This window comes from Malus sylvestris, chromosome 10 (genome assembly GCF_916048215.2).
Source record: "Malus sylvestris chromosome 10, drMalSylv7.2, whole genome shotgun sequence".
NCBI lineage: Eukaryota > Viridiplantae > Streptophyta > Magnoliopsida > Rosales > Rosaceae > Malus > Malus sylvestris.
Window position 1 is genome coordinate 35424200 of NC_062269.1, and position 108665 is coordinate 35532864.

General features: G+C 37.1%; 9 protein-coding genes and 2 long non-coding RNA genes across 26 annotated transcripts; 7 read left to right on the forward strand and 4 right to left on the reverse strand.

The window, feature by feature from the left end:
- Window positions 1-16914: 16914 nt before the first annotated feature.
- On the reverse strand, window positions 16915-20100 carry LOC126587960 (probable ribose-5-phosphate isomerase 4, chloroplastic). Its single transcript, XM_050253078.1, has 9 exons — window positions 19795-20100; window positions 19091-19218; window positions 18800-18869; window positions 18529-18633; window positions 18232-18327; window positions 18085-18141; window positions 17706-17823; window positions 17549-17615; window positions 16915-17377 (listed from the first exon to the last, which is right to left on the reverse strand). Exons 1-9 carry the CDS (start codon window positions 19984-19986, stop codon window positions 17299-17301), a joined length of 912 nt encoding a protein of 303 aa, XP_050109035.1. The 5' UTR covers window positions 19987-20100; the 3' UTR covers window positions 16915-17298.
- A 2757-nt stretch (window positions 20101-22857) lies between these two features.
- Window positions 22858-29504, forward strand: LOC126587945 (subtilisin-like protease SBT2.2). 2 transcript variants are annotated; one of them, XM_050253056.1, is made up of 10 exons: window positions 22858-23560; window positions 24085-24238; window positions 24445-24842; window positions 25267-25362; window positions 26569-26641; window positions 26807-27089; window positions 27567-27892; window positions 28002-28272; window positions 28405-28686; window positions 28912-29504. In XM_050253056.1, the coding sequence occupies exons 1-10, from the start codon at window positions 23340-23342 to the stop codon at window positions 29340-29342; spliced, it is 2535 nt and encodes an 844-aa protein (XP_050109013.1). In that variant the 5' UTR covers window positions 22858-23339; the 3' UTR covers window positions 29343-29504. The 2 variants fall into 2 exon arrangements, with proteins under 2 accessions (XP_050109013.1, XP_050109012.1); XM_050253055.1 differs by having other exon boundaries at window positions 22859-23560; window positions 24079-24238.
- Window positions 29505-35740: 6236 nt separating this feature from the next.
- LOC126587978 (uncharacterized) lies at window positions 35741-36563 on the forward strand. Its single transcript, XR_007611287.1, has 3 exons — window positions 35741-35977; window positions 36103-36409; window positions 36521-36563. It is a non-coding gene; the product is annotated as an uncharacterized LOC126587978 (long non-coding RNA).
- A 4034-nt stretch (window positions 36564-40597) lies between these two features.
- LOC126584512 (protein PELPK1-like) lies at window positions 40598-41029 on the forward strand. Its single transcript, XM_050248871.1, has one exon. The coding sequence runs from the start codon at window positions 40598-40600 to the stop codon at window positions 41027-41029; it is 432 nt and encodes a 143-aa protein (XP_050104828.1).
- A 471-nt stretch (window positions 41030-41500) lies between these two features.
- LOC126587973 (uncharacterized) lies at window positions 41501-58791 on the reverse strand. Of its 7 annotated transcripts, XM_050253092.1 has the most exons (4): window positions 58446-58791; window positions 57957-58158; window positions 57764-57846; window positions 41501-42128 (listed from the first exon to the last, which is right to left on the reverse strand). In XM_050253092.1, exons 2-4 carry the CDS (start codon window positions 57957-57959, stop codon window positions 41708-41710), a joined length of 507 nt encoding a protein of 168 aa, XP_050109049.1. In that variant the 5' UTR covers window positions 57960-58158; window positions 58446-58791; the 3' UTR covers window positions 41501-41707. The 7 variants fall into 7 exon arrangements, 3 of the variants coding, with proteins under 3 accessions (XP_050109049.1, XP_050109050.1, XP_050109048.1); XM_050253093.1 differs by having other exon boundaries at window positions 41501-42086; window positions 57957-58791; XM_050253091.1 differs by having other exon boundaries at window positions 57957-58791.
- Window positions 54849-56563, forward strand: LOC126587979 (uncharacterized). The gene is made up of 2 exons (XR_007611288.1): window positions 54849-55095; window positions 55127-56563. It is a non-coding gene; the product is annotated as an uncharacterized LOC126587979 (long non-coding RNA).
- A 6983-nt stretch (window positions 58792-65774) lies between the features above and the next one.
- On the reverse strand, window positions 65775-72007 carry LOC126587941 (lysine-specific demethylase JMJ14-like). 2 transcript variants are annotated; one of them, XM_050253050.1, is made up of 11 exons: window positions 71686-72007; window positions 71052-71135; window positions 70387-70458; window positions 70049-70126; window positions 69415-69912; window positions 69103-69321; window positions 68802-68963; window positions 67329-68715; window positions 67091-67194; window positions 66637-66834; window positions 65775-66464 (listed from the first exon to the last, which is right to left on the reverse strand). In XM_050253050.1, exons 2-11 carry the CDS (start codon window positions 71091-71093, stop codon window positions 66096-66098), a joined length of 3129 nt encoding a protein of 1042 aa, XP_050109007.1. In that variant the 5' UTR covers window positions 71094-71135; window positions 71686-72007; the 3' UTR covers window positions 65775-66095. The 2 variants fall into 2 exon arrangements, with proteins under 2 accessions (XP_050109007.1, XP_050109008.1); XM_050253051.1 differs by lacking the exon at window positions 71686-72007 and adding an exon at window positions 71258-71655.
- Window positions 72008-74992: 2985 nt separating this feature from the next.
- LOC126587958 (protein LSD1-like) lies at window positions 74993-85883 on the forward strand. Of its 2 annotated transcripts, XM_050253077.1 has the most exons (8): window positions 75071-75295; window positions 75392-75466; window positions 83140-83253; window positions 83426-83536; window positions 84374-84486; window positions 85165-85245; window positions 85358-85411; window positions 85525-85883. In XM_050253077.1, the coding sequence occupies exons 3-8, from the start codon at window positions 83142-83144 to the stop codon at window positions 85564-85566; spliced, it is 513 nt and encodes a 170-aa protein (XP_050109034.1). In that variant the 5' UTR covers window positions 75071-75295; window positions 75392-75466; window positions 83140-83141; the 3' UTR covers window positions 85567-85883. The 2 variants fall into 2 exon arrangements, with proteins under 2 accessions (XP_050109033.1, XP_050109034.1); XM_050253076.1 differs by lacking the exons at window positions 83140-83253; window positions 83426-83536; window positions 84374-84486; ... (1 more) ...; window positions 85358-85411; window positions 85525-85883 and adding an exon at window positions 75870-77271 and having other exon boundaries at window positions 74993-75295.
- Window positions 85884-86652: 769 nt separating this feature from the next.
- On the forward strand, window positions 86653-87689 carry LOC126587969 (CASP-like protein 1B1). The gene is made up of 3 exons (XM_050253087.1): window positions 86653-86924; window positions 87022-87148; window positions 87267-87689. The coding sequence occupies exons 1-3, from the start codon at window positions 86692-86694 to the stop codon at window positions 87483-87485; spliced, it is 579 nt and encodes a 192-aa protein (XP_050109044.1). The 5' UTR covers window positions 86653-86691; the 3' UTR covers window positions 87486-87689.
- A 689-nt stretch (window positions 87690-88378) lies between these two features.
- Window positions 88379-90807, forward strand: LOC126587961 (coatomer subunit epsilon-1-like). Its single transcript, XM_050253079.1, has 6 exons — window positions 88379-88743; window positions 88853-89004; window positions 89574-89709; window positions 89797-89952; window positions 90257-90336; window positions 90516-90807. Exons 1-6 carry the CDS (start codon window positions 88480-88482, stop codon window positions 90610-90612), a joined length of 885 nt encoding a protein of 294 aa, XP_050109036.1. The 5' UTR covers window positions 88379-88479; the 3' UTR covers window positions 90613-90807.
- Window positions 90808-91853: 1046 nt separating this feature from the next.
- LOC126587954 (UDP-arabinose 4-epimerase 1) lies at window positions 91854-97242 on the reverse strand. Of its 7 annotated transcripts, none has more exons than XM_050253072.1 (11): window positions 97087-97242; window positions 96163-96316; window positions 95801-95925; window positions 94842-94955; window positions 94646-94753; window positions 94461-94552; window positions 94005-94146; window positions 93784-93878; window positions 92989-93118; window positions 92568-92712; window positions 91854-92455 (listed from the first exon to the last, which is right to left on the reverse strand). In XM_050253072.1, exons 2-11 carry the CDS (start codon window positions 96221-96223, stop codon window positions 92211-92213), a joined length of 1257 nt encoding a protein of 418 aa, XP_050109029.1. In that variant the 5' UTR covers window positions 96224-96316; window positions 97087-97242; the 3' UTR covers window positions 91854-92210. The 7 variants fall into 7 exon arrangements, with proteins under 7 accessions (XP_050109029.1, XP_050109032.1, XP_050109031.1 ...); XM_050253075.1 differs by having other exon boundaries at window positions 96163-96206; window positions 97115-97238; XM_050253074.1 differs by having other exon boundaries at window positions 96163-96206; window positions 97087-97238.
- Window positions 97243-108665: the final 11423 nt, after the last annotated feature.

Genomic DNA, 108665 nt, shown 5'->3' on the forward strand with positions numbered 1-108665 from the left:
ATACAACGAAAGCATCCTACCTTCCGGCTAAAACAACAACGAAAGCATCCAACGATGAAAAATGTCTGGTGTGAAAGGACCCAGTAACTAGTTGAATTGCCCATAAGTGGACTCCTCGTTCGCGACTTTTATACTGATTGTTTTAATTGAAAGTTCAGTTTCTTATGGCATTTGTAATGTTAAAATATGCTCGAATCCAGCACACTACTGATGCATGAATGAAATTGTTAATTGAGCATTTTCACTGGTACGTTATAGGGCTTATGTTAGTGAGGTGAAAATTGTGCGAGTTGACACATTCTCAACAAGTCTAAGTGCACTTAAAACCCGTTAGACGAGACACCAGTTGAATTCCTATTAAAGCACTTAAAAGCCTTTATCACTAGAAGCAAACCAAGTAAACTCAATACCACAAGTCTAATCATTAATTATGGTAGAAGTTATCTTGGTAGTAGCTTCCACGCTATAAGAGCGGCACTCTTCTTCGTTAGAAAATCAGGTAAGCACTTACCCGAACGCAACCCGTCACCACTCCCAACAGGTAGCCTTCTCCAGGTTTTGTTTATGTGTGTACTAGCTTTCCCCACTGGGGTGGTAGCCCTCTTTGGCCTTTTCCCAGTTATGATCTCCAAAAGGGCAACCCCATAACTATATACATCGCTTTTCGCAGTGATTTTTAGCATGCATGCATATTCTGCAGGTAACAATTGAATTATTAGCTTTTATGTTGTAGAAAACCATGCAAAGAACTTAGGTCTAAACACATCAAATTTAGCTTCTAAAAATCAAATTGGTGTAAAAATAAATCCACATATTGAATTGGGTTTATGGGGGTATATTAGGTATTAAATTTAGGTTTAAAGAGATATTAATAGTTTAGTTAAAAATCAAATGGGTGCAAAAAGTAAGCTGGGTGTAGAAATATGTTAGATGGGTTTAAATAAAATTTCTCATTTAATTGATAAGCACAAGTTGCAAAAAGAACCTTAGCCCATGATTAAAATTAGGATTAACTACTTAAAACCCCCAACCTTTTAGTATCATTCTAAATTAGTCACAATCTATTAAAAATGTCACATCCGTTAAGCTCCAGTTAAAAATCTATTAAATTAACTAGGCTAAATTTGTCTCCAAAATCAATAGAAGGTCGTAAGAAGCATAATTTCCACCAACTATGAGTCACCACCACCCTCATCAGGCTTTCACCTCCAAACCCAACTCAAAACCACCAACTCTACCCTACAACTCAAACTGCCAACATTGAGAAGAAGGTCATGAAGGTTGCTGAAATGGTATGGACTGCTATGATGCGGCCACCACCATCTTCATCGCCCACAAACAAGAACTAGAAGGTTTACGAGCTGAGAATCGGCAAATGAGGAAATCATATTAGGAGAAACAAGCTTCTTGAAACCCTATCTAAATTCTTAACCCAATTCTTTGTTAGGAGATTGTCTGCCTGATGTAATTTAAATTTGGGTCCATTTTTTTATTCAATTCAATACTTGTTTAATCATTTGGTTCCATATTGTATAGTTTATGTTTGAAATTTAGATTTTGAAGCAACTAATATTAATGTTAACCATGATATTCCCAGTTGGTGGGTTTTGAACATAATCTATGTTTAAAAAATTAACTGGGGCTTAGCGAATGTGACATTTTCAATAAGTTGGGTATTTGTTTGAAATGTTTAAAAAGGTTGAGACAATTTTTTTTTTGTTTGGATGAAAGGTTGAGACTAATTTAGAATGTCACTAAAATATTTGAGGGTTTTAAGTATTTAATCCTTAAAATTATAGTCACCAAATTTATTTATATTAGTACTACAAACTTACAAATTTATAAGTCTACTTTTATTCATCCTTTTTCTAAAAGAAAAACAACAAATTTTTTTTGTACGAAGCAAAACAACAAAAAGTTAGCTAAAGGAAACTTTGCGGTGTTTGTTTGTTTGCACTGGATAAGAGAAAAAAATTGGCTCTTTTTTGGAATCACAGAAGTCAATGTCACTTCTGATACCCAATCTTGTGTCACTTCTGATATTTGTTACAAGGTGGTGCTATCTACATATCGTTTTTTTATTTTTTACACTCCTTTTAATTTTTGACCGTCAGATTAAATGAATTGAAGGATATCAAAAGACAGAAATTAACAAGGAATGTGTGGGAAGTAAAAATAAGCTAGTGACGTAAAAGTAGGTATGTGGATTGCACACTCTCTTTATATTTGGACAAAAGAACTTAGGGTTTTATTTTTCTAACAAAGAAAAGTTGGTGTTAATTATTATTAACAAATTTTTTTTTTGGAAACTATTATTATTACCAATTATATATATCAAATCAGCAAGAAGTATGACTCAATATTGCATGATTCCCTCTCCCTCCTCTTGTCAAGTAAAAGGATTTGGACAAACACAAATCCCTGAGAAGATTGAGTTTTTGCAGCCTGCTGTACAAAGAGTAAAGTTAAAATAAGGTTGGATTGTTAGTCTTATAAGGTTATACAATTAAAACACAAACGAAGGAGTGACTGACCTGATTCCAATGGTAGTTATCAAAGATGCAGCAGCCATGCAAGCAAGACGTGATCGATAAAACTCCAATCTTTATGTTTGTTGTGACAAATAGAAACATCAACTCTTCTGTAAACTCCTAACTTTATGACAATGCTCTATGGGAAGCCTTAATTGTCGTGTCTAGGGTTAGCAGGGACCGGTGTTTATATACTAGCCAAAAAGTCTTAGATTCCGTCCATAAGGGAAAACTAAAACTCTCATTTCTTGGCTCTCAAGTAAAATATCATAATCATATATTATTAAGGATTCCATGAATCCTATTTCCAATACAAGACACCTTATATAGAATTAATATCTTTAAGAGATTAAATCACAATTAACATTATTCTCTAATATTACATTCCTATTATATGTAGTAGACCACTTAATGTTGATTTATATTGGATAAATCCAACATGGATGAGATAAAGTGAAGCAAATTGCATAACTCAGTTTTTGTCAAATCCTGTTTGTATTCAATTTTAAATAAAAATATTTAAAATAATTTTTGACCGCACGATGTACTATGAACATACATGATTGACGGATCCTCAGGATCCTCACAAAGAGGATCCGGATTCCCTACCTAAAGTCAAGTTACAAACTTTCCAAAGCCATTTCCATCCCTGATCGCATGATTAACGAGCAGAAATGCAAGGGTTTAATCTTTATTTAAAGGTAACACCCTTAAAACAGGGATCTTAACATCAAACCCGAACTGAGGTAGTAAATAATTGAAAAATTAATCACCTGTAATCTGTTGGGAGTTGGTCAAACAGTGCATAATTGAGATTATCCTTATTTTAATTTGGTGAACGGTGGTCTTCAACTATTGGAAGCAATAAAAATATCAACACAGAGTTCTTATTTTGCATCCGAAAAGAGAGCCACTTATTTTTGTGTGGACAAGTGAACACCTGTCGTAAAACAGATAAAGAAATTATGGTACAACAGAAAATATCAACATTATTACAGATTCCACCTTCACCGCATAAGAGTTGAAAGAAAGTAGCATACTTTTTTTTTTCTTTTTTAACAAACGGAGAGGAGAGGGTGAATTTAGCTTAATAATATGTTAGTACTAATGTGGTTCAAATTCGTCTTTATTAAGAATTGAACATAAACTCACCTATAAGTTAAGAGAAATATCACTAGACTGTAGTACTAAGTGGCTGAAAGTAACATACTTATAGATAATAAAAATATCAAATGGTTGTTTATAAAAAACTAAGAATCTCATTCAAACCGAAAGGTTCGGCATTAAAGCTAATGAAATTCTGATTTATACATGCCAAACATATACATCATAGTCGTCGGAAATTAATTTCTGAATTGATTAAATTAAAGCATTAGGTGACATACATTAGTCATGAAAACATAATCAAATTGAGAGGAATTGAATTGATGAGAAATTGGATTAAGGAGGAATTAGAATGAGATTGAGTCAGAATCGGATTCTTATTGAAGCTGTTTACTTAAATATTCTGGAATCGGAATAGAAATGACACTAATTACATAAAGCTGTTTACTAATTTAGCAAAATCGGAATATAAATTAGTATGATTACTAAAATGCCCTTGTCCCAAATATAATATTTTATATACTTTTTTTATTTAAAATTTTAACAATTCCCATGTTTGTTATTTTTAATAAAACTTCAATTCTTTTTTACTTTTTTTTTTCGTCACTTTTTACTCTTTAATGAGTAAAAAACTCAATCGACAACAACAAAAATAACGGGAGTTGGCAGAGGTTCTGGAACCTTCACGGTTCCACTTCCACCACAACCTTCTTTACTCTACCCCCCCTCTGCATCCTCAATTAGTTTTTGCGATCATCTTCTTTAACGGGAGTTGTCAGCCGTCAATGCTATCTATAAAAATGTCTGCAATTGAATTGGGAAAAAAAAAAAAGGAACTTTAACGAAAAACATCCGGTACTGTTCACTTTAACGAAAAACCACATTTTTACACTAAAAAGTCAATCCTGGTATTATTCACTTTACATTTTATTTTGTCCTTATCATTAAAACTCAAACTTTTCAAACCCTTTTCATTAGTTTTCCTAAAAAAAAAACCAAACTGTAAGTCAAGTTCCTATTTTTCCAATTCCATATCTCAGTGTGCAAATCATAAGGTTTGGTTTTATCTATATACTCCTCTGCATCTGTCTCTCCACAACTGGAATTGGATCTGCGACCGTTGGGAGTTTGTTGGTAGAACTGTTGGGGTTCGGTTGGTGGTGGGTCTTGGCAGTCTAGGAGGTGGTGCTGCGTTGTGAGTTGATTAAGGGGTGGGGATGAGTGTGCTTTTCGTGGTTGAATCATGATGAAAGGGGCATGGTAATTTCGGCAGAGAAGTCTGATACCGGAAGTTGGCTTTCTTCCGAAATTCAAATACCTCCTCCAAGTTGGTAATTGGATTCCGGCAATATTAGGAATCTGATTACTGATTTTGGGTGGAGCCCACAAATATTTTCATAGGAAAACTAATGAAAAGGGCTTGAAAACTTTGAGTTTTAATGATAAGGACAAAATAAAGGGTAAAGTGAATAGTACCAGGATTGACTTTTTAGTGTAAAAATGTGGTTTTTCGTTAAAGTGAATAGTACCGGGTGCTTTTCGTTAAAATTCCCTATTTTCATTCCCAAAATTTAGTAAACGTCGGAATCAGTTGGGGAATAATTCAATTCCCTTTCTTCTACCTCCATTCCGGTTTCGTAACACAGGACATTACACAACAAACTTGAGTGCATGTTGCTACGTTAGTGTGTGAACTGAACTTGTATGATTGACTAAATTAAACAACATTTTCGATCACGTAACGTCCTTTTTTTTTCCAGCCTTATTTATGCTTGAAATTATATTTTCAATTTAAAGAGAAAGCTTATAAATTGTATATATTGTACAATTGTGATGCGGTAGATGCCGATATTACGTTATATTGAGAAGGAATTCCACATTATGGGAGGAGAGATTTTGTATGGACATACAAATAAGTTAGGTTACTGCCTATATTGTTATTAGTTCAATTACGGTGAAATTTTAACTTTTTCATGATATTAAAATAGGTTGTTTCGCATATAAATCCCAATGGCTACACATGCCCCACGTTATTCCATTTGTATTGTCTATATGTTAAACTTGAAAATTCGTTGCACATCAGAATGAGTTCCACATTATTGGAAAGAGAAACTTCGCATTAACTTATAAATAAGTTGAATTACTCTCTATATTGTCAGTTAATTTTATGGTGACTTTCTAATTATATCAAATGCATGTGCAATTAATTTAATTTTAGCTAATTAAAGTCAAAGTAGAATTACTACTTTTTTTTTATGGAACGGGCATTGCTGGTAACATGTCATCAAATCTTAATTCGCCTTCCCCAGATCAGGCTTCAGTTTGTTTAATTTTATCCTTTAACATAATATTAATTAGGAATTGCTTACATTGTAATTAATCAGATATTATATTTTCAGATACTTTCTCAAAATAAAATAAAAAATCACGAAGATTCATGTTCCCAATCATAAACTTTATATATAAATAGTTTGACTTTGAATTATCATTAGATGATGAATTTATTTATTTATTTAATCTTTTTTGCTAATGTTCTAACCTAAACATTTATCACTTGGTGATCAATTTATGGATAAATTTTTAGGTGTTCCCGTCACCCCACATCACCATCACACTTGGTGTACCCATCCAATCAGGGGATGCCACGTTTCCCATTAAAGTGTTTGTTTAATTGATTTTCTTAAAAAATAAATCAGAAAGATTCTTTAATGGGAAACGTGGCATCCCTTGATTGGATGGGTACACCAAGTGTCCATGGTGATGTGGGATGACGGGAACACCTAAAAATTTCTCCAATTTATGCACGGAATACTTATACACTTTATAATCACTGTGAACAAATGACTGTTTTTCTCCTAAGTCCTATCTAGCTAGCTAGGCCATATATAGCTCGGTTTTTCGCCATGCAAATGCTGAGAATTCCTCTTCCTTTGTGTTTGACATAAACGTTAACGTTATGTATAATTGTTAAGTGTTAACCACCATTAATGTGATTTTAGAGTTTATATGCGTATTACGTATCCGTTGGTTGAATTTTATTAATGTAAACATGAGTTCGAATTGGCAGAAATTTATGAACTTAATATAACTGAGGAAATATTATATATGTAAGAAGTAAGAAAAAAATGATTTTAAGCTAACAAGATTCGGAGAAAACGTCTATCGTATATTATTTTGCAAAAAAATTGTTTCTTATATGTATAAGAAGTGATAACAAATAAAAATTACAACTTGAAGAATTTATTGATAGAGAATTCATTTGGTATTGGTAACGTGTACTCACCAATATTTCAATCGAACAAATATTGTCCTGTGGACTAAATCTACTAAGTTTAAAATAGAAATTGGTCATAATCTGATTGCATGATCACATATGTCACACACAACCAACTAAATGACCGAAGTTTTGTAGACCTGGGATTATTGAAATGCCGCCACACGTGAGGTAATCAATTTAGCTATTTTTTGAGTTCAAACTCTATTCAGCATCGTTCATAACAAAAGAAATGGTACGTAGTATTGAATGATGCATATAATGAATGATTAAGATTAAAAACAAAATATATAATAGTTGTGAAAATCAATTCTAACAACTAAAATGCTCATAGCCTTATAGCTGAATCGTATAATAAAATAAATAAATAAATAAAAATTCCATAAAAAACCAAACAGATAAAAAGAAAGAAAAACTAATGAAAATAACTTGAAAACTTTAAGTTTTAACGATAAGAACAAAATAAAAGGTAAAGTGAATAGTATCAAAATTGGTTTTTTAGTGTAAAAATATGATTTTTCATTAAAATGAACAGTACCAGAAGCTTTTCATTAAAGTTATCTAAAAAGAAAGCCAAATGATTGTCTGGTTTGAAGGACTTTGGGCGCACCAGAGGGAGACTAGACAACATTATGCAATGTGCTTGCACATTCTGCAGTGTGCGGTTGTCAACCTTGGCGTGCCCTCTGGCATAAAATAATATAAACCGCATATTGTGATTAATTATATATTATGGTAATTATACATTATATATTATGTGACCAAAATTATTTATTAAACGAGACATAAAACAAAGGTGCCTTCCTCCTTGCAAAAATCAATAAATCTAAAAATCATTTTGCTAATAAATTAAAATATTGTGGTAATTTAGCATTGACATTGGATTATCTATGTATTTTACAATAACAAAAACGAACGTCAAATCCAAAAGGGACATCTATAAAATAATTGATTTCAATTATCAAACAACACTACATAATGACAAAAACAAAATGAGAGAAAATGAAAGAGAAGGAACTAGCAAAGCCCTGTGGTAATTTAGCATTGACATTGGATTATCTATGTATTTTACAATTCGTTTATTGCATGAAACAAAAACGAACGCCAAATCCAAAAGGGACATCTATAAAATAATTGATTTCGATTATCAAACAACACTACATAATGACAAAAACGAAATCAGAGAAAATGAAAGAGAAGGAACTAGCAAAGCCCTGGAAATTGCATCACTGTATGAAGCTTAAAGATGTTGACCCAAAGAGGAGAAGTTGATGGGTGACATTGTCAAACCTTGCTGACTCACTTGTTCCCATTGTATAGTTTCAAGGAACCATTCTACAAAACAGATAGGTTAGGTAATGAAAATTGGATAAGGATTGTCTGCCCTCTTTTTTTCCATGTCTTTTCATGCCCTCTTGTTTTGTGTGGTCATAGTTAAGCTATGTTAACATTTTATATTATTTTTTTATAAAGATAATAAGACAAAAATGAATAGTAATATAAAATGTTAACGTGACTTAACCGTGACCACACAAACAAGAGGGCATAGAAAAATGAAGGGCAGACAATCCTTGTCCATGAAAATTTACCTCGACACATGTTTTTTACGAATGAATAGTTTTTTTTTTCTTCGAAATTACGAATGAATAGTTGAGATTTAACTAAATGAGTATCATTCTCTTTAATCTTTTATGCGCACGCAAAACGCATTGGTAATTATCAATTGTTTGTTAATTTGTGGTCCCAAAAAATAAAACACATATCATTACACATATCGATTGTAAAGATTCGGTTGTCAGAAAATCCAATTTCGCATCTTTCAGTAAGTAACTTCTGGGAAAAACCATACAAAAATTTGCAATGGAAATCCTTTAAGTAATGCATAATTACACAAACACCTTTCAAGCAAAAAAGTATTGCACAATGAACAATTGCTATTTTTTTTTTTTTTTTTTTTTTTTTTTTTTTTTTGAAACAAACGATATTATCTACACTAAGACTTATTTTAACCATTGGAGTAAAACTTAAATTTTAGGTTATAAACTTATCCCAACTTGCTCCAACCCTGTGGCAAATATGAGTTAAAACTCAAAACTCATTTATGGGCCAAATTTAGACCAGGATTTCCCTCTAGGTTAGTAGGGCTGGTCCATTATATATATATATATATATATTTTTTAGTTTTATATTTATAAATTCATTAAATATAACAGTTAAGATATAATTTGATGAAATCCAACGGTAAAAAAAATATCTAAAGGTCCAAATTTAAATCCAACGGCTAAAGTAATTAAAAAAAAATCTTTTATGTGTTTCATATTCTTTTATAGTGTTTCAAGTTTCATGGTGTCGGTTAGTGATTTTTCAATATTTGTTGGAATATACATATTTTTAGGTTAAAATGTTCATAAAATTAAATTAGGATAGTCTAAATAATTTTTTTTTCTTTTAAAAAAGTTACTTTAAGAAAATAAATTAACCTAAATCATTCTTTAATGATTTGGAACTCCGCCTATGTCTTACATGGCCGGTCCCAAGCTCGGATAAAGGAGGAGGGGGAGGGCGTCAGGTAGTCGACAGCCGGCACTCCATGATCACGTCGAATCCTTATGAAAATGAATCCAGAACAAAATCGCGCTAAAGCTAGGGCGTCACCCGTAAGTGGCGCGCTGTGTGGCCCGAGCACAGTGATAAGTGAGCAAGGGTCGCTGTATCTCCATCGGCACCCGGATGCAGTGTTAAATGAGCAAGGGGGCCATAGAAACTTCTTTTCGAACGACTCCACTCAAAGTTGTTTGGGAGCATATGCTCCTATCAACTTTACCCGGGACACACAAAAGAAGTACTTTGATCCTATTAGACGGGGGAGGGTGAAAGAAGATGAAGCATAGAAAAGCAATAGGCCCAGACGATATACCAATCGAAGTGTGGAAAGTTTTGGGAGAGACAGGTATAACATGGCTCACTGACCTTTTCAATAGGATTTTGAAAACGAAGAAGATGCCAAATGAGTGGCGAACGAGCACTTTGGTGCCTATCTACAAGAATAAGGGCGACGTACAAAATTGCATGAACTATAGGGGTATTAAGCTAATGAGTCATACAATGAAGCTCTGGGAGAGAGTCATTGAGCATAGATTGAGGCAAGAGACACGGGTTTCGGACAACCAATTCGGGTTCATGCCAGGGCGCTCAACCATGGAGGCAATCTATCTCTTACGAAGATTGATGGAAAGATATAGAGATGGGAAAAAGAATTTACACATGGTCTTTATAGATTTGGAAAAAGCGTATGATAGGGTCCCAAGAGACATTCTTTGGAGGATTTTAGAGAAGAAAGGAGTACGAGTAGCATATATCCAAGCTATAAAGGATATGTATGAAGGAGCAAAGACTGCCGTAAGAACTCATGAAGGACAAACCGAAAGCTTTCCCATAACTGTAGGATTACATCAAGGCTCATCCTTAAGTCCTTACCTTTTTGCGTTGGTAATGGATGAGTTAACAGGACATATTCAAGATGATATTCCTTGGTGTATGCTTTTCGCAGACGATATAGTGTTGATAGATGAAACTCAGGAAGGGGTAAATGCAAAGCTTAACCTTTGGAGAGAAGTGTTGGAATCTAAAGGTCTTCGCCTAAGCCGATCAAAGACAGAATATATGGAGTGCAAGTTCAGTGCAAATGGAGGCCAAAACGAGTTAGGGGTGAGGATCGGAGATCAAGAAATACCAAAGAGCGACCGTTTTCGTTACCTAGGATCTATCTTGCAAAAGAACGGAGAATTAGATGGAGATCTCAACCATAGAATACAAGCTGGATGGATGAAGTGGAAGAGTGCATCCGGCGTGTTGTGTGACCGCCGTATGCCATTGAAGCTCAAGGGAAAATTTTATAGGACGGCAATAAGGCCGGCGATGATGTATGGCACAGAATGTTGGGCGGTGAAACATCAACACGTACACAAAATGGGTGTAGCGGAGATGAGGATGCTTCGTTGGATGTGTGGGCACACGAGAAAGGATAAGATTAGGAATGAGGATATCCGGGGTAAAGTAGGAGTAGCCGAAATTGAAGGAAAGATGAGAGAAAATCGGTTACGGTGGTTTGGACATGTGCAAAGAAGGCCTACTGACGCTCCGATTAGAAGATGCGACTATGGGACAGAGGTTCAGGGCCGAAGGGGTAGAGGAAGACCTAGGAAAACTTTGGAAGAGACTCTAAGAAAAGACTTAGAGTACTTGGATCTAACGAAGGACATGACACAGGATCGAGCACAATGGCGTTCTAAGATTCATATAGCCGATCCCACTCAGTGACTTGGATTTTCCAAGTCTCCAACCAAGAAGTTTTCCTCACTCGGGAACTTAAGGGAACACTACCCCAACCTACATGCTCCACTCAGAAAGCTTCAACATACAAGCTTCAACAAAAGAAAATTCAAAGAACTTAGCGAAGAAGGCTTTGGTGTATTTAACACAATACGTTGAAATGAAGGAAAGCTTATTTATTGATATCCCCGATAAGCTACAAATATGTACATATACATGAGTCAAAATAAAAACACAAGAGGGAGCCTTCACAAAGGTTGCTTAGGAGAAGTCTCAGCAGTCGGTAGAGCCCCAGAAAGAGAAGGCACCGGAGGGGGATCATTTGGAGCCTCAGTACTGGACAGAACCCTAGAAGGAGGAGGCATCAGAGGTTGATCATTTGGAGCTTCATTACGCGGTACAGCCCCAGAAGACGAAGGCAATAAATGCCTTTGGAACAAACCCACAAATCTCTGATGATCAAGTAAAACCTGACCATCAGTTTCCTTCATCTGGTCAAGCTTCCTCTTCATGTTTGTAGCATAGTCATGTGCGAGCCGGTGCAACTGTTTATTCTCATGCTTGAGCCCTCTAATCTCCTGTTTGAGACTCATCACTTCAGCCGCCAATGATTCAACTTGGCGGGTTCGAGCAAATAGGCGTTGGGCCATATTAGACACAGAACCTGCACACTGAACACTGAGAGCCAGCGAATCCTTAACAGCTAACTCATCAGACCGTTTGGAAAGTAGTCTGTTATCTTTGGGAGTGAGAAGGTTCCTGGCCACCACCGCAGCGGTCATATCATTCTTCATCACGGAATCCCCAACGGTAAGAGGACCAGTTGAGGAGACGAAGGATGGGCGCCATATGTTGTCTGGAGAAGGCGGGGCTGCCTCTTCAACAAGGTTCAAGTCAAAACGACGGTCGGAGGGGCCAGACATTTTCAAAGGTGTTGAAGAGAGAAGAGGTCGGACAAATCAAGATCTTAGAAGTGCAAGAATGAAGCTTCTACTGGTGGAGATTCAAGTGTGCTTTGGAACTTAATGCCAGCCTCTATAAAAATCTGCACTCGACGGAGCTTCAGAAATCAAAGAGGCGCCTGCTCAGAAATCGAAGAGGCGTTTGCTTTCTCAAAAGTTGGGCTGCTTAGAGATCACGAGGGTTGATCTCAGAAATCGAAGAGCCGTTTGCTTTCTCAAAAGTTGGGCTGCTCAAAGACCACGAAGGCCGATCTCAGAAATCGAAGAGGCGCTCGCTTTCTCAAAAGCTGGGCTCCCTAGAGACCACGAGGGCCGATCTCAGAAATCGAAGAGGCACCTACTTTTCCAGCCTTGTCAGCACCTGTCACACGCACACTCAGCTTTGCGGAAATTATGGGCATTCTGTCAAAGACTTCTGGGGAAGTAGAAAACACATGAATCTTACTGTTCAATCACCCACTTCCCACACGCAACAATAGCTCATGGGTACCACAGATAACTTTGCCAAAGTTCTCTGCCAAAGTTGAGCACGTGAAGCTTGCAGCTCCCACTACATCACTCTGACCAAGAAGGGTAAAAGAATAGCAAAGAAACAGCACTAACAAAGTTTAGACCCATAAATTTTGAAGGTCTAGCTACCATATTATTACCCACAAGGGTAAAGGAACAGTACCACTGCTGGATAATTGGAAAGTCCATGTATGTCAACCTCTGTGCTTCGTGGCAAGGTAGACTAGCAAACATGCCCAACCTTTACTCACATTCGAGAAAACACTCCCAATAAGATTGCTTGCTCCAAAATCGAAGAGGCACCGTCCTCCGAATCTAAAGAGCCAGACTCCCAACATGACTACTTTCTTAAAAATCGAAGAGAGGGTAAAGGAACAGTACCATTGCTGGATAATTGGAAAGTCCCTGTGTGTCAACCTCTGTGCTTCGTGGCAAGGTAGACTAGCAAACATGCCCAACCTTTACTCACATTCGAGAAAACACTCCCAACAAGATTGCTTGCTCCAAAATCGAAGAGGCACCGCCCTCCGAATCTCGAGAGCCACTCTCCCAACATGATTACTTTCTCAAAAATCGAAGAGACACTGCTCCCCGAATCTCGAGAGCCAGACCCCCAGCATGATTGCTTTCTCAAAAATCGGTGAGGCACCGTTCTCCGAATCAATCGAAGAGGCGCTCGCTTTCTCAAAAGCTGGGCTGCTCAGATACCACGAGGGCCGATCTCAGAAATCGAAGAGGCATCTACTTTTCTAGCCTTGTCAGCACCTGTCACACGCACACTCAGCTTTGCAGAAATTATGGGCATTCTGTCGAAGACTTCTGGTGAAGTAGAAAGCACATGAATCTTACTGTTCAATCACCCACTTCCCACACGCAACAATAACTCATGGGTAACACAGATCACTTTGCCAAAGTTCTCTGCCAAAGTTGAGCACGTGAAGCTTGCAGCTCCCACTACATCGCTCTGACCAAGAAAGGTAAAAGAATAGCAAAGAAACAGCACTAACAAAGTTTAGACACATAAATTTTGAAGGTCTAGCTACCATATTATTACCCACAAGGGTAAAGGAACAGTACCACTGCTGGATAATTGGAAAGTCCCTGTGTGTCAACCTCTGTGCTTCGTGGCAAGATAGACTAGCAAACATGCCCAACCTTTACTCACATTCGAGAAAACAGTCCCAACAAGATTGCTTGCTCCAAAATTGAAGATGCACCGTCCTCCGAATCTCGAGAGCCAGACTCCCAACATGACTACTTTCTCAAAATCGAAGAGAGGGTAAAGGAACAGTACCATTGCTGGATAATTGGAAAGTCCCTGTGTGTCAACCTTTGTGCTTCGTGGCAAGGTAGACTAGCAAACATGTCCAACCTTTACTCACATTCGAGACAACACTCCCAACAAGATTGCTTGCTCCAAAATCGAAGAGGCACCGCCTTCCGAATCTCGAGAGCCAGACTCCCAACATGATTACTTCCTCAAAAATCGAAGAGACACTGCTCTCCGAATCTCGAGAGTCAGACCCCCAGCATGATTGCTTTCTCAAAAATCGAAGAGGCATCGTTCTCCGAATCTCGAGAGCCAGATACCACAGACCACTTTTTCAAAGTGCTCTGACAGAGTTAAAACATGTGAAACTGGCAGCTCCCACTACCGTGCTATGACCAAGCATGGTAAAGGAATAGCATTACTACTTGTTGTTAGGGAGACTCCTATATATGTCGACCTCCATCCCAACGGACAGGCAGACCTGCAAAAATGCTCAACCCTTCATCATATCTGAGAGGGCACTCCCAACAAAGCCTTTCGAAATATTCAGCTTTCTTTCCCCCCGATAATACCTCTGCAAACAAGCTATACTAGAGCAAGAATATCTCATATCATCAGGGTTAAAAGCAAGAGTATCCCATATCATGCTTTTTCCCTGTTTTTTCTTTTGGCCTTGTTTTTACCTGCAAGACAAGGAGAAAGAGAGCAATATGTCAGCACTTGGAATCAAGCTTCCAGCCAGGAACTGACTGCCTGGAACCCCTTACCTGATTACTTACCTGGCATTGCTCTCGAGTACTCATCTTCATCATCTTATGTTTCCAGGGAAGATTCCGCATCTGCTTGAGGAACAGATAGGGCAAGTGCGAAGGATACAAGGAAGCATGTGGAGACAAGCGTAACAGCACACGTGCCGATACATCCATTACTCTGTCAAAAGCAAAAGTATCCCATATCAGCAGGGTGGAACGTACTCTAGATTTGATGGACTTGTTTTGACCCTCAAATTCTTCAGTCGGCCTTATACTCTGGAGGAAACCAGAAAACCCTCCAGCTCAGTTCAAGAATAAGCCTGTGGAAAGTTACTTCTTCAAAAGCAAAAGTATCTCATATCATCTCTTCTCATTTTTCTTCTCTTTATCCTTCATGCTGCTGCAAGATGGGGAGAAGGTGAACAATCAGTCGGAGCTCTGATTGCTTACCTTGTCTGTCACCTCTTTCAGCAGACCCCCTAGCTCGGCGACTTGGGGGACTCCTACTACATGGTTTGTATCGCGCTTGACCAAGCCTGAAACTACAAGTAAGCTTCAAGTGAAATTGATACATTACCTTGTGCATCTCCACCAGTTAAAGATACCACCCCTGGATGGAGGAAGAGTACTTCCAGAGAAGATGCCACATCTACCTATGAGACAGATAAGGCAAGTCAAGACGACACCACACTCCGATACTTAGAAGTTTCTTGATTACGAGATCATTCTCCCACAATATTTCCTAATGTCATTTGTACTAAATCATTCACTCGTACTCACTAAAGGAGAGCTTGAACCTATGTACTTGTGTAAACCCTTCACAATTAATGAGAACTCTTCTATTCCGTGGACGTAGCCAATCTGGGTGAACCACGTACATCTTGTGTTTGCTTTCCTATCTCTATCCATTTATATACTTATCCACACTAATGACCGGAGCAATCTAGCGAAGATCACAAAAAGCGACCGTTTTCGTTACCTAGGATCTATCTTGCAAGAGAACGGAGAATTAGATGGAGATCTCAACCATAGAATACGAGCTGGATGGAAAGAGTGCATCCGGCGTGTTGTGTGACCGTCGTAGGCCACTGAAGCTCAAGGAAAAATTTTATAGGACGGCAATAAGGCCAGCGATGTTGTATGGCAGAGAATGTTGGGTGGTGAAGCATCAACACGTACACAAAATGGGTGTAGCGGAGATGAGGATGCTTCGTGGGATGTGTGGGCACACGAGAAAGGATAAGATTGGGAATGAGGATATCCGAGGTAAAGTAGGAGTAGCCGAAATTGTAGGAAAGATGAGAGAAAATCGGCTCTGGTGATTTGGACATGTGCAAAGAAGGCCGACTGACGCTCCGGTTCGAAGATGTGACTACGGGACAGAGGTTCAGGGCCGAAGGGGTAGAGGAAGACCTAGGAAAACTTTGGAAGAGACTCTAAGAAAAGACTTAGAGTACTTGGATCTAACGGAGGGCATGACACAAAACCGAGCGCAATGGCGTTCTAGGATTCATATAGCCGACCCCACTTAGTGGGAAAAGGCTTTGTTGTTGTTGTTGTTGTTGTTGTATTCTTTAATGATTTGGGGCTAAAATTTTAATCCAAAGGGTTGGAGCAAAAAAAATTGTTTCTGGGTTAAAACCTAAATTTTCTGAGTTAAAAATTTTAGGTTTTTGCCCAAGGGTTAGAAATGAGCTAGCAATAATGTGGTTCAAATTCGCTTTTGACAAAAATCGAATCTAATATCTCTCACTTACAAGTGAAGAAGAATACCACTAGACCGTAGTACTAAGTGGCTAACAATTGCCATTATATAAGCGGATTTTTTTTTGTTGTCAAATATTGTGAGGATGTTAAAAATAAAAGAGTCTTAAATCAATGAAAAGAAAAACCTTATAAGGCTTATAAGAAGTTGGGCTACTCACCATATTGCTAATTGGTTTTAGGATGAAACCTCAACTTTCTTTATGGTGTCAAAGTAGGTTGGCCCACATGTGAAGCTCAACGGCCATGCGTGCTCTACGTCACCCAATTCTTGTAGTCCATGTATTTGGCTTGAAAATTCGACACATGTGAGGGGGTATGTGAGGATGTGAAGATAAAAAAGTCCACATTGGTGAAAAGAGGAACTTTACAAGAGCTTATAAGAGGATGGAGTACTTCCCATATTGCTAATTGATTTTACGGTAGAACCTCAACTTTCTTGATATATATAAGTGGAAAAATTTAAATACATGAGTATATACTATATATTTGAATATTCATACATTGATTTATCAGGCAGGAGATTCCTCTGATTGCATTTTCTCAACTCATCAACCATTGGGTTGTCTAAAATTCGGGTTGGTAAGGTTGGTCCAACCCAAGTTCCGCCCTTTCACTGCATTATATATACAGAAGCAATATATATATACACACACACGTCGAATGGATAAAAGTGATAAGCGTCCGAAGCGATATGCACGCCACATTACACAAAATGATGTGTTTTGTATATGATGCAAGCTTATATGCAGAAACAATACCGAACCGCGGTGTAAGTTTGTGATGCAGGATCTTGCTCTTAAGGTTCCTTCACAGCATTCTTAGGCAGATTATCAACAACGGACAGTCCACTTTCCGAAGCGATTACTGCCGTGCATCTGTACTTCGCCACAAGTAAGAGAACACGTATTAGTTGTGCATGTTACCTAATCAACATTCTCAGAAATGAAACTCATGGAAAGCCATGAGAACGATTTTTTTGAAGGTAGGTATAAGATCTTTGATACTTGATCTAGATAACAGTTCACAGGGGAGATCAGAAACTTAACGGGAACTTGGAAATGATTCCATGGTCTACGACCCCATCAACTTCATCAAGGCTGTTCGATACTTCAGCTGCAATTGAAGTTCACAAAGACATGCAAACTTATCTACATGCGTGGAAGCATGTATTAAAACAAGAAAAGATCGTACTGTAAGACCTACCGAGGCTTAGGATTGGAGACGTAAATATGATATCAAGAACATTATGGCCTTCGTTGGTGACTAGTGGGAAGTCGCCCCCATTAGGACCTGCCAGTCCAACTGATGGTCTTCTCCATACCTTCAGAAGGTGAAGAAGCGAAGTATCATTAGGAAAGACAACTGTTTAAGTAATATCAGTTAATTATTTAACAGTTCCTTCCGTCTCATAACGATTTTCAATTCTAAAGTTTTGGTTTCTTCTTATAAAAAAAAAAGGTGCAAACTCTTGTTTAATGAAAGAAACTAGTGACATATGCTTACTTTCTTCAGATGAACAAGATAATAATGTATGAAGATTAGCTATAAACAGAAGAGAGAATGGTACGACGAGAGACCATACCTCAGCATCGCCTAAAAAAAGGTCATCAATTTCTTCAGCAGCTTGCAACCAGTTGAGCTGAAATTTAGTTCGAGTGTTCAGACAATTTTTCTCTTACCATGGTCTTCACGGTTCGTTTAATACAGATAAACGAATAGAGTTGCTTACAGGATTCACCAAAACTGGAATAGAACCATCCGGACCACTTTTGTACTGTTTTTCTGTGGTCATGAACACAAGTTTATCTGCTGCGTTTAGTATCGCCTGCAGGGGAAATGACAAAAGGAAAATTTCCAGTAAGCATTTCATATTACAAAACATGATTTTAACAAACCACATCATACAAATTGGATAGTTCCGAAAACTTAAAAGACATCATTGCAGACTGGGTGAGAGATTTTCCATTGGATTGCTTGAGTTCTAACAGTTCATATACGCAGGACAGACAATGGTATCAGGACTCACCTTCTCTTGGATTATGGACTCCTCGGCCTGCAATCTAGATCGTCCAATGACAGCAATAAGTGTCCTTTCTTCTAATATATCAGCATCATCAAATGCGAAGTCAATCTACAAAGGAGCAAGTTAAAATGATACATTTTACTAAGGTTTATTTTTCAGAGAATCTTACAACGATTGCACATTAAGAGTAGTGCACTGCACATTGGTCAAGAAAGTTTCTTGAAATATCGTTACAGATGGAAAGGAAATTTCTTATGTTAGAATTTGTGCACACTTGAGAACAATACTCGTAGTGACCCAATGGAATTCCTGCCCTTGCTGCCTCGCTTGCGCATGCTACGGACCTGCATAAATCCAAAGCAACATTCCTTTATGAATTCTTAAAAAGGAAAGAAAACGAAAGGTTTTTCCAAGTTCTCTCAGTTTCAGCTGTTGATGGAGTTTAGGAGAAATATACGACTCGAAGACATCACGTATTTCCATACTTCAGTGATCTTAAGAACTTTAGAAGGAGCCTGGAAAAAGAAGCATGAATTCTAAATCAGGCGAAAGAATGCATACTTACGTTGGTATCCCAACTATGTCTTTCAAAGCACCTGCGCCAAGTTGCAGACCTATATACTGTATGGCCATACCAGAAGCTTGGCCAGACCCCAATCCAATTACCATACCACTTTTAATGTACGTATCCACCTACAAACTCAAATATGAATCTTCCTTCCATTAGTTCCTTCCTACATATAACAATCATACAAACTATCAAAGCAAGAAAGAAAGCAAGCTTCATTCTTCTCTATAAAGCATAAGCTCACTCACCTAATGACTCCCTCTTTCCAGCAAATTAGCAAAAACCCCGACAACTATAATCTTTATACAAAATACTTCAAGAGCCTCGTCTATCCACTTGCTATGCTCTAATTGATTTTGGTGCCCTTCTCTCATTACAAAGTCAACTGGGGTTTTCCCTAAAGTATTTAGTTGGAATTATTTTTCTTTGAAGTGTAACATTATCAATGACTTATATGTGAAAAAAGCCACCCTTTCTTCAACCTTCATCTTATATGGTTCTTTTCAACCAAGCAATTTTTTCCAACATCATGCCCTCCACCAAGTTGCTAAGAAAACCAAGTGCAGCAAAAAGAATTATGATGAAAACCAACCAAAATTAAATTAAGCTTGAAGATCCAATTTCTTGAGCATTTATTCAGCAAATCTCCTCACAAAGAAAATATAACTATATAAACAAATCAAATTCAGATACAGATATACAGTGTGGTGGGCTGCTTGGAAAAGAGCAGAGTCATGAGCTGGATTGGACCCAGTAATCTTTAGGCAATGGCTCCTCCTCCTTGTCCTTGTGCAGCAGCTGCCTCCTCTTCCTCTTCCTGTGGAAGTTGTGAAAGCTAGAGAAGAAGAATGCAGGGGATTTGATGAAGCTATGGCTATGGCTGCCAATGCCATCCTCTCTCACACTTCCTCTGATAGTCTCAACTATAACGGATAAAGTTACAAACTTTGAATGGGTGCTCTAAATTCTAAAGCAGTTTAGGATTATGTCACCTCTTCAAGACTTCAACCTCAAACTACCATTAAATCTTGAGGCTGAACCACTGAAAAATATGCGGGACTGAGCCCATTTGGTATGTTGGGCTTTGGGCAAATGAATGTGAGAGTCCAAGATCAGTCTAAAAGACCAAGGCCAAGCTCAATCTACCGCTTTGAGATATTTTATCAAACAATTTGCCCAATTTAGAGGATTAAACATGGAACCCTTTTTTGCGATACGTAATGCGTGAATTGGAACCTTTCTTTCGGAATGGGATACGCTAGAACCAGTTGCTGGTAAGAACATCTATCTGAGGGCGAGGAACAAGACTTTTTAAATCCCTTCGAATTACTTTTCTACTTTTAAGTTGGACACAGTTTCTTTTATATTTTGAGACAAAAACCCTCAAAATTTTACAGTGCACCAACCTATAAATTATTGCAGGAATGCAAGTTTGAACTGTTTCTTCTGCCAAGTTTTTTGCTGAATGTGTATACTGTATACATAGAAGGAAAACAAATTCCAAACACGATCACCTTTTTTGTTCCAAACGGATGGAATCAATCAAGCACCAACGGTAGATATGTTATTTTTCTCTTTTTCCTTTCCCTTTTCCTTTTGATGTTGTCACATGGAGGAGGCCATCAATTAGACTCGGAAAAGAGTGATCCAAATTATTGTAAGAATCAGGCTCCTTTTAGCACTATAGAGCATATTACCAAGAACCCTCCCAACGACTATTAAATAAATCATACTTCCTAAAGTGCACTATGAATGCATTGCATTTGCATCATAGTTTGGCCTACCATATGGGGTATGGATAAATATATGGAATAATAAGTGAATGGTTACAAATTTTTAAAAAAAATTTGAACCGGAAAGACACTATCATAAATAGAATAAAACTTGTTACGAATATGTTTCATTGTAGGTTTAGTATCGTTCAATTGTATTTTTGGTTGGAAGTGTTATCATGTTCTATTTGTGTATATTTTCCAAAATATATTGAGAAGATCGCTTCTTGACGCTTCTGGGAAGAAGGGGTTCTCTTCTAGTGACCAGATTAGATCCAATATTACCGACTCCCTATGAAATGAGACATGGAACTGTGTCACTATGAAGAAGTTTCGGTTGTTACAAAGGAGATGTAAAGCCAATTCTAAGAATAAGGACTTAGGTAGAAGTAATTTATCGTCAAGTGACGTTTCGATTCATGTGTACTTGTTATTATATGCAAATTTTTCTTTCTATAATAATGTATTGTTGAATCAGAACATCATGATAACAATGAACCTATCTTAATCTTATATATAAGTGGCTCTCTAATTTCATAGGACTGAAATTTGGCCTTTCTTGGCATTCACATGCGCACTCATCACTGGTACTCAATACATGACCGTCCCACAAGACCTCCCACCCATGAGACTAACACCAAAAGGGCCAAAAACCTCTCTCTCTCTCTCTCTCTCTCTCTCTCTCTCTCTCTCTCTCTCTTCAGACTCAGAGGATATCACGGGTGACCTTAAAAAATTAGAACGTTGGGGCAACTAGACAAATTAAAAAGAAAAGAAAAGGGCCAAGACAAGTGAGAATGTTCACACCCATCATCAAACCACCATCATTCGTTCCTCCTTATTGACATAAATGAAAATGGTTGGCAATGAATTACTGCAATTACTTTCCCGAACAGATAGCCAGAAAATATGGAGCTTTGCTTGACTCACATTTTGGCGGTAGGCGTAAATTACTGGTTCATTGTGTGCTTGGAAGGAATGGAGTTTCTTGGAGGATCAAAACTCATTGCTCATACTTGTTTTTAGAAAAGCAAAATTTGTAGCGGATGTTCTTGCCAATTTCGGGAATACACAAAATTCTCATTGTATTTGGTTGTTTGTTATTCGTTAACGTGCAAGGAATGCATTACTTGTGGATTATATTTGTAATGGTTGTCCTAATGGCTTTGTGCTTTAATTAATTTCTTTTTTTTCAAAAAGGAAAATTATATTGCTTTTGAAAAGAGTTAAAGGTTTCACTCTATTAATCAGCAAAAGATGAGTAATCAAAATCATTATATGTACATGCAACGTTTCTTATTTCAATAATGTGTGACTTTAACTTCACATTCTCACCTTTTATGTGTGATGAATTTCAAACTTAACATGCTAATAACTTTAATTAAGTAACGTAAAATACATGTAATTATGGGCTATCCTGTTTTAGTGTTACAAATAAAATTGGGATTTTACGCTAAACTCATTTGGCTTCAAGTGAAACTTAAACATTTTTAAGTTAAGAAAATGTTATTAGCACTTTAAAAATCTCATTTTATACTTCTCATAAATGTATTTTTCTTTCTAATTATAGAAAGTTTGGAGTGTAAAATGAGATTTTTAGAGTGTCAATAATAATTCCTTTAAGTTATTGTAATAAGTAATAAGAGAAATGTTAAGGATACTCTTTAAAAAAAACAGACTCTTCATGGATTATCTGTCACTTTATTTTTTTTTGACATAATATTTTATAATGTTGGTACGTGAATTATGTCAAAAACATAAAATAAAAGAATTTCCGAACAATCTCACTTTTTAAAGAGTTCTAATTTGAAAAGTGACTCATTTTCAAGAGGGTGGTTATCGTTTTCAAGTAGCAAACAATGATAAAAATGTTGGGAAGTGACTCATGACGGTGCAAGAATGATACAGGAAATAATATCCAATAAAACCGTATACAAACAAAATAAAACGTTCATATTTTCTCAAGAGTCCAAGACTCAAAGACGGTGGCTTTTTCCTTTACATAAACTAAACGTTCAACTGCACAGCATCCAAGAAAGTGTGCACATATTCTCGGTGCTCCAGCCTCCAGCTATTAATACTCTCTCCCTCCTTCTTCCTCCTTCTCCCTCCATCTCTCTCCCCTCTAGGCTTCTGTTTTCTCTCTAGTTTCTTGTACACACACAGAAGCGAAAGTGCACCAAAAAAAAGAAACTTTTTTCACCGAAAAGCACTCAGCTTTGTCGGCCACATCACTTCTTATCTCGGCCCTTCACTCCAGTTTCCACATTGTAAAAAAAGGGTCTCTGGGTTTCTGCTTCTTCTTCCCTCCGCAGCTCTGCTTCTTCCCATATTCTGCAAATGCTCCATGAAAGAAGCTTGCTTTTGGAAATAGAGGACATGGGTTGTTAAGCACTTGTGCCCAAAAGCTGATTTGGTCATCCGGGGAAGTGCCTTTTCTGGGATTTTGCTCTTGTTGCTGCTTTAGGTCTAAAATGGGAAGCTTTCATGGGGTGCTTTTAGTGGGGTTGCTTTTTTTGGGGATGCTTGTGAGTTCTTTGTGTCAAGACGAAGATTCTGATAACTTCTCGGCTGTTTACATCGTCACTCTCAGAGAAGCTCCGGCCGTTCACTACGATGCCGAGTTGAGAAGGAGCAGTATAAATGGTGTCAGACATGGCGGTGCTTCTGAGAGGTTGAACATTCACAAACCAAGGTAACCATTTTTACCCTTTATTTACCAAGATTTTGTCACTCAAAATTTACTTTGCTTTTTTACACCTTGAATTGGTATTTCAATTGTGATTTCTTAATTCTTAAAGTTGTGAATTAAGATAAATGTTCAAATGTTGAGAAACCAATTTGCTTGGATGTTTTTGGTTCATGGGGTCTTATGTTGGTCACTTTTCATACGTTGTCTGTACGAATTCTCCGATAAACGTGTGGAAACTTGTTCATATCATGTTGTCCCTTTACTCACTTTATCATGACCAACAATTGCTCAAATGTTTCGGTATGGGAGAGGTCTTCACTTTCTTAAAAGTTGTTTATTCGTGTTCTTAATCATTATCCGAAATGCATATGGTGTTTTTTTTTTTTTCTCTTTCTTTCCCCCTCCCTTATTTGTTCCTCATTGTTTGATTTTATCTTAAACTATTTGACGTTTTCTGGTAGCTTGTATTTTTAGGACTTTGAACATGATTGATGATGATGCTTTTAATGTCTTCTTTATAGGTTTAGAAATATTTCGAGAACAGATCGTAGGTATAGCTCTTATATCGCTCGGGTTCATGATTCATTATTGAGGAGAGTGTTCAGAGGGGAAAAATATCTGAAGCTGTACAGCTACCACTACTTGATAAACGGGTTTGCTGTGTTTGTTACCCAAGATCAGGTATGAATTATTCATTTCTATATAAAATGTGATAAATATGATGTGATATATGTCATGATAATCTTATTTATTAATTTTGTATGTGAGAAATTGGAACATTACATGGCCTTGTGATGTAGCATCTTTTGACTCATATTCCTGGCACTATGTACAATTATGTAACTGATCATAAGTTCCTAATTTGGTGATATTGCTGGATTTTGGAGGTTGATAAGCTTTCGAGGAGGAGAGAAGTGGCAAATGTGGTTTTGGACTTTTCTGTTAGAACTGCAACCACCCATACTCCTCGGTTCTTGGGTTTACCACAAGGAGCATGGGTTCAAGGAGGAGGATATGAATCAGCTGGAGAAGGGGTAGTTATTGGGTTTATTGATACTGGCATTGATCCAACTCACAGTAGTTTTGATGACCATACATCTGAACGTCCATATCCAGTTCCAGCCCATTTTTCTGGCATCTGTGAGGTTACTCCGGATTTCCCATCTGGGTCCTGCAATAGGAAGCTTATTGCAGCTCGCCATTTTGCATCATCTGCTATAACCAGAGGCGTTTTCAATTCATCTCAGGACTACGCTTCTCCATTTGACGGAGATGGTCATGGCACGTGAGTTTTCTAACTTGCCCCGGGAGAAATTGCTCTATTGTGTCTTTTGCATCTGTGTTATGTCTTTCAAATTCATTTTTATAGCATTAATGCATTCACATAAAGATGCAGGAAAAATGCAGTTGATAACTGGTAACCCAACAAATCGTTGGTGTTAGGATGAATAAGTTATGCAATTTATTTTGACATGAAAGCAAAAAATTAATAAACCAGTAACCCTACAAATTGTTGAAAATTTGACAAGGTCATATTACCCCTCAATTTACATTCTGATTTAAAAAAACCTATTTAGCTGTTTTAATGATAATTAAGAACAATATAGTATTGTTTAAAGTTTTATGGAAAGGTGATATATTTATGTTTACTTTCATGTGTTTAACATCCATTTCAAAAGACAGTTGATGGATCTCGTTTTAATTTACAGGCACACCGCTTCCATTGCTGCAGGAAACCATGGAATTCGAGTGGTTGTTGCTGGGCATCATTTCGGAAATGCAAGTGGGATGGCTCCTCGTTCACAGTAATAATTCTAGATCCTAGTGTCACTTTGTCTATTGATATTGTGCTTGTATTACTGGTACAAAAAGGAGCTCTATTGAACCACATTTTCTTTGACTTGTGACAAACAAAATTAACCTAGATCTGAGAATTATTTAATCAGTAATGCACTCAGAATATGTTCTTCACCTGAGACAAACTTAACCGTGATGATATGGCACTTAATACAACAACAACAAAGCCTTTTCCCACTAAGTGGGGTCGGCTATGGATTCATTTTCATAAAGATTCGACGTAACCTAGGAGTGCCGGCTGTCGACTGCCTGACGCCCTCCCCCTCCTCCTTTATCCGGGCTTGGGACCGGCAATGTAAGATAAACTTACACAGGCAGAGTTATGATACGGCACTTAATGATAGGTTAATTTAATAATGACATTAAACAGGTAATTCCTTACTTGCAACAACTTGTTTGTGATTTCCTACAGCTAGAAGATTCACTAACCCTTATCATTTGTGACGTTTGAACTGAATCAACAATGTCTTCTTTTCCTTCTTTTGGCTGGGAACTGAAGCAACAATCCTGTATTGGATAACATTGTGCAGAATGGATAGTCTTTTGATTCCCTGTTCTGAGTTTTGGCTTACCATGTTAGCATGACAAGGTCATTGCAGACTTGTGGTGTGTTAATGTTAGGATGATTATATGCCAAGTTCTGTGCTTTTGCACCAAAAATACTTGATACCTAAATTTTTCAACAAGTAAACAACCACAACCATTCCTACCCCAAATTAAGAGCAGATCTCTTAGTTTTATTGACTACCAGTTACTCCCATCTTGTTTTTGGTCGGTAACCCTGTGATGGCCGTAGTGTTAAGGGACAGCTTCTGCTACTCAGCTGGGTGGCTGACAGGGTAAACGGGCACCCATGCTACCTGAGGGTGGGTTTAATGCCCTGGTTTTTCACAGGGCTTCTTTTTTGTCTGTAGAATATATGTTAAGCACTAGAGTTTTCACTAGGAGTAGATTTCATACAGCTCATTTCAGCCCAAAGCAGGTTCTCAAACAGCCTACATCTTGTACCTTCTGTTTTAAGAACCTAAGAAATCTCTATAAAATTAGAACCTAAAAAATCATTTGATGTGCAACAGAAGTCATTTCTTTTCAGTACATAAACAATTGAAAATGCTTTATGTTCTTATGTGTAACTACTTGTCTATCTATTCCAGCATCGCTGTTTACAAGGCATTGTACAAAAGCTTTGGAGGCTTTGCTGCTGATGTTGTTGCTGCCATAGACCAGGTACATGCCAATTTTGTCTAGTTCTGCGAAATGTGAACTATATTATGCTGATGAATCTCTATTGGGGTTTCAAACCTATAAGAAATCAGTTATCTATGGTTCTTGTTCTATATAGCTTATTTGCCATTTTAGCATCTTTAATTTTACGTATTTATGCATTCCCAGGCTGCTCAGGATGGGGTTGACATAATAAGCTTATCAATCACTCCCAACCGGCGTCCTCCCGGAATTGCAACATTTTTCAATCCCTTAGACATGGCATTACTATCAGCTGTAAAGGCAGGTATATTTGTTGTCCAAGCAGCAGGAAATACCGGACCATCACCAAAGAGCATGTCTTCCTTCAGTCCATGGATATTCACCGTTGGCTCTGCCTCTCATGACAGAAACTACAGCAATTCTATAATGCTTGGCAACAATGTCACCATTACTGGAGTTGGACTTGCACGTAAGTTTTTCTCCTGAATTCTATTGCTCCTTCGCTTTAATTTGTCACATAGGATAATCTTAACAACTATTCCTGTCTTGATTCTTTATGCTTTAGGTTAAATATTAACTTTTGAGCTGGTTCACCATTCTTAGTTAAACTAATAGCATTTTAGTGTGTAAGCTACCTAATTCACATTTGGATCTTATATGGTATGCAACTTTGAAATCCAGTATGGTAGTCCAATAACTTTAACTAGAGAGATGTGAAAAGAGATCTACATTCAGTAGTGATACATTTGAATTTTAAAGTTATCTGGATCTTCATATGATGAACTTTAAGATCCGATGTGGTGGTGTCAAAAGAGATATGTTCACACGATGTCTACATTGCCTAACTTTGAGTTGTCTTCTTTTCTGATTTTTAATGTGGGAGCTCCTTTTTCAATTAGTGGTAGATTTGCATGCTCATTTCTGATTACTTCTGTTTCTGTTACAGCGGGAACAGATATGATGTACACTCTGATTTCTGCCACACATGCTTTGAACAATGGCACAACTGTGTCAGATGATATGTATGTTGGTGAATGCCAAGACTCGAGCAACTTTAATCGGGATTTGGTCCGGGGGAACCTCTTGATCTGCAGCTACTCAATCCGATTTGTGCTAGGGATCTCCACAATCCATAAATCCTTAGAAACAGCCAAAAACCTAAGTGCAATTGGTGTTGTGTTCACCATGGATGCTTTTGTCATTGGTTTTCAGCTTAACCCTACTCCAATGAAATTACCCGGCATCATAATTCCATCCCCAGAGGATTCCAAGGTGTGCAACTTTCTCAATGCGCAGTCCAGATTCACTCTCTCTTTCTCTCTCTCTCTCTCTCTCTCTCTCTCTATTATCTTTTAATGAGGCTTTATGTTATATTTGGTAGGTTTTACTCAAATACTACAATCTTTCCTTGGAGAGAGATATCATGACAAAGAGAATTACCAAATTTGGGGCACTTGCAACCATTTGTGGAGGTTTGAAAGCAAACTACAGTACTTCTGCTCCAAAGATCATGTATTACTCTGCTAGAGGTCCAGATCCGGAAGACAATTTTCTAGACGATGCAGATATAATGAAACCCAACTTGGTAGCTCCTGGAAATTCTATATGGGCTGCTTGGAGTTCTGTTGGGCAAGACTCGATTGAATTTCAAGGTGAGAACTTTGACATAGTGATTAAATTCAAATTACAACTACTCTGTTTATTGAAAAATTTGCTTACTAATTTAGTGTTTTGGTTGATAGATGACAATTTTCTTTACTTCAAACATTATTGTGTAACTTCAGGTGAGCACTTCGCAATGATGTCCGGGACAAGCATGGCTGCTCCTCATGTTGCTGGGCTTGCTGCACTGGTTAGGCAGAAGTTCCCCAATTTCAGTCCTTCCGCCATTGCATCTGCACTTTCCACAACAGCTTCTCTATATGACAGAAATGGTGGGCCCATAATGGCTCAGCGTGCTTATGCATTTCCAGATCAAAACCAGTCTCCAGCAACACCCTTTGACATGGGCAGTGGTTTTGTAAATGCTACAGCAGCGCTGAATCCAGGGTTGATTTTTGATACCAGTAAGTTTCTGTGTTTCTTCTTGTAAATAAAAGTTACTCTCTTCTCTGAGCCATATGATTGCAACTTTACTTATCTTTGAGAAAACCGATATGTGGTAAGAACAATCATCTTATCAAAAGTTGTGATATTGATTAAACAAAGACTCATTGGTGTATCTTTTATTAAGTGATTATGTTTATGGTTCACAGTATATTTTGTCTGAAAACCATGTTTTCTTGTTGTAGGTTATGACAATTATATGTCGTTTCTTTGTGGCATCAATGGATCGGCTCCTGTGGTCTTGAATTACACCGGTGAGAGCTGTTGGACGTATAATTCTGCCATCAATGGCGGTGACCTGAACTTGCCATCAATAACAATAGCAAAACTAAACCAGTCTAGAACGGTGCTGAGAACAGTGAGGAACGTTGCTGCAAATGAAACCTATAGCGTTGGCTGGAGTGCTCCTTTCGGAGTTTCATTGAAGGTGTCTCCACTTCATTTTTCGATTGCCAGTGGGGAGACACAGGTCTTAAGTGTATTCGTTAATGCTACGAGTAACAGCACAACTGCTAGCTATGGGAGGATCGGACTATTTGGACATCTAGGTCATGTTGTCAACATTCCATTGTCAGTCATTGTCAAAATCACATATAATACTACTGCCAACGGTTAAAAATCGACACGGTCTGCTTTATTTGATTTGGTTGGTTTTGGTTTTTTGGCTTGCAAAATGTGATTAACCATTCATTCATTGTATTGTAAATGTAAGGTCATGCAAGTCTTGTAACATTTGTTTTGTAGATACGGTGAAAAATTCCACAGAAGTTTTAATCCCTCTCTCTCTCTCTCTCTATGCAGCATATCAGTTAATAACAAGGGTTTAGTTAGATCGGGCTGTGATTAATCATTTAAAATTTGATTGTAGCTAATGAAAGTCGTCTTTGTTATGAAAATAAGTTAGAAACGAATTGTAACTGGCCATGGCAGCTGCGGCTTGTGCAGAATCTCTCTCTCTCTCTCTTTGGAACTCTACTGTTCCTCTATTGAGAATGAATCACACATTAATGAGAAGAGGGATCTTAGAGGGACCTTGCATGGACTTATAAGAAGTTGGGTTATTCCCCATAATGTCAATTGGTTTTATAGTGGAACCTCAACTTTCTTCATGGTATCAGGATCAGAGTTTCTTCATGGTATCAGTATCAAAGCAGGTTGTCCCACACGTTTACACGTGGACAAGGGTGACATGCCCATGCAAAGTCCCTTCTCCCATCAACGTGAGACTCATTCTCTATAAAGCCTAACATGTGGACAAAGGTGACTTGGACACATGGACAAGGGTGATGTGGAGCACGTGTGGTGACCTGGACATATGGACAAGGGTCAACTTTCTTCATGGTATCAGTATCAGAGTAGGTTGTCCTACACGTTTACACGTGGACAAGAGTGACATGCCCATGCAAGGTCCCTCCTCCCATCAATGCATGACTCATTCTTAATAAAGCCTAACACGTGGACAAAGGTGACTTGGACACATAGACAAGGGTGATGTGGGTCACATGTGGTGACCTGGACACATGGACAAGGGTCAACTTTCTTCATGGTATCAGTATCAGAATAGGTTGTCCTACACGTTTACACATGGACAAGAGTGACGTGCCTATGCAAGGTCCCTCCTCCAATCAATGCATGACTCATTCTTAATAAAGCCTAACACGTGGACAAAGGTGACTTGGACACATGGACAAGGGTGATGTGGGTCACATGTGGTGACCTGGACACATGGACAAGGGTCAACTTTCTTCATGGTATCAGTATCAGAGTATGTTGTCCCACAAATTTACACATGGACAAGGATGACGTGCCCATGCAAGGTCTCTCGTCCCATCAATGTATGACTCATTCTCAATGTGGACAAAGGTGACCTGGACACATGGACAAGGATGATGTGGAGCCTAACACATGGACAAGGGTGATGTGGATCCTAACATGTGGACAAAGGTGACCAGGGCACATGGACAAGGGTGATGTGCAGCACGCGTGGCCGTTTAGCTTTACACGTGGGATAACCTGCTCTGATACCAAAAATGAGTTAAGGTTAGACTTGGTAGTTTCTGACACGACACGAAAACGACACGAAAATAACGGGTTTCGGGTCAACACGATAACTTATTGGGTCATTATCGGGTGACCCGTTAAGAACCCGTTATTAACGGGTTCTTAACGGGTATACACGTGGGTGACCCGTTTCGACCCGTTAAGAAAAAAATTAATTTGATAATTTAAAAGTTTAATTACTAAAAGATTTATTATAAAATACAATAGCCATATTAATATATACAATATAGGGAACTTTAACGAAAAGCACCTGGTACTGTTTACTTTAACGAAAAACCATATTTTTACACTAAAAAGTCAATTCTGGTACTATTCACTTTACCCTTTATTTTGTCCTTATCATTAAAGCTCAAAGTTTTCAAGCCCTTTTCATTAGTTTTCCTTACAATATATTCTATATTAAATATATAGTTTTGTATTATTATTCTATATAAGTTATAAAAAAAGTTTTAGTCATTATTTATTTTTAGGGGCTTTTATATCTAGGTCCAAAAATATAGATGATTTTTAGGAGTGAGTCCAGTTATATAGTTACATGTTTTTATTTCTTTTATACTCATTTTATATTTTTTTAAAATATTAAAAATCAATTAAAATCTTCTAATATGAAGCATTTTTCAACTCCAAAAAAATCTAATTAATATCTTATAACAGAAAAAACTAATATACTAACATAAATTATCTACAAAACATTCTACCTTAACTCAAACAACAAATATATGAATATATATTATACCTGTAAGTGAGATATGAAACCTAACTAAAAAGTAGGAAAAACATAATATACCTACAAGCGAATCAAGACACATTAATCTGTAACACGTTAATTATAAAGAAAAATTTGTCATATAGATACATAAAAATAATTAACCTGTGATATAGGTTGATTATAAAAATTAAAAATAAAATCTATAAATGAGGTTTAAAGAGGGAGGAAGAACAAGAAATAACAAAATAATAATAATAATAATAATCAAAGAGATAATTAGGAAGAAATTTGATTTTTATAATAAATCTTATTATTGAATAGATAATTATTGATAATAAAATAATTAAATTTAAAGAATTGGACTTATTTTAATAAATTGGACTATTCCTACTATTGGCCAAAAAAATTGGACTTATATCAAGTTTCCCCTTATTTTTATTATGAGAGTTATTTATTATCATTACTAATTTACTAGGATAATAAATTTTACTTAACAGTTAACATGTTCTTGTCCAAAATTAAAATAAACTAGTATAGTATTTGTATAGGCAAGAACTAAGAAGACATACATACAATACAAGTATGAAAAATGTGAAAGAATATATAAACACTTGCGATTCATCATTATTCCTCTACGAGTAGATAATGGTTACACTTTATCGTTTAGATTTTTAAAATCCTCCCAAACCCTCATGAATAATGTTTTTTATTTGAAGGCAAAATTAATAAAATTAATAATAATTATTGTAGAAGTGTAAAAAATGTAAAAAAAATATCCAATCACTCATAATGACAAGCTTTACAACTTTCATGAAGGAGTCAGATTCGAAATCCAACACTATAATCCATAAACCTTCAATTTATATTTAACCGTCGATTATCATTTACGCTTTATTCTTGTTACTGAATTTCATTTTTTTAATTTTCTTTTTTTAAAACATGATCATCTGGTGGATGTAAGAAGATGAACGGTTTAGATCTTTGATATCGCGTTTCGATATTTACGGTTAATTGAAATATGAGTCGATGTCATATAGTTTGTATAAACTTTGTAAACATCAAGCAATATTTTCACTAATCGTAAAACTCTGAACATAATATCAACGATCTAAACCGTTCATCTTCTTGCATCCTCTAATAGATCATGTTTTAAAAAAACAAAATCTGAAAAAACAAAATTTGATGAGAAAAATAAAGTGTAAATGTAAACAAAAATCAACGGTTAAATTTTGATCTATGATTTATATGATTATAGTGGCGAATTTCGAAGTTAAGTTCTTCACGAAAGTTGTAAAGCTTGTTATTACGAGCGTTTATATATATTTTCTATATTTTTTATACTTCTACATTAATTAAAAAACTATTAAAGACTTTACTTAAATAACAGCCGTTAGATCAATGAGATTAAATCTGTACCGTTGGATTCTATTTCAATTATATTATTACATTTTTTTTTGGACAAAAAAACCCCTCATATTTCCATTGTTTTCCATATAAGTCCTGACTGATTTGATCAAAACAAAAAACCCACTGCCCCTAGCCCTAAATTCTTTCTATCTATTCTTTCTCTCCCCACTCGGCCGTAACCCTCTCTCCCAAGTCCCAACCCCCCCCCCCCCGCAGCGCCGTTTGTTCTACGCCCCTTTCTCCCGCCGTCTTTCTTCCAAAATTCCCACAGCCACGATATTCTCGTCTTCCATTCGTACGACATCTTCCTATGTAAGTATTTCTCCCTCTTCAAACTTTCAATCTCTTCACTCTTTCTACGCTCATATTTCCCATTTCTGACCACGAACTATTGACACAGCTTCTTGCGTTGGATTCCTCTCTTCCTCTTGTTGATCTCTTCAGTGTTACATTGTCCAGGTATGAAATTCGCTGTCATCATCTATTGTTGTTTTTTTTATGATTCGGGATTGGACACCCAATTTTTCCCTCGCTTTGAATGAACACCCAGTTTTGATATGCGTTCATGTCCAATTACACTTGGTACAATTTTGATTGTTTTGTTTTCAATTGTGCATTATACATCTAAAACCTAAAACTTGGATAACACTCACCCATGTTACAAGTTACAACTCCCATTCGACACTTTTGCTGATCTGTGTATCTCAATTTGTTTTTTTTAAATTGATGCTTTTAATGACTTTACGAAAAATAATTTTATGCTTGAAAATTTGGAATGAGTTGTTTTTTATGATTATTAGCAGTGATTTTCACATGCACTCTGTTTTCTCCTTTTATACTCCTTTTTTGGGCTTCTTGATATCTAAATGCTAGAGAATACAAGCGAGTGCAAAGAAGAAAATAAAAGTTCGAAAATCGCTTTTTATTTGTATATGTATTGAGCTAATTGTGAGTAAGGATAACAATATTTGAATGAAATCTGGTGTGTGTGTGTGCGCGCTCTGTGCGTGTGTGTGTGTGCTGTCCGTGTGTGTGCTGTGTGTGTGTGTGTGTATGTGCTCTGTGTGTGTGTTGTGTGTGCTGTGTGTGTCTGTCTATTCTTCCACAACCTTTTGAAACACTCTTTTATATGAATTAGTTTTTTTTTTTTCATATCTAGCTCACTGCCGTGTGTGTGTGTACTGCAAGTCTGCAGACTCTTTTATATGAATTAGTTTTTTATTTTTTTTCATATCTAGCTCACTGTCGTGTGTGTGTGTGTGTGTTGTGTGTGTGTGTGTGTGTACTGCAAGTCTGCAGCTCACTGCTGTGTGTGTGTGTGTGTGTGTGTGTGTGTGTGTGTACACTGCAAGTCTGCAACCCACTAGTAATATCCTACTAGTTTAAAAAGCTATTAATTAATTTATACCCATTTTGATTCAGAAGCAATGGATGCTAGAGATTCAGATTCAATAACTGATGAGGAGTCCGTGGAGATTATAATGGGAACAGAACGAGATCTTGGAAGTGAAAGTATAGACAATACAAATTCGAGTTCTACAAAGAAAAAGGCTAGAACAATCAATTTAGGTAAGCGAAAACTTCGATCTCCTGTTTGGAACACTTTCACTAAATTGGATACTATTTTTGAAGATAGTAAAAGACGTGCTCAATGCAAAGCTTGTAAGAAGGTAATGATAGATAATAGTCATCATGGGACAGGAAATATGAAAAGACATTTGAATACATGCCCTGCAAAGAATAATGTTGAATTGTTTATGTCGGCATCTGAATTGTGTTCCCAAAAGTTTGATCCTCTGGTATTCCGTGGCTTATTAGTAGAGGCAATCATCAAGCATAATCTTCCTTTTAATTTTGTTGAACATGAGGGAATCAAGGCTTTGTTTGCATATGTATGTCCTGATATTAAGCTACCATGTCGAAATACTATCAAAGCTTGTGTGTTGAGGATGTTCAAAACTGAAAAACAAGCATTGCATAAGTTGTTAGGCTCGATTGAAGGTAGAATTTGTTTGACATCAGACTTATGGTCATCTTAGTGCACTGATGGGTACCTTGCACTTACTGCTCACTTTGTAGACAAGGATTGGAAATTGAATAAAAGAATTATAAGTTTTTGTCACATGCCTCCTCCGCATACTGGTGTTGCATTATGTGAGAAAATAAGTGCGTTGGTAATTGAGTGGGGGATTGAGAAGAAGCTATTTTCTATTACTTTGGATAATGCTTCTTCAAATATTTGTTTTGTTAACATTTTGAGGAATCAATTAAATATTAGAGGTCTTCTCTTGATGAATGGTGACTTCTTTCATGTGCGTTGTTGTGCTCATATTTTGAATTTGATAGTCCAAGATGGACTTAAAGAAATTGATTCTTCGGTGGTAAAAATTTGTGAATGCATCAAGTATGTAAAGGGTTCTAAGGCTAGGAAACTAAAGTTTTAAGAATGTGTTAAGCAAGTAGGGATATTTGATAGTAAAAGAGGTTTGAGACAAGATGTCCCTACTAGATGGAACTCAACCTATCTTATGCTCGATAGTGCCATTTTCTATCGATATGCTTTTATTAATTTAGGGTTGAGTGATTCAAATTTTGAAAGTTGTCATTCTTCTGAAGAGTGGGATAAAGTGGTGAAGATTTCAAAGTTTTTGGGGTACTTTTATGATGTTACATGCTTATTCTCTAGGACAAAGTACCCCACATCAAATTTATTCTTCCCTAAAGTGTTCGTAATTCAGCTTCAAATTAAGGCAGCCATTGATGATTGTGATAGTTTCATGAAAAAGATGGGGGATTATATGCACATAAAGTTTCAGAAATATTGGTCAGACTACAGTTTGATTATGTCAATTGCAATCATCTTGGATCCTCGTTATAAGCTACATTTTGTGGATTGGGCTTACACAAAGCTTCATGGCGTGAATTCTATGGAATATAAAAATGTTCATGGCACATTGATTGCTCTCTTTAATGTGTACTCGGAAATATCTGCTCATCTTAATTATTCAAATATTCCAATGAACTCAATGCCTAATCATCAAACTTAAGGTGGAGAAGGAGATGCTCTCTTTGAGGTAACATAAAGTTTGTATTTTCTTTTTTATACATAGTACTTTAAAATTATTAATATTATATTTGAAATTGGGTTATGCATAATTTTTATGATGTTTCTGTTTTTTTTTTAATTTTTATGATGTAGGATTTTGATAATAATTACAATGGTCCAAACTCAGTTGAAAAAGGTGAATTACAGAAGTATTTGGATGATAAAAGACTAGATAGAAGACAAGATATAGATGTTCTTTCTTGGTGGCAAATGGAGCGTTTTCATTATCCAATACTTTCTCAGTTAGCACGAGATGTGCTAACAATTCCTATTTCAACTGTTGCTTCAGAATCTGCTTTTAGTATTGGGGGTAAAGTGCTAGATCAGTATCGTACTTTATTGTTGCCAGACACGGTTCAAGCTTTGCTGTGTACACGAGATTGGCTTTTTGGAAAAGGAGGTAGTATATCGTTTTTATAATATAAAACTATTTTTTATTTCTTTTCATAATTATTTTTAGTACCCATAATTTGAATGGTTTACATACAATGTTTGATTTTTCTATGTTTAGTTTATGCGGAAGAGAGTGCTAATGTGGAAAGCCTCAATGAAAACATCTTCAATATAACTCTTGAAGATAATATATCAAGCCAAAATTCCAATACTTTTTCCCATGGTGACTGAGGAAAATTGAAGGGTTTGATTGGAAGAAAATGTGCAAGATGTTCTAATGTTCCAATGTCCTTAATTTTGCAAATCTTTTGAACATTTGATATTTTGTAATGTTCTTATGTTTTTTTTATTATGCTCTTATTTTGGATATGTAAATATATACTTAAAACGAAAATTGTGTTTTTATGTTTTGGTTTTGGATGTTACAATATGGTATGTATTATCTATCGTTATAGAGTATAGACCATACCAACAAATAATATGACTATTTGGAAGTAGGGGTATTGATGTGAATTAAATTGGTGTACACATATTGGCTCTAGCAGACTCTAGAAAGTCTAGGTTATGTCCATTGTGTATGACATCACACTCGCAATAAGGTGGGCAATGGGATCCCTTGCATAATCATATAGTCTCATATGATCTCTTTTATTGTCAGTGCCTATAGGCATGGCAATCGTATATATATCCTCCTGACTCAATTGCACCAATCAAATAACTGGGCCACATCTTTGACAGTAGATAATTTATGCTTTTATTTTTATTGTCGCACCTATTTTTTCTTTCATTCACTTATTTGCTTCCTAAACCCTTTTTTTCCGCACAAAGCTTCCTACGCCATAGAACTCACCATCATTGCTATGATGCTTTGGTAATTCTGATGGCACATAGCAAGAGTAGTCTTCATCGGTGGCCTGCAATACCATTCTTGCATGGTTAGAAGATTGATTTGTGTTTTGGTTCTAATCAAGCAATTGTGGGTTCAACCTTTTTTTCACTCAAAAAAAGTATTATGTTTTTTATTTAATTATTTATTGGTTTAAATTATATTTTCCTTAACGGGTAACGGGTCGGGTCATATTACCCGTTAATATTATCGGGTCGATTTCGGGTCGGGTCATTTTACCCGTTTATTTTAACGGGTGTTACACGACACGACCCGTTAAGATATCGGGTGTGACACGAAAACGACACGAACATGAGAAACACGACACGAATGCCAAGTCTAGTTAAGGTTCCACCATAAAACCAATTGGCAATATGGGGAGTAGCTCAACCTCTTGTAAGTCTATGCAAAGTCTCTCCTCCCATCAATATGGAAGTCATTCTCAACATCTTTAGCCTCTAAAATGCAGTTACTTTGCATTATATAGTCTCTTTTTCAACATGGAAAATTGGAAAAGTTTTCGAACTTTTTCTTTAAAAAAATGGATACATTAAATAGATCATTCATTTATGAGATAAGTTTACTCTCTTTAAGGTGATTTGGTATCTAATTGTTCAAGTATCAAATAATTAAGGGTAATGTTAGGGAGATTAAATTTGCAAACTAAATTATATGTCATCAATAAAAATAAGCATGTTTATCAACGTGTAAGTAATAAACTAATCATCAACTTCCATGTCATTTAGTTTTTAAAATTTTGTCTACAAATTTAATCTCCCTAGCATTACTCAATAATTAATATTAATATGAGACTCACTTATTTTTATTCCGTGAAAAATGTTTTCATTGATGGTCATTCATCAAGACCCACCTATTGTCCAATGCAAATGATTAAAAAATTATGTAGGAAATTAGGTATAAATTAAAGGTCATTTTAGTTTCGGTACCTAATTAGCCTAATTGTTAGATTGAAACCTTATTTGTTTAAATATTTTGATTGGGTCCTTAGCATCATTTAAGAGATTTAACTCATGCATTTATGCATTTAATGTCCCACAAATTATGAAATTTAAACAAATTCATATAATATTTTTAAAATATAATAAATACTTAAAAATCAATAATAGGGTAATATTTTTCTTCACAAAATTATAGCAAAAAAATAATGTACCCACATAATTATTAACATATTTTAAAAAATAATTATTGATATATTCTAAAACATAAAACAAATACATATAATTAGCATGGGTACATTTGGAAAAATAAAAAATGGGTACAATAAAATAAAAAATATGGGTGCAAATACAAATAAAAGTTTAAAAAATATGGGCATAAAAAGAAATTAATAAATGGGTACAAATTAAAACTAAAAATAAAATTGGCACAAATTAAAAAAGGATTGCAAATTAAAAATGGGTACAAACTAAAAATGAAAATATATGATTAAAAAATTGGCTTTTTATATTAGCATACAAAATGTTGAATGCATCTCACATTAAAATTTAATATTAAATGACTTATTTACCCCACTATGCAATGACAATTTTGACCTTATTAGGTTTAAAAAAAAAATCTAAATACACCCCAAATCACTTTTAGCGTATTATTTATCTTCTCAACTATCAAAACTCTCTCATCCTCCATTGTTGAACAAAACCCTAACCAACCAATGATACTGCAAACATGTTGATTGAGAAAAATTGTTTTTGACTAACGGAACTCAAAATCGATGTTTCAGAAGTTTCACATGAGGTAAGACTGCATTATTTTCATTGTTTTAGTGATTTCGATGACATCGATAATTATTTAATCTTGCGTTTGCTGAGTTATTTAAACTTCTATATTCATATTCATCTTTTAGGGTTCATATTAATCTTGCGTACCCAGTAACATAAGTCGTATTAGTGCTAGAGTCATATACTATTACAAAGTAGGTACCCGCTCGGCCTCAAATAACGAGTTCAAAGCGTAATTGTTAGGTGATATGGAAGTGAAAAGAAACCTAAAAGCTTGGAGGAAGTGGGGTGTATAGAAAATTAAAAATGAGTGTTATAAAATTTGAGAAATGTGGGGTGTATAGAAAATGTAAGGTGTATGTATAAAATATAAGGTGTATATTGAGAATATGGGTGTGCGGGGTATTATGGGAAAGTATGTGGGGTTTATTCAATAATTTGTGGGTTGTTAATATAATAAGCCTTAAAAAATTAGGAAAACTAATGAAAATGGCTTGAAAACTTTGAGTTTTAACGATAATGACAAAATAAAGGGTAAAGTGAACAGTACCAGAATTGACTTTTTAGTGTAAAAATATGGTTTTTCGTTAAAAAGAACATTACCATGATCTTTTCATTAAAGTTCCCATAATAATTTAGCCATAAATATAAATATACCCTATGTAACATTTCTAACAATAAATGAATATATTTAGCAATAAAAAAATATTTTGTTATTGAAATAATTAATGACATTTATTGAAACCTAAGAACCTTGATAAAAAAATTAAAAAGAAATAATATTTTAATCAATGAAGTAACAAAAAGAGGGATGAGAACCTAATTTCTTCGTAAATGAATCACGTGATTTATAATGTCCAAGTTGATAAATCGTAAATCATTAACCAATCAACTTTGTGTAATCTTAACTTTTGAAGGAATAATCTGCGGCCATCACAACAATCCTTGTTAAGAAAAAGGTCCTAGCTCAGATCGAAATGTGAATTGTGTAGAATCCTTCGCAATACGTGCTGTATATGTATTGTATTCTTGCAATGTGTGCCCATTAATTTACTACTGGAAATCTGATCCTTTGAATGTCTTGAGCAGCTTGTATGCATGCTAGACACATGCAGTCGCGCATGCATGAAAACCACTGTTTTCTTGGCACGTACTTCTGAGTCACATTGCCTATTATGTATTGAGAGATGTAAAGTCAAGTCACATTTAATTTTATCATTAAGTTTACGGATGAGATTAGGCCAGAAGCGGCACTGCTTTCAATCCTCTGCTAGCCGCTGCCGAATGCCGATTGCCATCTAATTAAATCCTGCCAGTTTCTTGTCTACTCTTTCTAATGGTTATCACGACCATCAAGAGCCATGCATGCGCCTCTCTCTCTCTCTCTCTCTCTCTCTCTCTCTCTCTCTCTATATATATATATATATATATATATATATATATATCTATATACACACATACACTAAGGCTTTGAACTTGAGCTCTCTCTATATCTTCACTCATGTTTTCTCCAACGATGAGTTTCAAAATGGGACTGATTCATTGTTGCATGTTGTTGTGTCTGATCGTTATGGTAGCCAATCATGTTGAAGCACGTCAGCAGCCTGCAGAGATTCCAAAACAGGTTGAGGAGGAGCAAACCAAGGGAAAACTCCTAGGAGGAAGTGGTAATGATCAAAGTGAAGGAAAGGTGATGGAGCAGTCCTCAGGAAAGGCAAAGATGGATGAGTTGGGTGAGATGAAGAATTTGCCACCACTTCCTAATATTCCCATTCCACCCCAACTCCCAATTCCACAATTCCCATTGCCGCCCCAAATTCCTGGCTTTCCAATTCCACAATTCCCGTTTCCACCCCAAATTCCTGGCCTTCCAATTCCGCAATTCCCCTTCCCACCCCCATTTGAGATTCCTAATGCCCCTCCATTCCCATCAATTCCCAATTTCCCATTCCCTCCTTTTAATATTCCTAATATCCCCCTCTTTTCACCTCCTCCTGCTTAACTTTTCTAGTTGATTAATTAATTAGTAAGCTTTATGTTACTTTGCAAGTTCTATCAACTAAGGTGTGTATGTTTTTTTGCAACTTAAGTAGTTGAGCTGGGTTAATATGTACTTTTCGTATGATGTTAATTTCAATTTAATAGTGAAAAGTATTTAGTTTCCCTATCCAACTTATATGCAACATTTGTATTGTGGTCTAATTACAATTTTTACACCATTCAGATCAATTACGGTTAAAATAATTGGGATGATGATATTAACACTCTTTTTTGTGTGTGTCCAACTTGTAGGGTATAGCTAAAAATAGTTAGTATAGTGATATTAATACTCATTTTATATGGCCTCGCGCACTCCTTCAATAAGTACAAAAACTGGCAAATTATTCAATTTAGAGTGTAGATGATTAAAATAGTAGTGACAAAAACGCTACGCAAAGGTTGAAAAAAGTACTTTTGATATCAGCCTGTAGTATGAGTAATTGAGGAACAATGAGTCATCAATGTATTGAGTGCATTATAGCTAAAAAGATGAAGTTAACATCATCTCTAAAACATTGAAAGGAAAAAAAGGGTGAAATCATCACTAAATCAAGCTGCAATTTGAGAACACACAATATGAGCTAGCTTGCTAGGAGTAGTAAAAAAAAAAAGAAATTGCCGTGCCTACAACAAAGATAATTCATGGGGTGGTTGTTGCCTCCTTGGTTGGAATCACTGGGTCTGAAATCTTAGCCAGCACTGATGGCCGTAGAGGAGCAAAAGGATTATTAACTGAAGGCATGGTTGGGAATGGGAATGGGGGAATTGAAGGGATTTTGGGAATTGTTGGGAAGCCAGGAAATGGGAGCAAAAAGTTCATATTTTCAACTGGGCTGGGAAGCTGCTGCACCATGGGCTCTTTGAAGTATGGCACTGTTGGTTCCATTTGGCTGTTGAAAGTGAAAGGTGCAGGGAAACTTGACTGCACAGCTGAGGAGGAAGAGTCCGATCCCAAGAATTGCATCGTTGATGGCTTCTTTAGCTCCAACAAGCGGCTGGATGCCAAGCATAAGTGAAAGCTGCAAAGTAGCGAGCCGAGAAAGAGCAAGTACAAGAGAGAACTGAGACCAGTGAAAGCCATAATAATTATTAGGTCAACTGAGAAAATTAAGTGATGATATATATCGATGGTGATCAGAGAGTGGGGCGCTTTTTATATATATAGGGGCAGAGAAGAGAGAGTGAATTATAGTTTGGCTACTTAATGGTTGGTTCATGGTTTTCGTGTTACTTCTACTTTGAACCTAATACTTGGCTTTTGGCTTTTGACTTCATCTAATAGGAAGTTGAACTGTTTTGGTGTTTCACTTTGTTGATGAGATTAGGGACTTTTCATCAAGAAAAGCATGTGCCTCATTACAAGATTAGAATTTCATTGGTTGAATCATTAGCTACGAATTTGTCTTGTAATCTGTCGTATACATCTCATTCTATCAACCTCTTTCCTGTTCTATGATAGACACAAGGTGATATTAGATTAATAAGGAAAACTGATTGATGGAAGGCTAAGTAATAGTACAAGGGAAGAGAAGAGAGAGTGAATTCTATTTTGGTAACTTTAGCGAAAAGCTCACAGTACTGTTCATTTTAACGAAAAACCATATTTTTACACTAAAAAGTCAATCTTGATACTATTCACTTTACCCTTTATTTTGTCCTTATCGTTAAAACTCAAAGTTTTCAAGCTCTTTTCATTAGTTTTCCTTTCTATTTTTGGTGTATGGGTCGTCTCTGAGATTTTCGGGACCCTATGCGAAATTTACAAAATGGCTCATTCTTAAGATAGTTTTTCAAAAAAAAGTAAAGATAATGTACTGATGTTAGAAAGCAATAACTTAAATCAAAACAAACTTAAGACTTACTGATTGTAAATTTATAAATGTCATTAAATAATAAGTAAAAAGAGTTACAAACATAACCTTTACTAAATAGTCAAAATCACTTCAATCTTCAACAACCAAACAAGAAAAAAAGTTTCAAAAACTCTAACGTCAAAGTTTCACTTGAATATATAGCATTATTATATAATAGAATTGAAAGAAAAGAAATGTTTTTTGATGTTATTATTAACACTTCAAACATCTCATTGAAATACACTCCAAATATTTATATATTTTTAGAAAGAAAAAAACTTACACATATAAAGAGTGCACAATAATATTTTTTTAATATATAGCATTATTACATATAAATTTTACACAGTAATGCTATTCTTACCACATTAATATACCACATTAGTGTACCATATTATGTGGCATCTGATGTGGTTATCCACATCATCTAAATTAATCATATTTTAATTTAAATTAAAAACCATTTAATAAACCAATAATAAATAAAAAAATCTGGAATTAAATGATGTTTGTGGCATACGAGAAGTCTTCTTATTCCTTCCTTCATTCCTTCCCCGTTGCTTCTTCTCCCGTTTCTTCCTTCCTTCCTTCCTTCCCCGTTGCACAACGAAGGTTTTCCAATCGGCGAAAACATGAGAAGGACAATGTCAATGTCGCGCAGTATAGATAATTCATTAGCCTTTTTCATGATGCCGTTCTTCCTTTTAGCATAAGTTGCTTGACGCCCATTTGTATTCTCCAACCCCTTAATTTTTAGCTTTACCCTTCCCATCCTGCACTTTGGACTGCGAATCTTACGCTTGAACTCCCCTTCTTTGACAGTCCAAAATATCGAAAAGCCTACCCAAACACAAAAACCAATCATTTCTTCATCACAATCTATCCAAATAGGGGATCGTCGATGAATCTTTGTCGTATGAGAATTAGTTGAGATTGTGGTATCCACACTAACGTGAAAAAATCTGGGCTGAAACAAAAAAAATGGCGTGGAAGAAGAAACTGGAGAAGAAGCAACGGGGAAGGAAGGAAGGAAGGAATGAGAAGACTCCTCGTATGCCACAAACACCATTTAATTCCAGATTTATTTATTTATTATTGGTTTATTAAATGGTTTTTAATTTAAATTAAATTATGATTAATTTAGATGATGTGGACAGCCACATTAGATTCCACATAATGTGGTACACTAATGTGGTATATTAATGTGGTAAGAATAGCATTACTGAATTTTACATGGAAAATTTTTTGAGGCCCTTGAGTGCACCTTTCGCTCCCCTAGTTGGTGTTCAGGGCTCCCATGCTGCTTCCACCTTGAACCTAATATTTGACTCATGCACGCAGATTGGCTTTTGAATTTAGCTCGGTAGGTTTTTATAGAGAAAAGTTGTTTTTTTATGGCATTTTGGTAGTTTTGTGAGGATGAAGATTAAGTGGCAATGTAAATTCTTATCTTTTGTCGTAGATAATTATTCTGGAAATAAAGCGCTTAACCAGGAAGAAAAATCTGTTTTATATAAGGTAGTAAAAAAGTAGAAGACAAGAACACTAAACTCACAAACACAAAAAAGACTTCAAAGTTGTCTAGCCTAGCCTACCCTTTCCCAATTCTTTTTGTGATTCAACACCTTTACAAATTGTATTTATGTTTTAATATCTGCTACATTACTTATATTATTGATTTCTTGAAAGAAAACTTCATTTCAAAGCAATTTAGCTACCAGTAAGAAAAAAAAAATATATTTATATTTTATCATAATCTTACTGTGTCTATTTCAAAAAATTAATATTCATAATCTTACTGTGTCTATTTCAAAAAATTAATATTGTGTCCGTACAAGTGGATGGGCATGGGAAAATATAAGGACATGTTTGATACTCTACTTGAATCCAACTTTTTAAACTCAAAAACAATTTTCAAGTTTTAGGCCTTAAAAACTTGTTTGGTATAATTATTTTCAAAAACTAAACTCAAGACTGACAAAAAAATATAGTATATTCTCTAAAAACATAAAAAGTGAATTTTTAGAGTTTTTAAATTTAAACTCACTCATTTCTTTTCGCTCCCTTCTCCCCTCTCACTCTAAAATCTCTCTCTATCTTTTTTTTTTGGGCAAAAGACTGTTTACTACCCTCATGTTTCATGGTTTTCAACATTTAGTACATCAATTTTTTTTCGTCTCAGAGTCATACATAAAGTGTACATTTTGGGACAATCTCATACATCCGTTAGTCAAACTGTTAAGTCAGCTGTTAACTGTGACGTGGCGCCCATGTGGGCAATGACTGAGCGCCACGTGTCATCCACGTGGAAATTTTTTAAAAAAAATTATAAAATAATATATATATATATATATATTATAAAATAAAATTAAAAAAAAAACCGAAGCTGGGCAGATTCGGAAGAAGAAGAAGAAGAAGAAGAAGAAGAAGGAAGAAGAAGGAAGAAGAAGGAAGAAGAAGAAGAATGAGAAGGAAGAAGGAAGAAGAAGGAAGAAGAAGAAGAAAAAAAAAAAAAGGAAAAAAACTGGGCAGATTTGAAGAAGAAGAAGAAGGAGAAGGAAGAAGGAGGAAGAAGAAGGAAGGAGGAAGAAGAAAAAAAAAACTGGGCAGATTCGAAGAAGAAGAAGAAGAAGGAGAAGGAAGAAGGAGGAAGATGAAGGAATGAGGAAGAAGAAAAAAAAAACTGGGCAGATTCGAAGAAGAAGAAGGAAAAAGAAGAAGGAAGAAGAAGAAGAAGGAGAAGAAAGGAGGAAGAAGAAAAAAAAAACTGGGCATATTCGAAGAAGAAGAAGAAGAAGAAGAAGGAGAAGGAAAGAGGAAGGAAAGAGGAAGAAGAAGAAAAAAAAAAACTGGGCAGATTCGAAGAAGAAGAAGAAGGAAGAAGAAGAAGAGGGAGAAGGAAGGAGGAAGAAGAAGAAAAAAAAAAAACTGGGCAGATTCGAAGAAGAAGAAGAAGAAGGAGAAGGAAGGAGGAAGAAGGAAAAAAAAAACTGGGCAGATTCGAAGAAGAGGAAGAAGAAGGAAGAAGAAGAAGGAGAATGAGGAAGAAGGAAGAAGAAGAAGAAGGAGAAGGAAGGAGGAAGAAGGAGGAAGAAGAAAAAAAAAAAAAAAAACTGGGCAGATTCGAAAAAAAAGAAGAAGAAGAAGAAAAAGGAAGAAGAAGAAAGAGGAAGAAGAAGAAGGAGGAAGAAGAAAAAAAAAGGGCAGATTCGGAAGAAGGAAGAAGAAGTAGGAGAAGAAAGGAGAAAGAAGAAAGAAAGTGCTCCTATCAAATTCCCTCACACTTAGCTTTTACTAGTCCTCGAGCAAAACAAACAAAAGAAAGTAAACAAAACGAAACCAACTAACCAAAACAAAACCTAAACCTTCCAACGTTTGCCTCAGGGATTTCCAATGCACATGACATGTTAAAGATTGTTATCCCCACAGATTTGAGTCATCTTTACACAAGCACATACTTAATTAAAGCCACCACTTACTAATTCACAAGTAATCAATCAAAACAATGCTTTGAATGTAGTAACATGCCTTAGAGAATTCCCTCAATTCCTTACAAGATATACACTCTATTTTCACTCAGATTTTCTAACTCCACACCCTACACTAGTCATATGTGAGAAGATTGATGTAGATATGAAAACGAATGCTCACATATATGTATCACAAAGAACGCAATTTCTAGAGTTAAGAAGCATGTTTAGATATGATCTCATGAATGGGATGCTACTACTTAGATGCGAGAACCAGTGACACCATATGCTCATACCAAATTCAAACTCCACAAATTGAAACACATAACACTCAAGATAGAAGTTAAGGGTTGTAATGGGGCTTAGGTTGTTGGTTAACAAGGAAATGATAGGGAAAACAAACGTTCTTCAAGCAATAGTAAGCAAAGCAATGAAATTGAGACTTAGAATTCACTTAGATTGCAGAAATTAACTTTAAAACACAAGGGGAAGACTTAAACAACTCCTTAGGGTCGAATTCATTGTTTTGGACCCTTACTTCAACAAACAATCCTTTGGAACTTTTTTCTTTTTTTTTTTCAAACTGTTTTTTCATACTTTTCACACTTTTTTCTTCATTTTTTCTTTTTCCACGAATTTTTTTTTTCTTTTCTTTGCCGTGCCTATGGCACACAATTCCTCATGAAAAATACTTCCCCCACACTTGGTTTCTGCCAACATAGATCAAAAGGAATTCAATTCGAATCATGTTTTACTATGCTTTAAGAACAAGGGTATGGATAGTCCTAAACTAGGCTAGGTGAGGATAATGTGGGTTAACAACAACATAGGCTAAACAAGGCTCAACGGGGTTAAAACCTACAAAACATAATGACATAGGGGATTCATGGCTTTTTGGCTAAGGTGGTGGTCACTACACAACTTCATCTTGAATATGTGTTATGCAAATCAATAACATGCTTTGAATGAAATGGGCATGAGTTCTAGCATTTGGAACTAAATGATGAAACGCCTTCTAAGTAGCAACCAAGCAAGGAATAATGAGATCATGCAACGACTTAGAAAACAAAGAATGCACAGATTTTAACTCTCCAAATAAGCGTTTAGGCTCAAGTCTCACAAGGTTGTAGCGTTAGTTTGAGTTCCTTCCTTCAAGCATGTTACAAAAACTGATTTTTTTCTTTTATGATTGCATGTGAATTCATAAGTTATAACCACAACCAAGCATAAACAAAGAGTAAATCAAACTTTCATCCATGTTAATCACTCTCTTTAACAGTCATGCACTTAAAAACCAAATCCTCATCATTGTGTTGGAAGGTACCCTAAGACACAAACAAACACACAAAAACAACTCTTTTTGGGTTTTTAAAACAAATTTTTCAAATTTTTATGTAATTTTCGGATTTTTACTTCAAAACACACCAAAACTGCTCAAAAACACTTAAAAACAGCAAGGAACAAGTATCCAAGTTAAGGGTGATAAAATCCCACGAATTTGCATCTAAAACACTTAGTTACCCCCCCCCACACTTAAATCAAACATTGTCCTCAATGTTTCAAGCATGAAATCACACTAAACAAAAAGAAACACACAAACAGCAACTAAAACAACTAAATAGGCAGATTCGAAATAAATAACAAAGGGAAGAGTTTAGGAACGCAAATCTGGAATTGGAGTGATTCCGTGGTCTTCCTTTGTTGCATTGCATGGGTTGCCTCCCAAGTAGCGCTTTCTTTAACGTCGTACAGCCGGACGAAAAGCCCATTTATTCTCCATTTGTGCCCACAGCACCCAAAGAAATATCATCCACGGTTTGTTCAACAAAGTTCTCATAATATGGCTTCAAACGGTGTCCGTTCACTTGGAATTCATGACCTGTTTTGAGACTTTGAATCTGGATGGCACCATAAGAAGATATGTTAGTAATAACAAACGGTCCAATCCACTTAGAACGTAACTTACCGGGAAACAAACGTAAACGGGAATTGAACAATAGCACTTTCTGCCCAATTGAGAATGATTTCCCACGGATCATGTTGTCATGGAAAGCTTTGGTCTTTTGCTTGTAAATGCTTGCATTATCGTACGCCTCGTGCCGTATCTCATCAAGCTCATTCAATTGCAATCTCCTTTGACTCCCTGCTTCCTCGAGGTTCATGTTAAACTTCTTGATGGCCCAAAGTGCTTTGTGCTCCAATTCAACAGGAAGATGGCATGCCTTGCCATAGACAAGTCGGAAGGGGGACATCCCAATGGGTGTTTTGTACGCCGTACGATACGCCCAAAGTGCATCATCTAACCGTAAGCTCCAATCCTTCCTCGTTGGCCCAACGGTCTTCCCTAAGATTTGCTTGATCTCACGGTTGGAAACCTCGGCTTGCCCATTCGTTTGAGGATGGTAAGGTGTAGAAACCTTATGGGTGACACTGTATTTCCTCAATAACGCTTCAATGGTCCGATTGCAAAAGTGTGACCCTCCGTCACTAATGATCACTCGTGGCATTCCGAACCTCGCAAAAATGTTCTAATAAAATCTGCAACCATTTTAGAATCATTAGTTCGGGTGGCTTTTGCTTCCATCCATTTCGACACATAATCAACCGCAAGCAAAATATATGTAAAACCATGCGAAGAAGGAAAATGACCCATAAAATCAATACCCCAAACATCAAAAATTTCAACATTTAGGATAGAAACCTGCAGCATTTGGTCCCTAGCACTAATACCACCCATTCGTTGGCATTTATCACATGTTAAGCAAAAAGTTTTAGCATCTTTGAAAATACTAGGCCAATAAAATCCACATTGTAACACCTTAAGGGCTGTGCGTTGTGTGCCAAAGTGCCCTCCACATGCATATGTGTGACAAAAACTCAAAATTGAATGACATTCAGAATCGTGCACACAACGACATACAATCTGATCGGGGCAAAATTTCCATAAGTACGGATCATCCCACACATAAAACCGTGCATCATGCCTAAGTTTATCACGTTGGTGCCTAGTGAACTCACTTGGAATACGTTTTGACACTAAAAAATTAACAATATCGGCATACCAAGGCGCACTAACCTTAATGGACAACAATTGTTCATCGGGGAATATCTCCAAAATCGGCAAAGACTCCTCATTATGCACCATTCGGCTTAGGTGGTCAGCCACCACGTTTTCACTTCCCTTCTTGTCCCGAATCTCTATGTCGAACTCTTGAAGTAGCAATATCCATCGAATTAGCCGTGGCTTGGCCTCCTTTTTGGTGAGCAAGTACTTCAGAGCTGCATGATCAGTGAAAACAATTACTTTAGTTCCAATTAGATATGATCGAAATTTATCTAAAGCAAAGACAACGGCAAGAAGTTCTTTTTCCGTAGTGGAGTAGTTCAATTGTGCATCGTTCAACGTCCGTGAGGCGTAGTAAATGACATGCGGCCTCTTGTCCTTTCTTTGTCCTAAAACAGCTCCTAAAGCATAGTCGGACGCATCACACATGAGCTCGAACGGTAGACTCCAATCCGGTGGAACAATGATGGGTGCCGTGGTCAACAACTCCTTGAGTTGGTTGAATGATGCCGTGCACTCCTTGGTGAATTCAAACGCCACTTCTTTTTGTAGGAGCCGGCAAAGAGGTTGTGCTATCTTCGAGAAATCTTTGATGAACCTACGATAGAATCCTGCATGGCCAAGAAACGAACGAACCTCTCTAACCGAAGTCGGAGAGGGTAAGTGACGTACAAGATCTATTTTCGACTTATCAACCTCAATACCCTTGTCAGAGATTATATGACCTAAAACGATACCTTGTTTAACCATAAAATGACACTTTTCCCAATTAAGTACAAGGTTAGTTTCAACACAACGTTTTAGGATCAAACTTAGATTATGCAAGCAACTATCAAACGAATCACCAAATACGCTAAAATCATCCATAAACACTTCAATTATCTTTTCTACGTGATCAGAAAATATGCTCATCATGCATCTTTGAAATGTAGCAGGTGCATTACATAAACCAAAAGGCATGCGACGATATGCAAAGGTACCAAACGGGCATGTAAAAGTGGTTTTTTCTTGGTCCTCGGGTGAAATGACAATTTGATTATAACCAGAATAACCATCAAGAAAACAATAAAAAGCATAACCCGCTAACCTCTCAAGCATTTGGTCAATGAACGGCAATGGGAAGTGGTCCTTCCTCGTGGTGGTGTTTAGCTTCCTATAGTCAATGCACACCCTCCAACCGGTTTGAATACGTTGAGGGACAAGCTCATTCTCGGCATTAGCTACCACCGTCACTCCGGATTTCTTTGGCACACATTGAACGGGCGAAACCCACTTACTATCCGAGATTGGATAGATAACCCCGCAATCTAGAAGCTTTATGATCTCCTTTTTCACTATTTCCATCATCGGAGGGTTAAGACGGCGTTGAGCCTCTCTAGTTGGTTTGGCCCCCTCCTCAAGAAATATGTGATGCATACAAGTCGTAGGGCTTATACCTTTAATATCGGCCAATGTCCAACCTAGGGCAGATTTGAACTCCTTCAAAACTCGAAGCAATTTCTCCTCCTCTTGTGCCGTGAGGGAGGAGGAAATAATAGCAGGTAGTGTTTCATTTTCTCCCAAGAAAATGTACTTCAAATGGCTTGGCAAAGGCTTGAGTTCAAGGATAGATGCCTGAATTATGGATGGAAGCAATTTGTTAGTCGAAATGGGAATGGACTCACGGGTAGTATACTTACCATCAAGCTTAGGTGAGGACTCAAGGGCAGCCACAACTTCAATTAGATCCTCACTAGGGGGCACGGCATGGCCTAGTCCATGTATGCCGTGGGTTACACTAGAATCGGCCCCCTTGGTTTTGATTTCCATGCCTCGTGTAATGACCTTCTCAAGCGCATCGTCATTCAAATCGTCGAGATATCCCTGCGCCAAAGAGTCAATTATATCAATAGAAAAGCATGAATGGTCCTCACTAGGGTATTTAATGGAATCAGAAAGATTAAAATTAACAACTTCCCCATCGAATTCCATGGATAAAGTTCCACTATACACGTCAATCTTCGTCCGGGCCGTCTTCATGAATGGCCTTCCAAGTAGAATGGGCAGCGAAGGAGCATGGTCCGATTCATCCATCTCGAGGACATAGAAATCCGCCGGGAAAACTAAATGATTAACCTGCACAAGAACATCTTCCAAAACTCCCTTTGGATAGGCGTTAGATCTATCGGCCAATTGTATTATGACCCCATCATTTTTCAACGCTCCTAAGTTCATAGATGCATAAATGGAATATGGCATAACATTTATAGAAGCACCTAAATCAAGCATGGCAGATTCAAATCTAGTATTCCCAATGACACAAGGAATGGTAAAGCTACCTGGATCTTTGCATTTGGGAGGTAGTTTGCGTTGCAAGATGGCGGACACATTCTCACCTACCTTTACCACTTCCTTAGTCGACATCCTCTTCCTAGTGGTACACAACTCTTTTAAGAACTTAGCATACCTTGGAACTTGCTTGATTGCATCTAACAAAGGTATGTTAACTTGAACTTTCCTAAAGGTTTCAAGGATATCCTTTTCGGCCTCTTCTTTCTTCGTTTGCATGAACCTACTAGGAAAAGGCACATTTGAAGGGAAAACATTAGTATGAACTGAATTGGACACATTCTTACCTTTGTGGGACGAATTGGGCAGATTTGGGACATTAGGAACTTGCGGCAAAGGTGGAACCACCTTTGCCGTGGGCAACCTTGATTCCTCCTCTTCCATTTGCAAAATTTCATCCTCGTTATGACCTGTTTTTGATGTAGGACCTGCCCCAACTTCCTTACCACTTCTTAGGGTGATTGCTTTGGCACTTTCGAACCCCCCCTTCGGATTTGGAATGGTGGAACTAGGAAGTTGTCCGGGATCTCGAAACTTACCTACAAACTCGGCAATCTACCCAATTTGTTTCTCAAGTTGATCCACCCTTTTATCTTGGTTTTGCATAGCCTTAGCTTGATCTTCTTGCCTATTAGACAACTTAGTTAGTATCTTAAGAAGTGCATCATTGTCAAGAGACGTACCTGAGGCACTTGGGCCGGATTGGGCTTGATTTTGGGGTGGGCCGTAGGTTTTGGGAAAGAACCCCGGGGGTTGTTGCCTAAAGCCTCCTTGGTTTTGAGGTTGTTGGGGATCCCTCCACTTGAAATTTGGGTGGTCTCGCCACCCCGGATTATACGTGTTGGAGTATGGATCATGTCTTGACTGATTTTGGCTTTGAAACCCAATGGCATTCGCACTCTCCCAACCGCCATTCTCGATGAGTTAAGGACATTTTTCGGAGACATGTCCTTGGATAGAACATACGCCACATACCACGGGTCCTTGCATCTTCATTCCCTCGGCCATCTGTGAAACAATAGAAGTAAGATTAGCCAATTGTGAATGAAGATCGGAAGTCGCACTTACCTCATGTACATGGTGCCGTGAGGGTCCTCTTTGGCCTACACCCTCGTACTGTTGAGCGTTCAACGCTCGATTAGCAATCAAGACCTTGGCAGCCATGGGTGTTTTATCCACCAATGCTCCGCCCGCCGAAGCATCAAGCATTTGACGTTCTAGAGGTAGGAGGCCCTCGTAGAAATATTGCAAGAGCAATTCCTCCTTCATCTGATGCTGTGGACAAGAAGCAACAAGTGATTTAAACCGTTCATAATATGTAGGAAAAGACTCACCTTCTTCTTGCTGAATTCCGCTTATCTTTTTGCGTAGGAGGATGATGCGAGAAGTTGGAAAGAACTTCTCCAAGAACGCTCTCTTCATACTCTCCCAAGAAGTGACAGTGCCGGGAGCTAACTCGTATAACCAATCCTTGGCTTTATCCATCAAAGAGAATGGAAAAGCCTTCATCTTCAAGATATTTCCGTCAACATTGACGGGAGTCATACTAGAGCAAACTACTTCAAATTCTTTCAAATGTTTGTTAGGATCTTCCATGGACAAGCCATGGTATTTAGGAATATGATGAAGCAAACTTGACTTTAATTCAAACTCATCCGTCTTACCTTGGGCAGCCATGGGGTATTGAATGCACAAGGGTGCGGCATTATCCAAACCCGAGGCGGAAAGCTCCTTGAGTGTACGATTGTCCATGGCCATGCCTTGGACTTCTTCAAATATCCCTGCCGTGGCTTCCTCCTCCTCTTCTTGTACGTTTTCTTCAAGGTCAGATTCGGAATTGGGTGGATGGTGTTCTTGCTGGTTTCTAGCTCTTCTTAACTTCCTCTCAAAATCGTCGTCAAAATCCAAGATGTTTGTACGAATCGGTTGAGAGCTTCTAGTCATACATTAGTACCTAAGAAACAAGAAACAAAATTAGGTCAGAAACTTAAACAAAGTCAGAAACAAAGTGAAATAAAAGAAACAAAAACAATCCAAGGGATTAGCAAAATTGCTAATCCCCGGCAACGGCGCCAAAAATTTGATGCGAAATAGATAAGCACACAAATTAAACCCTCTTTTTGTCAAATTGTAGTAAAGATGTAAGTAGGGATCGTTCTAGACCGGGGATTAGGAGGGATTGCTAAACACTTGGAAACTGACTTAAAAACTCAAAAACAAAGTTTAAAACACTAAACTAGACTCAAAGAATGCAAAAGTAAAGGTTAAAACACTTAAGCAAACCTAAAACTCAAAACAGCAACTAGAAGGCTCAAAACTGCCTAAAAACCACTTTCTGGGCAGTTTTGAGCACCTACACTAATTTGGACGAAATTTGATGAAAACTTGAATCAAAATACTTAGAAACACAAATCAAAACACTTTCTAACTAATCTAAGACTTCAAATTAAAGGGGGATTTGTTTTGGACGAAAATTTAACACAAAACAGAAACTTGAAACTAAACAGATTGTAAAAACGATTTTGGTGAAATCAATGGTTAAAAGGCTAGTTAGGAGGTTCTTCTCCACACATGTCACACTTGCAAACAAAACGATTTTCAGTTGTTCTTCCAATAAATTATGAATACTCAACGCCCCAAATTAACCGTGAATTGCACTAATTAACTCTCAATTTTTCCACAAGTTATTAAGTTGGATGATTGCATACGACAACCTAAAACATTCCCTACGAGTTCCCTACATGAATTGCATAATAGAGATACAAGCAAGAATCATTACGTTCTATGAAAAACATAAGCATTGACGAAGCATTTGTTACTATGAATTGCATGAAACTTATGCTAAGAATTCATTCAACGCGATCGTTTTCAAGCGATCTTCACTACGTGTAATTATAAGATTGTAACTATTAGGTGAAACTCCCTCATAATCTAGCATCATATTCATGCATGAAAACTAAGCGTGCACTCTCAATCAACATACACAAATAAGTTATCAATCAAATAGATGAACGAATTGAATCCACAACTTATGAAACAACAACTGAATGTAATCGAATCAAATTGCAAGCATGTACATGGTTTCGAATTACCCCCCAACCAAGGGGGTTTAGTTCCTCATACTCACAACACAAAGTTTATTGAATTGAAACATCGAAGACATAAGAAAGATTACACCTAAAACGCCCACGAATTCCACTTTGAATTTCTGACTTCAAGCTCCTCTTTCTTCTTCTCCTTGCTGCGGCAGAGAGGGTTTAGGGTGTTTTTGGATGTGATTTTGGTTTTAGAAGGGAATTAGGATGATATGGTGGTGCGGCAAGAGGTATGAGTGGTGTATGGAGGTGTAGAATGGTGTATGGAGGTGTAGAATGGTGGCTGGAGTTGTAGAATGGTTGCGGCAAAGAGTTGGAAGTGGCTGGACGAATTTTCTGAATTATGGAGAGGGTGATGTTCGGCCAAAGGATGTAAAACATTTATATATATAGGCACCTAAAACCCTAAAGAAATCAGGTTAGACAATGGGCTAGGGTTTAGGTGCGGCTAGGGTTAGAAAATCCACAAGGAATTAGGGTTTACAATCAGATTTTTGCATAGGAAAAGGCCTAGGGTGCGGCTTGGGCTTAGGGTAGATAGATTAGGGTTTAACTTGGCAGAATTTAAATGATTAGGCCCTAGGATGTGGCTGATTAAATGGGCTAGGATTAGGGTTAAGGTGCGGCATAGGTCCAAGAAGTGAGGATGGGTCATCCAAAAGCCCAAAGCCTAGAATAGAAACTCACGAAAATGGAAACCTCCAAGAATAGAAACTTCCAACTTTTAGAAACTTTGGTTGCCAATTCCGATTTAGGAAAGATCAACCAAAAATGGAAACTTTTAGGCTTAGCTTTCCTACTTCAAGTAGGAAACCTCAAATCTTCAACTCTTCAATTCCATCCCATCCTTGTGTTCCAAGCATGTCCTTTTCAATTCAAGCTCACATTTTGCTCCAAAAGCTCCAACTTGCATCATTTCATGTAATATGTCCTTTAAACCTGAAAACACATGAAAGTAGCTTAAAAGACTACTTTAACGAAGAAAACATAACAAAGATGCATAAGAACTAGCTAACTAAGGCGCATAAATATGCTCCTATTAGAAAGGAAAAAAAAACGAATCTGCTACCCAGATTCAGAGGAAGAAGAAGGAGGAAAAAAAAACAAAAAATCGTTTTTTTTTTAAATTTATTTATTTATTATTTTATAATATATATTTTATATTTTTTTTTAAATTTCCACTTGGATGACACGTGATGCCCAGTCATTGTCTACATGGGCGCCATGTCATTGTTAACGGTAGACTTAACAGTTTGACTAACGGATGTATAAGATTGTCCCAAAATTTACACTTTAGGTATGACTCTGAAACGAAAAAAAATTGATGTACTAAATGTTGAAAACCATAAAACATAAGAGTAGTAAACAATCTTTTGCCCTTTTTTTTTCCTCTTCTTTTTTGTTTTTTACCTTTTTCGTCTCTTCTCTAATCCGCTTTTCATTCTCTCGATTCTTTCTCTCACTCCTCTTCCTCTCTATCTCGTCCAATCCTCTCTTCTTTTTCTTTCCTTCAATCATCTCTTACTTTCTTTCTTCTTCTCTCATCTTTCTCCTTCTATTGCGACCCCATCTTTTTAGATCTCTTTGTCTAGTTAAAGTTGTAAGATTTAAAATTTTTAAATCACAAACCAATCAAGTTTTTGAGTCTTAAAGAAAATTGTTTTAAAAAAATGCTCTTAAGAAATATTTTGAGAAATAATAAAAAATTTCAAATAAGATACCAAACAAGCCTTTATATTTTCAACCTTATCAGATCTAATTTGGACTGAGTTCAAATGCAAATTGGAATTTTTATCGCATTTCAGATGAAAAAACTGAACTTAATTGTTTTGATGTTAAATGTGACATGTTTTTTATCAGATTGACATGATATCTTCAAAAAAAATTATTGTTTTGTTTAAACTTGTTTTTAGCATATGATATCTAAGCTAAGTATCTATTTTTAGATACTACGTGATCGGTGCCATCGTTGTACTTGCTGTTGCTGTTCTGTGGAGGGTTTTCCGAGCCCCCTGCAGCTCCAGCCACCACCACGGCACCTGTAATTCGCCAGCAAGCAACAACCCCTACAGCTCCAGCCACCACCACGGCACTTGCAATTCGCCGGCGACTTGGCACGTTCCGTAGGAACCTCAAAACCGGCTTCAGTGTTGATCCAGATGCGCTTCGCAGGCTACGAACCATTCTTCCAAAAGGTCATATTGCTCATGAAGCGGAAATAGATCGGGTAGGGGCAGGGAAAGCCAATTGAGACCCTAAATGTCCAATGAGAGTGACAACAGCTACGACTATCGTAAACTAAGATAACAAAAATAAAAGTCAGAACCTAAATATCAACAAATGAATAGAAAATGAGTGGGAACAACTTATCAAAAAACCTGCGGAAAGAGAACCTGCAGAAAGAGACTGGCATAACAGGGATATGGTATTTGGAATTAAGGAAACAATGATTGTGCACCCATATCTGTAGAGTCTGACTACACCTTTAAGCAAAGGCCAGATACCGCTGAAAACAGCCCGAAAGGCCAGAGACAATCAGAAAATGTAGAGTTGAGGACTCGGAAAACCCTCCACGGAACAGCAACAGCAAGGACAACGATGGCATCGATCACTTAGTACCTAAAAACAGATACTTAGCTTAGATATCATATGCTAAAAACAAGTCTAAACAAAACAATAAAAAATTCTAAAGATGTCATGTCAATCTGATAAATAAAAAACATGTCACATTTAACATCAATCAAAACAATTAAGTTCAGTTTTTTCATCTGCAATGCAATAAAATTTCCAATTTGCATTTGAACTCAGTCCAAATTAAATATCAAATTAAATCTGATAAGGTTGAAAATATAAGATATCCAAAAAGAATTCCACAGGTAATCTTACCTGTGCCTTGCGAGGGGATCGAAATCGATCGCATCAAAAGCAGATGCCACCCAACGCAAAATAGCAGCGACAATTGGAGGCACCTAATTAGCAAAACAAAATAACCTAAATCCTAAATCAAACCTAAATCTAAATCCTAAATCAAATAGCATAGCACGTCAGGGAGGAAGGGAGAGAGGAGAGAGGGATCTACCATGTCAAAGGAGATCGAATGCGAGAGATGCGAGAGCGAATGCGCGAGTTCTTGCACAGGAGCGAATGCGCGGGATCGATTTGTAACATTTGTTACGGTTCCTGAAATTTACTGCGCCTATATTTATAAGAGACTAAATCCCACTCACGATCCGTCCGATCTGGATAGTTCTACGGTCCAGAGTCCTCGACTCCCCGCCGATCTGAACGAGTAATAAGAGCATGTAAAAACAAATAAATATAATAAAAAATGTAAAAAGCTGATACAAAGAAAAAAAATTCAGATCCACAACTTGTGAAATAGAGAACAAGCATAGCATCAAATGTGCAAACACAGAAACTGAAAACAAGCATAATATCAAATGATACAAATTTGCTTGTTATCAATTTCTGAGGATGAGTATTTGATATCATATTTGTTTTCAATTTCTTAGGCTGTTAAGGCCTCAACACAATTTTTTTTTTTCTGTACAAGGCATTGGAGAGAGACTTGTGTTGGGAGAGAGAAACGGGACAAAGAGGAGAGGATACGAGAGGAAGGCTGCCGTCTGATCGGTTTCACCATCTCTAACCCTCATTATATAGCGTTGCCAACTTAGGGTTTCAAATGAAGTTACGAAATTACCCCTCTGTTTAGATCTGGATTTAAAGCGGCTCTATTGGGCTCTTCCGTTGTCATTAAATGGCCCACTAACTATCGAAATTCTAAATTTACAGGGCACTTTTCATCAAAAACAGCATGTGCATCATTACAAGTTTAGAACTTCATTGGTTGAATCATTAGCTACAAAGTTGTCTTGCAACCTATCACATATATCTCAGGTATCCAAAGCTGCTGCTACTTGGTTTCCACCAAAAAACCAAAAAATAAATAAAAATAAAAACTGCTGCTACCTTGAACCTAACACTTGACTTATGCATGCAGTTCTGCTTTTGAATTTGCACTACTTTTATTTGGACTGAGAATAAACATTGGGCCTGTTCAAGGCTCAAACCTAAAACGGTGATTTGTATTTATTTTTAAAAGCAGTTCCACCCATAACACAAATGCACCAGCACCTAGCGTATTTATTAAAATATTATTATTTTTTATTATAAAATAATAAAAATTAATAATTTGACAAATTGTACATCAAAGCACGCTAACTCACCACCACCTTTATCATCATCACCGCCACCATCCTCTTCGCAGATTGTACAACAAGGATCATTACTTTAAGCCTTTCTAAGACAACCCAATTCGAATCATTGCATAAATCCCTAAAAAATTAACAAAAACATTGAAAGACACTGTTTGTGGGCATGAACTGTGGACTCACTGAGGCTAGGCTTCAGCACCGGCAAGAGCAGCTTGAGATGCAGAGGCTGAGGAGGCAGCTTCTGGCGATGGTGGTAGCATTAGAAACTAGACTTCTCCGGTCCTCAATTGAGGAACCTCAAAGTGAAGCGGCACGACCTCTGGAGCTTGAGATGTAGATCGCAATGCGGTTGGTTCAAGATCAAGAACAGGGATGACAACAATGATGACACCATAGGTGAGATTCTAGCAACTTATGCCTTCGGTTCCGTCTCCACCCTTACTGTTATCTCTGCTGTTGCAGTCGAGCCCAACATCTCCTTCTCTGCCATCTCCGGCGGACAGACCTCTGCTGGGACCTGGCGTATAAAAAATGATTTTAGATCATGACGTTAGATGGGCCGGTCCCAAGGTCTGTCAATTTTGGGCTGGTCTGGAGACCAGCTTAGGTTGGGTGGCACAATCTGCTAGGCTAAAGAGACTTACCTAGGTGTCGGGCCATTTTTTTGGCTGTGTACCGCCCTATACCACCCCCGGTGGAAGTGCTCTAATGGAAGCGAACACGGCGCAACTTTAAAGATTTCAAAAACATTATGGACGATAAACATCCTTTCACACTGTGCAGTTAACTCAATAGGTTTTTATTGAAGAATAGTTGTTTTCTGATGGCATTTGGGTAGTTTTGAGAGGAAAAAAATCAAATTGCAACGTAAATTCCTATCTTTTGTCAGTAGTCACATTAACAACTAGAATGAGAGAGAATTATTTTGAGAATAAGAAAAAATGTATGTTCTTATAAGATAGTAGAAAGGCAGAAGATACATACGTCTGACTCACAAACACAAAATAATTTTAAAGCCCTGCAACCTACCTTTTTCGAGTTCTTTTTGTAATTCAACACCTTTACAAATTGTTGTATTTATGTTTTAAGCTATGCTACAATACTTTAGCTTCAGCAAGTGAAACTCCACCAACGATGGGCACAAAGTCAATTAGCATTTCCTCAAAGCAAACAACCAGGGACTTGTCATCTTGTGACCCTTTTTTTTTATGGGAGGATGCATCTTTAGAATCTTCATGCAAAACCAATTTTTTGTCCAGAGCTGCAATCACATCATTTAAGTAGTATTAATCAAATTGCCAAGAAGTTCAACAAGCTATATCTACGCCTCAATGTTGCATATGCAATAGTCCGCCATGGACATACGTTTAACGTTAATTAATACGAAAACTTTCGCATCGTTTATGCAATTAATTAAGCTAAAAAACACACAATTGCTCCAACTGGGACTATGTTAGAATCAATTCACCTTCTTTTATCCAATTTTGGTACTAAAACTAAAACTACAGATTAACTGATTCAGAAACTCGAAACTGCATGTTTAGTAAACAAAAATTGTTCATCTATACAAAGCATCTGTTACCCGACCAATCCTTTAGGGTGCGTTTGTTGCACCGGACTGTCTCGGACTGGACTAGCTGCAGGGACTAAGCTGGACTAGCTTAGACTAAACTAAGATGGACTAGCTTAGTGAAGCGTTTGGTGCATTGTCGGACTAAAAAACAGAATAATAAAAATAATAAAAATTAATTCACTTTTTATTTTTTATTTTTTTCGTTTTCTAGAATCTGCCTATTTTGGTCAAACTATTTCCTTCTTTTTCTCCCCTGTCTCTTCCCTTTTCCTTATCCTGTCCGACTCTCTCTCCCTCCCTCCCTCCCTCTTCACTTCCTCTCACAATTTCATAATCTACTGCAAACCTTCAAAATCAAACCACATAGCAAGAAATAAAGTGAAAATTTAGGAGTTGGGGTTGGGGTGCATGTGTGATTGCCTCGAAGGTGGGAGATGGAGAAGGTTTGCAATCAGGGAGTTTCATGTTTTCTGGATTTGGTTTTCCTTCAGTCAATCCCATCGTTGATTTAAGCTTATATCCACTGCAGATTTTGTGTGTGTGTGTGTTTTATAGGTTTTTGGGTTCGATTTTCTGGGTTCTATTTTGCAGGTTGGATCTGGATTTGAAAAATGTAACGACTGCATTTTTTTTTGTTTTGAATTTGGCGGGATATGGGTTTGAAAATGGTTGTTGAAGCGAGGAAGAAGCAGATGGGAGGGGCGAAGTGAGGAGAGGCGAAGCGGACAGAGGTGGTCTTAGCAGTCCGCCCGATTTTGGGGGGCCTCGCGAAGCCCCTCTAGCGAATCGTTTAGTCGGGGTTAGTGTAGGCGAGTCTCATTAACGCTAGTCCGTGTGTGCAACAAACACAAGATTACAGTGACAGTTAGTCCAGTCCAAGCTAGCGAAAGCTAGCGAGCTCAAACAAATACACCCTTATTGTTTTAATCGTGATTTTTCAAACAGATAACATATCAACTACCAAACACACATGCAGTGTAAATCGCAACACACAGTGAATCCATACGAAGCAAGAAACAATATTTTGAATACAAAAGCTTCTGAATCACATACTAGAGAGCATATACAGCCATAACATGAATTTTTCACTTGAAAGAAGTTAATTTTTAAGAGAGGTTCACAAGTGGGTAAACTTTGTACCAGAGATTTGATCAAACACGTAAAGAAAAAGATTGATTGCTGCGAAAGATAGATAAAAATTACAGAAACCCAATACAAAGAAATGCCCGAGAATTCAGAAATCATCAATATTCTCTGCAAATCAATGATCTTTTAGCTAAAAAATGTAACTCGAAGAACCTAGATGTGAAACCGCCCAATATAATACTAATGGATTGAAATCCCAAAATTTAATCAGGACGTACGTATATGATCAGAAGCATCGTATACAATCAAAACATGGAAGGAAGATTTAACAAACCTGGGGCGAGATTATTAGCCACTGCAGGAATGGAATTATCACCTCCATAAGCATAAACATCATCGCCATACCCGCATCGAGACCTGCATCATACCGCTTCCCATATGGATTCGAACCCAAATCGGATCGGCTTCAGTTGTATCCCCCATACCTATCATCTAAATGGGAGCTGTCGGAGCCACCGCCGTGATCGAATTTCAGAGAATTCTCATATGGATTTCATATCCAGAACACATACATAAGCATAGTAGTAAAAATAACTTGACCGTGGTAATTGAATAATTTTTACCACGAGTTATATATGCCCATGATAGAATTGATTTGGTAGATGAAATGTTTTGTTCTAGTGCCAATAGGACCATTTTTGTCGTTTTACTTATCGAAAAATAAGATTCTACGCCGTAAATATAAATGCGTCGAAACTACGAGTATGAATACGAAATATGTAATTTAGTAATGAAACCGGTAATGGAATAGTCGAAGTTATAGGGACGTGTTGCCATAAGCATGTGTAATGATTGTGATTTAGTATGTAATGCTCTGCAGGACCTCAACATTATTGATCTCTTTTGATTTGGTGGTCCACTTCCGTTGTTGTCATTGTTTGCATTGGCATGCATACTTCATCCTGGCCCGTTAACTTAGCATTCTTCAGCAGTACGTGAAAACCTAATTAGTAAAGCAGGATTAGTATTTGTGTAACATTGTTTGCATTCACTTAGTTCTTTCGTAATTTTGGACTCTTTTTGAGAGGTTTGGGACAAGTTACAACTGAAGACAGGAGGTCTTAGAAGTTCAGTATCAAACATTGAAAAGGTTTTGGAGTTTACCCTGACGATTGAGACACGTTGAAAGTGAGTTTAACCTTGAAAGGTAAGTATTTGGCATAAATGATCCCTTTTTTTTTTTGTACTTTTGGAACTGCGAGGGTGCGCCCCACCTGTCAGGACTTGGATCCTCTCCTGAGCTAATGGAGAGGATCCTCCTGATCACTAATCATGAGCCGTTAGATTTTTATCCAACGGTTACAAACAGGGGAGTTCCTTTAAAGTTATAATAATTATAGCCGTTGGATAAAAATCCAACGACCCATGATTAGTGGTCAGGAGGATCATCTCCATTAGCTCAGGAGAGGATCCAAATCCCCACCTGTCACGCACATTAAGGGCAAAAATGTCAAATATGCCAATTAATGTAAAATTATCAAAGTGCCCTCGGTGTCTCACTCGTATGTATGGGCACACATGCTATCCAAATATGCCAAGAAATATGGCAAAACATGGAACGTCGTTGTAGAATTCTGTTTAGCCTAATAGGAACATTTTTGTCGTTTTACTTTTCGAAAAATAAGATTCTACACCGTAAATATAAACGCATCGAAACTACGAGTACGAATACGAAATATGTAATTTAGTAATGAAATCGGGGATTTCACATGAAACCTTATCCTACCATATTTACTACTGTTAGATGCTTTCCACTCACATCTCTCTAACATTTTTAACTTGCAGCACCAGCTCGTTTTACGCGAATCCAAGATGCAAGACTTAGACATCACTGTGCAGTCGCATTAAGGAATCCTGTACATACCACATAGCCACCGGTAATGGAATAGTCTGACTTATAGGGACGCTCCTAGAGTCTTTGTCTAATCAGGCATATCTTGGTGCGATAATTATTTACCTTTATGTCCATGACATCAAGCAAGCAGAACAATGCTACAATGACTGCTCCCAGTAAGTAAAAGTTATCTCGTGGAAACTTCTGGTTTCTGCAATATATAGAAGTTCTAATTCTGCTCATTGTTTATTATAAATTTAGTTGCTTGGCTGTTATCATTCACACACAGTTAGTTGTATTTAGAATAATGTATGCTTCTTAACAAATGAGATTGTTAATTGCTAAAGTAAGTTTAAGGAGGCATGGTAAAGCGGGCATTGTATCCTATTGATTTTTATTTTCTTTTTTAATTTTGGTTTTAACTCTAAAAGTTTCAGAACATGGATGTCACGAAACATTGGCTTGCTGCTTTTGGTTGTGCAGGGTTGATGCATTTTTGAGAAGCGACCAGTGCCGTTTTGCCGGTAAACTTCTGTCAGCTTACACAGACGGTGACGTGGAAGAAATAAAAAAACTTGCTCAGTCAAGCACGGTTAATCATCTTGATCACATGGTAATATATAAGTTTGCTTGCGGCCTTTGAATATTTGAATTGGTTGAATTGGTATTAATCTGAGTACGAGTCATGACTTTTCCGGGGAGCGATGCTTGGATAACCGATCTTGATTTGCTTTTCTGAATGCAAGTGTGACTATTTAAATATTAAATTAAATCTGATAGGGCTGAAAAAGATATGCAAATATCACATTAAAAGCAAGAATTAAAGAAAGATCCAATTTTAGGAACAAACACCCAACAAAACAAAAATCCATAACTAAACCCTAATAAATAAATAAAACGAAAAGAATTTAATTTGGCAAGGAAAGATAATGTTACTTGTGCTTGGTGGATCGAAATTGATCGCAGCAGTCACGTAATTAGAAACATGAAATAACCTAAATCGAACATTAGGCAGTTGACGATCAGGAGAGGGAGGGAGAGAGGCGAGGAGAGAAGAGGAGAGGAGAGGAGAGCTGCTAACTATTCGGCTTGTTCATCTCTAACCCTCATTATATAAACCAACGTAGGGTTTCAACTGAAGTTAGGGTTTAGGACAAAATAAAGATTAAATTGAATAATACATAATTGATTTTTTAATGTAAAAATATGATTTTTAGTTAAAATGAACAGTACCGAAAACTTATTAAATGGCCCACTAACTATCAAAATTATAAATTTAGAGTGATGGTTGGAAAAAAACAATTTCAATGTTCATATTCTTTTTTGTTTTGACTAAACTTGGTAATTTCTTACACCACCTGTTAATATGATACAAAATAAACGGATTTCAGGTTATCATGATAACTAATCGGATAGTTATCGGGTCACCTGATAAGAACCCGTTAATAACAGTCCTTAACGTGTTTACACGCAAGTAACCTATCTCGGCACGTTAAAAAAAAAATTTTTGATGATTTTATATTAAAACTACTAAAAAAACTTATTATAATTAATGTTGTAGTTATGGTGTATATATTGTGTATTAACTATGTATTTATTGTTTTATTAATCCATATAAGTTACAAAAAAATTTAAGTTTTATTTATTTATTTTTATTAAGAGAGTTTCTTATTATCAACATTGGGATATGACCAAAAGAGTGTTTTTACGGGTGTAGCAGGATTGGCTAGAGCGGATGTGGTCGCCCTTGCAGTGCAACCGAGTTCAAAACCCCTTCTTGCATTCAAAGTAGACTATCGTTTGTATAGAAGACACGAACATAGGAATAGAAACAACTACCAAAACGAAGTGGATTAAAACATGAACAAGAGGCATCTACTACAAGTGATTGGGTTGCTGCATTTGCTCCATGCATCATCAGTAATTTAAGCATTCATTGAGGAATCTGAAACAGCACCTTTCATTTTATACTTTTTTATCAATGTTTAATGAAATAGTATAAGAAAAATTAGATGAGCTTAGCTGATTAAGGCCTAGATCATCCCAAGAAAACGAAAAGTCCTCAAAAACTTTAGTTTTAATGAAAATGATAAAATAAAGGTGTAAGTGAATAGTACCAGGAATGACTTTTCAAGGTAAAAATGTCATTTTCGTTAAAAGTGAACAATATCAGAAGTGTTTCATTAAGATTCTCGTATCCTCAAAACAGAATTTCTACTCAACAAAAAGATCAGCAACCAATCGAAGGCATTCCGCCTCGCCAAATCAACACTCCAGATCCAGTTCATGAGTAGCCACATTTGACATTACAAATATCTTGTGCCCGACCCAAGACCCAGAAACTCTCCCTCTTTCCCCTTATGAATTTTTCGATCAAAGAATAGGCCTAATGAATGACTAGTGTTTGAATGAGAAAGAATGATGGGACCTAAACTTTCTTTCTTTTCCTTAACTATCTACATGTTTCTGGATCTCTTCGATCATTGATGCGAATGCCACTCTCCATTTCGCACTTTGTGACTCGCTGCAGAATACTCTCTGTAATGCACTTAACTCCTCAGGATCCGCCTTCTTTAGTAGTCTTCGTAGTAGCAACTGCATCTCTTCAGTTAAATGATGATGTTCCACCGATGAACAATCCTGATCTGGCTTTGTCAAACTGACACCAAAAACTTTCGTCTCCATTTCTCGTAGACAGCAACTTTGTTCGAATGAATGCTGCTTGATTTCACTAACCCCGCCAGACATTGACGGGACCATGTGCCTGTGATTCCAGTACTCCACGCATTGATGGTCAGGATCACGAGCCTCAATAGCCTGGAAGAAACATAGTCAGGTGTGAGATACTGGATTAAATTTTATTTTTGGAGAAAGGAGAAAGAAATTTTTGCTTCACCAATGACATAACAAAACCGAAAATATAATTTCATGCCAAGGAGATTAGTTTATCACAGTAAAAAGTAATGACATAAAAAAAGAGTTACTGTACCTCAGCAATGGGTTGGGAGAGAAATCCAAACATTTCGAGCCCATTAATGCTCCGCAATGACTGCATATGGGGCAGTCCGTTTTCCCCTACACTACTCCTTCTGTTTCTTTCTTGATGTAGTCTCTGTAGTACCATTTCCCAGCACTTGTCCGCCGATACATTTGCGAAAACCTCACCTGGGCAATCTTCCAAACTAACCTGAAATGCATGACAGAAAATTGTTCAGAAATGCACAAACTAAATAAAAATTAATAGTGTGATGGTGTTTTATGTTCACTAGTTTCGTATAGTAAACTATCAATTCAATGCGAGTAAGACTAGCCGACATTCACCTCTCCCAGACCCTGCGTAAAGCGGGAGCCTTGTGCACTGGGTACGACCTTTTAGTAACACTGAAATTTACGCTTCCCCCAATCTCTTACTTTATTGTTTTCAGAGGTCGATATAGACATACCTTGAATAGAGGACCAAGAAGCCCAGCATCGACAACTTCTGAAATATAGCTACATACTTTTGTTGGGTCAAGCACACTATAAAACCTAACTCGGCTTCTATAACCTGCAAAAGACAACCATTATTTAGAATGAAAGAAAAATTAGATGAATCCACACGGGAAAGAAAAGGAGAGCGAAAAATGCAACCAGAAGAAAATTATTGAATCCAAATAAGCATAAGCATTATAGCCAACATACCTTTTGGATATATTGCCTGCTTACTGCACCACAACTTCCCAGAGACAACAGCTCCAAAATCTATAGGCTCAACGGAAGGACTCAGCTCTTGTAATTGATAGCTTTGGTCAGTCACATATATATTTACACCAAACAACTTATTGCCCTCACTCACACGGTTATTCCTGATGTCCCTTGAACCGGCAGGGTAGTCATTGTTCAGAACTGTCAGAGCAGATACATTACAGTCATCATCAACTTTCATCATGTCTGGTTTTCTGGCTACATCTGAACTACAAACTTTCTCTTGATTAGACGCTGACGTAGAGGTCTCCTCCTCAATTGTGACAGCCTTGTTATCACAATGATCAGATGTGTGCATTGTCCTGCTTTCATGTTCTTCAGACATGTAATTAAGATTCAGATCAAAGCACTCCATCCCCGTCTTTGCTTCATCATTCTTTACCAGAATTTGATTGTCATTTTGACTATCCATAGCGATGGGAGACGTACTTAAACTAGAAGCTCCATGCTGTGACCCTGACTGGACAACTGCAGAAGAAACCTGGCTGGACGAACTGCTGGATGCATTTATGTTCACCTTCTCTTCTGAAACCGGGCAGCAAGGTGAAGTTTCCCTTGGATCACAAGATTTGATTCTTTTACGAGGCATGCCACTTTCTTCATCCAGCTTAGCTGTACGTGTATCAGTACCATCTAATTCATGGTCTTCGGATGCCCATACTTTTATGGCCTCTACTTTCCCTTCCAATGCTTCAACCAGCATATTTAATTCATTGACAGTGTGGCGTTGAAGGACATATCTTTGATTGATGTGACATGAACAAAGGAGCTTTGCATGTTTGAGACATGAAAATCGGTCAGGAGAGCATTTGCAGCTGGAGGCAGATAAGTGCAAGTCATAGAAGCAAGAAAAACATTCTCTCTCATTGTTCAAATCAAAGTCTATTTCCATCTTTTTCAACTTCATACAAATTGGTAGACGATCTAGTCTTTCCTCCTCCATTCGCACCCGTGTCTTAATTGCTCTGGTGAGTAGACCATCTTTGCCACAAACACTTTGCCAGCTCATATTTCTTGTAGTTTTCTTTCCAAGAACTGATTGTTCCCAGAGGGCCTGTACAGCCTCCCGAGCTGATCCCAGTAACAATTTGTCGTGTGAGATTGATGTCTTGCGACACTGCTCACTGTAGAGCTCAACTGCATTTTGCCCATGTTCTAACCAATCAACAGGGGCCACGTTCACTGCCTCAGCACAGTTAAAACCACAATTAAATCCAGAATGGTATGCCCGCGGGAAGGTAAGAACAAACTCCCCAGAATGCTGGACGGCTCGATGCACAGGTACACCTTCAGACTTCAAAACTGTAGGAGATAGTTGAGTGACCTGAACAAAGATGAAAGGTGTAATCTTAGTGCCTGAGATGATAATAACAACTTTAAATGTCAGCATACGAATAAAAATCTTCTTACCAGTTCATTGAGTAAATCAGGTTGTTCCTCGAATAGATCAGGCAAATACGCTCTCATTGTACGTTCCAAATCAGTAGCATGGCTTCCAGAGACTCCATACCATACTTTTGGGTCACCCCAGTGCAGATAATTTAGCGAATAGAGGTGGTGGTCCTCAACATGCTGTTACAAACCACAAAAAAAAAAAAAAAAGACCAAATAAGCAAAACCGTAAACCGAAATATTACGCTTTTTCTAAAACACAAGAAATGAAAGGATCTGGAGTGCCCTTTTTTTCGACCATCACAGTGGCATGACATACCCAACAAAATGAAGAAAAGCACATCCCAACATAGAGCCATGGGACTAGAACTCCTGAGATATCGCTTGCTTCAAAACACAGTACAGAACCGGGCAGGCGTGGGAAGTTATTTAGATTCCAACCTGACAATGCATACTTGTCCGAATCACTTCCTGTTGATGATGCCTTAGGAAAACCACTTCCAAATACTCCTGTTTCCAAGTCAGCTCCATAGTAAACCTGAAATGCGATCAGAAAAAAGACAATTACAAAGATAAGAGTACATTCACTACACAAAATGAGTTAAAGGTTCTGAAAATTATAGTTACGTACCTCAACCTCATCTGTTGTTGGTGTCTCAACTATTCGCCAGTATTCACCTTCGATATCCTCCACAGAGGGTTGCCATGTTTCGCTTTTAGTTTCACCATAAGTTGAACCCTCCTTAGCATCCTTTGTTCCAAAGTAACTCTCCTTAAAAGTAGCAGCATGTTTCTGAAACTCTTCAAATGTAAAGTCTGATCCTGAATGGAACCCAAACTTCTCATCAGCCTCAGTAGCAGCAGTAGCTTCTGAACGTCTTCTGGCTCCCATTCTTGAGTTCCTCTTTCGTTTACGCTTCCGACTTCTACTTTTCTTTCTCATGGCCTCTCTGTTTTGAAGCAAGTCAACTTGCTGAATGCGCGTAGAAAATTTGGCATGTTCCCACATCTCTTTCTCCTTAAGAGGGCAGGGAGGGGTCCACGAAGGTGGAGGGACAATCCGGCATATACCATAAGATTCGGCCAGTGGGCGGATCTTTGCTATGTAAGCAAGTGTATCTTCAAACTCCTAAAAGATGAGAACAACACATGTAATTAAATAACCTTATAAATACAAAAAAATCCAATGATACAAAAACTGCTGCCATCAAAGATATTATAAAGGGCAATGCAACTATCAAACAAACAAAAAATAGAATGAATACCTCAATAGTGGGATAAAACACAGGCGCTTCATCAATATCAGGTCTGCATGCTTCCTCCGGGTTCCATCTAGCTGATATCTGCAAGAGGCCAATAATGAAATCATTAAGGATCACAAGGTAACAGAAGAAAACACAAAAAATGCGGACTATCTCGGATTTGATGACACAAATGTTTCTTCCAATTTATTTTCCCATGTCTTTCTTTTAATTCATAAAGTACCCAAGGGCGCCTGTGTTATGTTATTCAAACACAAAACTTTACACAGGTGAAGGTATCACTTCTTAATTATTAAACGAATGCTATGCAACACGATAACTAATTATAAAACGGTCTGTACCTTTCGGATTCGAGGGCTGCCAGAGCCCTCAAGTGTGCTATCACTTTTGTGGTAGTTCTTAGAAGAATGATCCTGCAAAGCATTTTGTGTAAGAATAAAAAATCAAATGACAGCCGAAATTTACATTCGTTGACAGACCAAAGGCATTCAGTTAAGACAAGCAACACTGTAATACGAATGATCCTTCAAAATATCTATTTAAAACCATTTACTTTCTCAATTTCTCCGCCCATAATACACCTTCAGGTGTATACAAGCACATTACAGTAGCAGATTAAAAAGGCACAAAGACGATATGCAATAGAAATCTGAAATTCCAGATGCACACAGGACCGCGCAAACAAGCGAAGGGGGATCTTACAAAAACCGATTGTCAAAGCAATCAATAACAAACTTCGAAGAAAAGAAAAACCGATATCAATTAAATTAAACAAAAAAGGAAGAACAGTTAAACACATGCTATAGATTTTACAATATAAGAAACAGATAACACAGATCTGCAATTTCTTGCAGGTTAACGATACAGATGATTTCGATAACATTAACAGAAAACACAACATCTTATCCGGCCTGACATTGAAACCCGACACATACATATGACATAACTCCACACATATATATGACACAATGGAAAGAATACAAACATTAGGGATTAGAAATCCAACCCCCTTCTGCTGAGATTCGACAGTTAATTGTAACTGTTCCATTGACGGTAAAAATTTGTGAAAACCCTGATTAGCCAATAATATCTGCAAAAGAAGACCCTTTCACTTATCAAAATCAATACATAATCAATCAACCAAAAAACAGCTTTCCTACTTCTCCATAACCAAACAGAACATAACCAAAAGAACACAAATTTATGCAATACCTAATTCACCCAAACCAGCAAAGGGCATTCCCCAGAAACAATTTCTTTCCACTTTCTGATCAAACAAACACAAACCCAATTGGCATTTTCACGAACTGAACCCAAATCAAAACGAAAAACCCAATACTTTTTCAATTGCATGCATCTAACCGCCCCAAAAATTCTTACTGTTTTTGGTAAATTTAAATTCTTTTCTACACCCCCAATAAACTAAATTTTTTTCCTATTAAAGCAAAAAATTGACTTGGTAAACAAAACAAATATATTTGGAAAATATAATCAAAGTACCAAAAAAAATTAAAAAAATGATTAGTCTATGAACAATGAGGAAGAAAGCAGACAAATACCCAAGACATAGTTTTTCAGAGAATTAAATATATAGAATATTAAATATGGAGAAAAAGTGGATTGAAAAATCAAGAGGGTACCCAAAGAACACGCCTAAAATTCCCAGGTAGGGTGATGACTTGATGTGTAGGCAATAGGCATACTTGTGAATATATGCAATGCAACCAACCCTTCCTCCTCTGTAAACACACCTTTCAGAAAAATAAAATAAAATCTTGATATTTTAGATATAGTTTTTTTTTTTTTTTGGATAATAATAGTAAGAAATAAATAATAGAAACAGAGAATGAGGTGGAATAAGGAATCCTGCTTGAACGAGGAATGTGGATCTAATACGTGTAGGAAAAGGAGAAAAAGAAAAGAATTTGTCTCTTTTTTTTTTGGTGTTTTCTTCGAAATTTTGTGAATATTTATTTATTTATGTATTTAATTTAGAGGGAGAGGAGATGGAGAGAGGGTCAACCCGGAGTTCGTCAACCCGCACAAACGCACGCAGATTTAACGGTGAGGAGTCCGACGCTACAAATCCAAAGTGCAACCAACCCCACAATAACTTGTTTGCAAGTTATTCGAGCTAAAGTGGGCCCTTCTCACTTGGCTAAGGAAAGTGGGACCCTATCACACAAATGCACCATACATGAGAAACTTTTCGGCATAATTAATGAACTTTCACGTGATGTTACTAATCTGCATTAGACTCAAATATAGAAGGCATTTTTACATATGATGTGTCTTATTTGGGGTCGTTTAGCTTAGTTCTTGGCAAAATAGAATAATGTTACATTTATAATGTATTTGTACTATTTTTTTAATAGAGCTAAAGTCAGCAATACACGTTAGTGTCATTTTTATTAAAAATATAATACAAACGAATTGTAAAAATAACATTTTAAAAAAAATGATTACAAATGATTCTATACATGTGGTATCACATAAGTTGTAAATGCATTTGTTCTAACATCTTTTGATTTAGATCTTAGCTCACACTATCCCTTTTTTTCTTATCAATAGTAGTTAGATATTTAATAATTGATTGCACGTGTTGTGATCAAATGTTGTTTAGAATAATTAATGTGATAAAGTCCGAATTAATGGATGATATTGTTCAAATATATGTTTTTTTTCGTACAACGATATATTTTACACTAAAAGTAAGGAGAGTTCGGTTAAGCCACACACTGGGCAACCTAATTTGGTATCAATTTCACTATCTACGAGATTCGAATATAAGACCTCTCACTTACAAGTAAAGAGGAATATCACCAGACCGTAGTACTTAGTGGCAAATATATGTTATGATTTTGCTTTTTAGATAGGATAGTACTATTCACACACCAATTTTTATGCTTCACACATATTTATCGTGTCAAGTCGTACTATAATTTAAGTCACGCCAAGCATGCGACACACTTAAATGAGCTCGAGTCACGTAACAGGGCTTGCCGAGTGGGTTGTAGTGTAGAGGTTACGGAAGTTTACTAGCCTACATGAAATTATGATTGTGTAAGACTTTGGATTGCTTTCGGAGAATCAAAGTCCAAGCCCTTGATTTTACCTTCACGTGGGAAGGCTTGAGAAAGCCATTTTTGTCCTTACGCTTTCCCTTACAAACTAAGATATTCAGAAACCAACCAAACCCAAAGTTTAGCTGACCAAATTACATTTTGATCTTGAGCCGTGCGCCTCCTTTAATGAGCAGAAGAAAGTATATTTCCCTTCCAAGCTCTTATAGGGAAATGAGGGAGAAAACATAGAAGAGCGTTGCCAAAGATGGAGTCGTATTGTGGGACTTTGTGCAGGAAAGTAGGAACCCCGGGCATCGTGTTCAACCTAGGCTTCATGAGGCTACCATTCATTTGCAATGTTATACCACAAAGAACCATGTAGCTGTAACCATGGAAAGAATAAGGGAAGACCTAGCAGACTTAGAAAATGAGAAGAAACCAAGAGATTCCCCAGCTGGAACTTGAATCGATCCATGCACCTATAAATCAAGAGCATTAGCACGCATGAAATGGGAGAGACACACCAAGCAGAGCAAGTTATTTATAAGTGTTGGAAACCCAACCCACGAGTTTTAAACCATCCCTTCACTCTGATCTTTCTAATAAGCTTCCTTACCCCCTTCAAAACCATACAACCAAGAATAGCCTCTCTCACGTCAAGTAATAGGCTTTTAGCTCCCACGTCGCGCATCATTCAAGCAAGTTATAATGTATTGTGACTACTTGATTGTTCCCAGTGTTGGTTAGCCTCTTAAAAGTCGTCACAAGTAGGCCTGACATTTTGGATCAAACTCGTTAACTCGACCCGTTAACCCAACCCGACTCGACCCGTTAATATTTGTATTTGGGTGGATGCTTAACGGGTCGGTCGTTAACGGGTGAACCCGTTAACAACCTGTTAAATAACGGGTCACTTTAGGTCACTGTTAACACCCGTTAGCACCTTTGAGTTAAGGATATTTTAGTAATTTTAGTAAAGTCTTAATAACAAAAAATAAACTTTATGCAAAAAAATAATAATAATAATTGTTAACGGATGAAACGGGTGACCCATTAGCTTAACGGGTCGGGTTCGGATGACCCGTTAACTTAACGGGTCGGGTTGAACCTAACCCAAACCCAATAAACCCGACTCATTTACAGGTCTACTCACAAGCGCTTCATCAGTGTCGTAAACATTTTATTATCGCTGGAAGCGCTTTATTAGTGCCAAAAACATTCAACTACCGTGGGAAGCATTTCAACAGTCATCAAAAAAGCTTCAACAGTCGCAGGAAGCACCTCAACAGTTGTGGGAAGCTCCTCAAAGTTGCTGGAAACACATCAACCATGGGAACAAATTAAACCGAAAAAACTTCAAAGAAAACCGAACTAAATCGAACCGAACAGTAATCTAGTTTGATTTTCATTTTTGAAAAAAAACTGAACTGAACAAAACCCAACTCAACCCAAATTTTCACCCCTTGGACCCAAAGTTTAAAATATCCACAAAATTGTCGATATTTCTGTCGAAATGTCAGAAAAATCAAAGATCGATATGAAAATTGGGTTGCACTTCATCCTATATCGGCGTGCTATAGGAAAATACAGGAATTTTGTCCATACCCATTGTAGATTTCGAATTTTTGAACTTTTTTTGAAAAATAAATTTTCTAATTCGACTAAGTTTTAATGAGTTAATATACTTAAACCATTACAAACTTCCGTAAGTATTAATAAGTTGATATACTCACACCATTACAAATTTCCGCTATTGTTAATAGACATCCATCAAATTTTCGTACATTTCCGTGTCAATATTTTTTTTAAACACTACATGGACCTTATTTTCTCACCCGTAGAGGTAGACGATATTAGCCGATTAGAACCGAGATGTCGGTTTTACAACATAAAAAAACAAGGTTGTCCGTTGAAAATTCTAATGTGAATCCGATATCTCCAATATTCCAACACATTATTTACACAACAACAATCAACGATATCACAAACGCAAAGAATTTCAACAAACGACCAAAAACTTTATTCTTCCCTTCTTTTCTTCGACATTTCCTTATCATTTCCACCCTATCCAGAAAGCCCGCGTCTTTCTTTGGATTCGATTCCGCGTTTTGGATTAATAAAAAATAAAAAAAATCCCAAAAATTTCATATTTTGGTCTCAGATTTTACCTTTCCTCGAACCTCAGGTATTCATTTATTTGTTTTTTTTGTTTTTTTTTTCCCGATGAATAATCGATATTGCGTTGACTTGGATTGATTGAAGCTCTTTGTTTGGGATGCAGCAATTCGATTACGTCGAATTACAGCTCCGATTGCTCGAGGGGTCGTGAAATTTGAACTTTTTTGAACGAAATCAGGTATCTTTTTTTCTTCTGATTTTACTTATTTTGTGGAAACAATTGTTAATTTGAATTTGGTGGTTAATTTAAGAGGCTGCTTTTTCCTAATTGCTTGCAATGGTGTTAGTGAATTGCTGCATATTTGCGTATTTCAATGCATTTGTTATGGTTTAGTTCCTCTATGTTTCGTTTGGGCCTCGGTATTACGTTTGGGATTTTACCTGCCAGAACTTATTTAGGCTTTAGATTTTGTCTGCCAGAACTTATTCAGGTTTTGATCTTTTTATATAGAACCCACCTTGTTCATCGATGTTTGTGTTTATTTGGCTGAAGACTTGATATGCTTGTGCTTCAGTTTACGTGTAGATTGTAGGAGGTGGATTGTGTCTGAAACATATAGGAATATCTCTTTTGAGTGTAGATGGGAACCCGATTTTCCAGATGGATAATGAAACAGCCCCGCCAATATTTCTTGGCTGTCCGGTATAAAACAACCTCAATTGAGTATGTGGCATCGAGAGCCAGAGATCCCACGTTTGAGAAACTGATGGACAAGTACAAGAACCTTCTCAAAGTCATTGCTGTCCAAGATCTCATCCTTGCAAACCCCCACGACCCTGCAGTGTCCCTAGATTTTCTCTCCAAGCTCTCGCAAAAGCTCCATCTCAACCGTGGAGCAGTGTCCTTCCTCCGCAAATACCCTCACATTTTCCACATTTACCATGATCCCATGAAGTCCCAGACCTTTTGCAGATTAACTGACAGAGCCGTTCAAATTTTTAAAGACGAAGCTGAGGCTATCAACGCCTCGTTGCAACTTGTTGTTGATCGACTGCTTCGGCTTCTATCAATGTCTACTTCCAAGATGTTGCCACTCCGCGCCATTTTTAAAGTTGGCAGGGAACTTGGGCTTCCCGATGATTTTGAGGACACTGTAATATATAAAAACTCCCATCTTTTTCATCTTTGTGATGCTCATGAACCCAATACTCATAACTTGAAACTGGTTAATGCAACTTCTGACAAGTTCATTGCAGCGGTTGAGAATTGGAGGGTAGAGGAATATTACAAGGAGGGTAGCAATGTTGATAGGGCTGAAATTCAGTTTAGTTTTAAACATGGATATCCTCCAGGGATGAAATTAAGAAAAAAATTTAGAGCCAAGGTCAAGGAGTGGCAGAGGTTACCTTATGTGGGCCCATATGATGTGATGACAGAGAAGAAGAGGTTGTCTAAGGCCGGAATGATGGCTGTGGAGAAACGGGCAGTTGCAATTGTTCATGAATTCTTGAATTTGACAGTAGAGAAGATGGTTGAAGTGGAGAAAATCAGCCATTTCAGGAAATGTTTTGGATTTGATGTGAATATAAGGGATTTGTTCTTGGATCACCCGGGGATGTTCTATTTGTCAACCAAAGGAAAGAGACACACTGTTTTTCTGAGAGAAGCTTATGAGAGGGGGTGTTTGATTCACCCAAATCCAGTTTATAATGCTAGGAGAAAGCTTCTGGATCTTGTCGTTTTGGGGCGTCATGGCTTGTTTAATGATGGCTCTAAGCCGAGGAACCTTGCTAGTGACAAGGAGGCCAAGTCACTGGAACAGCACAATGAAGAAACCTGTAGCTCTGATTAATTAATGCAGTTTTTCCTTCCTGTGAACCTGATAAGTTTAAGACTTTAATAGTCAGAAACTTATTCAATTTTGATCTTATCACGTGACTGTGAATGTCAACAATTCTTTTTATTTGGCTTAAGAAATGATGCGAGTATTACTATGTGGTCTTGAAGGAGCAGCTAGAGCCCTCGCTTATACTTGGATTTAAGTTTTGGTGTTTCTCTTTATATTTCCTGTGTTACTCATATAAACCTTTAGTTAAATTTACCTTAACTTACAGAAACTTAAAAAACAAAAAATTATGACACATTTTGCCTGTATACCTATAAAGTAGGAGGAAGTGTGGTAGCTTATTTCTAAAGATGGGATCGTCTGCCGCTATTGGTGTTCCCTTTGTAGTGTTACTGTAGTTAATTAGTTATACGAAGTCATCTTTGATTTCATGATCAATCACAATAGCTGACTTGCTGCAAGAAATTCAAATCTTGCGTTGTAGATCAGGAAATGCTGGAAGAAATATTAAAAAAATAAGGTTGCAATCTCTACCACAAACAACAACAACAACAAAGCCTTTTCCCACTAAGTGGGGTCGGCTATATGAATCCTAGAACGCCATTGCGCTCGGTTTTGCACATGTCCAAACCCATTTTGTGTACGTGTTGATGCTTCACCGCCCAACATTCTGTGCCATACATCATCGCCGGCCTTATTGCCGTCCTATAAAATTTTCCCTTGAGCTTCAGTGGCCTACGACGGTCACACAACACGCCGGATGCACTCTTCCACTTCATCCATCCAGCTTGTATTCTATGGTTGAGATCTCCATCTAATTCTCCGTTCTTTTGCAAGATAGATCCTAGGTAGCGAAAACGGTCGCTCTTTGGTATTACCTGATCTCCGATCCTCGCCCCTAACTCATTTTGGCCTCCATTTGCACTGAGCTTGCACTCCATATATTCTGTCTTTGATCGGCTTAGGCGAAGACCTTTAGATTCCAACATTTCTCTCCAAAGGTTAAGCTTCGCATTTACCCCTCCTGAGTTTCATCTATCAACACTATATCATTTGCGAGAAGCATACACCAAGGAATATCATCTTGAATATGTCCTGTTAACTCATCCATTACCAACGCAAAAGGGTAAGGACTTAAGGATTGTTGATGCACAAAATCAGTGAGGACTTTGGTACAACAGAAAGTATTAAGTTATTGCTCTGGTCATTAGTGTGGATAAGTATGTAAAAGGATAGAGACAGGAAAGCAAACATAAGATGTACGTGGTTCACCCAGATTGGCTACGTCCACGGAGTAGATGAGTTCTCATTAATTGTGAAGGGTTTACATAAGTACATAGGTTCAAGCTCTCCTTTAGTGAGTACAAATGAATGATTTAGTACAAATGACATTAGGAAATATTGTGGGAGAATGATCTCATAATCACGAAACTTCTAAGTACCAAAGTGTGGTATCGTCTTCACTTGCCTTATTTGTCTCATAGGTAGATGTGGCATCTTCTATGGAAGTACTCTTCCTCCATCCAGGGGTGGTATCTTTAAGTAGTGGAGATGCATAAGGTAATGTATCAATTTCACTTGAAGCTTACTTGTAGTTTCAGGCTTGGTCAAGCGCGATACAAACCATGTAGTAAGAGTCCCCCAAGTCACCGAGCTAGGGGATCTGCTGAAAGAAGTGACAGACAAGGTAAGCAATCAGAGCTCCAAGCAATCAGTCCCAGATCAGAAGTTTGATTTCGAGTTCCGGCTGATTGTTCTCATTCTCCCTATCTTGCAGGCAGCATGAAGGATAAAGAGAAGAAAAGAAGAATAGATGATATGAGATACTTTTGCTTTTGAAGAAGTAACTTTCCACAGGCTTATTCTTGAACTGGGCTGGAGGGTTTTCTGGTTTCCTCCAGAGTATAAGGCCGACTGAAGAATTTGAGGGTCAAAACAAGTCCATCAAATCTAGAGTACGTTTGACCCTGCTGATATGGGATACTTTTGCTGTTGACAAAGTAGTGGATGTATCGGCACGCGTTCTGTTACGCTTGTCTCCACATGCTTCCTTGTATCCTTCTCACTTTCCCTATCGGTTCCTCAGGCAGATGTGGTATCTTCTCTGGAAGCATAAGATGTTGAAGATGAGTACTCGAGAGCAATGCCAGGTAAGTAATCAGGTAAGGGGTTCCAGGCAGTCAGTTCCTGACTGGAAGCTTGATTCCAAGTGCTGACTGATTGCTCTCTTTCTCCTTGTCTTGCAGGTAAGAACAAGGCCAAAGGAAAAGACAGGGAAAAAGCATAATATGGGATACTCTTGCTTTTAACCCTGATGATATGAGATATTCTTGCTCTGGTGTAGCTTGTTTGCAGAGGTATTATCGGGGGGAAAGAAAGCTGAGTATTTCGAGAGGCTTCGTTGGGAGTGCCCTCTCAGATATGAGGAAGGGTTGAGCATTTTTGCAGGTCTGCCTGTCCGTTGAGGATGGAGGTCGACATATATAGAAGTCTCCCTAACAACAAGTAGTAATGCTATTCCTTTACCCTGCTTGGTCATAGCACGGTAGTGGGAGCTGCCAGCTTCACGTGTGTCAGAGCACTTTGAAAAAGTGGTATGTGGTATCTGGAAAGCTGATGTTGCGTGTGAAGATTACAGACAAGCTTTATCCAAGGAGATCTGGCTCTCGAAGTTGAGAAAGCGGTGCCTCTTCGGCTTTTGAACAAGCAATCCTGTCGGGGATCTGGCTCTCGAGATTCGGAGAACGGTGCCTCTTCAATTTTTGAGAGAGCAATCCTGCTGGGAGTTTGGCTCTCGAGATTCGGAGAGCGGTGTCTCTTCGATTTTTGAAAAATTAATCATGTTGGGAGTCTGGCTCTCGAGATTCGGAGAACGGTGCCTCTTCGATTTTGGAGCAAGCAATCTTGTTAGGAGTATTTTCTCGAAAGTGAGTAAAGGTAGGGCATGTTTGCTAGTCTACCTTGCCACGGAGCACAGAGGTTGACACACAGGAACTTTCCAATTATCCAGCAGTGGTGCTGTTCCTTTACCCTTGTGGGTAATAATATGATAGCTAGACCTTCAAAATTTATGTGTCTAAACTTTGTTAGTGCTTATTCTTTGCTATTCTTTTACCCTTCTTGGTCATAGCGATGTAGTGGGAGCTGCAAGCTTCACATGTCTAAACTTTGTCAGAGATCTTTGGCAAAGTTATCTGTGGTATCCCTGAGCTGATGGTGCGTGTGAAAAGTGGATGATTGAACAGTAAGATTCACGTGATTTCTACTTCACCAGAAATCTTCAACAGAATGCCCGTAATTTCAGCAAAGCTGAGTGTGCATGTGACAGGTTCTGACAAGGCTGAAAAAAGCATGTGCCTCTTCGATTTCTGATATCGGCCCTCGTGGTCTCTGAGCAGCCCATCTTTTGAGAAAGCAAGCCTCTTCGATTTCTGAGATCGATCTTCGTGGTCTTTGAGCAGCTCAGCTTTTGAGAAAGCAAACGCCTCTTCGATTTCTGAGATCGGCCATCGTGGTCTCTGAGCAGCCCAGCTTTTGAGAAAGCAAATGCCTCTTCGATTTCTGGGCAGACGCCTCTTCGATTTCTGAAGCTCCGTCGAGTGCAGATTTTTATAGAGGCTGGCATTAAGTTTCAAAGCACACTTGAATCTTCACCAGTAAAAGCTCCCTTCTTGCACTTCTAAGATCTTGATTTGTCCGACCTCTTCTCTCTTCAACACCTTTGAAAATGTCTGGCCCCTCCGACCGTCGTTTTGACTTAACCTTGTTGAAGAGGCAGCCACGCCTTCTCCAGACAACATATGGCGCCCATCCTTCTTATCCCCTACTGGTTCTCTTACCGTTGGGGATTCCGTGATGAAGAATGATATGACCGCTGCGGTGGTGGCCAGGAACCTTCTCACTCCCAAAGATAACAGACTACTTTCCAAACGGTCTGATGAATTGGCTGTTAAGGATTCTCTGGCTCTGAGTATTCAGTGTGCAGGTTCTGTGTCTAATATGGCACAACGCCTATTTGCTCGAACCCGCCAAGTTGAATCATTGGCGGCTGAAGTGATGAGTCTCAAACAGGAGATTAGAGGGCTCAAGCATGAGAATAAACAGTTGCACCGGCTCACACATAACTATGCTACAAACATGAAGAGGAAGCTTGACTAGATGAAGGAATCTGATGGTCAGGTTTTACTTGATCATCAGCGGTTTGTGGGTTTGTTCCAAAGGCATTTATTGCCTTCGTCTTCTAGGGCTGTACCGCATAATGAAGCTCCAAATGATCAACCTCCGATGCCTCTTCCTTCTAGGGTTCTGTCCAGTACTGAGGCTCCGAATGATCCCCCTCCGATGCCTTCTCTTTCTGGGGCTCTACCGACTGCTGAGACTTCTCCTAAGCAACCTTTGTGAAGGCTCCCTCTTGTTTGTTTATTTTGATTCATGTATATGTACATATTTGAAACTTATCGGAGATATCAATAAATAAGCTTTGCTTCATTTCCAACGTATTGTGTTAAATACACCAAAGCTTTCTTCACTGAGTGGGGTCGGCTATATGAATCTTAGAACGTCATTGTGCTCGGTCCTGTGTCATGTCCTTCGTTAGATCCAAATACTCTAAGTCTTTTCTTAGAGTCTCTTCCAAAGTTTTCCTAGGTCTTCCTCTACCCCTTCAGCCCTGAACCTCTGTCCCGTAGTCGCATCTTCTAACCGGAGCGTCAGTAAGCCTTCTTTGCACATGTCCAAACCATCGTAACCGATTTTCTCTCAACTTTCCTACAATTTCGGCTACTCCTACTTTACCTCGGATATCCTCATTCCTAATCTTATCCTTTCTCGTGTGCCCACACATCCAACGAAGCATCCTCATCTCCGCTACACCCATTTTGTGTACGTGTTGATGCTTCACCGCCCAACATTCTGTGCCATACAGCATCGCCGGCCTTATTGTTGTCCTGTAAAATTTTACCTTGAGCTTCAGTGGCATACGACGGTCACACAACACGCCGGATGCACTCTTCCACTTCATCCATCCAGCTTGTATTCTATGGTTGAGATCTCCATCTAATTCTCCGTTCTTTTGCAAGATAGATCCTAAGTAGCGAAAACGATCGCTCTTTGGTATTTCCTGATCTCCGATCCTCGTCCCTAACTCATTTTGGCCTCCATTTGCACTGAACTTGCACTCCATATATTCTGTCTTTGATCGGCTTAGGTGAAGACCTTTAGATTCCAACACTTCTCTCCAAAGGTTAAGCTTCGCATTTACCCCTTCCTGAGTTTCATCTATCAACACTATATTTAACACATTAAGGTGTGCATGTGCAGTAATGCTGGGACATCTTGTAGTCATGAAACACAAAGTAGTTTCTCCTTGATAGATCTTCAAATCACTGGTTAGGAATGTTTGCCTCAATAGTTTTTTTCTCTTTACACATATATCTCTTGTTTCTGTGAATGATGCAATTGCTTACTTAATTACTAAGGCCTGACTTGTTTTAACTTTAAGTATTTATGCTGCGTCAAGAATGGGGACATTATTCTGTATAGAAGGGGTTTCTGTCCTTTCCACCCTTAGAATTGTAGATTATCTATGATTGTTGAAATTTGAGATTATCTACGAGTGTTGAAATTTGAGTGTTAGGATTGGCAAGTTCTTTGAAGACATGAAGACCTCAAGGTTGGTTCGATAGTGGGAAGACCTCTAGGGCCTAGATTTTCATGAAGAAAGTTAGTTCAGTCTTGTTGCTATGATTTGCTTTTCTAAATTGTATATTTTTTTTTAATTTCTGAAAGTAAAGAAAAACATATTTTGGGTAAGCTTTAGGATTTCTCTTCATAAGCTTTCTTACTTCTTTTCCGCATTGTAAAATTTGATAATAGATATTTTTAAGTTTTCAGGTTTCCTTTTCAAAAGTTTGGTCAGTTTCTTCAGAATTTGTAATTGAGTACAACACTGTGTAGCATATTGGCCATATAGTAAAAGATCAGAGTTGTGGAGTTCTATAGTTTTCTCTAGTCGTATTTCTGTTGGTAACGCCTCATTGTGTTTGTATGTTTCTAAAAATTGCAGCTATGCAGAGCCAGCTTGTGTGTAGTGGGTGTAGGAGCATTCTTCTGTATCCTAGAGGAGCAACGAATGTTTGCTGTGCATTATGCAATATAATCACCCCAGTCCCTCCTCCTGGTAATGTCCCTTTTGCTTATCCTTTTTCTTAATGGGTGGCAGAGCAAAGGATAAATATGCTGTGTGCTATCATTATAGGACTAGAGACTGATAGACTTCTGTCTAACCTAATTAGCATTTTGTTGGAGAGGTATAGGTTTGGTCACAAAACGTTTGTGCAATGACCTTGCAGGTACGGAAATGGCTCAACTTATTTGTGGGGGTTGTAGGACGTTGCTAATGCACACACGTGGGGCGACAAGTGTGAGGTGTGCCTGCTGTCACACAGTGAATCTTGCTCCAGGTATAATATAAGCTCCCTTGCGTAAAAAAAAAAAAAAAAAAAAACTGAAGTTTTAATTGTCAAGTCATGGAATTGCCGCATTGCAATCTTTGCTCCCCTAAAAATGAAAAAATATATATTAAAAGGGAAATTGATCACTCTTGTAATCTGCCACATAGTGGAAGGAGATCATGCAGCCTTAATGTTTTCCAAAATAAACAATCTTAGGTAGAGACCGTCGGTCCCATGATACTGCTGAGGCATTTCAGTTTATCACTGCATAGTGGAAGGAGATCATGCATTATGTGCGTGTAACTATGAATCCATTTCTGCAATGTTTAGGCAACTCCCAAAAGCTCATTTTGTTTTATATGCTTCTATTTGGAAGGTTCTAGATTATTTTTAGTTTACTAACTTAAAAAAAACTTCTCTCTTTATGTAATGGATAGAGAAAAATTCAAAGATTGTAAGTTTGAAGGAAGCAGATTTCACCTACCTTATGAGGACAGTCATTTTGAAACTTCATTGATTCATCAACATGTCTTTGTATTAAATGAAAGACCATAAGTAAGAATTCCCTTTCTATTGTTTTGCTGTTAATTTTTGTTCCTTTTAGAAGCAACATGGCAGCAATGCTCCCTGTAAATATCAGAGTTTGACATTTATGTTCTTTTGGAGAATTGGAATTACTTACTGAAATTTGTCTTCTGTGTTGTTCACTAAGATCTTAAAAAATTGATTTTAACCAGGATATTTTATAAATGCAAATGTAGAGCTTATTCTATGTTGGATTACTGTTTTTACTTCCTCAGCCTGCTATTGACTTCTCTTTTGTGGGTCTTATTATTGCAAAAATAGCATCCAGTCAGGTTGCCCACATCAACTGTGGAAATTGTCGGACAACACTTATGTATCCGTATGGAGCTCCTTCAGTCAAATGTGCACTCTGTCAGTATGTTACAAATGTTGGTGTAAGTATAGATGAACCTTCTGACTTCCGAGTGCATTAGAATGTTCTGCGTCATGCTTTAATTTTGGCTAAAGATGTTTGCTTACCACATGTTACAAGGTTGTTTTGGATTTACGTGTGTGCAACAGTTCTTGGATTGTTTGATTGGTAGTTTTTAACTTTTGATAAATTCACTAGATGTTACGAATCCTCTTGTTAACTCTAGGTGTGGTGGGATATAAATGTTGCGTGTCATCCTCTTTGCAAATGAGGATATCCTACAGATAACCACTGGCATTTGATACAAGGGAAATCTTGGGTTAAACTACTTGAGGGGAGGAGGCTTCAGGGAATCGGAGGGATACACTGTTATGTAAACTAGCCAATGGAACCAAAAAAGGAACACAATTAATTTAGAGAGATCGTCAATTTTATCTGGTTGAAAATAAACTAAAAATTACATAACATTTGCATGTAGCTATGGCTTATATGTATGCGTCCCATGTTGATGTCAGAATATAAGACTGAAGTCGAGGGATAGCACTTGAATAAACATAAAATTCCGTTGCTTCGTATTGTTGTCTTCTTGGGGCCTACGTACAAACTGGTGCCTCCTATTTTCCGTTATAATCTACACATGATAACATTTGGACGTATGCATCTTGCATTGTGATTGAGTGTTGATTTGAACATTTTACAGATGTCCAATATGAGGGTTCCAATTCCAGCGCACAGACCTAATGGGACAACCAATTCCGGAATGGTGCCCCCTACTTCAGCAGTAAGTTCTTAAAAGCATACTATTTATAATTCCCAGATGAGACCACCTTTGTAGTAGTACCATATGATGCATAGTGAACTCTATTGAATTTATTTCTCTTGTATTTTCTCAGAGCCAGACCGTCGTCGTCGAGAACCCTATGTCTGTCGATGAAAGTGGCAAATTGGTAAGCTTGTCCGATAATGCATCCGTGTATATGCCTATGTTTTCTTTGAAAATCCCTTTTTCCTTGTTGAGCAAACAAAAGATCTCCTGATGATAATACCCTTAATCTCACAGGTGAGCAATGTCGTTGTCGGTGTCACAACGGGAAAAAAATAGCACAGCAGGATTCTGAAGTCTATTGCACCTAGTTTTACATGGCAGGGAACAAATCAAGTCCATATTACTGATTACTTGGAAGCTAGACATGTTCAAATTGGTTGTATATTTTTATTGGAGTTGTTCATAAACATCTGTGCGAGAGACATTTCAAATGCGAGGCGTCGGATAAATGTATTACGTCACCGTGTGTTCCAATTTTCGTTGAGTGACTGCCGGATAAAGTATATATATATATTTTTGAACTGCAAATCCAAATTGTCGCACATTTGTTTTCTATGTAAACAATTTACGTATATGCAACTTCGATTAGCTAATCTTGCATTACTGAAAGTATTCTTCCAGAGTGCTTATCATTTGCCTTTCTGTTCAAGGTTGGCAGTTTTGCCACTCATAAAATCATAGTTGGCGATCCCTCGTTCTCAGCAAGTGACCCTCTTATCACAGTGGTGGAGAAGAATGATGCCCTTGCGTTAAGGCATGGATTCGAACCCCATCAGCTAACCGATTTAACATCTAATTTTACAAATCTATCATTTGACAAATAAAAAAACGTCAATTCTTCCTTATTCTAAATATGCTCTCTTTTACTCTTTTGACTAGAGTTTGGGAATGCTCACAACATGTTTACGTATTTGGAATAAGAGAAAGTCATGAATTGTAAAATTACGGAGTGTAATGCGAAAGTCACATAATTTATTTCTGTATGTGTTAGTAATCGTATGAATAGTCAAGAATCGGAATAATTTGAACGCCCGTGTTTAGCAAAGACGCTATCAAAAATTTTCTTGCATTCATGAAGCGAAAAGCTAATGATGTAGAGAAGAATGTCGAAATTGCTGATGTGTTTGTGCAAGGACGCCAAGAAGAAAGTTTAAACTAAGGTAGTTATGCATTTGTTGGCCCAATTTATCTAAAATTCTGGATGACATAGGCAGATTAAACCATGATGCGTGTGGGGTTAAAAAGTTTTTTCCAAACTACCTGCACCCAACAAGCCCAAAAGTTCGTGGATTGTTGAGACTAATCATAGATGCTTCACTTACTCAACGGCTGGTTCCATCACTATAAGAAGCAACAACTTACTCACTTGTGTATCTATCTGTCTGTCTATCTCAATCAACCATGGCTCTAGAAAATGCGCAGAAACTCGAGGACGGGACGGAATTAGTGGCGGTGAGAAAGCTGACGGACTCGACTATTGTCGTACTGAGGGTGGTTGCGTTTTTGGCCACGGTTTCTGCAACCGTTGTGATGGCAATGAACAAAGAAACCAAGTCCATTGTGGTTGCCACTGTTGGGACTACTCCGTTAAGCGTCACTCTCACAGCCAAGTTTCAACACACTCCTGCAAATGTGTAAGCCTCACAGCACTCTCTCTTTTTTCTTTCTCCCTACTATGCAAACAGAAATTAGAGAACGAAGGGCGATTTTCGCGATTGATGAACGATGCAGGTACTTTGTCATAGCTAATGGAATTGCCAGCTTTCATAACTTGTTCATGATGGCTGTGCATTTTTTTGGAGACCATACGTTCAAGGACAAGGGCCTTCAGCTTGTAATGGTGGCCATTTTAGACGTGGTAAGCAGACCGTTGTTTTTTATTTTATATACAAGCGATATTTGGGGAGGGGAAGAATCGAACACAGAGTTAACAACGTCGACTAAATTGTATCATCGATTGTGTATGCATTATGCAGATGATTGTGGCCCTATTATCTTCAGGCGATGGTGCAGCAACCTTCATGGCACAGCTAGGGAAGAAGGGAAATTCGCACGCAATGTGGAACAAAATCTGTGACAAGTTCGAGAAGTTCTGCGACCATGCAGGTGGTGCCATCATCGCCTCCTACATCGGGCTCATTCTCTTGTTGGTTATCACAGCGTTGTCCATCATCAAACTACTCAAAAGAAATTAGAGCTGCATTGATACTAATCCCTTTTAATGTATCAAAATGTATTGCTTTGGATGTGTGTTTTCTCTCAGTGTACAGTGTTGTTGAATTTACTTCACCCTTTTAATTCTGTGTGCCATGAAATCATGTATTTGGATTGAATGATTTTGCTATGTCAACATAATATGGCATAGTTCTTAAGGAAAACTAATGAAAATTGTTTGAAAACTTTGAGTTTTAATGATAAGGACAAAATAAAGGGTAAAGTAAATAGTACCAGGATTGACTTTTTAGTGTAAAAATGTGGTTTTTCGTTAAAGTGAACAGTACCGGGTGCTTTTCGTTAAAGTTCCCTAATTCTTAAGGAGAATGATAAAGTTTTAACCTAATAAGCGAGCTGCGTACTGTACTGTGAACTCAAAGTATTTAACATTTACATACATGTATTGAAACGAGAAACTTTTGAGTGGGAGCGTTACATTACACAACCACAAAATCATTTAATTTACCGAATTCACAGGCGAATCATTGCATCCATCCGAAATTGACTTTAAAATTGATGACAGAATGAGTTGTGAAGTTATAGGGTAAATCATAATTGGTAATCTTACTAAACTTTCACAAAAGGTATAACAATGTTTTCAAGTCTCGTAAATAACGAGTTAAATATTTGATTATAATTCATTTATAAGGTATTGACACTCTAAAAATCTCATTTTGCATTCAGAATTTTCTATAATTAGTAAGAAAATTACATAAGTTAGGAATGTAGGATGAGATTTTTGTAGTGCTAATAATAGTTTCCTTTATAAAATTGAGACTTTCAATTTTAGAAATTTTTTAATGCACCCGAAACATAAACGTTAACTTAATACAAACGAAGAAACGACGCTAAAAAATATCATTTCTTTTACTAATATTTATATATGATACGATGGACCGGCCCCTCTAGCGTTCGTCCTCTTCGTTTTTGTCTCAGATCTGCAACTGCGAAAAACCAAATCGAAATCTCTCAACAATGGCAGCAGTGGCAGCAGGACCGGACCACCTCTTCAACCTCCGCAACAACTTCTACTTGGGAGCCTACCAGGCCTCCATTAACAACAGCGACATTCCCAACCTCTCCCCCGACGAAGCCGTCGAGCGCGACTGCCTCGTCTTCCGCTCTTACATCGCCCTCAGCAGCTACCAGCTCGTCATCAACGAGATCGACGCCTCCGCCGCCACTCCTCTCCAGGCCGTCAAGCTCCTCGCCCTCTACCTCTCCGGCCCCGATTTCAAGGTGCCGTCTTCGATTTTTGCATTTCGATCCCGAGATCAGAAATTGTTGAATCGAATCGGATTGAATTTGATTGCATGTGCGATGAGTTGAAAAGTTTAAAATTGTGCAGGAATCGGCGATCGCGAATTTGAAGGAGTTGTTGGCGGATCCGGCCGTCGGAAACAACCCTACTCTGAGGCTGATTGCTGGGACGGTCTTCATGCATGAGCAGGACTACAATGAAGCTCTCAAATACACCAACGCCGGAGGCACTATGGAACTGTACGTCAAACTTTCAACTTTGCCTGACCACTATTCTGATATTTACTTAAAAGATCATGTTTTGATTAAACGCTGTAATCAAATTTGAAGTCTTTGCTGTTAGATTTGCTCGCATTGTCATTATCTTTCGAATGAGACATAACCCGAAACACTTGACATTTTTGTTCCTTTAGCTTGATTGATTAATGATTATATTGAGGCTCATCAGCTTTTTGCTAGCTAGTCTGATTAGATTAAGTAAGGAAGCTAATTACAGGGTCTGTTAAATAATTTGAAAACCCACCCTAATATGTGAGTTGTGAACTTCAGAAACCAATTCCCTTTGCATGCTTGTAAATTCTAGATGATTTATGCAATCTACATCTCGCCCTCTGTTGGGTAGTGTCCTTTTCACCTTAGAAATTAGATCGTTGGTGTAACTTATACCGAGGCTAATGATAAGTTGTGCCTTTACTTGTTAATGCATTACCATGTAATTGCATTTTGTTAAACTGTTGAAGGAGAAAGTAGAAATATCATGCTGATGATTTCGTCTCAAGCCTGATACCTGCCTGCTTATGCTTTTGCAGGAATGCATTGAATATCCAGATATTCCTGAAAATGCATAGGTCAGATTATGCTGAGAGACAGCTGCGGCTCATGCAACAGGTCGACGAGGACCACACACTAACTCAACTTGCAATGGCATGGTTAAGTCTGGCAGTGGTAATTAAATATTTGTTTTCCTTTCAGTTCCCCTTCAAGACTAGATGTCATAGTCCACGTTTGTAATTTCACATTCTTCAAAATCAGGGTGGTTCCAAAATACAGGAGGCATATCTCATCTACCAAGATTTATCTGAGAAGTCTCAGGTTACGAGTTTGATCCTCAATGGAAAGGCTGTTTGCTGTATGCATATGGGAAACTTTGATGAAGCTGAAACACTACTTCTTGAAGCACTGCAAAAGGCAAGTATCTAAGTGATATATTGGTGGCTTTTTTAGAGCTTTTAAGGTGTCTACAGTTTGTATCCAGTCAATTAGAAAAATTTCACAAAGTCGAAGTCTTACTAAACAAAATTACATGGTTACATCCTTATGCATACTCAACTCAAATCTGACTGTATACCAAAATTACATGATTACATCCTTATTCATCTACTTTCCTGTTTACTCTAAAGTTGCGTATTTTTGTAATAGGAGTGACATTGGATTACGCATATTTTTTAAGACTTCTGAGAGTGATACAAGTGTCATTTGATGTCTGTCACAGGACGCAAAGGATCCAGAAACTCTAGCCAACCTTGTTGTATGCTGTCTTCACCTTGGAAAACCATCTTCTCGTTTCCTCAGGTAAATCACAAAGGCTGCTTCATACAGCCGTTATAATGCAAAATGTCTTTTACGCATTCATAAATTTTGTTATTTCGTGATTTCATAAGAACGCTGGAATTATAAAATTATATGTGCCGCATATCACGTGCTGTTGTAAAATATAATGCTCAATGTTTGGGATTTTCACTCTTTTTCAGCCAGTTGAAAATTGGTCACCCAGATCACTTGCTCGTCAAACGGGCCTTGGAGGCAGAACAGAGCTTTAACCTAGCTGCTCTTCAAGCAGCTGGTTGAAACCTCAGAAGTGGTTTGTACACGAGCCGATTAGTGCTATTGTATACTCCTTACACCTTTTACGGCGTCTCATCTTTTGATTTGTAAACCGAGAATATATAAATTTAATTGAAAAGATGTATTTTGGAGGCAGATCAAATCTTTGGGTTTGATTGCTTGATTTTTCAACGATATGGAGTCCAAGTTTGTGATTAATTGCACTTGCTTCCTTTTTTTCCTAGAGAGTTATGTTTTATACATTAGTCACCTTTTTGTTAGCATTCAATGAAAGAATAGTTTGACAATAAAAATGTTAACAATACTTTTTTTTTCCCCATCAATCGTTGTACCACGGACATACATCCGGGCTGTTTATGGCAACTCTCACGTTGAGTGAAACCAAAATACATAGTGGCATCATTTTGTGAAAGATACTGTAAGGATGATAGCATCCGTACTCAGGTTTTGTAGAGCTACTTGATTAGGGACGCTCTTATGCGGGATTGGGGTATCGGCTTGAGCATTTTAACGTATTCGGAAACATCCCATAAACATTTCTCACCACAATCCGGAACCAAAATTTTCCACCGTATCCCAGTCTTTAACATAAAACGTACGAAGAGAAGCATCGCTAGCAGCAGGAAGTGATCCGACATTGTTCCTAGAAGAACAGAACGAAAGTGAATGGAGGGAAAATAGACGTAGCTTGCGTAGCAAGAAACGCGATCGGTAAGATGTCCCAACGCAGGAGATAAGGCACTCGGAAAGCACTCACAAGGTTTTCCGGCTCAAGGAGAGGAAGATCGACCGGAAACTAGTACAAAGCCAAGGCTTAAATAACATCAGCCAAGTCCTAGCAAAAATAGGAAAGCTAGAAGAAAATGGTCTTTTTGGGAATGTTTGCAAATCCAGTTAGGATTAGCTATTGTTTATAAGAAAAACTAATAAAAATAGTTTGAAAACTTTAAGTTTTAATCAAAATGACAAAAAGGTGTTGTAAGTGAATAGTACAAGGAGTGAATTTTTTAAGTAAAATATCATTTTCGTTAAAAATAAACAGTACCATGAGTATTTCGTTAAAACTTCCTTGTTTACATGGCTTGTAACTAATGCTTGACATGTGCCCTAGCGGTGCAAAAGGTGGAAAAAACTTGTTCGGATTAAGATAGGTCAAAGGTTCGATTCCTGCCGACTTAACCGGAAATACAAAATGAAAAGAGCACTAGTGTTGGATACCAACGGAGAAGAGAGGCACGAAGATATGATGATAAAAGGCTGTACCGCTCCTGGGCATCGTTATTGAACTATGTCATCATTCGGATACATCGACTGTAAGTTTGTAACACATGGGCTGCTGCTCCTTTTTCCGGCCACCGGATGATGGCCTGCTACGACTACTAAAGAATATAAACATATATAATTTGACAACAAAATTAATATTGATTCCAAACCTCTACTCTCTTTTTCTTCTCATTTTGGTTAATGGGGATTCTGAATTCCCTCATCTAAATGAGCTAAAGAAGTGTGGCTTGATTCGGCACTGCAACAGATACTGTCTCGATCTTCAGGCTATGCAATGCCGTGACCATTTCAAGAAGACGCCGCCAAAGGGTTTCCGTTCAAGAAGACAACACCAACGGGTTGGTTCCGTACCCATCGCGATGTGCTTTTTGCCATCTCCACGCAACCTGCAGACTCTCTTGAAGGTTGGTGTGTTGAGCGCTCCAGTTGAGTTCACGTAGGATCTTAGATGGATCACTGAAGACTTCAGCGTAGTCACCAGGCCTGCGGGGAAGGAAATCAACTTTTAGGTCCACCCCGGTTGCCTTCTTACACGCCTCCACGAACTCCTTAACTGAACTACCTGGTAATAGACAGCCGTATATATAGCGTAAGAGAAAATTCTGCTATTCACTACAAAATCTTTTGCACAATAAGAAATGGAATTAGAGTCGTATAAATTTCATTTATCCTACCTTTTCCAGTTCCAACATTGTAGATTCCCACTTTACGGGGCTGTGCATGCTCAAGAGCTTTAACGTGAGCATCAACCAGATCAGTGACATCTATATAATCTCTTATGCAAGTTCCATCAGATGTTTTGTAATCGGTACCTCGAACCTGCAAAGCACTTCCGTTACTAAAATTCCAACCCCTCAAAAGAACAGTGGAAACAGCTGATATGAGAAAGCTAACTGAAATCGTCAAAATATACAGATCAAAACCCAATCTGTTTTCTTTTTACTCTTTATGGCAGGTGAGAATTGGTATGAAGATTTTCAAATAATTCATGCACTGTGTCCATAATAAATACGAAACAATAATCATAACCTTAATAGCCAAACCTATAACTTGATCTTTACCACGGATACATCAGTTAATTATGCAACGACTTACCTTTAGCCCAGGAATGATACCACGAGCTGCATCAAAACAAGCACCTGATATTCGTCCATGTTCACGAAGTTCAGGTCTGGGAGCTTCACCCAATCTGCCCTCTGGATCCGACCCAATGACATTGAAGTATCTAGAAGGTTACGAAAAATAAATTAAGTTGTGAGACAATCAGGACAATTTATTCATTCATCTGCTAAAGTAAATTGTTTGTGGATGCCTTATTTGGTTGACATCCTTTGTGGCCAATGACTTGCAGCATAATACAAGTGTAGACATAAGTTATAACACAGACAATATGCAGGTCACACAAGATGATAGTACGTATATTCAGTTGGACAACAAAGGACCTTACAGAAAGTATCACATGGCCTTGTTAACTATTATACAGAAAATGAGATAATGAACCCATTACTAATAAAGATACTGGCCTATTAGTGAAAAAGGTAAAACAAGCTTTGCGCAGAGAGGCGACTTGGAAAATCGAATGAAGGTTTTAAATTTTTAGACATCCAAACCCCAACATCCATTGCCACCTAAGCCAAAGCCACGTATTGTGCTAAGGTTCCAAGTCCAAACCCCACATGTGTTTAGAAGAAAAGCAAAACCTAAGCTATGAAAAGTTAAAAGACGACAAAACAATATTGACATGTGATTCATGTTTTACTGGCAAATTAACATAACTGAAACCCATTTCTGACAAAGTAATCACGCAGCAAGGTTACTCACAGGATTATGTCAACAACGGTTAAAAAAAAAAACATCAAAAGATTTGAAAATTTTTGTTAGGACACGAACCTCAGGATCATGACTGCCATGTCCGAATTCTTATGAAAATCCAAGATGATATCTTCTGCCATCTTCTTTGCTTTTCCATATGGATTAATTGGTAGCTGAATTTATTTCCAAAACCTCAAAGTCAACGACTAAACAAGTTTATTCATTCGAAACAAAACAACAAACCTCTCAAAGTCAACGGCTAAACAAGTTTATTCATTCGAAACAAAACAACAACCCACCTGTGGAGTTTCTTCAGTAATAGGCATCTTCTCAGGTTCACCATATGTTGCACATGTACTGGAATATATCAAAGTCTTCACACCATGTGCAGCCATTGCCTCCAATACCACTAAGGTATTTGACGTAATGTTGTGGTAATACCTGTGCAAAAATTCAAAATTTTCATTAGTAAGATTATTCGTACATGTTATATCAAAGTCTTCCCAGGCCTTTTCTTTAGCCTTTATATTAAGGAAGACAACTGTTTAAGCGAGGTATATAAACTGCCATGTCAACATCCAACATCAGCTCTATGTTCATAATACTGAGCTGAAATTCATGTGTATCCACATAGCATCATTAAGGGAAAATTTTTTAACAAAGAAAGTTCTGGTAAAGAAAAAGGCACACAAGCAAGACAAGCATATTTCCGGTGGTAGTAAATGGTCCTAATCTGGCTCATGGATGGTACTTACTTAAGTGGATCAAGTGTGCTTTCCCCAACATATGCAACAGCTGCAAAATGCATCACAGCATCAAATGCATTCTCTGAAAATATTTTGTTTACCTGGAATATTCAGTTAAGGCTACATTGAAACTTAGCGCTTTTTATTTGCACAAAATATTTGAACAATACTCGTAAAGTACATCACAAGGATACGGATTTTGGATCCCCCAAGTCAGCATAAATAAACTGAAGCCTCCCAGGTTCAGGAAATAACTCTTGGAGAACCTTGACGGCACCTAGGTTTCCCCGTGAGAGGTTATCCTGTGAAAGAAAGAAAATTTTCTTGGTCTAGAGTAATTATCAAGTTAAGTAATAGAGAAGACCTTGACTTCATCCAACAGAGACCTACCACAATAGTTACACGATATTGATCCCTTAGGAGTCGTAATGCAGCATGTGAACCAATATATCCAGCACCTCCAGTTACTAGGACATGAGTTACCCCTGCTTCATGAAGGGAGAACTGGACCAATATAAATAGTACACGGTAAGAATAGGTCTTTACATAGAACTTCTGCAATTTTATGGAAGACATGAATACAAACTAGAACATTTTACTTCTGCCACACAAAAAAGAAAATAGAACTCGCAAAATGTTCCAATGCAACAGCACAAAAATCTCGTACCCAAGTTTTCATATCTTTGTATCAACGATAATCACAATACGCCAAAAAATAAGTCTACCACTCTGTCAAACATTAAGGAGATTGCAGATGGGAAATAATTGACCCAAGCAGGTATCAACAATATACAACAAGAAAAAGGACTGGACCAGATCTGATTAACCCCGCCAGAAGCAAGATGATATGATCTATAATGATTTTCTCCAATGACGATAACCAAATCAACATCATACTGTAATCCCTGACATGATTTCCTAGGACAAGGCGATTAGGACCCCTTAGCCTCCTATTCTCTCTGGTATCCTGAATTCCCTCACCCTGGCCCCCCCTCCCTCAGGACACAGGTGTATGCCTATTTTTGAGGCACCCATGGAGGCTCCTCAGTGGTCAGTGGTGACCACCTAGCCATTCAGGCCATGGTGGCTCATTAGGGTTAACTAAAAACATAGCACAAACAACAACTATTCGCTTCTGTCCATCACTGATATCTGGACAAAAGAGCGAAGTTTTATAAGTAATTCTGTTTGAAAGTCGCCTCGCCATATATAACATCCAGCAGGGCCACCTTTTACAAAAGAGCAAAAAGTTGGCTTTTGCATCCAGATAGTCACTCTAATACAATAAGCACACACTGAAGTATACGTTCAATTCAACCAAAGAAAATACGCAGGGATTAAGGGATTACCGAGCTTGTGGTATTAAAAGATGGGGATTGTTTCAGCATAATAATACATAATGCTGTAAGAGTAGCAGCCAAAAGAATTTTTCCAACAAAGCTGTTCTTCCTCTTGGGATCTGGGTACTCCATGCCTACAAGCACAACAGGGTCCAAGACACAAGCATAAAACTTCCAGATAACTCCCAGCACAAAATATCCGAATTGAAACAATTCATTAAACCTTGGTTATAAACAAATTTCAGAACATACTGAGCAGACTCTAATTTCACCTCCACCTCCTTCAAATCATCGCTACCCATAACGCCGGATGAACATAACAAATTCACAGAAAGAAAAGATAAACATATTGAACGCAATCGAAAACTCACCTCCTAAAGACATGGATCTGTTAGTTCTTGACTGACTTCTGGCCCTGCCAAAATTAAGCATTGGGAGAATGTCTTCAATGCTTATAAATAGGAATCAAATTTTATGCCTCAATCAAGTATGACCTATCCCTGAATATTCTTTTGGTGTAATGCACTGCAGTGAAAGCCAAACACAATCAGCCAGAAAATTAAAAAAAATCACATCCCACAATTACTGAAATTCAAAAGCGGTGGTTATAACTGGGCCCTCTACAAATAAAGCAATCAAATTGAAAAGGTTAAAATCCCAAAGGAGGAAATTTTTTTAGAAACCCTGGAAATTTCACCGGCAAACTCCAAATTCCAAAACAGAAAAAGGGTTGGATTTAGAATCACAAGATCCAAACATTCCCAGAAGAAGGAACTCGAAAAAAAATTCAAAAAATAAACAACCCCAAGTAACATTCCGCAATCCAAGGCAAACACATGGCTGTCAGAGCATGTCTGCCAAAGAAAGAGACGAACTTTGAAGGACCATTTTGCAGAGGGAAAGCCATTGTCAGGAATCTGAAACATATATGGGGAAAACAAACCAAAACCCGTGAAAGCTCGAAGCTTCGAGATCCACCGGCAAAACCACTTCAAATTTTGTGTAAAAATTCAAATAAGAAATTGGGTTTTCTCTAAAATCAATTAAGAAACTGGGTTTTTTGTATGATGATCACAGATTTATTGTTGCAGACAAAAGTACCTGAAAGCTGAAAAAGCAAAACGACAAACAAAAGCATTGACACACAGAAAATACAAAAGTACAAGAAGATGCAAAGACATGCCAATGAGCACGAAAAGCTTACAAATTAAGGCAGGGGTGCATGAATTCAACAGAAAAAGCAAAACAATTGACCACAATGGTAAGAAAAACCAGAAGAAATTGAAAAAACGTACGAGAGAGAGAAAGGGGAGAGAAACGCACAATTAGGAAGAGGAAAGGAGAGAGTCACAACAGGGTGATGAGGCGGTGTTGAATGTTTGCGGGTGGCTTTTGAAAGTAAAGGGAGAGAGAGAGAGAAAGAAAAAGTGAGTTGTCTCTTCCTCTCTCTACTAATAGGCCGAGATTTCTCGGCGTGTTCATGTTTTTGAGTTGTTGGGTTCCTATTTGTTTTTTGTTTTTGGCTTCTGTGCGCAGTAAGAGAAAAAAAGAGGCACAAAAAAATGGATATGGATCGTATGATCTTATTCGTTCATCGTATATCATGCGATTAGTTTTCTTTATGTGTTATTCATATTTAATTTTAAAATTTAAAATTTAAAATTATTTCTGACCACACGATGTACTATAAACGAGTGAGATCACAAGATCCCTAAGATCCTTAGGAAAAGGATCCGGCAAGCATCCTTCTCCCAAAAAAATTCCTACACTTGGATATTTATAAATAAATAAAAAACATAAAATTATTTTTCTTTCTTTTATATATTATTTTTTTATTTTTGCTAATTTGAAATTTTTTTATTTATACAACAATGTAATTTACACTAAAAGGTTGAGAATTTTGAGTAAGTCATATTAAATTAGTATCACACTCAAAATTAAACTTTTTTTTAATAAACGATATTATCTGATTTAAAGATGAAGGGTAAGTTTAGTCTCACAATAAACTAGTAATAATGTGTTCAAATTCATCTTTGGCGAAAATTGAACATAAACTTTTCACTTACAAGTGAAGAGGAATACACTAAACCGTAATACTAAGTGGCAAAATCAAACTTAAAACAGAGCAATATCAATGGACGGTAAGACAATTACATAAAATGTATCTAAAACTTTTTGGAGACGAATTCTAATTTGGATGCAAAATAAAGAACATTGCTATAATTAACTAAAACTTGTATCTGTAAAAATTTAAAGTCTTTTCGATTAAGCAAACTGAAAAGAAAAAAAAAAAGCACTTTACAATATTGTTTTCTCAGAATCTTTCTATGATGTCTTTCAGCGTCGAATGTGGACAGGGTTACTGCACACCTAACCAATAACGTGTCACCATCTCACCACCCCTTCTCCTTTTTCTTCTCTGTTTAGTAGGGTCCACCACTTTGTAATACCCATGTCTTTGTGACAGATATTTTTTCCTTTCTCTTTCTTGTTTAAAGAGTTTGACTGTTGAATATTTATATTTGGAAAATGTCATGGAGGAGATATTTTTGGAGTCCGGATCCTCTTTGTGAGGGTTTCAGAAATTCGTGAATCGTGTTCATTCATCGTATATCGTGCGGTTTATTTTTTTCAAGTACTGTTTATGTTTATTTTTAAATAAAAATATTTAAAATGATTTATGGCGCACGATGTACTATAAACGGACACGATCCACGAATCCTACAGATTCCCAAGATCCTCACCGAAGGGATCCGGAGAGGATCATGTTGGATATTTTTGTACTACATTGATTATATATCATCTTATGTAACAAGTGATGTGTACATATTACGTTAATTACCGAATTAATCTGATTAGATGTTGACTGCATACATTACTTATCACATATAATGATACATTACCATGCTATAAATATATAATCTCTCTAACATTACTCGTTATTTTTTTTTTCAAGTTTTCTTTTTGGTAAGAAACTATATTTATGAATAATTACACATGCACTCAAATTATAAGACTATATTTTAGAGAGTGATTAAGTTTTTAATTTATTTCAGAGATAAACAAAACTTAACTTTAATGTGACAAGTGGTGTCATCGTGGTAATTTTAATTATTTTTGTATTTACAATTTTAGCCATCAGTAATTGGAAGATGGATATGTATCTTTTTGTTTGTTTTGTTTCTTGAGAAAATTGCACAAATACCACCTGAATTTTCAAGGGTGTGTGCATTTGCCACCCAAACAAACAATTTTAACAATTATCCACCTAGACTTTAGCTTTGGTGATAATTTACCACCTCCCTCTAGTTATGTTAACATTCTGTCAAAATTGTATCTCTTTTTATTTTTTAATATTTTTAAAAAAAATACTTAAAAGAAATTAAACAATAATATGAAATACTAAAACTTACAGTAAAAACACACCTAATCCAAAAATAAAATTACCATAGGCTCCTCTCCCACCTCCCTCTACTCTAATTCCTCTTCTCGATCACCCCAAGGTCAGCTAAGGCCATCTCCAACCGAGGGCTGGCCAGAGGGCTCGTTTGAGCCCTCTGGCCCTCCAAGATTCCCCAAGATATTAATATTTTAATGAACAGTACAAGGCCATATTTGCCTCCGTCTCCAACCGAGGGCCAGAGGGCCAAAGGGCTCGTTTTAGCCCTGTCACAAAAAACCGTCTCCAACCGAGGGCCAAAGGGCCATAGGGCCAAACATAATTTATTATTTAAAAACTACAATTTAATGTTGTATAAATGGCCTAGGAAGTTATACGAAAAAAATAGAATTGAAAAAAAATATGAAACAAATTTTGTGAAATAGAAGTTATAGGAAAAAAAATATGAAAAAAAATTTGATTCATATGAAAAGGAAAAAAAAAGGGAAAAAAAGAAGTTTAAATTCATTAAAAAAAAAAGAAGTTTAAATTCATTAAAAAAAAAAGAGGCCTAATAATCCAACGGCTACTAGCCGTTACATTCAAAAACATTTCAAACTATTAGTGTCGGTTATAACCGACACTAATAGTAGAACTATTTAAAAAAAAAAGCTCTTTAATGCTGTCGGTTTTAACCGACAGCAATAGGAAACATTAAAAAAAAAAATAGCCAGCCCCGGGGCTGGCTGGCTTGCCGAAAGCAGCCAGCCCTCCAGCCCTCTCCGATCCTGTGGGGCCCTCCCAGATTCCAGAGCCCTCTGGCCTAGCCCTCGGTTGGAGACGGTTTTAGGGCTATTTTCGGCCCTCTGGCCCTCTGGACCATTCGGTTGGAGATGGCCTAAATCTCCCCCTTTGTGATTGGATTTCATCCCAAAATCTCTAGTCTGATCTGCGACCCCAAATCTCCCTCAGAGATTTTCATTCTAAAAGAATTTGCAACCCCAAACGCTCAACCGGATTCTCGGAGCCCGCACACCTGACCCAGATTTGACCCATCCATCGCGGCTCCTCTTAACCAGATTCCCCTCCCACGCGGTGCAACTGCCGACACTATGCGCTCATTTGATGAGCTGGATGAGATTGAGTCTTAGGATTAAGATTGGATTAGCAGAGACTTATAAGATAGAACTTGTAACTTATATACAAAGATAAGTTAAAGAACTCACTCTATTGTGAATTCATAACTCATTATGTCTAATCACGTCCATCTCACATTTTGACACAACAGACAAACAAGAGATTGGACTAAAATTCATTTTAATTGGTCACAACTTATCTCAACCAGCCCACCAAACCAACCCTATGTGACTACAACCCCCATGGCAACCTATGCCACCTCTTTCTCCCACTCAATCTCTCTCTTGTTTCGTCTCCTCCCTGCAAATTTTAATCTTTTCCAAAGTTTTTATTAGTTTATTATTTATTTATTTTGTATAGACAAACATAACCTTGAATTTAGGCAAGTTTGACAGAATTGATCGGAGGTGGTACATTAGCACCAATGCTAAAGTGTAGGTGAATAAGTCAAAAAAATATCTCTGGGTGGCAAATGCACGGACCCAAGAAATTTCTGGTGGTATTTGCTTAACTTCCTCTTGTTTCTCTATCACCCTTCCTTTTTCTTACTCGTCTTTTTCTATCTCTCTTTTTCTCTATCTTCATTCTGGTTTCTACTCGTCTCTTTCTCGGTCCACCTTTTTCTTACCTCTCACTTTCCCGCTACTTACCTTTCTTTCCTCCTCCTTCTTCATTATCTTCTCTTTCTTCCTTACTGTTCTCTCGTTCCTCCTTCTTACACCTCTCTCTCCTCCTCAACCTTTTTCTTCGCCCTTCTCTCTCCTATTTCTTCTTCATACTTCTCACTATCCCTCTTCCTCTTCTTTTTCATATTGTTCCCTAAATTTATGAGTGTTTTTCTTGAATAATGCTAAGGGGATTAAATTTTTTAAATCAACTTTGCAAACCAAATTATATGGTTATTAATAATTGAATTATTAGTTAAGTGTTGATTAACGTGCTTATTTCCTATCTATTTGTGACACATCATTTGGTTTAAAATTTTGAACTCCCCAACATTACCCTTTTTATTTTCTAAAAACGATTTGGATTTTAGATTTTTAGTTTTCAATTTTAGTATTTGATTAAAGTATTTGATTTTGAGGTTTTTATTGATTTGGATGCATAAATTTTGATATTGATGAAGTGTTCAAGAAATTTTAAAATTGATCTTGCATAAGTACTAAAAGTTTTGAAGCTAGTTTTGAAGCTAATCTTACAGAAATGCTGAAATTTTGAAACTAATCCTGCAAATCTGCATTAAATTTTTAACTGACCTTTCAAAAATGCTAGAATTTTGAAATTGATCTTGTAAAAGTGCTAGAATCTTAGAATTGATCTTGTAAAAAAGTGCTGGAATTTTGAAAATGATCTTGCAAAAGTGCATAATATTTTGAAACTAGTCTTTATGAATTGTGAAATTGATTTTGTAGAAGTGAAAATATAAATGTGTACTGTAACATCCCACATCGACCAATGGAGAGGGGGTGATGTGTCTTATATGTACATGCCCACCTTCTATAGCACGAAGTCTTTTGGGGACTTACTGGTTTTGGATTCTATCGGAACTTTGAAGTTAAGCGAGCTCGGACGAGAGTATTCCCAGGATGGGTGACCCACTAGGAAGTTAAACAAAATCGTAAAAGCATGATCGGAGCCCAAAGCAGCGGATAATATCGTGATACGACGAAACCGATTTGGGATGTGACATGTACGGATCAAAAATTAATTTGAAAGTTGCCGCGGTCTTGATGTGGTCTCACCAAGGAGACGTTTTTATTTATTTTTTATTTTTTTTTATTTTTTTTTCTTTCTTTCTTTTGCGGATTACTTGTAGAAATTTTGGTTATCGTCAAGTGTACCGCTTTTTAGCAAGACGCGTTTATGTTTGTGCTTATGTTGTGTGGCGATACCTTGTTGTGGTCTCTCCGTGGACCGATAGCTTGACGTGTGCTTGATATAATTAAGTCTGTTGCGTTTATCCTTATTGTGACATATTTGTTTTGGTGTATTTGTTTTGTGTGGTAGCTGTATAAGAGTTTAATTTTCATTGTTGTTTGTGTGAATTTACCTTGCATCAAGGATTTGGTCAATGGAGTTTATGTGCCCGTGTTGGCACCACTTGTAACAATTTGTTCATCAATGGAATCATGTTATCATTTCTAATAAAAAAAAATTGACGATTTGGGTAACAAATAGTATCCTCATGATGAACCGTTCAAATGTTTAATACATGTGAATGGCTAAACGATCTTGAAATTGGATGAATTTTTTTTTTTTGCAAATATGATCTTTAGATGATGACAAAGAGAATGAATGATTTCAATTACGATGTTCATAAGGTGAAGATACATTAACCATAATGGGGGTACAAGTAGGTTCTCTCACGAGAGAACACAAGTATGGGAGATAAACGATATTGTGAGTCTCTCACACTTGTGCTTCAACTTTGCCTCGTTAGTTTTCTTAATGCATTATTCAAGATTTTTTTTTTTGTTGCTGATTATTTTTGTTTGAAGCTTATGTTGTTTGAATATGATTATCTGCGGTCGTATATATCTTACCTAATCCCACTCCCCACAACCTTGCATGTCTTCTAAAAGTCAAACAAAAAGAATAGCACAATGATGAAAATATGTATAACACGATCCTATGCATTATAATTTATAGGTATTTATACGTACAAGTTATTGTGCAAGTATTGGAACACGATTTGTGGTATAACTAATTCATGTTAATTTTATAAAATAAGGGTATTTAATACACTCGAAAATATATAGATCGCTCACTCATAATTTATATTAATATTAGCATCTTGCCACACATATGCGCGTGTGGTAATTTCCTCGTTAAATGTATACACTTAAAAAACTGAATTTACACGTGTTTAAAAACAAATAAAGCTATATAAGTAACGACTTCCTCTTGTATGTGAGGTAGTTTTATTTTGTACTTTTACAGTTTGTTCTCTTTTCAATTAAATTGCTTTATTGAAAAAAAATTTAAAAAGGGGCATTTTAGACATTTTCAAATTTTCATTTTTTTTCTCTTCTCACTATATATATATATATAAAATCTCTATTAATTAATGAAAATCCTTTTTGTCATTCAAAAGAGAGTGAAAATACTATTTAGTCTTCTATCACATAAAAAAATGATGGTCAATAATGTAATTTTACATATTCAAATTTTATTGTTTTTTTATTGAAGCCTCACTTACATATGATGTTAAAATACCTCCAATATTTAAAAAAAAAATCAAAAACAAAAACCTCCTACTCTCCCCACATTCCCTCTCTCCCTCACTCCTTCTCATTTTCTAAAAAAATGTGTTCATACACACAAAGTGTGTAGGCAAATGCTAGTACCTATTAATAAACCTATGTTTGCCAATCAAAACTCCATAAAACTACTATTCTAACCCTCTTATATATCCAAACTAAAAACAAAAAGGTTACCCACGTGTTGAGCTCAAGGGCTTATGTGCTCCAATGTTACTTGATTCGTGTTATCAATGTTTTAGACTCAAATGACCCGGGCTTATTAAGAATATTAATCTCATACTAAAAAATTAAACAGAGACATTGTATGGTTTTATAAAGAGTTAGAGTACACTATATAATTACTAATTAACTTCATGATAAAGCATTAGACCATCTCCAACTGAGATGTCAAATATGCCAAATATGATTAAAAGACATTCAAGTGTTCTCAAATAGATATGACATATATGATGTGGCATGTGAGTCATTTAACTCTTTGCTTTCTAGTTGCCTTTTTTTTACAGCAAACAAAGAATGAATCAAATATATTTAATTTAAATTAAATTTTTAATGCATGGGTCTCATTAACAACCAATAGAATACAAACTAAAACTAATTTTGATTATTTTTTAATAGTTAATGTAACTCTATGCTCAATAAAATAATAAAATAAATATTTGACACATCTATTAAAAAATAAGAAGATTTAGTACTTGTATTCAATTTGACACATCAACCATCAAATAAAATTTTAACATATTATATTTGATATATTATTTGAAGATGCTTTTAGCTTTCTAATCACCTTTCATTTCCGAACACATCGTGTATTGACATTTTTATTTATTTGGGTGTACCAAACCTTGCTACCTATCACAGAACAGGTGGGCCATTTTCTCAAGGGTCGGGTTGTTACACTATTGCACATGGCACCCCCAAGCATAGATGGTGATCGAAGGGCCACTTCAAATTTCAAACAATACACAATTGCACGCCGTTGGAGGAGCTTCTGCCGCTTGCCGACATTATTTATTCGTGTATTTTTAATGTATCAGAAACTTGATCGTGTAACGTTATTATTTTATTTAAATTGTAATATTTATATTTTATTAACATATATCAAAAGTATAACATTCTAATCTCGTTATTCATTCATATTATAATATATAAAATAACATAATGTATACCAATAAATTCCTCTAATTCCACAAACAATAATTTATTTCTAGTACCATACTATAGTTTAAGGTCCGTTGTCTTAATTACCCTAGTTTCAAGATAAAATTAAGAGCGTGGAGTAGAATATAAGATATGTGATTTGTTAGGTGCTGGGTGTTAGGTGTTTACTGGTACTTAATTAACCAAAATTGATGTTTACTTCTCGTCTGTGTACTTTGTCAGATTTGATTAACATAAAAAAATATTAAGTAGTCAAGAGAAAACGTTAGTTTTCCGGACGTTGTTACAGAAATATTGCTTCACGTTTACTAATCCTTTCTTAATCATAATTTGTGATTACTTATGTAAAGTAATCCATGCATGTAAATAATTGGATGTACGTGATGACACGTACAATTGCATGTGGCCATTTCTTTTCTTTTTGCTTTTAAATTATAAACCCCCTGTAAACAGCAAGGAAATACAACGCAACGCAAAGTAATGCAAAGCCAGTATACATTGGCTCGTTCACTTTATTTTCATTACAAATTTGGGGATTTGCCATTATAAATTTGGAAAACTTGAACAACATCAAATAGATTAGCTTTATGTGCAATGTGTGCGGGTGTCAGTTGATTACTTATTGTAAGATCTCACATCGTTCAAGAGTGAAGATCTTATAAGCCTTATATGTATATTCTCATCTCTACCTAGCACGAGGCCTTTTGGGAGCTCACTGGTTTCGGGTTCCATCGGAACTCCGAAGTTAAGTGAGTTTGCGCGAGAGCATTCCCAGGATGAATGACCCACTGGGAAGTTCTCATGTGAGTTCCCAGAAACAAAACCATGAGGACGTGATCGGGGCTCAAAGCGGACAATATCGTGCTACAACGAAGTCGAGCCCGGAATGTGATGGGGACTCGGGTTGGAATGTGACACTTAATTTATGGTAACGTCCTTTAATTAGTGTTTTTTCTTTTTATTTTGTTTATGGACGAGTAAAAAGAAATTGAGATTTCTACAAATATTGAAAAAATACAAAAAAATGTTACCAAAAAAAAATATAAAATTAATAAATAATAGGCAATGTCGGTTCCAACTCTAACTTTGAGGGTCAGATATGTTTATACACCTTATTTTGTTTTTGCTACTAAATTATAATTAGTTTTATTTCTTTCAAAATTCACTAGAATCAAACTAATGGTAATGATCGGTAGTGATGACTTTGAGTAGGCTAAATTCAATGTTTAAAACTTTCTAATATAACTTTAGAAAGAAAAAAAGTTCAAATCCACGATAGGAAAAATTAGGGATGGACCATATACGATACGGTTTGAGAGTAGACTGATACTGGAACCAAAACTGAAATTTCTTTCGGTTGGTTACGGTTTTTTCGATTTCAAATCTTGCTACCGAAACCGATACCATCCCGATTGACTTTGGTACGAATTCGGTAACATTTGATACCAAAGAGCAGTTGTAAAAGTTTACTGCAATGATGAAGAAGTAGAATTACCACTTTTTCACGTTTAAAACCCAATTAAGGAGAATTACAATGGGTTGAATTCTAATTAGCCAAAGCTAGCCATCGTGCATGATGAGTCAAACTGTGAATGCCATGCAAACCGTCCAAAAATATAAACCGGAACATGACATTCCTAACTTTCAATAAAACTCACGAAGGCGAGACTTTTTAGTTGAAACGACATAAACATAATGTATGGTGCCCCAATAAAACCGACCAAGCCTGCCCTTCATGAATAAGAGGCTTGCATTGTCTACACGTGGCAGCCAAATTTGTTCGTACCATCTTGTATGTCGGACGAAAATTAAAATAGTATGAGTAATACTATTCATATTATATTTTTATATCATATTTCTATACTATTTTAGGTAGTATCTGATATGGACAGCCACATCATTTGAAAAATTTGCAAAACCCAAGGAAAGGAAGGAGAAAGACTCATCGTATACCACAATCATCATTTAATTAACTAGTTTTTCTTAATTATTAGTTTATTAAATAATGAACTAAATTTAAAAATCTGATTAATTTAAATGATGTGGTTGTCCACATCAAATGCCACCTAAGGTAATATGAAAATATATTACGAATAACATTACTCAAATAGTATAAATAGTACATGACAACGTGAAGGAAAACTCTTATTTCTCACATGAGTAGGATTTTATCTCATTTTATTCTCATCCCATTCCTTCCCCTCCACTTACATTTTGTTTTTTGTCTTATTGTCTCTATAAAAAAAATAATATAACATGCTGACGTGACTTAATCGTAACGGTTCAAGTAGGAGCAAAGGGAAGAGGAGAGAAATTAGGAGGGAAGATAATCCTCTTCTTTCCCACATATGGTGTCATATGACAATTGAGCATGGTACTAGGGAAACCTACCAAGGATGCCCTACACGTATGTTGCAGGGAAATTTGCACATATAATCTATGGTGGACACATTATATCTCACAATACCATATACCAATAATGATACATGTGTACTTTCTACCTACAATAATGTTGTCCATGCAATATATATATAATTTGAACATGTCACGTTTGCTTTGCAGCATCTAATGAAACTCAAGGTTTGGAGTTTGGAGTGGTTAAAACAAAATTTGGCGTGATTGGTGACGATCCAATAGTTAAAGAGTTGGTGCGTCCCATCATAAAAGTAAGCCGTTTGCATGTTAACTTTCCAAAAGAAGGTTTAGTATTATCTGATTTTTTTAATTAATATATATACTCAATGTACTTGTGACTTCATATACATATTAACAAATCCTACTACATCTAAGAACTTTTTTGCGGACTTATAATATTCATTGACATAATTACTAATATATGTGGCCTCGTTAAAATTTGATCAGATCACTCAAGGTGAACAACTATCTGCACCGGGATTTTGTAATTCTTCTAATCGTCTAGGTACTTCGTTAATGTGTAAATTTCGATGTCCAAAACGATTGGCATGATCTTGAATACAGAAAAAGCTAAGCAATAGATATTTTATATAAGGAGTTTTAAGTCAATATATATATATATATGAACAATGCATTACTTGTATAATAATGCAATGCAATTTTAAAAAGGGGGTTTTTAACTTTATCCTTAATAAGATTGAAATTTAAAATAAACCTATTGTTAGATTACATATTGATTATAGCCCCTTGATGTGTCATTAATTCAAAATAATTAATGTGCATTTTATTTAATGCTTCCCATTAAATATTTAAATTTATTAATATACACATTTTAATTTATTTTTTGACAAAAAAAAGTTTTTTTTTTAAATTTTTAATTTTATTTAACATTCTTCAAACTTGAAAGACTCAATTAATACACCTAAATGTATGTATCGAAATGTATTATATTGAACTAATGTATTTAAATGTTAGTACCGAGATGTATGTACTAAAATATATGCACCGAAATATATTATATTAAATTAATGTACCTAAATGTGTGTACCGATATGTATGCACCGAAATGTATTATATTGACTTAATGTACCTAAATGTATGCATCGAAACGTGTTATAATGAATTGAATGTACCTAAATGAAGAAAACAAAGTACGACACACCCCGATCCTAGAATCAAGGCGTGACGACCAGCATGCCTTGATTCTAGGATACTGGGATGTTGCTCGTGAGTTCCCAAAAACAAAACCGTGAGGGAATGGTAAGCCCAAAACGGACAATATTGTGCTACGGTGGTGGAGCGGGCCCGGGAAGTGATCCGCCCAGGGCCGGGATGTGACAAAGTACATCGAAATATATTGTATAACAAAAATTAGTTTATCTAAATGTTTACAACAAAATGTATTACGATAAATTAAATGAAAATTATAATTATATAAAATTAATACATTAAAATTAGGAAGAAAAAGAGAAATAATTAAAAAAATACAAATGTAATTAATAAATTAGGTTATTAACGTATC

What these genes read in the sequence shown, in the direction of transcription:
- LOC126587961 (XM_050253079.1), top strand. Translation starts at nt 88,480, where the DNA reads ATGGCAGCAGTGGCAGCAGGACCGGACCACCTCTTCAACCTCCGCAAC. An exon ending in TCTCCGGCCCCGATTTCAAG is followed by an intron (nt 88,744 to 88,852) that starts GTGCCGTCTTCG and finishes AAAATTGTGCAG; the next exon opens with GAATCGGCGATCGCGAATTT. An exon ending in GCCGGAGGCACTATGGAACT is followed by an intron (nt 89,005 to 89,573) that starts GTACGTCAAACT and finishes ATGCTTTTGCAG; the next exon opens with GAATGCATTGAATATCCAGA.
- LOC126587960 (XM_050253078.1), bottom strand. Translation starts at nt 19,986, where the DNA reads ATGGCATTGGCAGCCATAGCCATAGCTTCATCAAATCCCCTGCATTCT. An exon ending in TCCAAGCAGCCCACCACACT is followed by an intron (nt 19,219 to 19,794) that starts GTATATCTGTAT and finishes TTGAGTTTGTAG; the next exon opens with GTGGATACGTACATTAAAAG. An exon ending in ACTACGAGTATTGTTCTCAA is followed by an intron (nt 18,634 to 18,799) that starts GTGTGCACAAAT and finishes GCTCCTTTGTAG; the next exon opens with ATTGACTTCGCATTTGATGA.
- LOC126584512 (XM_050248871.1), top strand. Translation starts at nt 40,598, where the DNA reads ATGGTAGCCAATCATGTTGAAGCACGTCAGCAGCCTGCAGAGATTCCA.
- LOC126587958 (XM_050253076.1), top strand. Translation starts at nt 75,870, where the DNA reads ATGGGAACCCGATTTTCCAGATGGATAATGAAACAGCCCCGCCAATAT.
- LOC126587941 (XM_050253050.1), bottom strand. Translation starts at nt 71,093, where the DNA reads ATGGAACAGTTACAATTAACTGTCGAATCTCAGCAGAAGGGG. An exon ending in GCTTTTCTTCATTTTGTTGG is followed by an intron (nt 68,964 to 69,102) that starts GTATGTCATGCC and finishes GGTTTGTAACAG; the next exon opens with CATGTTGAGGACCACCACCT. An exon ending in TTCTTGGTCCTCTATTCAAG is followed by an intron (nt 66,835 to 67,090) that starts GTATGTCTATAT and finishes CATGCATTTCAG; the next exon opens with GTTAGTTTGGAAGATTGCCC.
- LOC126587973 (XM_050253092.1), bottom strand. An exon ending in GATCCCCTCGCAAGGCACAG is followed by an intron (nt 42,129 to 57,763) that starts GTAAGATTACCT and finishes CACTGGTCTCAG; the next exon opens with TTCTCTCTTGTACTTGCTCT.
- LOC126587969 (XM_050253087.1), top strand. Translation starts at nt 86,692, where the DNA reads ATGGCTCTAGAAAATGCGCAGAAACTCGAGGACGGGACGGAATTAGTG. An exon ending in CAACACACTCCTGCAAATGT is followed by an intron (nt 86,925 to 87,021) that starts GTAAGCCTCACA and finishes TGAACGATGCAG; the next exon opens with GTACTTTGTCATAGCTAATG. An exon ending in TGGTGGCCATTTTAGACGTG is followed by an intron (nt 87,149 to 87,266) that starts GTAAGCAGACCG and finishes TGCATTATGCAG; the next exon opens with ATGATTGTGGCCCTATTATC.
- LOC126587954 (XM_050253069.1), bottom strand. Translation starts at nt 96,698, where the DNA reads ATGGCTTTCCCTCTGCAAAATGGTCCTTCAAA. An exon ending in ATGGCAGTCATGATCCTGAG is followed by an intron (nt 93,119 to 93,783) that starts GTTCGTGTCCTA and finishes GTAACCTTCTAG; the next exon opens with ATACTTCAATGTCATTGGGT. An exon ending in GTATCATTCCTGGGCTAAAG is followed by an intron (nt 92,713 to 92,988) that starts GTAAGTCGTTGC and finishes AGTGCTTTGCAG; the next exon opens with GTTCGAGGTACCGATTACAA.
- LOC126587945 (XM_050253055.1), top strand. Translation starts at nt 23,340, where the DNA reads ATGGGAAGCTTTCATGGGGTGCTTTTAGTGGGGTTGCTTTTTTTGGGG. An exon ending in CATCCCCAGAGGATTCCAAG is followed by an intron (nt 27,893 to 28,001) that starts GTGTGCAACTTT and finishes TATATTTGGTAG; the next exon opens with GTTTTACTCAAATACTACAA. An exon ending in AGGGTTGATTTTTGATACCA is followed by an intron (nt 28,687 to 28,911) that starts GTAAGTTTCTGT and finishes TTCTTGTTGTAG; the next exon opens with GTTATGACAATTATATGTCG.